The following is a 144,179-nucleotide window of genomic DNA, read 5'->3' as shown; positions in this document are numbered from 1 at the left end:
ATACATGAGCCGATTTAGGTTTGTTCTGCGAACCAAACTGTAATTGAAAGCCCTCACAACTCTTACTTTGGGCATTTTTTAATATGTCTGTCCTCTGGGTTTCCTGTGTTGCCATCAATGTGCATTATCAGCTGCACAAAGCTAAGAGTTATTTTCCATCACTGTAGCACTGCTGTTTAGGGAGGGAATCCCCAAGTCCAACCTATGGGAGCTTTTGCCGACAAAAGAGAAGTGCCCCTCATCCTGTATTTCTTTCATGCACACCTCCCAACCAAGGATCCTCCTCCAGCTTTTCCAAAGTGGAAAAATTATGCTCCTGCATCATAATTCTGTACAAGGTCAGCTTGTGTACAAACTATTTTCCTTGAGAATAAGCAGACTTGGGAAGCCCCGTTGCCGTGCTGGAGTCAATATGAGGTAGATGGTATCGCTTTATCATTTAGGGGCTGGAATTGAAGTTGGAATAACCTGTAAAAATACTGACAATGTTCATGAGTTTGTAACCATGGTTACACAAACAAGTACATTTGCTTACCTTCTGCATGCATGCAAACATATTTTGGCCTGTCTCCTTTTTAACTTGGCACCATTAAAAAGATATATCTATATACAAACCCCATTTCCATATGAGTTGGGAAATTGCAAATCATTTTCAACCCATATTCAGTTGAATATGCTACAAAGACAATATATTTGATTTTCAAACTGATAAACATTAGTTTTTTTTGCAAATAATCATTAACTTTAGAATTTGATGCCAGCAACACGTGACAAAGAAGTTGGGAAAGGTGGCAATAAATACTGATAAAGTTGAGGAATGCTCATCAAACACTTATATGGAACATCCCACAGGTGTGCAGGCTAATTGGGAACAGGTGGGTGCTATGATTGGGTATAAAAACAGCTTCAGTGAAATGCTAAGTAATTCACAAACAAGGATTGGGTGAGGGTCACCAATTTGTAAGCAAATTGTCAAACAGTTTTAGAACAACATTTCTCAATGAGCTATTGCAAGGAATTTAAGGATTTTACCATCCACGGTGCGTAAAGTCATCAAAAAGTTCAGAAAATCTGGATGATATTACGGACTTTTGATTACTCAGGCGATATTGCATCAAAACCCGACAGTGTGTAAAGGATATCACCACATGGGCTCAGGAACACTTCATAAAACCACTGTCACTAACTACAGTTGGTCGCTACATCTGTAAGTGCAAGTTAAAACTCTACTATGCTAAGCCAAACCCATTTATCAACAATATCCTAAACGCCGCCGGCTTGGCTGGGCCCAAGCTCACCTAAGATGGACTGATGCAAAGTGGAAAGGTGTTCTGGGGTCTGACGAGTCCACATTTCAAATTATATTTGGAAACAGAGGATGTGGTCTCCTCCAGAACAAAAAGGAAAATAATTATTCAGATTGTTATAGGCGCAAAGTTCAAAAGCCAGCATCTGTGATGGTATGGGGGTGTATTAGTGCCCAAGGCATGGGTAATTTACACATCTGTGAAGGCACCATTAATGCTGAAAGGTCCATACAGGTTTTGGAGCAACATATGTTGTAATCCAAGCACCGTTATCATGGATGCCCCTGCTTATTTTAAAAGCAAGCCACGTGTTACAACAGCGTTGCTTTGTAGTAAAAGAGTGCGGGTACTTTCCTGGCCCGCCTGCAGTCCAGACCTGTCCCCCATCGAAAATGTGTGGTGCATTATGAAGCGTAAAATACGATAGCGGAGACCCCGGACTGTTGAACGACTGAAGCTCTACATAAAACAAAAATGGGAAAGAATTCCACTTTCAAAGCTTCAACAATTAGTTTCCTCAGTTCCCAAACGTTTATTGAGTGTTGTTAAAAGAAAAGGTGATGTAACACAGTGGTGAACATGCCCTTTTCAAACTACTTTGGCACGTGTTGCCAAAGTAGTTGGAATTATTATTTGCAAAACAAAATAAAGTTTTTGAGTTTGAAAATCAAATATCTTGTCTTTGTAGTGCATTCAATTGAATATGGGTTGAAAAGGATTTACAAATCACTGTATTCCGTTTATATTTACATCTAACACAATTTCCCAACTCATATGGAAATGGGGATTGTATAACAATGCTGTACCATATTTTCTGAACATAACATGAAGCAAAATACATAACAAAATAACATTGGGCTTTTTGACTAATCCAGGTATTATTTATCTTTGTGATCAACCTTTTGGAATTTGGAGTTCATGTTTCAGTTCTTCCTATTACATTTGAACAAAGTGTTTGTGTTGATCATATCATCCAAGCAGCGTCAAGGGCTTGTACTATAGGATGAACCAGGATTTGCCTATTGGCTTGTATGCATCAGCTCATGGAAATCTTCAAAAATCTACTTACATCCCATAGGTGGACTCTTTATTTCTGTCTTATACACAAATGCCCCTTTACAATTGTTCAAAGTATTTTTTTGCCGATAAAGATGGCAGTTGTAGAAATAAAAAAGAAAACAACCTTTTGGAGCGATTTCTTTTGTTAAATTTTTATTCGGAAATTTGGTTTTCAGGCCTTTGCACGTTCCGCGCTATAAGGGTGCAGCGCCAGTGGCTTAGTCCGCTTGTGGCACCTGTCTTCTCTTCAGCGCCAGGCCGGGGAGACTGCCCTACTAGTTTTGATCCTCACACTAATTGTTTTCAAAGCAAGCGGGATTTATATCGCACTAATGCAGGCGCCAGTGGCACTGCTGCTTGTCCCCCTCAAGGGAACAGCTTTTCCTTCTCACTCGGTGGCCAGAGATTGTCACGGTGGACAGGAGTGGCGTCGGGGCACCAGAGAAGCCTTCAGCAAGGCTTGTTGGATTTGGACGCCTTCCTAAATTAGATTTTTACTCATACCATCAATCCATCATAACAATCTTAAAAAAAATTCTGACAAGTTTGATTGATAGTTCATGCCAATTCTGTTGCACTCCTGTCTTACAGGTAGTACTGGTAAGCATTAAGAAACAAAGAAACAACAAACACCTAATGAACTCAGCAACTAGCGACTTATCCAACAATTAACAAACTGGCCAAAAAAAAATCCAACCAAGGAACAAAATTACCTAATTACCAACTACAGTAACTAATCAACAGACTACTAACTAAATAAAAGCTGTGGGAATGTATTTTGTTTTTCTTGCATGTGTGGGTATACTTGTTTTTTTATCCAATGATCTACGCCATACATAGTTTGTGTCACGCCTGTAAGTTTATGTTTTGGTCAGGTTATGTTTAGTTTTTTGGACATTTAAGTTCTGTCTTGGCACTTCCTGGTTTGTTTTCGTCTCCATGCCAACTCATTACTTTTCACCTGTCATGTCACGTCCCTGTCCTCAGCCTCACACCTGTTTTCACTAATTATCATAGCTACTTAAGTCACTCTTTTTCTTGTCTTCATTCTGGGATCTTCACACTCGCACACACGCTACCCATGCTGCACCTCCTTCATGCCCTCATCCATAGTTCCATGCCGTGTAAGTTTTTGTATTTATGCCATTGTGCTAGTTTTGTTTATAGTTTATTATTATTCATGCCAAGCAAGCGAGTGCTTTGGTTTCATGTTTGTAGTTTGCAGCATTTATGCTAGTCTTTTGTTTGTTCATAGCCAAGTGTCTGTACCTCCTTGTGAGCGCCCTTAGTTTGCTTATTTTTTTATTACAGTGTTTAAATAAACAACGATGTACTCACAGTCGTGTCTCGCCCGTGCAAATCATTCTCTGCATCGAAGAAACAACTTTAATCCAAGCCTAGTTGTTACAGTTTGCTTAATAGGCAATTGGTTATTTTCAACTGAAACCAGTAAACAAACACAATGCTCAACAAACAGTGTTCTACCTACCAACCGACTAGCAAACAGACCATTATTCTTATCTTTGCTACTTCATTGCATTGTTTATTGGGAAAGTAAAAACAATTTGCTTTTATGTGATCCAATCAAAGACCTATTGACAGACTTTCAAACTGACCAACAAACTTACCAATTGCCTGCCAAACAAAAACAAACTTACAAACTGACCAAAAACGGATAAATGTCTTAAACAACCAACCGACTAGCAAACTGATCATTGTTCTTATTACCCCCAATGCATTACTTGATTACATTGGTCAAGGCAAAGTAGAAACTCCTTGTTCTTATGTGATCCGATCAAAGTCCTACTGACCAACGAACTAACCAGTGACATCCCAACCAAACAGCAAACTCACCAACAAACTAATGAACGTCCTAACAACCAACCGACTAGCAAACTGACCATTGTTCTTATTACCCCCAATCCATTACTTCATTACATTGTTCAAAGCAAAGTGGAAACTCTTTGTTCTTATGTGATCCAATCAAAGTCCTACTGACCAACGAACTAACCAGTGACCTCCCAACCAAACAACAAACTCACCAACAAACTAATGAACGTCCTAACAACCAACCGACTAACAATCTATCAACCGACAAATGACAATGAGCAAATCCATCAGATGACCCATAAACTTATCGAATGGCCTACCATCTAGCAAAGTACCTCGCCAAAAAACAGACAAATCAACTGACCAACAAACCAATCAAAGACCTACCAACAAACCAATGAACCAACTGATTCACAGACACAAACTATTGAACCATTTTTTCTTACAGATAGTATACTCATATGGCCTGCCTCTGCAAACTCTTAAAGTATCAGTTGCCCATGTTTATAATATATCTTTAAAAACTGCTATACCAAATGAAAATGTGTTTTTCCTCAGACCTTGAACCATTAAGACCTAAGCTAACCCTAGGGAACAGGGCAAAAGTTGAGGATATTTGAGCATTCCCACGTGACAGTAAATGTTAAAAAAAATGAAGTGAATGTATTTTATGGCCAATAGCTGTCTCAACAAAAAGAGTTTGTATAGACCAGGGGTGCCCATTACGTCGATCGCGATCGACTGGTCAATCTCGGAGGGTGTGTCAGTCGATCTCAAGCCAGGCATTAAAAAATAGACATAAAAATGAGCAATCATCAATCATACCAAGACTTCACTTTCATCAGTTGTTTGACATTCTCGGCACCCGAGGATCTTGTGAGATGACGCTGGCTGCTGCGAGCTCATATTTAAGAAAAAAATCACTGACAGGGCGGACGCAGAGAAACACATTTTATTTCTAGAGACTCCGTACCTACTGTCAAAACTCTGAAGACCGACAGCACAGTTCCTGTCTTCACCATAAAAGACCTGTTTCATCCTGCCTGTGCTAACAAAATAAGAGTCTCAGAAAGCTAGCGTGCACAAGCTAGCAAGCTACAGAGTTTGATGCCAATGTATTTCTCCCCCGCCCTCAGCGACCGCTTTCTCACTTGCTTGCCCACCCGCACAGTCACTGACGTCACTCACCTGCTGCCAGACATCAAAGGGCTACACACAAATGCTACTCTCATAACAAAGTGTTTAAAAAGGAGTATGCAAGTTGGACAAATGAGATGCCAAATCCAACCACTTTCATGTGGTATTGGACAGAAAGGAGGACTTTTTTTTTTCCTCCATTTGAAAATGCGGACGTTATCAGCACCACTGTCTAATTCCAATCAATGCAAGTCATCAGAATCCAATACACCAACTTATATTCTTGTCTTCATGAAAGAAAGGAATCTATGTGTGTTAAACATGCTTGTATTATCATTAAATACCATTAACTTGTTAACAAAAATGTCTCTTTCATAAATAAATAAATATAAATTATAAATAGGAATGAGGTATAGATCTCCTCGACTTGGTCAATTGAAAAGTAGCTCGCCTGCAGAAAAAGTGTGAGCGCCCCTGGTATAGACCATTCAAGACACAATTTTGTGGTATTCTTTTAAAATAATGCGCAACATATCCGTTAATTATTAACCTCAATAGCCAGAGCCTTCCCTAGATGATGCCACAGCCAGGATATCAAAACCTGCTCTCAAACATCATGGTTTAATGGAGCGAAGAAATGCACACAGAAACTTGAAGTTTGTTGTTTTTCATACAGTAGCCCCTTCTCTCTCATGTCTTTGATTTGTGCTTAAGTCAATCCGGATCATAAATTTTATAGGTTTCCCTCTGAGGCATTCTTTTAAGGCTTCTGTTCTAAACATTCCAATGTGTACGTTCGACACTTTCACGCCTACGTGACCTTCAAAATAAGTCGCATCCCAGGCAACACACACTCATCACCAATGTAGGTGAGGTGAGGAGAAGGCATGTGTTTTTGGCTTGTTCCCAGCAGTAGTCCAAAGATATTATGTCTTCGCTTGCCGATGTTGAAGTATGAGGTTGACTTTCTTGTGGTTTGTCATTGAACTCTTGACCTGGGCAGCGCAAATATATCCACACCTTTATATTGCAGATATAATATATATTCTTATGTTAGAAACGTATTTTTGTGAACAGATTTCCAAGGTCTAAGGTCCAACAGTACATTTACTTGGAAGTTAATTGTCCAAAACATGTTTGTGCACCCAATAAATGCCAGGGCTGTGACTTGGATTAATTTTGCTTCTTCGACACAGAGGGAATATGGGACGAGCCAGGCGTGAATTCAAGTACATGATGAATTTATTAATACCCTAAATACAAAAATAAGCAAACAAAGTGCGCACACAAGGAGGTACTAATACTAGACAACAAAATACAAACATGAAACAAAAACACTTGCTCAATGGCATGAATAACAGCAAACTATAAACAAAAACAGCACGAAGGCATGGCTATAAACAACTAAAACAAAACACTTACTGTGACCAAAAACAAGGGGCATGAAAAGCAAGGAGCATGGTAGATGATCGAGGGCATGAAGGATGTGCAGCAAGCAGGTAGCAGTATGCAACAAGCAATAGCAATAGCAAAGTTCCCAGGCCGATGAACAGAAAACAAATGATTTAAGTAGTGACTATGATGATGAAAAACAGGTGTGAGGCTGTAGGCAGGGCGTGGCTTGGAGACCAGGTGGAAACTAATGAATAACTATGGAAAAAAACAAAACCGGGAAGTGCAAAAACGGGAAACGAGTCCAAAAACAAAACATAACATGATCAAACATAAAACTGATTTAAAAGACATGACAATAAAGGTCCTAACTTTATTTGGATAAAATGTTGACCTCACCACACAAAAATTAAATGTTGAAAATATGGTACTTTTTTTTATAGTCAACAGTTTCATTTTAGACTCACATTCTTGAGACCTTATCGTAAATAACTGTCGTTTACCCTGTGGGACCCGTCGTAGGTCTATAAAACCATTTTGCCCCCAAGTTAGTATTATAATACGGTAACGCAAATATTAGAAACTTCTCAAAGTTGTAGTACAACAGGACAATTAACATATTGTCCTGTTAAATTATTATCTTTATGAGGGTACCAATGAAAAATTAAAACAATTTTTTCAGACAGAGTTTTAGGTTTTCTTTGCTAAGTGATAGTCAGTTACTGTAGTTTGTTCATTAGTTGGCCTTGGTGAGGCCCTATGCTGTAAAACGCTCATTTTCAGTTATCTTTGTATCGGATCTCATTAGATTGCACAGGTTGGGCCTAATTGATGTTGTGGCTGGGACTACCATCGCTGCTCACTGCTTGCAGGTAAAAAGCCATGCAGCCTTAATTTAGTTTGCATCCCAGAGGAATCCTAAAGAAAACAAACCGTCATGTTTGACCTTTGCAAAGGACTCTTGTTGTAACAGGCTCCCATTACACCGCATATCGACTTCCACTGGAGTAGAAACAAAAACGGAGTGGTAGTAACTATTCGGACTAACTAAACACAGGCTTGGTTCTAGACGGAAATGCTTGTAAAAAATTAGCATGGTACTGCCAGGGGAGAAGCCCATTACAACTGATTTTATAAATATTTAGGCTTAGCCCTATTAAGCTGATTTGGGTACTTTACTCTGCTGCTGTGCCATGAACACTTGAGTCGCAATCTGCTTAATTTGTACGGTGCCACCCCGCGCGACTTTCACATTCTCTCGCCTTGAAATATAAGTGCCTTTTTCTACTGTTGCGTCAACGCCTGCCCGTTTCGACGAATTTCACACAGCGTTCGGAAGGAGGCTTGAGAACCGGCACCTTCCGTCATCACTTTGGAAAGAAGCTAAGAAGTGCAATAATTGATTTGGGAAGCCTGAGACCAGAGAACTCTTTGCACTTGTGAGTAATGGACGAGTGGGTGCTTGACGCCAAGTTATTGTGGCCAGACAGCGGAGATGTTGTGGCCAAGGACGAGGCTGTGATCTAAGGGTGAAGTGGAGTCATCCGTGTGGTTCCCTGAGAGAACAATTACTGGAAGATTAAAAAGGAGAAAGCACCATGAGCGTTGTAAACGGTTGAAACAGAGACGTTTGTTTTTCCACTAAACGCTTGGCTGCGTGTTAAGACGCAGAACATTTTTGTGGGGCTCCATCAAAACGAGGATGCAGACAAATGGCTGTGGTTTGTCTTTGATGAAGTGCCTAAGGTGCTGGCTCAAGTTTTTGATTCTATCATTTGAATTAACCCAAATGGGTGTGCTTCATACCAGGGCTCATATAATTTGTAGGCTAAGATGAGATTTGATCTATTTCAATAAAGACTTAAGAGTTGACAAGCATGCATGTGGATCAGTGAGGTTAACAGTTTTTACCGCAAGTGATCGGCTGATATGTTTCCCAAAGTATAATGTTTAGCCAGCAGACATTTTTTAGACCAGATCAAAAGCAAAATAATGGAACAGTTAAATTTCACATCGTATTGCGTTGTGACTGTCATGCAGTTTTGTGAGAACTTTTTGCTTTGATCGTCTGTCTTCTGCCACCTGGCTGTCTATTTGCTGGCAAGGTAGCAGCTAAAGTTCCAATATAGCTATAGTAAAACGGTTATTAGTGTTTGCTGTGAGTTATCACATTCAAATCGTTGTATTTATCTGCGCTATAGCTAGCCAATAGTATTGCCCATAAAATCTAATGGTCCAATACAACAGTTGCATCCAAAATTCTGCATGTTACGTTTTTGGTATCTTGTGTGAAGTGCAAGTACATCCCCATTTTTTGGGGGGGGGACATAAATAGTGCAGCAGGGAAGTGCACAAGAAGCATAAGTAAAGCTATGCAGCACATCGAGTACAAGGCAAAAAAAGGCAGATGAGCCAGTCCTGTCCTCTAAAAAGCATCTTGATTGTTTTTATTGATACTGTCAGATAGGTACAACAGTGTTTGTTAATGTTCTTGCGTTTCAGTCTTGTTTTGGTGTTTTTCTGATAATTTGACCTTGTGAAAGCTAACCAAAATATCAATGAGTACAAACAGACATTAGAAGAGCCACTGACAAACTGGTCACACAAGTATTATGTTTTATGTTTTCCCTCATCGCCGTCTAATGTTTCACATCAGGGTCGAGGACCATCGAGAAAACTGCGGCCCGCAGGAGAAAGGACCCATTGATTCCCCAAAGGAATCATTTTAGTGGAGAGCTGGGGAGAGCTATTAGCTGCTTCTCTAACCCTGTGATCCATGACTGTCATCCCATCCACCCTCAAAAACATCTTAATCTAATGATATTGCCTCTATAGGCCAACTATAAGTTGATTAAAACAACATTGTCTTGCAGGAAACAGCCGTACTTTCCTGTCAGGTCTGAATTCCTGTCCTCTCAGGAGAAAGTGGTCCATCATTACCTCCTCTGGACTCCCTCTTTTCCCATTTCAGCACCCCACTGAGCTAAGATATCAGCTAACACATGATCCTCTCAGGCCCAGACACTGATAGCGAGCGAGGGCTTCCAGCCAGGGCTGAGCAGTAAAACAGACATCACAATTAGAAGGCCTCACGCGTCGATCCGCTTTGTTTGGTCCATAAACACATCAATCCATCTCGTGTCAAATGTTGGATTCATTCAATACATTTTGATCATCTAGGCCCGGATAAGATCATGTCAGACTTAAACCATTATCCTGATATCGTGGAATATCAGGTGATATCCTGCCCACCAAGAGTGGACTTTCTTCAGGAATATTTCATTGTATTTCTTGGCTAGCAGTGCACTCTATCAACAAAGGAAGTCAAGCCCTCCAGCTTTTTATGATTAAGTACAACAAAGTCAGGAGTTCCTGCCAAGTCATCCTATATCATTTCAACAAGCCAAAAACATAATCTTTGGAATTACATCTTTCAAAAAAAAGTCCATAGTGATATTCCTGATCAGGTACAGTGTCTTTTCGCTCCAGCTCTGGGCTGTTTTACATAATAGGCCAAGCCTAAAAAGCTTAATGTGTCATGGCGTAAGCAAGATGCCAGCACGAGCTCAAGATGCACCTGCACTCCATTTAAAGGGGAACATTATCACAATTTCAGAAGGGTTATAACCAATAAAAATCAGTTCCCAGTGGCTTATTTTATTTTTCGAAGTTTTTTTCAAAATATTACCCATCATGGAATAACCCGAAAAAAGGCTTTAAAGTGCCTGATTTTCGTTATCTGTGAAGCCACCGCCGTTTTCCTGTGACGTCATCCAGTGATGCCAATACAAACAAAATGGCGGATAGCCCAGCAAGATATAGCGACATTATCTTGGATTCAGACTCGGATTTCAGCGGTTTAAGCGATTCAACAGATTACGCATGTATTGAAACGGATGGTTGGAGTATGGAGGCAGATAGCGAAAACGAAATTGAAGAAGAAACTGAAGCTATTGAGCGAATAGTTATTGACGCTATTCGGCGATCGCCTTCTAACCAACGATTGAGTGTCATGTCTGCCTTAGCATAGCCGGTAAAATGTGCAGACCAAACGATCAGGAATTTCGCATCTTGTGACACTGGAGCAACTTAAATCCGTCGATTGGTAAGTGTTTGTTTGGCATTAAATGTGGGTGGATTGAAAGGCTGGATGCAAATAAAGCTACAAATGTACGTACAGCTAGCCTAAATAGCATGTTAGCATCGATTAGCATGCCGTGCTAATCGATGCACACTCCACGTAAGTCAACTTGAATCCATTCCTGATCGTGTTGTTACACCCTCCGACAACACACCGACGAGGCATGATGTCTCCAAGGTACAGAAAACAGTTGAAAAAACGGAAAATAACAGAGCTGATTTGACTCGTTGTTTGTAATGTGTTTGAGAAAATGACGGATTGACTACCTATATGACGTCACGTGACGTCATCGCTCCAACTGCGAATGATAGAAAGGCCTTTAATTCGCCAAAATTCACCCATTTAGAGTTCGGAAATCGGTTAAAAAAATATATGGTCTTTTTTCTGCAACATCAAGGTATATATTGACGTTTACATAGGTCTGGTGATAATCTTCCCCTTTAAGAGACACTTGTCACAAAGTGTAGCATTTGGGGCTGGAAGGTGGCAGAGCCATTTGTGCAGCAAAGGCAATCGTGTCTTTAAATGTGACCCAAGGAGCCACGCAGTGACATCATTACTACCGAAAGTCAGTGCAGAAACCTTGTTTGAATCTTTTGAAGATGCGAGCATCAAAGGGTGAACTCTGGGTGTATGTTTTGGCTGTATTCAAAATACATTTCACAAGACCTAAGTGCAATGGTGCGTCAACTTAAAGGGGAACTGCACTTTTTTAAAAATGTTGCCTATTGTTCAAAATCATAATGAAAGACATGACAATGGATGTTATTGTTCTTTGCAGTTTAGATATTAAATGAATACGATCAGAAGTCTGCTTAACGGAGCCTATGGGAGGAGCACAATGGAGCCTTCAAAGCTCTTAAAAAACATCCAAACACCTCAATTGAGGATTGGTATACACAATGTAAGTATATATGTAATGTAGTAGCAACTACATAAATAATAACATTTAATATTTATGTATTTTGATCATTCTAAGCATTTCAAAAACGCATCATGACGTTTACTTTTTTTTTATCATCACCGATCATCTATTACTCACTGCAGACTTCATGATTTTCATGCTTTTCGTGTAACCCTCACCAGTTTCGGGTCCTAAATGGCTGTGAAAGTGTACAAACTTGTTGGAATAGCTACTCAGGCTTCTTCTGTCCAGGTTCGATACATGATTTATGATCTAGATTAAAATTACAGGGAGAAAAGAAGCGAGGAAACAGCAGACCACACAATGTTGCAAACTTAGGGACATACGGGAGTGGTCACGGCACCGCTATAAATTGTTTGTCTGCATTAGCGCTTTTAACATCAATATCACTAATACTTTGTTAATATTCAAGTCACAAAATGTAAATGGATTAAAGTTGGCGGTTTTTCAGTGGTGATTTATTGGATTTTTTGGTGCAATAGTGGAGTTCCCATTAGCTCCTCTGTAAGCTGACTTTTATTTACGTTTGCCTAATATTTAGAATGCATTAGAGAAAATGCATCCATCGTCATGCTTTCCATAATGATTGTAAACGATAAAAAAAAAAAAAAAAAAAGTTCTGTTCCCCTTTGAGAGTCTTCTGAGCAAAAAAGCTGACCATTTTCATGCTTTTAATTGCAAGCAAAATTTGAGATACCAGTATACTTGCCAACCTTGAGACCTCCGATTTCGGGAGGTGGGGGGTGAAAGGTGGGGGTGGGGGCGTGGGGCGTGGTCAGGGGTGGGGTGGAAGCGTGGTTGGGGGTGTGGTTTGGGCGGGGGGCGTGGTTAAGAGGGGAGGAGTATAATTCACCAACTCAAGTATTTCATATATATTCCATATATATATATATATATATATATATATATATATATATTTATATTTATATATATATATATATATATATATATATATATATATATATATATATCCATATATATATATCTCTATATATACATATAAATATCTATAAATATGTATGAAATACTTGACGTTCAGTGAATTCTAGCTATATATATATTTATTTTATTATATATATAAATAAAATAAATAGTTGAATTTCAGACGGCACCTATCAAATACACAGTAATAAAAACACAGTTGTTCTACTTACTGCACTGTGCTTGCTGGTTACTAAAAAAACAACAACACTTACCTTTCACTATCTGAGGGACCTTTGTTCTGTCATTTGCGTACTGGCGATAGTCACTTGCCCTCAGGTGCACAACACCACGTAAATCGTTGGCCAATCAAAAAGCAACCCCATAATGCTATAGCCAACATTCACCAGGAGATGGCAACAGACAACATAGAATCACTATATTACAGACGGGGTCGCCATAGCTGTAACTTCCTCGTTCTTCTGCTTCGTACCCTTGTGTGTGCAGTTTTTTATTAAAATCCGTAGATGTTGTAACGTGATTGGGCAGGCAAGCTCTTTATATAACAGGAAAGCGCCCTATCATGTCCGCATATAGCTGGAAGGGGCGTGGCCTCCAGCTCCGGCTGAATTTCGGTAGATTTTCGGGAGAAAATTTCTTCCGAGAGGTTTTTGGGAGAGGCCCAAAATCCGGGAGGGTTGGCAAGTATGGATACCAGCATCGTAGCAAATGGCATAGCAAATGCCACAATGAACCCCAAAAGATCGCCTGAAACATCTGCTCTAATTCAGCATTAGTGTATAGACGGAAATGGACATAACTTTCTTTTTCCAACCTTTGGAAAGAAGAAAGTGAGTGTGAAAGACAGTGCTGAGAAAAAGATTAGAAATACAAGGGATTCGAGTTAAGAACTCCATCTCCAAACCAATTAAGCTCATAAGTTGTGGTACTACTGTATACCTCATCATACTATGTTCAGAACGCATTTAAGGATTAAATATGCTCTGTGGGGCTTTTTTTACAACCTTTATTCCAAAAAAATACTTCACCAAGGTGTTTTAGAGGGAAAGAAAAATATACACAGGTAGGCTATACTCACATTTTATGCTCATCGTCATCTGCAATCAAAGCTAAGTCACTTTAACCACTTTTTACACTTGTGTGACAATTTCTTGTCAGGAGATGGCTTCCCCTTTAGAAAATGTCTTAATTTTATTCATTAAAAGTAAGGCAAAATGTTTTTGTTTTTTTTACACTGGTATGTTACTTAAAACACGGCTTATCCTTGTTATTATATAAACATACTATGATGGCAACAGTCTAACTCTTGTAAGTAGTTCTTTTATTTACATCGCAGTTCTCCATCCATCCATTTTCTACCGCTCATTCTCTTTTGGGGTCGCGGGGGGAGCTGGTGCCTATCTCAGCTACAATCGGGCGGAAGGTGGTGTACTCCCTGGACAAGTCGCCACCTCATCACAGGGCCAACACAGATAGACAGACAACACTCACACTCACATTCACACACTAGGGCCAATTTAGTGTTGCTAATCAACCTATCCCCAGGTCTATTTTCATTACTTCCTATAAGAAGAAATTTAACAAATTAGAGGTATGTATCAATGAGTAACTAAAATAGAGCAACGGTGCTGTTAATAAAAAACAAAAAAACACTTTCTGCAGAAATGGTGTGCTCCTTGCTTTTTCAACCAACAAACCTGTATCAACAAACTGCTCAAGAAAGGAAAGCAAGCATGTCAGCGGACAGCTGTGCACGCTTTTTCACCAGGCAATCTGTGTGTGTGTGTGTATGTGTGTGTGTGTGTGTGTGTGTGTGTGTGTGTGTGTGTGTGCGTGCGTGCGTACGTGCGTGCGTGTGCGCGCGCGGACGGGTCATTTTTGAGGAAAACACACCTGTTTTATAATGAATTGTGTTCTTTGGCTGCACAGACAAGTGGAGTAATTCTAACTTACATCCAGGCATATCAGGTGTGTATATGTTCTGTTCATTTGCAGCCACTTAAAAACATGAGGGTCTCTTCCCTTTATGAGAAATTGTGGGATTCAAATGTTTAATGTAACATTCTTCTGCATCGAGGCACACTGTATCAACACTTACCAAGTACAAGGGAGTACTAGCAATGCATATCAATCAATCAATCAAAGTTTATTTATACAGCCCTTAATCACAAGTGTCTCAAAGGGCTACACAAACCACAACATCCTCGGCTCAGGTCCCATAGTGGTACAGTAGATGCAGTGTGGCCCGCCAAGTATCCTCTAATTGCCAGGGATACCATATCAAAAGGGGCTTCACGGTGGCAGAGGGGTTAGTGCGTCTGCCTCACAACACAAAGGTTCTGAGTAGTCTGGGGTTCAATCCCGGGCTCGGGATCTTTCTGTGTGGAGTTTGCATGTCTTACCCGTGAATGCGTGGGTTCCCTCCGGGTACTCCGGCTTCCTCCCATTTCCAAAGACGTGCACCTGGGGATAGGTTGATTGGCAACACTAAATTGGCCCTAGTGTGTGAATGTTGTCTGTCTATCTCTGTTGGCCATGTGATGAGGTGGGGGCTTGTCCAGGGAGTACCGCTGCTTTCCGCTCGATTGTAGCTGAGATAAGCACCAGCGCCCCCTGCACCCCAAAGGGAATAAGCCGTAGAAAATGGATGGATGAACTATATCAAAAGGACATCAGAGTATAAAACAAAATTACATGACAAATCATACAGGCTTATTATAACAAGGGCTGTCAACCGATGAAATAATGTAATCAGGATTAATCGCATTCGGTAAATTTGACAGCAATAATTATAGCGTAGCATAATACAACAACAATACAATTTAATATAATCATATATTAACATACCATGACAATATACTACAAATTGTATAACAAGATTTATTGTTAAGTCAAAATTACAACCTTTTTAACCACATTTTGTAAGAAAAAAAACATTTTAGATTTTTTTTTCTCCACATTATTTTCTTTAGATTATAATGGAGCTCAGATAGGCTCCAACAACCCCTGCAACGGTTCCCAAAAGGGACAAGTGGTAGAAAATGGATGGATTGATGGGTACCTTGCTTACTTGCCAACCCTCCCGGATTTTCGGGGAGACTCCCGAAATTCAGCGCCCCTCCCGAAAACCTCCTGGAAGAAATTTTCTCCCGAGAATCTCCCGAAATACATCTGGCGCTGGAGGCCAAGCCCCCTCCAGCTCAAACATGCACAGTTCGAAGCTTGAAAGGGAGGATTGCAGGCAGATCTGACGAAATTTAAAGTCCTTTTTAAAAATGACTGCTAATCCTCCTCCTTTTCGACTGGACGACCACGGAGAATTAAAGTAGGAACACTCCGGAGGCAGAGGTTCATTAAGAGGGGCGGACTCACCGGCTCTCAGCCATGTTTCCGTCACGCAGAGGAAGTCAAGTCTGCGGGAAGTGAAGAAATCATTCAGCATAAACGTTTTGTTTGTCAAAGATCTTGCGTTTACAAGACCGAACCTGGCGGGGGCCAGCACGTCCAGGGGCGCAGCTAATCCAGGTGGGGCCCGACACACAGGGGGCGGGGGAGAGGAGAAACGAGGCGGGAAAGGAAGGCAGGAATCCGGCCAGGTGAAAAAGCTGACTGGGACGTCGAAAAACCAACGTCGAAGTTGATCATATCAGTGGGAAAGGGGCAAAGATCCAACAGTGTTTGCCCGTCAAACTCAAGCAGTAAGCTGACAAAAAAGAAAATAGACGCAAATAACACAAAAACGAACAGAGCTGACAGCGAGAGACAGCAGGGCAAAGCACATACTGGCGCGGTCTTCTGGAAACTCGGAAGTGACGTTACTCAAATAGTGAAAGGTAAATGTTGTTGTTTTTTAGTAACCAGCAAGCACAGTACAGTTAGTAGAACAACTGTGTTTTTATTACTGTGTATTTGATAGGTGCCGTCTGAAATTCAACTATTTATTTTATTTATATATATAATAAAATAAATATATATAGCTAGAATTAACTGAAAGTTAAGTATTTCATACATATATGTATGTATATATATATATATATGTATGTGTATATATATATATATATATATATATATGAAATACTCGAGTTGGTGAATTGGCTTTAAATATGCTCTCCTCTTAACCACGCCCCTAAAATACACCTCCGCCCCCCACCTCCCGAAATCGGAGGTTTCAAGGTTGGCAAGTATGGTACCTTGGTTTTCGTAATCTTTATTTTCCTTTGGTCTGTCTAGTCCAGTCGAGTCTGTCTGCCTGTTAACATTTTGGAGTTGCATTATTTTTGATAAAAAACACTGCTTTGGTTTTTGTGCGATTTGGTCTTTCTCAAGCGTTTTGGAACAAAAACTGAAGTACAGGTTTATTTCTAAATGTTTTATCAAGCTCTTTCTTTGGCTTTTTTTTTACTGTGCAATAAAGAGGGAGGTTTTAATAAGGCATTGAGCAAACAATTGTGAAGTGAAGTGAACTATATTTATATATCACTTTTTCTCTAGTGACTCAAAGCGCTTTACATGTGAAACCCAATATCTAAGTTACAATTAAACCAGTGTGGGTGGCACTGGGAGCAGGTGGGTAAAGTGTCTTGCCCAAGGACACAACGGCAGTGACTAGGATGGCGGAAGCGGGGATAAAACCTGTAACCCTCAAGTTGCTGGCACGGCCGCTCTACCAACCGAGCTATACCACCCCAGTGGTTCTCCAACTTTATTTCAACAAGCCCCACATCAGAAAACCAAGTATCCTCATAATGACCTACATTAAAATACAGTAGCGTAATAGGCTTAAATATTCATTAAAAGCAAGGCGGAGGTTTTATTTAACAAGTACATTTAATATTACACACAGTTTGATCGGTAACACTGTGTTGAATATGTAATTAAGTGAATGTTTGACGTACCACTAGATCTACAAGGTCTATTCATGTTATGTTGTTTTAGGTACATTTGTAGTCCTCGCACAACTGTACACAACAACCACAGTTGTCAGCCAAGTTGCTCGTGTGTAATATTTTCCCATGCAAAAAACGCTACAAAGTCTGAGGTGCAGGCTAATTGGGTGGGGTGCGGGGGCGGTGATCTGATCCTGCAAGGTGCACTCATTTACACCGGCTGGTTGCAGCCAAGGAATGGAGCGCATACTGACAGCTGCTGCAGCGTGTTGACTATAGCCAATGCAAGGAAACACACAGAGCGAAGACGACGGTTGCTTAACCTGTCGACAGCTCGTCCATAATTCAATAAGTGGAGGTGGAGGACCACTCCTGCTACGAACAGTTGTCCTGCATAAGGATGAGTGTACTTTTCCCCTCCCTCCGTGTGGTATTCTTGCTAGTCTCTCTCAACAAGCCGGCTAAGATAATTGAAAACATGGGCTTAAAAAAACACTAGTATCACTGACACAAGGAATGTTCCTTTGTCCCGCATGGTTACGCTTTCACTGTCCTGTTTTAACATGTTCCAAGAATTTCTCCATTTTGTCTGCAGGTCAGCCAATTTTACAATGCAAACCCTTGTTTCATTATCTTGAAACAAGGGGTGAGCTCATCACTGGTGTTAATAGTCTTTGTATACGGAAAAAAGGCACTTTTTGAAATTGGGTATTTTGATGCCAATTTACTTTTCTTGTCGGTGTAAAGGGGACTGCTTTCCATACACCGTGAAACCCCTAAAGACATGAAGCACTGAGGATGTTCAATTCAACAAAAATTATCAGGAAATATTCTTGTTAAGTCACATAACAGTTTAAATTGCAGCCACATCATGCAAGAGCTCAACTGTGTGTGTTTTGTTTTTTGTTTGGCTTTTCGTGACCTACCGTATTTTAGGGACTATAAGATGCACTTAAAATCTTTTTTTTTTTCTCAGAACTCAACAGTACACCTTATAACCTGGTGCGACTAATGTACAGTATAATTCTGGTTTTGCTTACCGACCTAGAAACTATTTTATTTGGTACATGGTGAAATGATAAGTGTGACCAGTACATGGCAGTCAAACATCAGAGATATGTGTATACTGCAATAAGACTCAAGTAAACAACACCAACATTTTATACGCTCCATTGAAAATATAAAACATTACACACAGCGCTCAAAAATCTATCAAAATATTTTAGTACGACTTTGGTCAGCTATAAAGCAGCACCACTTGATTGGTTGTACAGTGCTTCAACATACGAGTATTATTATAGTGTGTGTATAAGGTAAGACATTAGCTGGAGTTTTGTTTCGCAATATTATGCAAAAGCAAGTTTTCTTACCTTCTGTTACCTGCTGATCTGTATTTGGGATCTGCATCTGTCCTGAAAAATTGCGCGCATCCGCCTTTGTAGTCCGTGTGGACACCGTAGTTGTTAAGCTTAATATTTTTCTCTATCTTCTTTTGATCGGCATTTCTAGGGTGCAGTGTAATGAGTTTACATTATCCACCCAAGGAACATTAGTTCTTAGAGAGTTTTGGTCGGATGTTTTTTCACAGGACACATTTCCGGTGTTGTAATTGCGCTAGTGAGCAACAGATGAGGAGATGCTGCTCCGTTATTGATTTAAGTAAAGTCGGAATGTCATTAAAACAGTTAGCTCCATCTTTTGACGCTTCTTCCACTCCCGTCCTTGCACGCTACACCGCTACAACAAAGATGACGGGAAGAAAACGCTGCCAAAGGTGAGCCACATAAATAAGACCACCCACAAAACGATGGATCCTGAAGCGACTGTCAGAAAGCGGCTTGAAGATGATCTGTAAAACATAATCTATGCAACATTTTGACCAAAGAACCACCATTACATGTTGTGTAGACCACAATGAAGTGTTTTCAATTTAGAAAAAAATAATAATTATATGACTCCTTTAATGCGCCCTATTATCTGGTGCGCCTTATATATGAAAATATCGAAAATAAACCAATCATCGGCAGTGCATTTTATAATCCGGTGCACCTCATGGTCCGGAAAATACGGTACTCCTAAAAAAGGAGCAGTCTACATTTAAATACCCCGGGGTCGGTGGACTCGTATTACCTCCACATTAACCATAGGGGCCCATCTCCTAAAAGTTTGCGTGTATTAAAACAGGGGCAAACTAAATGGCAAATACAAAGCTAAGCTCGTGCGTAGAGGATTGCGTCTATTAAATGAGAGCGAAACCCATTTACTGTAGCTTTTCCGTATTCATGTATATGCAGAATGTATGCTGAATATCAGAAAATGTTAGGAGGAGATGCAAATATAATTATTATGCGTGATTAATCCAGACCAAAACTGCTCTGCGGCCGCTTATTTGCGTCTATATTTAGCAGGTCAAGATAGTACGTGGGCTTCACGTTGGCAGAGGTGTTAGTGCGTCTGCCTCACAATACAAAAGGTCCTCCAGTCCTGGGTTCAATCCCAGGCTCGGGATATTTCTGTGTGGAGTTTGCATGTCCTCCCCATGAAGGCGTGGGTTCCCTCCGGGTACTCCGGCTTCCTCCCACTTCCAAAGACATGCGCCTGGGGATAGGTTGATTGGCAACACTAAATTGGCCCTAGTGTGTGAATGTAAGTGTGAATGTTGTCTGTCTATCTGTGTTGGCCCTGCGATGAGGTGGCGACTTGTCCAGGGTATACCCCGCCTTCCGCCCGATTGTAGCTGAGATAGGCGCCAGCGCCCCCCGCGACTCCAAAAGGGAATGAGCGGTAGAAAATGGATGGATGGATCGATAGTACGTGCAAACTGACACAGTTTTGCACAAATGTGTGTGAGGAAGGAGGCGGTCGCACTGCAGAGACAAACAATAGAGAGAGAGAACATTCCATCATTTTGCATGTCTACATATTTGGTCTGTTGGGAATAAAATATTAGGCATATCGTCTGTTTAGTAGTATAATTTTATAAATTCATAGCTGCTGGATGACTTAAAGGAGCTGTTTAAAACAAATTCACTTGGTTCTTTTTGGTGTCTGCCAGCATTTTTTCAAAAGTGTTAATTTTGTATATTATTTATATATATCCTATACAAAAAATGTCTTGCAGTATGCATTTTCTTTCTGCCAGAGCGCACCTTTGGCGTGCAAAAATAGGTTCTGTTGTCACATTTGTATTCCAACCAGAAATGTTTCTAAATGATGGCAGGTCTATCCTGGTTCTATACTGTTTAAAATGCAAAATAACATTTGGTCCCCAGAACGGATTGTGTTGCTATTCTTTAAATGTGATGTCCTCAAATATTTGAAAAAGCTTGTCCACCTAAGTTATAAAGACCAGCCTACCATAGCCTGTTATTTCAATTCCTTCTTCAAAGTCCCCTTTTGTCAAATAAAAGAAGGCATTCCAACGTTCCCACCATCCTCCCTTCAATATATGTGCCCGACTCTCAATTGTGACTTAAGTCTCTGTTGGATCCTGGCCAGTGTGTTAACTCCAACTAAATCAATGGATTAGCTATTTAGTCCAGCCCCACTACACAAACACACTCACACTCACTCCAACGCAACACAGCCGCAGCTACCAAACCCTAATCTCAGTGATATGACTTCAGCCAACAAATTCTCACAAAATGGTGACGGGGGTCCTCGCCGACAATGTGGTCATTCCATGTCCCGCTGAGAGGCTCCCATACATGTGGAGAATGCGCTGACGAATCTTCAAGTGGCCCGACCGCTAAACGAAACCCCGGATTTAATTTAGTCTGCACATGCTTGTCACAAAGGCTGTGAGGGTGGGAATCGAGCTAAAGCAAACTTTCCTGCATTTAAGGAGAGGATTAAACTATCTACCTCGCCCATGTTCCCACAGCAAACTCAACCCGGGCGTTTGTAACAGTCGAGGTGGCGAGTGAAAGAGCAAGTTGAACTTTTCCACTTGTCCGAAGACTCTTAGGGCTTATTTGTGCCTTAATTTATGGGCAGTAGTTCCAGTGCCTTCCAGTTAGCAGGCCGCGCGCTTGTGACATATGAGGTCAGCGTTACTGTTGAACCTTTGCCACGGCGTCTGGTACAGTCAAAGCAGGCAAATGTGCAGCTGTGCAAGGGCTGCACAAACACCACGCTGACACACTCTTTGTCATTCAACATGTCAGTCACATTGAGCGCTGCCAAGCCAGCCAGAGCTTATTTTTGTACGATGAAGATGCAAAAAAAAAGTAGATACACTTCCTGTATTTGTGTTTGTATTCCCGGAAAACATTCCCTGGTGGTCCAAATGCACCATCGTGAAAGCAGTGTAGAACCACTTCATGGCGAGTGCAGAACCTTTATAAACTGTACAGGCAATGTCATCCAAGTGTATAAAACAATTTCAAGGACCCCGAGTGCCCCAGATGACCCATATTCAACCGACAATTTCTGTTTGAATATTTTTTTGCTCCTGAAAAAATTAATTCGGCAGTCATTTCCCATTTTGATTAATCGGTAGATCAATCAATGAATCAATGTTTATTTATATAGCCCCAAATCACAAATGTCTCAAAGGACTGCACAAATCATTACGACTACAACATCCTCGGAAGAACCCACAAAAGGGCAAGGAAAACTCACACCCAGTTAGATAACTAACTAACGCCATCTTTCCATTGCCAGACTCGATATGCATACACAGTACGGGTATGGGAAAAAATCGATTCGAATACGAATCGAATCGAAGAGGTTGTGCGAGAATCGATTGTCATTTTCAAAAAAATTGATTATTTTTTATTTTATTTTTTTTATCAATCTAACAAACCACTACACAGCAATACCATAACAATGCAATCCTATTCCAAAACCAAACCTGACCCAGCAACACTCAGAACTGCAATAAACAGAGCAATTGAGAGGAGACACAAACACGACACAGAACAAACCAAAAGTAGTGAAACAAAAATGAATATTATCGACAACAGTATCAATATTAGTTATAATTTCAGCACAGCAGTGATTAAAAATCCCTCATTGACATTATCATTAGACATTTATAAAAAAAAAAAAAAGAACAATAGTGTCACAGTGGCTTACACTTGCATCACATCTCATAAGCTTCACAACACTGTGTCCAATGTTTTCACAAAGATAAAACAAGTAACATTTTTGGTTAGTTTAATAGTTAAAACAAATGTACATTATTGCAATCAGTTGATAAAACATTGTCCTTTATAATTATAAGAACTTTTTTACAAAAATCTACTACTCTGCTAGCATGTCAGCAGACTGGGGTAGATCCTGCTGAAATCCTATGTATTGAATGAATACAGAATCGTTTTGAATCGGAGAAATATCGTTCTTGAATCGAGAATCGCGTTGAATCGAAAAAATCGATATATTATCGAATCGTGACCCCAAGAATCGATATTGAATCAAATTGTGGGAAACCCAAAGATTCGCAGCCCTAATACACAGTATAGATCAGGTGTGTACACACTTTTTCTGCAGGCGAGCTACTTTTCAACTGGCCAAGTCGAGGGGATCTACCTCATTCATATATCCATCCATCCATTTTCTACCGCTTATTCCCTTTTATATAATTTATAATTGTTTATTTATAAAAGAGACGTTTTTGTTAACAAGTTAAAGGTGTTTAATGAAAACATTCCTCCTTTCTGTCCAATACCACATGAAAGTGGTTGGTTTTTGGCATCTTATTTGTCCAGCTTCCATACTCCTTTTTATACACTTTAAAAGAAATACATTGGCGGCAAACTCCATTCCTTATTAACTTGTGCACGCCAGCTTTCTGAGACTTTTATTTTGTTAGCACAGGCAGAATGAAGCAGCGGTTTTATTGTGACGATAGGAACTGTACAGTTGGTCTTTAGAGTTTTGACGGCAGGTACGGCGCGATAGTCTGTTGAAATAAAAAGTGTTTATCGCCTTCCTGTCGGTCATTTTTTCTTAATAATGTCATCTCAGAAGACCCTTGGGTGCCGTGAATGTCAATGAAGTGACAAAAGTGACGTTTAGTGAAGATTGATGATCGCTAATTTTTTGGTCTATTTTTTCAATTCCTGGCTGGCGATCGACTGACACGTTATCGACGGGTCAAAGGCCCTCTTGCTATGTAACGGAGAGCTCTGCTGTTTTTAAGGACCTTCTGAAAAAATATTAGTCAAATATTGTTAATATGCCGTTTTTAAGGACTAATAAAAAATATTTGTCAAAAATCCTTAATATGTTAGGATCCCTCTGCTGTTTTTAAGGACCAACTAAAAAATATTATTAAAAAATATTTAATATGACAGGAGCCCATAGGTATTTTAAGGACCTACTGAATAATGTAAGTCAAGTCTTCTATACGACAGGAGTAATTTCTATTTTTTTTTTTTATATTTGTCAAAAATCCAAAATATGACAGGAGACCTCTGCTGTTTTTGAGGACCAACTAACAAATATTAATAATACATTCTTAATATGACAGGAGCCCTCTGCTGTTTTTAAGGACCAACTAAAAACCATCAGTCATAGATCCTTGATATGACAGGAGCCCTCTGCTGTTTGAAGGACCAACTAAAAAAATATTAGTCAAGGGTCTTCAATATGACAGGAGCACCCTGCTTTTTTTAAGGAGCAACTAAAAAATATTACTTAAAAATCCTTAATAGGACAAGAGCCCACAGGTATTTTAAAGACCTACTGAAAAAAGTTAGTCAAGTCTTCTATACGACGGTAGCGTTTGATATTTTTTAGGACCTACTGAAAAGACATTAGTCGAAAATACTTAGTATGACAGGAGCCCTCTGCTGATTTTAAGGACCAACTGCAAAAACGCTAGTCAAAGATCTTCTAAATCAGTGATTCCCAAACCCTTCACAGTTCAGTCGGTTATTTGACCTGAAGTCCTGCACAATAAAACATATTACTCTGAATTATTCCCATTCTTGCCAACACTCCCGGATTTTCCGAGAGACTCCCGAAATTCAGCGCCTCTCCCCAAAATCTTCCGAAATTCAGACGTAGCTGGAGGCCACGCCCCCTCCAGTTCCATGCGGACCCGAGTGACGTGTCGACAGCCTGTTTTCCCGTCCGCTTTCCCACAATATAAACAGCGTGCCTGCCCAATGACGTTATAACTGTAGAATGATTGAGGGTGAGTTCTTGGTTTCTTATGTGGGTTTATTGTTAGGCAATCTCATTAACATCCTCCCAACGCGGCAACAACACACAACAACAGCAGTCATGTTTTTGTCTACCGTAAAGCAGTTCGTCTGCCGTAAACAGCAAAGTAGTGACACTCTTAAACAGAACAATACTGCTAGATGCATGCATATGTGACAATAACATCTACGGCTTTTAGAGCAGTGGTTCTCAACCTTTTTTCAGAGATGTACTCCCTGTGAACATTTTTTTTTAACTCAGAGCAAAGCATTTTTGTTTGAAAAAAAAAGATAAAGAAGTTGAATATAGCACTATGTCATCAGTTTCTGATTTATTAAATTGTATAACAGTGCAAAATATTGCTCATTTATAGTGGTCTTTCTTGAACTATTTGGAAAAAAATATATAAAAATGACTAAAAACTTGTTGAAAAATAAACAAGTGATTTAATTATAAATAAAGATTTCTACACGTACTGCGATGAAGTGGCGACTTGTCCAGGGTGTATACCGCCTTCCGCCCGATTGTAGCTGAGATAGGCACCAGCGCCCCCCGCGACCCCAAAGGGAATAAGTTGTAGGAAATGGATGGATGGATAGCTGTAAATATACTCCTCCCCTCTTAACCACGCCCCAACTATGCCCCACCCCCGACCACACCCCCCACCTCCTGAAATCGGAGGTCTCAAGGTTGGCAAGTATGATTATTCCTCACCTATTTTACATATTTAATTAACTGACATATCAAGTAAGTTGCCTTATACTACTCCGTGTATTCAGTCAAGGAACAAATTACAGGCTCGTAGCTCAGAAAATGCACACATTTGTCACTGCACCACGTAAGAAGACAATCTCTCGCTAAGCACACAAAATAAAAAAAGAAATTGGGCAGCAGTGACACAGGAAGTATATCCCGCTTCCTCCGTCCCAGTCACTGCTGTTGTGTCCTTGGGCAAGACACTTTAACCACCTTGCCAACAATACAACTCACATGAATGTCACAAATGATTGGCGGTACCATGAATTGATTAACGTGGACCCCAATTTAAGCAAGTTGAAAAACTTATTCGGGTGTTACCATTTAGTGGTCAATTGTACGGAATATGTACTGAACTGTGCAATCTACTAATACAAGTATCAATCAATCAATCAATCAATCAATGGTCAGAGAGGCTGTCTGGCAAATTGGCAGCCACAATGTAGCTTACCGGCAACAGCATGTCAATGTGCAAATAAAAGAATAAATAGCTTTCACAGTAAAATGTCTAGAAAGGTGATATATAAATCAAGTCTAGAAAGCCTACTGTTTTGCATGTTTGTGTTTTGTATGCGTCACTGATAGGTTTATTTGGCGGGCACTGTGTTGTCCTATTATTTTTAGCAGTCCTTGAGCTCACCGTAGTCGTGGGGACTGTAACGCAGCAATTTGGTTTAAGTGTACAGTATATACAGTAACGTTTTACCGATACCACCACAGAAAGGCGTGTTTTATGCCGCTCTTTCTCCGTCCAATTTGTCCATCAAATGCAATAAGACCGTCACTCATTTTACACCGCTTGACCAAAGACTGTAAATCAGGGGTCTCAAACTCAATTTACCTGGGGGCCACTGGATGCAGAAACTGGGTGAGGCTTGGCCGCAAGAAAAGATTTCTTAAAAAAAATCTAGTATGCACTTTTTAATGAATTCACCTTCTATGAATGGCTCTACCGCCCTAGCAACATATTTGCCAACCCCTTCACCATTTTTCCGGGAGACTCCTGAATTTCAGTGCACCTCCCGACAATCTGCAATTGCAACCATTCTCCCGAATTTGTCCCAATTTTCACCCGGCCGACTTTATTAAGGGATACCGTGACTGCACTGCCTTTAACGTCCTATACAAAAGTAGTTCTCAATCTTTTTTCACTGTGAACTGTGAATTTTTTTTTATTCAAGTACCCCTTAATCAGAGCAAAGCATTTTTGGTTGAAAAAAAGAGATAAAGAAGTAAAATACAGCACTATGTCATCAGTTTCTGATTTATTAAATTGTTTAACAGTGCAAAATATTGCTCATTTGTAGGGGTCTTTCTTGGACTATTTTGAAAAAAAGATATGAAAATAACTAAAAAACTTGTTGAAAAATAAACAAATGATTTAATTACAAATTAAAATTTCTACACATAGAAGTAATCATCAACTTAAAGTGCCCTCTTTGGGGATTGTAATAGAGATCCATCTGGATTCATCAACTTAATTCTAAACATTTCTTCGCAAAAAAGAAATCTTTAACATCAATATTTATGGAACATGTCCATAAAAAGTCTAGCTGTCAACACTGAATGTTGTATTGTTGTATTATTTTTTCACAGTTTATGAACTTACATTCATATTTCATTGAAGTATTATTCAATAAACATATTTATAAAGGATTTATGAATTGCTGCTACTTTTTAGAAAGTTTTTAATAAATCTCACTTGTCCCTTTGCACACCTTCAAGTACTTCCAGGGGTTCGTGCACCCCCTGAAAGAGGACTACTGCTCCACTACATGTCATCGCGCATGCTTTTATATCACACAACCAATGTACCGGCTACATAACATGTTGTATGAGACTTGTGCAGAACAACTTACATGGCTGCAAGACGTACAGGTCACACTGGGGGTGGCCGTATAAACAACTTTAACACTGTTACAAATATGCGCCAAACTTTGTACCCACACCAAACAAGAAGGACAAACCATTTTTGGGAGAATTTCCGTACCTTAACACAACTTAAACACAACAGAACAAATACCCAGAACACCTTGCAGCACTAAGTCTCCCGGGCTACAATATACAACACCTCAACAGACGCAAGTAGGGTGGGTGGGGGGTTGGGGGTTGGTGGTAGCGGGGGGGGGGGGGGGGGGGGGGGGGGTGCATTGTAGCCCGGAAGAGTCAGGGCTGCATGGGATTCTGGGGAATTGTCCTGTTGTGTTTATGTTGTGTTACGATGCGGATGTTCTCCCGAAATGTGTTTGTCATTCTTGTTTGGTGTGCGTTCACAGTCTGGCACATATTTGTAACAGTGTTAAAGTTTTTTTTACGGCCACCTTACTGTGACGTGTGTAGCTGTTGATCCAATATATTTTGCAATACCACACGTGCGTCTTTCATGGCCAGATGCAATATACAACTGGTCTTTTTGCACGCTGTCAGTTCAGGATGTAGGGGGCGCTAAAGGCAGTGCCATAATGGCACTCCCTGAATATTGTTGATCTGGTAAATATCCACAGGGGCTTTGATAGAATTGGTGCCCTAAAATTCAGGGGTCTCCCAGGAAAATTGGGGACGTTGGTCAGTATGACGCTGTCAATCGCCCTTCATATTAAACTCGCGGGCCGCACCAACATTAAATTGTCATATCGAAGTGCGGGCCGCATAATAAAATCTCGCGGTCCGCAATTGTTTGAGACCCCGGCTGTAAAAAAAAACCACCAAACAGAAGACAACCTGCAGTATCCTTTAACTTGAGCAGGGCTACTCTAAGCCAGTAGTTTGCAGGCGCTATTTCACCCCTCTGAGAACCTCTTCATTTTATTTACCGGTATTCCATCCATCCATTATCCATTTTCTACTGCTTGTCCCTCTTGGAGTCGTGGGGGGGCCGGAATCTATCTCATTTGCACTTGGGCGCAATGCGGGCTACGCTCTTGAGAGAAGTCGCCACCTCATCGCAGCGCCAACACAGATAAACAACATTCACACACAATTGAGTGTTGCCAATCAGCCTCACCCCAGGTGTGTGTCTTTGGAGGTGGGAGGAAGACGGAGTACCCAGAGGGAACCCATGTAGTCCCAGGGAGAACATGCAATTATTATCATTAAATCTTCAAGATTAAATACACCCAATGCACACAACATCAAACTTACTTGCAGTGATTGGCAAGCTACCTTGAAAATGTAGTAAGCTAAGCTACAGGTTACTCTCAATTAAATATAACTGTGCTACAGGAGAAGCTATCCCCTGAGAATTGTAGCAAGCTACACAGCAAAAGTCATTTACTACATAAAAGCTACATTTAATGGCATTTCCATCTATGGGCCTAGTTGTATAGTATCAATGTTAATGTAACTGAGAGTGTACAAATTGACCAAACAAGGGTCCATTACTATTAACTATCTGTCATTTATCTTGGGAAACCTGACAACTACCTCTAAACCTCCCCACACCCCACTGTATGTATTTATTTAGTTTGCCTTTTCTTTGGCCCACAGTTTATTTACCTACAGTATAAAAAAAAAACAGGCTCTACCTATATTTTAAAAAACTCCAACAACAATGACTTCTGTGTTGTTTGGGAAAAGTTGGTAATGATTATGTGCAGTAAAACTTTTCATAACCTCAACTCACCTTAATTTGTGTTCCTAAATTTGTTTTGGACGTCTTAGATGAAGAGAGCAGTTATGATAGAGCAGTTATGATTTTGGTTTAAAGAGTAAACAATTAAAAACTAAGGGGTTTACGCATTGTTTTCTCTAAATATGGCTAAGGACAAGCATTATTGGGGGTTTTCTGCACTTCGTCTTCATCACCGAAGGAAAAATCTAATACGCGGGAGAAAATTCCTCTGCCATTTTCAAGTATATTTAATATATTTTTTTGAGTCGTCAGCTTGAAGCATCCCTCTGTCTCAGAATCCCTCGTCGTCATGTGACATGAGTGTATCACTGTTATTATTTTGCTTACTAGTTTTGATGATCCGCCTTATTGCCCACTCCTTAATGTTCAGTCCTAACCTTAGCCAAATTTTACTCATCATACGAACACCAACCAATCGTCATGGATTTTCTTCGTATGTATGGATGTTCTCATTCATCCAGGTCATTGTATTTACTCCATGTTTTTGGACCTGGATTTCTCTCTTTGTAGCTTTGATGTAAGCTACCTAGATACATGATTCTAAAAGTGGCTAAGCTACAGGAAAAGCTAAAAAAGTAAGCGACCGCAAAGCTACTGGAAAATGTAGTTAAACTACATAGTTTAGCTACATATTGTTACTGCCATCCCTGCTTACTTGTTTAATTTAACAATAAACAACCAAGTTGTGTCTGTCTCCTTTCTTTATGTCTGAGCAAAATCAGTAAGCACCGTACCTCATGTGGTATACAGGAGGCGTTCAAGTGCACTGCGTAACTGTGAGTGTTCAGATATTAATGTAGTCACACTGCTTTTAATTTCTATTTACGTACCCTCTATGACATTTCGGCTACTCCCCTTTGGGAACCTTGGCTCCATATGACTCTATACTTTTACAGACACTATACTAAATTGGTACTTATGAGATAGTGTCGATGCTTGAACTGTGATATAGAAAACATACAATTGTTTAAAAAAAAATATTTTTCATTTTATTGTGATGGCGGTAAGTGTGCCGTTGGCCTTTGGACTTTTGACGGCTGCAGTGTTTTGACGATAGATGAGGCTGTGTTTGGATAAAAATTACTTGTTGAGGTCCTTTCTTCACATGAAGCCTGCACAACTTCAGCGGTCATCTTACAAGGCCGCTGAAGTTCAGTATTTGGAGGTTTGTGAATGCAGCTCGCTCACCTTAACCGTGATTGCAGAGGTGCATAACGAAGAAGTTGTGTGTTATGACAAGTGCTGGCTGCGGCATAGTGTGTGTGTGTTGGTGGATCTGGTGACTACTGTTGGCATGTTAAAAAAATGTAATAAAAAAAAAAGACAGAACGTCAAACTCAGCGAGACTCTCTCTGGATTGCTGCACTAATGTGTCAATGCAATAATTTATCACCAACATCAGGGACCAATAGCTACTTATTTGTTCAGTCTGGTTACTACTAACTTGGCCATTCAGGAATCCAGTTTCGGTCATTTACCTATTCCTAGGGATGGGAACCTTTGTCATGATCCGTTGCCCAGATCATGTCTTTGTTTAATTAAAGACTCTCTTTAGTTAACCTCATCCCCCCCAGTTTGTGTATTCTTGGTTGCCATGGGTGCTGATTATTTTCCCTTTCCTCTGATTAGTGTTCAGGACGCTCACCTGCTCCCGGGCACTAGTCAGTCTGGCTGTCTTGTTTGCGCTACACAACTTATGTGGGTATTCTCTTTGATTCCTGATTCTATGCTAAGTTTTCCCATTAGCTATTTCCTTAGCTTCCCATGCAATCAACACACTTTTCAGTATTTTTGTATTTTGCCTGATTTATGAAGAATAAATCATTCTCCTACATGCATGCTGCCTCCGGCGTTCCGTCTGCATCCTGGGAAAACGATCCGCGCATTAACATGCGGCCCCAACGTGACAACCTTTTACATTTGAAACAAAACAATAACAATTACCGATACCTGGGAATCGATACCGGTACTCAACGGTACCATTTGTTGGTACATTTGGGTGTGTTAATAAATATTATTTGTTTTTAAATATAACATAATTTTTTTATTAGAACATTTAAAAATGAACTGATTATGATAACTTCTGTCCAGTGTTTTTTTTAAATACATTTTTGATTTAATTTTTTTGTTTGCATTGAAAATTGCAACATTGCCTCGAGCCAGTGTGGCTGAGTCTGCTCTCAGTGCTGGTGGAGTGATGGCCAAGTGTTAGCAATATGAACATTTTGTACCACGGTTATTGTAAGCAAAATTTTCAACGTTATTATAAGCAAAATATTGTTGAATGTGCTCAATAAGTTCATGTAAACACACTGAAGTCTTTAGATTTGTATTAATTAAATTAAATGAATAAACATACTGTTAGAAAACTCACTATTTTGTATTTATTTTTTTTGTTTAGTTTTTACTCTATGCTTCACTAATAGTGTTTTAATCTTAGTATTTTATCTGTTTAAATGACTAAACTTTTATTGTTTTAAGTATTGATTTGTACTTTAACACTTTAAGATTTATTTCAATGAAAAGTGCATTGCAAATACAATCTATAATTTTTTTCTGGTGGGCCGTCTAGTGTTTAGCTGTCCTACTTTTTTCAGCGGTTTAAATGCACCGTAAAACCACCTCGTGTTCGGATTGATCATTCCGTGCTGTGACAGCGCAGCTTGTAGGTTCGTTGTGCACACTTGAATATGCAAGTTGTATAAGCTGTGATGTGTTTGTATAAGTTTCGATTGAGGTAAGTCATCTGCTAAAGGGGAACATTATCACAATTTCAGAGGGGTTAAAAAACAATAAAAATCAGTTCCCAGTGGCTTATTTTATTTTTCAAAGTTTTTTTCAAAATTTTACCCATCCCGGAATATCCCAAAAAAAAGCTTTAAAGGGCCTGATTTTCGCTATCTGTGAAGCCCCCGTCCATTTTCCGGTGACGTCATCCAGTGATGCCAATACGGATAGCACAGCAAGATATAGCGGCATTCAGACTCGGATTTCAGCGGTTTAAGCGATTCAACAGATTACGCATGTATTGAAACGGATGGTTGGAGTATGGAGGCAGATAGCGAAAACTAAATTGAAGAAGAAACTGAAGCTATTGAGCGAATAGCTATTGACGCTATTCGGCCATGTCTGCCTTAGCATCGCCGGTAAAATGTGCAGACCAACGATCGGAAGTTTCGCATTTTGTGACACTCGATCAACTTAAATCCGTTGATTGGTAAGTGTTTGTTTGGCATTAAATGTGGGTGGAGGGAAACGCTGGATGAAAATATAGTTTCAAATGTACATACAGCTAGCCTAAATAGCATGTTAGCATCGATTAGCTGGCAGTCATGCCGTGACCAAATATGTCTGATTAGCACACAAGTCAATAACATCAACAAAACTCACCATTGTGATTTTGTTGACTTTATCGTTGGAAATGCATCTGCAGGTTATCCTGGTAAAATGTGCAGACAATCCGGCACATTCTATGGTGGTCTGGCGGCAGATTTCTTTGACTTTATCTTTGGAAATGCATCTGCTTTGAGTGTCGGAGGATATCCACACGATCTTGCCATCTCTGTAGCAGCATAGCTTTCGTCAGTAAAGTGTGCGGAACAAACGACTGACCATTTCGTCGGCTTTCCCCACACCCTCGTATTTTCAACAAATTTCGTCCAATTTCTTGCCACTTTCGCATCTTTGGGCCAGTGGTGCAACTTGAATCCCTCCCTGTTATTTATTATATCTTACAAACATATATTGTATCTTTTATCTTTTAGCTTTTAGCTTTTATCTTTTTTATGTTTTCCTTGAAGACAGTGAATCCCTGTATATATCCAATGGATAATTTTGGCAGTTTTAAAAGACCAGGAAGCAGCTTTCTTTCTTATTCGAGAGAGGAGCTGCTCAGTCTGAAAATGATGGGGCGAACTGGTGTTCGACACTCCATTCCAGCGGAGCTAAGGAAGAATCCTCGGGGCTGCAAAGCGGGAGCTAAGCTAAAGGCTAAGCATGAGGAAAATCAACGGCGCTACAAACCATCCATTCCTTCCGTCATCATGGGGAATGTGAATTCGCTGCCGAACAAGATCGATGAGCTTCATGGACTAAAAAACCAGCGTGCGTATCGAGAGAGCAGCCTGCTCATCTTCACGGAAACATGGCTAAACCACCTGGTACCGGATGCTAACGTGGACCTGCAGGGATTCACCGCAGTGAGAGCTGACAGAGACACGAACGCATGTGGGAAAAGAAAAGGTGGGGGACTCATCATATATGTTACCAACCGCTGGTGTAACCCAGGACACATCTCTGTGAAGAAAGTCTTGTGTTGCCCGGACCTGGAGCTACTAGCCGTTAGCCTCCGGCCATACTATCTGCCGAGGGAGTTCAGTCACGTGATCTCCCTCTGTGTTTACATTCCCCCGAGGGCAGATGCTGCCAATGCATGTGAGATGACCCACGCCATCACATCAAGGCTACAGACAAAACATCCTCAGGATTTTTTCATCATTTCTGGGGACTTCAATCATGCTACTTTGGACTCAACGTTAGCTGCTTTTTACCAGGCTGTGGATTGTCCCACGAGAAACAACAGGACAATTGACCTACTGTATTCTAATGTCAGGGATACATACAAGGTCACACCCCTCCCCCCACTAGGGAAGTCTGACCACAATCTTGTTCATTTGCGGCCAAAATACACCCCCATGGTCCAAAGACAGCCTGTTAACACTTGCTATGTGAGGAAGTGGTCCCCTGAATTGGAAGATGCCCTCAGAGACTGCTACGACACCACAGAATGGGACGTGCTGCTTCCACAGGGTGAGGACATTGATAGGCTGACTCACTGTCTCACAGATTACCTCAACTTCTGCGTGGACGTGATCTGCCCTGCTAAGACTGTTCGGTGCTACCCTAATAACAAACCCTGGGTAACACAAGAAGTTAAAGCTGTTCTCAACAAAAAGAAAGCTGCCTTCAGGAGTGGAGACAGGGAGGCAATGAGAGCAGCACAGCGGGAGGTGAAACGACAAGCGAGGGAGACTAAGGACAGCTACAGGAAGAAGCTGGAGCAGAAGCTGCAGCAGAACAACATGAGGGAGGTCTGGGAAGGTGTGAAAACCATCACAGGCCACAAGACAAAGACCAAAGCTGTTGTGGGGACAATAGAGAGGGCCAATGAGATGAATAACTTATTCAACCGGTTTAACCGGCCCGTGTCCTCTCCATCCCCCACTCCCCATCACAGCCACCCCCTCTTCTGCTCCCCTCAACGAACCTCCCCCCCAGCCATGGCAGCACCCCCCTCCACCCCCTCTACGCAGACATTAGTCATCTCTGCGGACCAGGTCAGAGGTCAACTGAGGAAGCTACAGTCAAGGAAAGCAGCAGGCCCAGACAAGCTGTGCCCCCGACTCCTGAAGACCTGTGCTGCAGAACTGGGTGAACCACTTCAAAGGATCTTCAACCTCAGCCTGCAGCTGGGAAGAGTGCCCACCCTCTGGAAAACGTCATGCATCGTTCCAGTTCCCAAAAAGAACTGCCCCAGTGAGCTGAACGACTACAGCCCAGTGGCGCTCACCTCTCATCTAATGAAGGCATTGGAGCGGCTCTTTCTCAGCCTCCTCAGACCACAGGTGCAACATGCCCAGGGCAGCCTGCAGTTTGCGTACCAGGCAGGCGTTGGTGTGGAGGATGCTATCCTTTACCTGCTGCATCGAGCCCACTCACACCTGGATAAGGGAAATGGCACTGTGAGGATCCTGTTCCTGGACTTCTCGAGTGCCTTTAATACCATCCAGCCCCGCCTCCTTCAGGACAAGCTCTACAAAATGCGAGTGGACCCCTGCCTGATTGCCTGGATTTCGAACTACCTCACCGACAGGCCACAGTACGTCAGACTGAAGGACATCACGTCTGACACTGTGATCAGCAGCACCGGAGCACCACAGGGAACGGTGCTGGCCCCTCTTCTCTTCACCCTGTACACCGCTGACTTCTGCTACAACTCAGAGCTGTGTCACATCCAGAAGTACGCGGATGACACAGCCATCGTCGGGTGCATCAGGGACGGCAGAGAGGAGGAGTTTCGGAATTTGGTGAGGGACTTTGTTGTCTGGTGCCACACGAACCTCTTGCAGCTCAATCCATTCATTGACTTTGGGAGGTCGAGTCCACGGTCACAACCTATTGTGATCGAGGGAGTTGAGGTACAGACCGTGGACTCATTCAAGTACCTCGGGGTTTGGGTGGACAATAAGCTGGACTGGACTGTTAACACGGACCATCAGTACAAGAAAGGACAGAGCAGGCTGTACTTCCTCAGGAGACTGCACTCCTTCAACATCTGCAAAAAACTCCTGTGGATGTTCTACCAGTCTGTGGTTGCCAGTGTTCTGTTCTACATGGTAGTGTGCTGGGGGGGCAGTACATCTAAGAAGGACAGCTCCAGACTTCAGAAACTGATCAGGCGGGCCAGTTCTACAATCAGAATTAAACTGGACACACTGGTGACGGTGGCAGATAAGAGGACTGTTGACAAACTAGTGAGCATCCTGGATGATGCCAGTCACCCTCTGCATAGCGTTATCAGTTGCCAGAGGAGCCTGTTCAGTGCTAGACTGCTTCATCCCAAGTGCAGGACTAATAGACTCAAGAACTCCTTTGTCTCACACACCATTAGACTGTACAACTCCTCTCTGGGGCGGGGGCGGGGGGGTACCAGGATGACAGGGGATGCAAAACAATAACAGTGCAATACATATTCATAACATGGTCACTACTGCCTACTTTGTCTTGTTATATTCTTATTTTACTGTTATATTTTTATTCCTATTGTTGCTTTTTAGTTTTTATTCTTATTGTAATATTTCTCTATTTTGTTTCCATTTAAACCCCCATTATTTACTTTTTACTTTTATTTAAATTGATCTCAACTCTGTACACTGCTGCTGGAATTTTAATTTTCCTGAAGGAACTCTCCTGAAGGAATCAATAAAGTACTATCTATCTATCTATCTATCTATCTATGTTAATGTTGTTACCCCCTCCAACAACACACCGAAGAGGCATGATGTCTCCAAGGTTCCAGAAAATAGTCGAAAAAACGGAAAATAACAGAGCTGAGACCCGGTGTTTGTAATGTGTTTGAGAAAATTAAAATGGCGGCTTTATTACCTAGGTGACGTAACGTTCTGACGTCATCGCCACAGAACAATAAATAGAAAGGCGTTTAATTCGCCAAAATTTACCCATTTAGAGTTCGGAAATCGGTTAAAAAAATATATGGTCTTTTTTTCTGCAACATCAAGGTATATATTGACGCTTACATAGGTCTGGTGATAATGCTTCCCTTTAATGGGGAAAGATGATAATGTATTTTTTTTTTCATGTTAGCATTCAAGCTAGCAAACTAGCGCTAGTCAGTCCGTGAGTTTATCAATGTGCATTTTTCATTCATGGTTTTCCAATTTTTTAAATTTAAAATCGTAATACCAACTGCCGGGAGTTTTACTGCGGTTATCATTAATACTGTTTGTCGCTACATCCCTTGTTAGAGCCAGCTAAGCCTGGAGCTGAACCTTAGATTAGATTAGATTAGATTAGATTAGATTAGATTAGATTAGATTAGATTAGATTAGATTAGATTAGAGAGTACTTTATTCATTTTGTCAGGAGAGTTCCTTCAGGAAAATTAAAATTTTCAGCACAATCCCATTCAAGATCAGTCAAACATTACAGGGAGACAGAACAGGATGGCTGACGGGTCTGCCGGCTTCCAGCGCCCCTTAAAAAAAAGTGAGATACAGGTAAACAAAAAAATCGGTTTAAGCCTGAGCCCTGGAGAGGGGGTCCAGACTGAGGCCAAGGGAAAAAAACAACTCATAGCCATAGTACACATCCCTCTTACATGTGTGTCAGAGGGAAACATCAAACATCAAAGAACAAAAAGGACATGAAAGACATTAAAGTAACTGAGCTGATGCAACCAGACACTTCTACATACAGCTATGAATAAAAACTAAAAGAAACATATACACTGTGGTGTATATGAACCTGACGTCACACGCAACCTCGGTACAGTAACATGGCACCGTTGTATTTTTCATGAATTGGTAGATCAGTGGGATTTGATCGGTGACAAAAAAAGTACTGGGTTCGGTGCCCATCCCTACCTATTCCTACATATGACAGGAGCGGTCTGCTTTTTCTTAAGATTTACCCGCAAAAACGTGAATCAAAGATCATCTATACTACTGATATGCTCAATTTTAGGAATCTGCTGTAAAAGTGTTAGTCCCTCTGACATTTTTCTTAATTCGAGGTCCGGTTTGATACCATTCAAGGGCCAGATTTGTACAGTGGGCCACCAGTTGAGCAGCTGTGGCCTAGCGATTGACAGAAGGTGGCTTACATTCGAATAGACAATACATACATTTCAGGATGGAGACATGCTTTATGTTGTGGTTGTAACCACTGCATCACCAGCCATTCCCTCGTCCTCCCATCCTACCACACTCTACATTCTCCCTGAGTCAGAGGCGCCGGGTCTAGCCTCGGTGCCATGTATCCTAATCACATAAGCACACAGACTAATCCCCGGGACAGCTGGGGAATCTTTTACGGCACAGTTGAGGCATGGAGTTGGACGTCGGCTTTGTCGGCCATCTCTGTAAACTCCCCTCGCTTTCATCAGCCAGCCCCCTCTAACAGTGCAACTTATTTCCCTGCCACCCGGCAGACAGAGACACATGTGCGCTTGCGTGTGGGTCATCGCAGCTGCTGATAGAAACTTCCAGGCCATCGTCCATCCGGTGCCAGTACAACTGTCCCCCATGTGCTGTTTTAGCATCAACATTGTGGGAGGACTTTATCCCGGTAATTAAAGAGTCGTTCATCACTGATGCATGAAGCGGGTGCTGAGAGAAGTGTCACTTTGACAATTGTTGATGGCAGGTCACCGTGACATAGCTGTGGTATTAAATAGCTATTAAAGTCAACCCCAAAGTGCACGCTCTCCAAGTTAATTGATATACCAAGAGGTATACAGGTCCATCAAATGCATCCGACGGATGATTTATCTTCTTTGAGACGTATACTGCGGCGTCCTATCTCCGGTTTAAGCATCCGTCTCCATGGAGGTTTTCATGAATAATGGAGTCGTAGGAGGAAGTTCCTTATGACTCAAATGTTTCTAACCCCGCACCTCTGCTGGCAGATACTTCTGCTGCGAGATGCTTGCCAAAATCACAGGCGTCCACGCTGATCTCTCCTCATCCCACAAATTTAGAAAGCCCACTATGGGATCTCTGGGGCTCCCACCCGCCCTCTCCCAATGCAAGAAACACATGCTCTGTTATTATTTATAGAATCCTTTTTGTTTGTTTGTTGTGTTTAGACTCCCCTCACACCCTTTATGAGCCAGTACTGAGTGAGCTCTTCGTCAGTTGGAATGGAGCGTTTTGAAAAACGAGCTTTGTCGTACGAGGCAGACATTTTTATGACTCTGAGCGAGTGTTGAAAACCTCCCCGTGCTAGTTATCGTTATCCATCCATGACTTGCCATAACGGCACTGTCCCTTGTCGTTGAGTGCCGTCCAAAATGGATGCGGTTTTCTTCCAGTGTTTTTTACGACACGTAGTATCTCAGGGCACTTAAGATTTAGCACACCCATCTGGTGTTTCATAATCAAACTCTTTTACAGCACTATAAACATTATCAGATGATATTAGATTCATGCTACCCAATATTTACAGTGGAACTGCAAAAGTGGACACAGCCTGTTCCTTGAAAGTGGCTGAATTCCAAATTCCTTGTTTAATATATTTTTTTATTCATTTGATAGGGCAATCATTATACAGGTACTAAAAAATAGAAACTTTTTTTGCTTGCCCCCACCCCAACATTTTTTTTATTTAATTAAAATAAAATAATACAAAATAAATTCATTTTTAAAAATGATTAAAATAATTAAAAAAAAAACTTCAACAAAAGCTGTGTTGCAAAATGTGCACAAAAATATCAAAATTCAGTTTTTGTAATAAATGTGCATTTTCCAAACTGAGACTATCGTTTTAGTTGTTGGAAACAATTTAATTGCAACCCACTTCAGCAGGATGGCTGTGTCATGAAAAGCTTCACATAATACGTTGATATTAGGGGTGTTAGAAAAAATTTATTCGAATACCTTGTGCGATTCAGAATCGATCATCATTTTTTAAAAATCGATTTTTAATCAATCCAACAAAACAATACACAGCAATACCATGACAATGCAATCCAATTCCAAAACCACACCTGACCCAGCAACACTCAGAACTGCAATAAAGACACAAACAAGACACAGAACAAGCCAAAAGTAGTGAAACAAAAATGAATATTATCAACAACAGTATCAATATTAATTATAATTTTATAATTATAATAGTATCATGTTAGACCCGCTCGACATCCATTGCTTTCGGTCCTCTAGAGGGGGGGGGGTTGCCCACATCTGAGGTCCTCTCCAAGGTTTCTCATAGTCAGCATTGTCACTGGCGTCCCACTGGATGTGAATTCTCCCTGCCCACTGGGTGTGAGTTTTCCTTGCCCTTTTGTGGGTTCTTCCGAGGATGTTGTAGTCGTAATGATTTGTGCAGTCCTTTGAGACATTTGTGATTTGGGGCTATATAAATAAACATTGATTGATTGATAATTTCAACATAGCAGTGATTAAAAATCCCTCATTGACATTATCGTTAGACATTTATAAAAATAAAAAAAAAGAACAATAGCGTCACAGTGGCTTACACTTGCATCACATCTCATAAGCTTGACAACACACTGTGTCCAATGTTTTCACAAAGATAAAATACGTCATATTTTTGGCTCGTTTAATAGTTAAAACAAATTTACATTATTGCAATCAGTTGATAAAACATTGTCCTTTACAATTATAAAACGTTTTTTTTTTTAAATCTACTACTCTGTTAGCATGTCAGCAGACTGGGGTAGATCCTGCTGAAATCCTATGTATTGAATGAATACAGAATCGTTTTGAATCGGAAAAATATCGATTTTGAATCGAGAATCGAATCGAAAAAAATCGATATATTATCGAATCGTGACCCCAAGAATCGATATTGAATCGAATCGTGGGACACCCAAAGATTCACAGCCCTAGGTGATATACTCTAAACAAGGAAAATGGAGATATCTATGTTTGCGTCTGAACTTTGCATATCAACTTTTTATGTTTTACACGGCACATTTATCATACCCCACGTCCACGGTCCTAAGCCCTCTGCAGTAGTACGTAAACATTTAGCAACCCACCGACATGCTCACTTTCCAGTCATGTATTTATGTATTTATTTTATCTTTATTTATGCATATAACGCAATTAACAACATATTCTAATTAGCAATGCTGACCTGGTATAGAGGCGGCATTTATATGACCAAAATTTTGAAGTGTAATAATAATAATAATCATTTATATTACTATTATTATTAATGATAATGGATTACATTTATAAAGCGCTTTTCTAGACATTCAACGCACTTTACAGACATGACTGTCTCTTATCGTCTCTGAGTTAAAAACAAAATAGATCTCTCTTAACAGTTCATAAATGCTCTTAATGTGTGGAGGGAAATTAGTGTTGGGAGCATAAATAAATATTTCTAAACACTTTTAACCGTCATGACGGAGGAGACAGGGGACATCAATGAAGCCCTTGACAGTGTTTATTTCTGTAATTATAATTAATTATTTCCACTATTGGCTGTGATCAATTAAAACAGGACAGTAATTTAGCAATGAGATCTTAGTATGTGCATTTATTACCATCGAGTGTATTCTTTTTTACTCTGTGGCACAAAACGAGTAAAACATCAATACAGTATTTTTTTATTTTTGTTGTTTCCCTTTTATTTTTTAGAATTAGGTTACAAAAAAGAAATAATACATTGATAACAAATTCATAAAATTGCAAGTTGATTCACTGGTATTGGAAAAAAAGCCTCAAATAATCACAACTTTTGCCTCAACTTTCTGAAAAAGCAGTCACAACAAAAGCTTAATACTACTTATTTGTGTTACTAAAATGATTGTACAAATAAAATCAAAATTATGTGTATGAAGCTTGGAATTGTGCTGCCAGACACTTTCCTATGTTGAAGTGCGCTCCATTTCCTGTTCTATGGTTTTTATTTTCCATGAATGCAACAGAATGTTGACGTTTTTAATCAGAATTTTTGTTAGGCCCCTAACAACAATCAAAAGCACTGCATTAAACACGGAACACTTTTGGGCATGGCACAGGAAGGAGGTGAGGAAGTGACATACCCATCAGGTCCCTTGCACACTTTCCTGAGGGGAACTTTCACTTCTTTCCCATGCATGCACAGTATGTTGAAAGAAAGGAAAAACTATATACAGTATATATCAGACCTAAAACTTACAGCATGAGCTAAGGTGTTTTCATAGCGGTCAGCACATATGTTTCACCCTCCCTACGAGTTTAGCGAATGCTTGGATTTCCTCTCTGAAGCCCAAGTTATAAATTATTTGATGAAAACGTTGACATGTTATTGATTATCTTTCAAAGTAAAAATCCGAACAAAAATATATTCACATGAGCTGCAGTTGTAATGTCTATTGAACTTCAAACTTGCCAAAATAAAGAAACTTTTTCTACAGTTTCTGTCCATACATCCTTTTTCTCTATGCCGCTTGTCCTCATTAGAGTTGCAGGTAAGCTGGAGCCTATCCCAGCTGACTTTGGTACACCCTGGACTGGTCACCAGCCACCCGCAGGGAAACATTACAGAATCAGATTTACTATTTAACGTGCATATTTTTGGGGTGTGAGAGGAAGATGCCTACAGAGGGCGCAGAATCAAATCCTCGATCCCCCAACAGTGAAAGCAACATGTTACCCACTCGGCCATCATGCGGGTCAGAGAAAGCTTGTAAGACATTTTAGGTTTGTCCAGAAATTTGTCCTGAAAGCAGAATATCCCAAACAATTTCTGAATATTGTACTGTATAGACCAAATAACCACACTGTATTGCAAAGGAACACATCAATGGGTTTCTACTTTTATGGTTGGGGTTAAAAAGATCAATTCTTGAAGTTTGCTTACATTAACATTTTAGTATTTACATTATTAGCATGTGGTCTGAAATGTTACTACACCTTATAATTCCTGTATTTACGTTTGCCGTATTTTTCGGACTATAAGTAGCATTTTTTTTCATAGTTTGGCCGGGGGTGCGACATATTCTCCGGAGCGATTTATGTGTGAAATTATTAACACATTACCGTAAAATATCAAATATTATTTATCTCATTCGCGGAAAAGACGAAGAAAATGTCAGTAATCGTCACACACGTCAACCAATAAGAATTCGGCGGGGCTGGGTCATGGCAGAAGTGCATTGTGGGTCATGGAATGCTAACTGCTATATGCTATATGCTACTGCCGTAGCTATTAAAATGGATCATTACATCGTTGGTGGTATCTTATAAAAACTGAGAAAGGCTGAACAAAAATGGCACCGAAAAGGAAATCATGTACTGCAGATTACAAGATGGACGTAGTGAAATATGCAGCAGAAAACAAAAAGAGGAAGCAGCGCATACCTTTGGAGTTGGCAGAGTTGTTTAGAAGCGACATTGAGGAAGAAGATTTCATCGGATTAATCGATTAGGAGTTACAGATTGTTTGGTAAACGTATAGCATGTTCTATATGTTATAGTTATTTGAGTTAATCTTATCATAATATGTTACGTTAACATACGAGGCACGTTCTCAGTTGGTTATTTATGCGTCATATAACGTACACTTAATCAGCCTGTTGTTCACTATTCTTTCTTTATTTTAAATTGCCTTTCAAATTTCTATTCTTGGTGTTGGATTTTATCAAATAAATTTGCCCCAAAAATGCGACTTATACTCCAGTGCGACTTATATATGTTTTTTCTTTCTTTATTATGCAATTTCGGCCGGTGCAACGTATACACCGGAGCGACTTAAAATCCAAAAAATATGGTACATGTCTTTCATATAGGCAAAACATGATGTACATAGAGCCTCGTTTTCCATATGAGTTGGTAAATTGTGTTAAAGGTAAATAAAAACAGAATACAATGATTTGCAAATCCTTTTCAACCCATATTCAATTGAATGCACTTCAAAGACAAGATATTTGATGTTCAAACTCATAAACTTTTTTTTTTTTTGCAAATAATAATTAACTTAGAATTTCATGGCTGCAACACGTGCCAAAGTAGTTGCGAAAAGATAAGTTCCCCACTGTGTTACATCACCTTTTCTTTTAACAACACTCAATAAACGTTTGGGAACTGAGGAAACTAATTGTTGTAGCTTTGAAAGTGGAATTATTTCCCATTCTTGTTTTACGTAGAGCTTCAGTCGTTCAACAGTCCGGGGTCTCCGCTGTCGTATTTTACGCTTCATAATGCGCCACACATTTTCGATGGGTGACAGGTCTGGACTGCAGGCGGGCCAGGAAAGTACCCGCACTCTTTTACTACGAAGCCACGCTGTTGTAACACGTGGCTTGGCATTGTCTTGCTGAAATAAGCAGGCGCATCCATGATAACGTTGCTTGGATGACAACATTTGTTGTTCCAAAACCTGTATGGACCTTTCAGCATTAATGGTGCCTTCACAGATGTGTAAGTTACCCATGCCTTGGGCACGAAACACTCCCAAACAATCACAGATGCTGACTTTTGAACTTTGCGACTATATCAATCTGAATGGTTATTTTCCTCTTTGTTCTGGAGGACACCGCGTCCTCTGTTTCCAAATATAATTTGAAATGTGGACTCGTCAGACCACAGAGCACCTTTCCACTTTGCATCAGTCCATCCTAGGTGAGCTCGGGCCCAGCCACGCCGGCAGCGTTTCAGGGTGTTGTTGATAAATCGGTTTGGCTTTGCATAGTAGAGTTATAACTTGCACTTACAGATGTAGCGACCAACTGTAGTTACTGACAGTGGTTTTATGAAGTGTTCCTGAGCCCATGTGGTGATATCCTTTACACACTGTCGGTTTTTGATGCAGTACCGCCTGAGGGATCAAAAGTCCGTAATATCATCACTTACGTGCAGTGTTTTGTCTATATTCTCTGAACTTTTTGATGATTTTACGGACCGTAGATGGTAAAATCCCTAAATTCCTTGCAATAGCTCGTTGAGAAATGTTGTTCTAAAACTCTTCGACAATTTGCTTGCAAATTGGTGACCCTCGCCCCATCCTTGTTTGTGAATTACTTAGCATTTCATGGAAGTTGCTTTTATACCCAATCATGACACCCAACTGTTCCCAATTAGCCTGCACACCTGTGGGATGTTCCATATAAGTGTTTGATGAGCATTTTTCAACTTTATCAGTATTTATTGGCACCTTTCCCAACTTCTTTGTCACGTGTTGCTGGCATCAAATTCTAAAGTTAATGATTATTTGCAAAACAAATATCAAATATGTTGTCTTTGTAGCATATTTGACTGAATATGGGTTGAAAATGATTTGCAAATCATTGTATTCTGTTTATATTTACATCTAACACAATTTCCCAACTCATATGGAAACAGGGTTTGTATATTTGGTGTATAACAATCTTTATGAACGCTCTCAGTCGGGCTTCAGGGAAAATCACTCTAGTGGGACAGCTCTCGTATGGGTGACTAATAATTTGGTGCTACCTATGGATGATGATGCTTCATCCATGTTGCTGCTACTGGATCTTAGCGCTGCTTCCAATACTGTCGATCATAACATTCTATTAGAACGCATCAAATCATGTGTTGTGTCAATCCAAACCTTTTGTTGGTTTAACTCCTATCTTACTGACAAGATTCACTGTGTCTCCCATAACAACGTGACCTAGGAGTATGTCAAGGTAATGTGCGGAGTTCCACAGGACTCATTTCTAATTGGCCCTGCACTCTTCAGCATCTATATGTTGCCGCTAGGTGACATTATTCGCAAATACGGTGTTAGCTTTCACTGTTATGCTGATGATACGCAACTCTACATGCCCCTAAAGCTGACCAACACACCAGTTTGTAGTCAACTAGAGGCGTGTCTAAATGAAATCAAATAATAGATGTCCAGCAACTTTTTGCATCTTAACGCTAAGAAAAGGGAATTGTTGATGATTAGTCCTGCTAGACACCTATTTAATAATAACACCTTAACATTGACAACCAAACAATTACACGAAGCGTCTTGATAAAGAATCTCTGCAATATCTTTGACCCAACTCTCTCATTTGAGTCACATATTAAGAGTGTTCCTAAAACAGGCTTCTTTCATCTCTGTAATAGTGCTAAAATGTGTCCCATTTTGTCCACCAAGGACGCTGAGATTATTATGCATGCATTTGTTACGTCTCGTCTCGATTACTGTAACATATTACCGTATTTTTGGGACAATAAAGCGCACTTAAAATCCTTTCATTTTCCCAAAACATTTACAGTGCGTCTTGTAACCCGGTGCGCCTAATGTATGGAATAATTCTTGCCGACCTCAAAGCAATTTTGTTTGGTACAGGGTGTTATGATAAGTGTGACCAGTAGATGGTAGACCAGAGGTGGGTAGTAACGCGCTACATTTACTCAGTTACATCTACTTGAGTAACTTTTGGGATTTATTGTACTTCTAAGAGTAGTTTTAATGCAACACACTTTTACTTTTTCTTTTGTTATATTTAAAGAGAAGAAACGCTACTTTTACTCCGCTACATTTATCTACATTCAGCTCGCTACTGATTTTTATCGATCTGTTAATGCACGCTGCGTTTTTTTTTTGTCGGACAGACATTCAAAGTAGGATCCGTCACATGCCTGCGTTTCACCAATCAAATGCAGTCACTGGTGACGTTTGACTCCGTTTCACCAATCAAATGCAGTCACTCGTGACATTTGACTCCGTTTCACCAATCAAATGCAGTCACTGGTGAGGTTTGACTCCGTTTCACCAATCAAACTGAGCCAGGCGGTCACATGATTCACTGCACACTTTTTTTTTTTAAATATAAATTTCAATATTTACAAACAGTTGAAAATAATAATCAAAGAAAGTACAAAACAGTATAAAAAAACCTACAAAACAACGCCAGGGGGTTGTGAATTCAAAGTAACTAAAATAGAATGCAAAAAAATATATATATATATATATATATATATATATATATATATATATATATATATATATATATATATATATATATATATATATATATATATATATATATATATAAAATGAAAAAAGTGCAAAGCCGTAGGCTCACTCAATCTCAGTAAATAACTTAGATTTGGAACACAGCATCATCGTTTTCACAGCTTTTTGGTTGTTAGAGGTAAAGTGTTTTAATGTAGAGTTCTAAATCTTTTTTAAAGGCACAAAAACTTGAGAAACTTAAATTTATGAATATAAAACTTAGCCAATAGTATAATGAGGTTGCAAAGGTAAAATTCATTTTCAAATTTTTTTTCAATACAGTGTAAAACCAAATATATATTATTTAATATATATTATTGTTTTAGTTGATTAAGAGATATTCCTGGCTCTGAATTTGTTCATTGCTATTTTTATGTTTTTGTGCATTACTTGTTGCCATCATCATTAATCGAACAGGTTACTCAGTACTTGAGTAGTTTTTTCACAACATACTTTTTACTTTTACTCAAGTAAATATTTGGGTGACTACTCCTTACTTTTACTTGAGTAATACATGTCTAAAGTAACAGTACTCTTACTTGAGTACATTATCTGGCTAATCTACCCACCTCTGTGGTAGACACATATAAGAGATACGTGTAGACTGCAATATAATGCCAGTAAACAACACCAAAACTTTAGATGTTCCATTGAAAATAAAGAACATTACACACGGCACTCAAAAATCCGTCAAAATGTTTTAATATGACTTTGAAGCCGCACAGCTTGATAGATTGTTGGCGCATTGCGGCTACTGTAGTCAGACATACAGGTATTACTATGGTGTGTGTATAAGGACCGCAAAATGGCACAGAATAGCATAAATATTATCTGGCGTTTTGTTTCACAATAGTATCCAAAACCAACTTTTCTTACCTTCTGGTACTTGCTGATGTGTATTTGAGATCTGCATAAGTCCTGAAAATGTGCGCATGTCCGCCACTGTAGTCCGTGAGGAAGCCGTAGTCGATAAGCTTCTTCTTTTTCAATATCTTCTTGTAATGGGGCATTCATCCTTCGCTGTTGCCATTTTTAATATAAAGTAACATAAAGTTCTAAGTTATATCTCGCTATGGAAGCGCTAAAAACTACCAGTGTAGTGGGTTTACATTATTCACCCATTAGAGAGTTCCGGTCGGACGGTTTTTATCGGGACACATTTTCTGCGTTGTTGTACTAGTGCTGTGGTTCTCAAATGGGGGTAGGCATTCCCCTGGGGGTACTTGAAGGTATGCCAAGGGGTACGTGAGATTTTTTTTAAATATTCTAAAAATAGCAACAATTCAATAACCCTTTATAAATATATTTATTGAATAATACTTTAACAAAATATGAATGTAAGTTCATAAAGTGTGAAAAGAAATGCAATATTCAGTGTTGACAGCTAGATTTTTTTGTGGACATGTTCCATAAATATTGATGTTAAAGATTTATTTTTTTGTGAAGAAATGATTAGAATTAAGTTCATGAATCCAGATGGATCTCTTTTACAATCCCCAAAGAGGGCACTTTAAGTTGATGATTACTTCTATGTGTAGAAATCTTAATTTATAATTGAATCACTTGTTTATTTTTCAACAAGTTTTTAGTTATTTTTTTAATCTTTTTTTCCAAATAGTTCAAGAAAGACCACTACAAATGAGCAATATTTTGCACTGAATTTAATAAATCAGAAACTGATGACATAGTGCTGTATTTTGCTTCTTTATCTATTTTTTTCAACCAAAAATGCTTTGCTCTCACTAGGGGGTACTTGAATTAAAAAAATGTTCACAGGGGGTACATCACTGAAAAAAGTTTGAGAACCACTGGACTAGTGAACCATGGATAAGGAAATGCTGCTCCGTTGTTGATTTAAGTAAAGTCTGAATGTCATTAAAACAGTTAGCTCCATCTTTTGACACTTCTTCCACTTCCGTCCTTGCATGCTACACCGCTAGAACAAAGACAGCTGCCAAAGGTGAGCCACGTAAATAAAAACGGCGCATCCTGAAGCGGCTGTCAGAAAGTGGCTTGAAGATGATCTGTAAAACATAATCCATGCAACATTTTGACCAAGGAACCACCATCATATGTTTTGTACACCATATGGAAATGTTTTAAATTTGGGAAAGAATCATAGTATGACCCCTTTAATGCACCTTATAATTAGACCCGCTCACCGACAGTGCGCCTTATGATCCGGTGCGCCCTATGGCCCGGAAAGTTTGAGTTGTGCCAGGCTCATGTGTAACTTTATGTTTTCATGATGTCAAATTTGTTATTTTGCACTAAAAACATAGATAATCCAATAATTTACTTCCCATGCATCAAATTAAATTCAAGTTTGATTAAAAAAGTATGAAAATCATTTGACATAAATTTAAAAATGTGTGGAAAAAATTGTGTAATACCAGCCTCAGAATAATGTCACGCTTAAGGCCTCATCTATCCATCCTCTCGGGGTCGCCCAGCTGCATTTGTCTGAACATAGCCTTTTTATTTATGTGGCTAGCAACATGCTAACAATACCTCTTTGCAAAATTAATGACACAACAGTATATTGTTTTAGTATCACTTGCGGTAACGTATATTACAATCCTTTCAAGTGAAGCAACTTCTTTTTGCAAAAAAGACATTTCCCTCATCTTTGGCCTTTCGCCAGCTAATGCTAATGCTACTAAATGTCCATTTTCTTGCTCATTTGCTTTGGTACAGCTTCAAGTAATTTGTCAAAGGGCTAAACTATGCTGTCCGTAGCTGCGTGTTTGGTATTCAAAGATATACGGCCATGATTGAGCGCAGAAGTAAGGAGACCGCAGCAGAGCAACACAGCGCACATACGTCTTGTGCACTCAGGTGACTCTAGAATAATAATATCCAGCCACTTTTCATAAAGCTATCTCGAGCAGCGCTGATGTCGGGTCGTTAGAAATAAGTAAGAGTTGACGATTCCTGCATTTTTTTTTTCTTAAATGTGTGCGTGTGTGTGTGCGTGTGCACCCACTTCCTTCATGGTAACAGCTGTCAAAACGTTGTCGGATTACAGCGCACCACAAAGTCACAGCTCGTATTAGAGCCTTGTACACGGCAGGAAGCGAGGAGGAGTCCGGAGTCTCCCTGAGGAAGAGTAGCCAACGCTCCCGAGCTGCTAATTTATCTACACATGTCAGGGATTTGCTATTCCGGTTTTAGAACCGATATCCAATAATTATGTTTTGCTTTCAAAGCTCAGTGTAAAATTCCTCTTCACAGTCTTGGATGTGCACTGGGGCTTTGGAGCGAGTGTGATGAGGTTTGTTGGGAGAGAAAACTCTCCCGAAATCTCCCCCCGTCGGCCCGGGGGGAACTTTGAGATTAATAATAGCAGTGCGAGGAGGGTAATTCCCCCAACACGTAATGTATGTCTGAACAGTGTTAACCCAAATCTGAGTCATGAGTTGCATTTCATTGTGACTTTGTTTGACACTCAGGTCAAAACCGGAGTGTAAAGTACAGTCCATTACAGTGGAGTACAGTGCAGCATGCAGCGTGCTATGATTGAGGTCCACATAATGAGTTTACACTAACTCCGGGAAAGGACGTCATGGCAACGTGATCCTGCAGGAGACTCCCAACAATCGTGAAAAGGACATATCCCTTTAGAGCAGGTCAGGTCAAACATGCGCCCCGTGGGCCAGATCAGACCCGCGGACAGGTTCAATTCGGCCTGCGAGATGAGTTTGCTCAGTGTAAAATTGAGCTGCATTTTTAAATGAAAGAAACTGCTGTTCTAAGTGTCTGATGGATGTCATGATAGCAATTCTGTTAGGCAAGCAAATTATTTATATCAGGGCGAACAAGTATAACAAGCAAGAGGTACAGGGTAAAGCGGGGCTGTGACTCCTCCCCTTAAACCCAACGTAAAACGAACAGGAGTAAAATAAACAATTGGTAACCCGCACTCTTTTTTTACGAAGCCACACTGTTGTAACACGTGCTGAATGTGGCTTGGCATTGTCTTGCTGAAATAAGCAGGGGCGTCCATGAAAAAGATGGTGCTTAGATGGCAGCATATATTGTTCCAAAACCTGTATGTACCTTTCAGCATTAATGGTGACTTCACAGCATTAATGGTGCCTTCACAGATGTGTAAGTTACCCATGCCTTGGGCACTGATACACCCCCATACCATCAGATGCTGGCTTTTGAATTTTGCGTCGTTAACAGTCTGAATGGTTCGCTTCCCCTTTAGCCCGGATGACACGATGTCGAATATTTCCAAAAACAATTTGAAATGTGGACTCGTCAGACCACAGAACACTTTTCCACTTTGCATCAGTCCATCTTAGATGATTTTGGGCCCAGAGAAGCCGGCGGAGTTTCTGGATGTTGTTGATAAATGGCTTTTGCTTTGCATAGTAGAGCTTTAACTTAAGATGTAGCGACGAACTGTATTTAGTGACAGTGGTTTTCTGAAGTGTTCCTGAGCCCATGTGGTGATATCCTTTAGAGATTAATGTCGGTTTTTGATACAGTGCCGTCTGAGGGATCGAAGGTCACGGTCATTCAATGTTGGTTTCCGGCCATGCCGCTTACGTGGAGTGATTTCTCCAGATTCCGTGAACCTTTTGAGGATATTATGGACGGAGATTTTGAAATCCCTCAATTTCCTGCAATTGCACTTTGAGAAACGTTGTTCTTAAACTGTTTGACTATTTGCTCACGCAGTTGTGGACAAAGGGGTGTACCTCGCCCCACCCTTATTTGTGAAAGACTGAGCATTTTTTGGAAAGCTGTTTTTTTACCCAATCATGGCACTCACCTGTTTCCAATTAGCCTGCACACCTGTGGGATGTTCCAAATAAGTGTTTGATGGGCATTCCTCAACTTGATCAGTATTTATTGCCACCTTTCCCAACTTCCTTGTCACGTGTTGCTGGCATCAAATTCTAAAGTTCAGGATTATTTGCACAAAAAAAAATATTTATCAGTTTGAACATCAAATATGTTGTCTTTGTAGCAAATTCAGCTGAATATGGCTTGAAAATAATTAGCAAATCCTTGTATTCCGTTTATATTTACATCTAACACAATTTCCCAACTCATATGGAAACAGGGTTTGTATTTCAGTATCTGTAAAGTATTATCCCACATCTCATCGTTTGTATGAAAGCTAGCCAGACAGCGTATGTACTGTAGTTGTACTAAAACACATGGCGTCCTGCGTGTAACATGATTGATATTAAAGTGACTTACTCGATGGACAGTTGTTCGTATAGATCAGCAATCCATTTATGTTGAAGTAGCTTGTCTCCAAGTTCCACATATATAGAGTCGTTGCTTTCACCTCACTCTCCCGGCTTCCTTCTGCTCCAACGTCTCATCCTCTTCTCCATGCTCGCTTCTTTAAGCAGCAGTATATATGGCTTCAAAAAAGATAAAGTTGTGAATAATCATTTGTCCAAGAATATCTGCTTGACTTATGATTTCAAAGCAAGTTATCCATCAAATTGTACACTGTTAAAATAACAATAGATTTTAAGGTAAAAACTAAACATTGGCAGCGCAGGCAGCAGAATTTTACCGTGAAAAACCGTGTCATTGTTTTTACAGTAATGCCCTGTAAAAACAATAATGATCAATTTTACGGTAAAAAATAGCAGCTCATTCAACAAATGTTTTACTGGAAAAAACAGTGATACTGTTTGTCCATTTACTATCATATGCTGTAAAAAACCCCATTATTTATATTTGTAAAATTCTGCCAGTTTTTGACCTCAAAATCTTCAGATTATTTTTTTTACAATATACGTAAAATAATATACTGTATAATGATCACATACATAGACAATTGTGTACAAATATCATGAGGCGAATCATTAGAATGTATATTCATATATTATTCACTGTTGCGAGCGACCCTCAGTCTCTCAGTGGAAACAGTGAAAACTCAGCCATCATTGTTGAGGTCTTTTGTTGCCAATGGATTAAAAAACTGTAACATCCTTATGGTTCTACAAACCCTGTTTCCATATGAGTTGGGAAATTGTGTTAGATGTAAAAATAAACAGAATACAATAATTTGCAAATCATTTTCAACCCATATTCAGTTGAATATGCTACAAGGACAACATAGTTGATGTTCAAACTGATGAACATTTGTTTTTTGCAAATAGTCATTAACTTTAGAATTTGATGCCAGCAACATATGACAAAGAAGTTGGGAAAGGTGGCAACAAATACTGATAAAGTTGAGGAATGCTCATCAAAAACTTATTTGAAACATCCCACAGGTGTACAGGCCAATTGGGAACAGCTGGTTGCCATGATTGGGTAAAAAACAGCTTCCCAAAGAAAGGATGGGGCGAGGTACACCCCTTTGTCCACAACTGCGTGAGCAAATAGTCAAACAGTTTAAGAACAACGTTTCTTAAAGTGCAATTGCAAGAAATTCAGGGATTTCCAACATCTACTTTCCATAATATCATCAAAAGGTTCAAAGAATCTGGAGAAATCAATGGCCGGAAACCAACATTGAACGACCATGACCTTCGATCCCTCAGACGGCACTGTATCAAAAACCGACATCAATCTCTAAAGGATATCACCACATGGGCTCAGGAACACTTCAGAAAACCACTGTCACCAAATACAGTTTGACGCTACAATATGTAAGTACAAGTTAAAGCTCTACTATGCAAAGCGAAAGCCATTTACCAACAACATCCAGAAACGTTGCCGGCTTCTCTGGGCCCGAGATCATCTAAGATGGACTGATGCAAAAGTGTTCTGTGGTCTGACGAATCCAAATTTCAAATTGTTTTTGGAAAGCGAACCATTCAGACTGTTATCGACGCAAAGTTCAAAAGCCAGCATCTGTGATGGTATGGGGGTGCATTAATGTCCAAGGCATGGGTAACTTACACATCTGTGAAGGCACCATTAATGCTGAAAGGTACATACAGGTTTTGGAACAATTTTTGCTGCCATCGAAGTGCCGTCTTTTTCATGGACACCCCTGCTTATTTCAGCAAGACAATGTCAAGCCACATTCAGCACGTTTTACAACGGCGTGGCTTCTTAAAAAAAGAGTACGGTTACTTTCCTGGCCTGCCTGCAGTCCAGACCTGTCTCCAATCGAAAATGTGTGGCGCATTATGAAGCGTAAAATACGACAGCGGAGACCCCGGACTGTTGAACGACTGAAGCTCTACATAAAACAAGAATGGGAAAGAATTCCACTTTCAAAGCTTCAACAATTAGTTTCCTCAGTTCCCAAACGTTTATTGAGTGTTGATAAACGAAAAGGTGGTGTAACACAGTGGTGAACATGCCCTTTCCCAACTACTTTGGCACGTGTTGCAGCCATGAAATTCTAAGTTTATTATTATTTGCAAAAAAGAAAAAAAAGTTTATGAGTTTGAACATCAAATATCTTGTCTTTGTAGTGCATTCAACTGAATATGGGTTGAAAATGATTTGCAAATCATTGTATTCCATTTATATTTACATCTAACACAATTTCCCAACTCATATGGAAACGGGGTTTGTATATCTCGATTTTTGATAAGTAATCCCTTCCAAAACGTCTGACAAAAAAGGAAGCAACACGACTCAAAAATATTAACATACATTTTTTTTATAGAGAATCATTTGAGTAGTACACACAGAGAACAAAATAAACATAATTGGCTAATTAAATGGATAAATTAACATTAAACATCATTTTACCTTTGTTGAAGAATTTTATTGCAGAAGATTGCAAGGAGGGGAGGAGAGAGCTACAACAACGTTGTACTCCCGACGGTTTCAAATAAAAATTATCGAAAAACCGTGATTGTTAACTGCACTTTGATAAACTCCCGGACTGAATGGCACTAGTTTAAATGCTAACATGAATACAAGAGCCATAAGCCCCAATCTAAACTGATATAAACACATTCCTGTCAGAGTAATTAAGCGATTCAATTGCTCTGAGACGGAGTGATCGATTTTATATATACTATAGGATTTATATATAATATAGGAATTGGAGACAGGAGTGATTTTAGGGTGCTTTCAAGGGCCGCTGAACAGAGTAGGACACCACGGTATCCGCCAGAACACAAAATTGTGAGCTTTCTAATAATGTGTCCATTGATTTTAGGATTTTTCATTTATATTTAAACTTGGTCAAAATATTTCATTGGGTGGTAAAGTACCCTTTTGAGCACATTTAACAATATCGACAACTCTGATAATTTTTGTATTTTAATATAGTTACATCCTTATTCCGTACTTGGATAAAGACAGTAAGAATAACTATTTAATTCCTAGAAATAATATGAAGCAACGTGTTTGGCGCTCACAACTTTCTTTGGCCCATGGTGAGTTATATTGCAGTATTGTTCTATGAAAAATAATCAGAGACTGAGTCACTCTTGGCTTTCTATGTTTGGGCTGTCGATTCAGCGGAATAATATGTGGGCTAGTTTGTTTCGTGCAATTTTTGGTCGTATGATAATTTTTTTGTAGAGTGAATTGATTGAAATTGAATCATATGAAAATTGTGGCGTAGAAAAACTGAGGTACTACTGTAATTTCACATTTGTACCATTTTTAAACAAATGGTCAACGACTTTTGGCCTTTTAGTCCGCCCGTGCCCCTTGCAGAGACGTTTACACTATGTTTTTCAACCAAGCTTGCTCAAATTTTGCTTGTCAGTACCCTGAAGGTGTGTTTATCACTCGACAGTTAGTCGTTTGCAGTGCTAACATGCTGAATAACAAAATAGTAGTAAAACTCACGACTCAGTGTGAAATAATTTAAAAATTATTTTATTATTTCAGATTTTCTGTTCGCCTTTGTTACACAAAGATGTTAAATAACTTAAATACATTCTTACCAGTCATTTGTGATCTGTTTACGTCTACAAGCTATACACATGAGGTAGAGGAAAAAAATAATTTAGGCTTCCCATAAGACATGACAAAACATTGTTGCTGTATGGTATCATTGATGCTGTACATGTTTGTTTGTTTTCCATGCACAGCAAAAACCCTAACAAAAAAAAAAAAGTGTAAATGTGTAAAAGTGACATCATATCGCTTTCTCACAAAAATCGTAGATTATACAAACAGATCGGATCCAACAGTCGGTGACTGATTTAGTCGGAAGACGGTGCACATGGATACAAATTTGTTAGGATTTGTTAGTGCTTGCAAAAAAAAAAAAATGAAATTAATACATGGAACTGCTCCTTGAAGCCTCCACCCCAAAATATAAAAAAATACAGGATATAAAATCAATTTAAACTTTTGACGTTATTTACACTAAACACATGCTTATAATATATTTCAAAAAAATAATTTATCTTTAATTTTTTTCTACAAAATATATTTTTTTTGTACATGATGCACTGCTCACTCAACAGTGCAGAGTTTTTAGGTGTTGTGGTTTGACAACATCATCATCCGCTGCTGCGTCATTCTCCTCTTTCGGCCTATATACAATCTATAAACAAACTCTGTGGGCCTTTTGGTATTCCTGTCAATGCATTCAATAGTGGAGAACGTCTTGTTTTGGTTTTTGTGTGTGTTGAGAGAGCACACATACCAAAAGGCTGTGGCAAGAAGGCATTTGAGCTGCATGTCCCAGCATAGCTATTATGGTTTCCATGTAGCGTGCAAAGTTCTATGTATATGTTTTGACCGGGGCTTTATTTGGCGTGACTCATGCTTATCAAAATGCTTCCAATTCAGGACATAAAAATGTCAATTGCTGTTTAATCAAACAAAGGAATGCTGCATTATCTATGCTTACAATCTAAAACTGTTGTTTGTAGCAATTAGATGTGCCTTTACTTTTGCCTTTTTACCACAGGAAAAGAAACCTATTTACAAAACAATAAAAACATTTTAGAAAAAAAGTCTTCACTGCATACATAAATACAGATTTTGTCTTTCTTTAAATAATTTGGGGCTTCAGTGTGGGAATGGACGCTAACATACAAAACTGGGTGCCTCACTCAGTAGTCAAAAAACAAGACATATAAAAAGATCCTGTATCAGATATTTGTATAGAAAAGCCCTCTGAGAGCGAGCGTCATCTACAGTGGACGTTTTGTATAATAAGGCTATTTCTTTTACAAAATTTGCCAAAAGAAATAGACCAAAAACAAATGTCCACTGCAAAGGACACTTAAGAGGATTTAAGGCTGCATTCACACTTGTGGTTCAGTAATTATTAAAAAAAGATACTTGTTTCATACTTTGGTGCAGTCCCCTTAGCTTTCCCTGCGGTATTTTGGTCATGGGGCCGAAGGCTGTGCAGTAAAAATGTAAAGTAAGGACTTGATTGGGCAGCTTTAGTTACTTGATGGAACTCAAATATTCCGAATCAAAAAGCCATCTGCTGGGGTGAATATAGAGCTACACGTATCGATCATTTTAGTAACGAGTAATCTATTGATTAGTTACTTCGAGTAATGGGATAAAACACACTTTGTAGCATATTTTAGGAAAAATGGTTTGAAATGAAGATTTTTCTGCTTGCTGTGACCTTCATTCTTCTTACTTTTTGTTTTTTGAAACATTCATATTACCAACACTGATGGCACTTTTAACATGTGTTCATTAATGAACATTTTAAAAAAGATACACACCACCGCCCTTGTGTGCGCTCTATTGCAGTGGCCCTGATGAAGCGAAGTATATAAAGTTCTGGGTACTCAGTGCGTTCTGCATTTAATCAATCTGTCCTTGTAAAACTTTTTGAAGTTTTAATTGAAGCAACAGAATATACATTTGAGCTTTTTTCTAATCAAATTAATTGATTAATCGTTGCAGCTGTAGTTGAATAAGTAGAATAATCTTATATTGTATAAAAATATTCTTTATCATTTTAGATTTCCCAAAAAGTTTCTAAATATACACTTAAAGAGGAGTGAGCAGACAGCACTTTCAACACATTTCCTCTGTCATTCCAACATACTCCTATAAAAAAGTGACCCATTACCTCCCTGCTTGGCACTCAGCATCAAGGGATGGAATTGGCGGTTAAAGGCCTACTAAAATGAGATTTTCTTATTTAAACGGGGATAGCAGGTCCATTCTATGTGTCATACTTGATCATTTCGCGATATTGCCATATTTTTGCTGAAAGAATTTAGTAGAGAACATCCACGATAAAGTTCGCAACTTTTGGTGCTGATAAAAGAGCCTTGCCTTTACCGGAAGTCGCAGACGATGACGTCACAAGGGTGAGGGCTCCTCACGTCCTCACATTGTTTATAATGGGAGCCTCCAGCAGCAAGAGCTATCCGGACCGAGAAAACTAAAATTTCCCCATTAATTTGAGCGAGGATGAAAGATTTGTGGATGATGATATTGATAGCGAAAGACTAGGAAAAAAAAAAAAAAGCGACGGCTCCGGGCGGCGGCAGTGTGAGCGTTTCAGATGTAATTAGACACATTTACTAGGATAATTCTGGACGATCCCTTATCTGCTTATTGTTTTAATACTGTTTTAGTGAGATTGTAAATACATACCTCGAGGTCGGATGGCTGCGGTGAACACACAGTGTCTCAGAGAGAAGCTGAGGAGCCAAGCTCACAGCTGCGTTTTAAACAGCTACTGCAGGAGGACGAATAATCTAATGATGTCTCCGGTAAGATATAGATCACTATTTTCCTATCCAAAAACATGCTGGTTGACGTAGAGAAACATGTTCGCTTGACCGCTCTGTGTTAAAAACAAAGAAACACCGGCAGTGTCTCGGTGCTAAAGACAGCTGCAATACACCGCTTTCCACCAACAGCATTGTTCTTTATAGTCTCCATTATTAAATGAACAAATTGCAAAAGATTCAGCAACACAGATGTCCAGAATACTGTCTAATTGCGCGATGAAAAGAGATTACTTTTAGCCGCAAATGGTGGTGTGCTAATATTTCCTGACAGTCCGTGACATCACGCGCACGCGTCATCATTCCGCGACGTTTTCAACAGGAAACTCCACGGGAAATTTAAAATTGCAATTTAGTAAACTAAACCGGCTGTATTGGCATGTGTTGCAATGTTAATATTTCATCATTGATATATAATCTATCAGACTGCGTGGTCGGTGGTAGTGGGTTTCAGTAGGCCTTTAAATCACCAAAAATAATTCCCGGGGCGCTGCCACCGCTGCTGCTCACTGCTCCCTTCACCTCCTAGTGGGGTGAGGGTGATGGGTCAAATGCAGAGGATGATCTCACCACACCTAGTATGTGTGTGACTATCCTGGGTACTTTTTTTGTGTGTCTTCGGTCTGTGTGGCGTTTACATTTGAGCTCAAATGAACCGACCAACACCAGAATTCACTTGCAAACAGGCCAAGACCCGTTTTTTGAAGCCCTCGGCTCACCGAGATTTGCTGAGCAAAATGCACTGGAGTTGGTTTAAACTGAACCAAACATGACAAGTGTGAAGGCGCCCTTAGCTACCAGAAGCTAAGTGCTGACCATACACGTGCCTTTATCATCATGATCTTGTTACTATGGAAACAGCTTCCTCCACCCTATAAGGTGTGTGGTGGATGAATGTAAATGACATGAGGAGTATGGCTCAATGAATCGGAGGTCGCTGGAAAGCGAAAGACATCAAATTGTACAGCGGCTACATTCTTCCGTGTTCTCCACCGTTTTCTCGGTAGGGTGCGTCCACGTTTTATCACACATGGCCACTGTCGTCTTCATAACATAGTGGTTTTGAGTTATTCCCTGAACATTGGTTCGATGTAGGCCGAGAGACACCTAAACTGATCAGCAACAGCATTATGTACACCTGCACAATCCAAGAGATCCAATCCAAACTAGCTTCTAGTCTTCTGTAGAATACTTTGGACTGTAGACTTTGTCCATTTTTCCCAAAAAGCACCCAACAAAGGGCCGCTTGTCTCAACACATTTGTTCTAGTTTACCCTAAACTCATCCAAGCATGTGCTGGTGCACCTTGTTCGTGACCTGAGAACATAAAATATGCCTAACTCAAATTGTTCCCACTTTAAGGAACCGAAAGTATTATTTTAAGATATGTATAAGCTATTTAATATGGTTGAAGTTTAGATTAGAGAGGTGTGTAGGGCGCCCGGTTGGAGGCCACGGGGGAAGACATAGGACTCAGTGGAGAGACTATGTCGCCCAGCTGGCATGGGAACCCCACGAGAACCCCCAGGAAGAGCTGGACGTAGTAGCTGGGGAGAGGGAAGTCTGGACTTCTTTGCTTAGACTGCTGACCTCGCAATCCGACTTTGGCTAAGCCAGGGGTGTAAACGGTAGAGACCGGGGGCCGGATCGGCCCGCGAACAGGTTTGATCCGGCCTGCGGGATGAGTTTGCTAGGTATAAAAATGAACCTGAAATTTTGGAATGAAAGAAACTGCTGTTCTAAATGTGTCCACTGGATGTCGAAATAGCAATTCTTTGTATGTTCGTATATGATGCTACATATGTACAAAATAAGCCACATGATGTTGGTACATCAGTCGAGGAAAATGATCAAACTACATGAATAACTGGAATTGGATTTTGATATTATTTTTTTAACTTGATAGATTGAAAATTAACACCAATTAGTTGACTGCTGAACATTATCACATAATTTATTCAGAAAGAATAAATAACGACAAATTAAGACATACTACTATTAACCGCAACATCCATCCATTCATCCATTTTTCTACCGCTTATTCCCTTTGGGGTAGCGGGGGGCGCTGGTGCCTATCTCAGCTACAATCGGGTGGAAGGCGGGGTACGCCCTGGACAAGTCTCCACCTCATCGCAGGGCCAACACAGATAGACAGACAACAGTCACACTCACATTCACACACTAGGGCCAATTTAGTGTTGCCAACCAACCTATCCCCAGGTGCATGACTTTGGAAGGGGGAGGAAGCCGGACTACCCGGAGGGAACCCACGCATTCACGGGAGGACATGCAAACTCCACACAGAAAGATCCCGACCCCGGGATTGAACCCCAGACTACTCAGGACCTTCGTACTGTGAGGCAGACGCACTAACCCCTCTGCCATTGTGAAGGCCTAAGTGTAAAAAAAAAAAAAAAAAACATTTGTTTTCAGTACGTGCTTGTTCTATTTTCAAACAAAGAAAACAATCCGAAGTTGTCTTTATTTTTAAGTTATGGTGCCGTTATTTTACCAGTCTGGCCCTCTTGGGAGTAGATTTTTTCTCCATGTGGCTCCCGATCTAAAATGAGTGACACCCCTGTGCTTAGCGGAGGAAGATGGATGGATGGACTGCAATGGCATACAACTGCAGCACCGCATGAAAGCTGATTCTAATATTTTATAACAATCCCCACTTTTGAACGACACTCTTGTATTGGATCTCATTAGTTTGTACAGGTGTCCCTACTGTAGCGTCCAGCAATTATGCAACCTAACATCTGCAAATGTATTGAATACTCAAAAAAGAAAAACATTTGTTTTCCCTCCAAGCGGAAGGGAGAAGTCCTAAAAAAAAAAAAAGTATCCTCGTCTGCATAAGTCGGGAACAGTCACACAAACGGCAAAAGCGTCGGTGCAGTTAGTGGTTTCTCTTAACGTAAAGTTAGATAAGTGGCTTGTATAATGTCTTTACAATATATTTATATAACGCTATATGAAGTTTTGTACATGCATATGCAGACACACAAAGTGTGCGCGTGTAAAGGATGTGCGTGTAAATTCTTACACCCTGTCTGAATATTCCGTAGAAGTCGTCGATGGAGCCCACCTTTTCGCACGCGTCGTTCTTCTTCTTTGAGTCCCTTGGCTATGTTCGCGTGCGAAAAGGTTGCGTTCTTTTATAAGGAACGTTTGTCGTCTGGAAGGCTTGAGCTGTTTACCCAGTTGTCTGAGGAGAAGTTTGCAAAGCCACAACAATAAAAAAAAAAAACCCCGAACAAAACAGAAAAATCCCTCAAAGTGCTTATGGCGTCAGAGAACAGTGTCACAACTTCCTCTCCTTGTGTCGGTGTTAGCCCTTGCAGGTGTAAACCTCCTCCCTCTGCGTGCACTGCTTGCACTCCACGTAGCAGCACCAGCGCACCTGGCACTGGCAGGGCCGCGTCACCTCCCGGCTCTGGGTGTTGTGGCCCCGCCCGCAGCAGATGGCGTCGCAGTTTTTGTCCTTGTAGCACTTGCGAGCCGCCGTGCCCGACGAGTACTTGCTGGGCCGGCAGAAACTGGGTGAGTCCTCGATGTGGAGCAGGTCCATGGTGCGGGGAATCTGGTCGCTGAGACCGGACAGGTGGGGGTGGGGATGCTGAGGGGTTTGCTGCTGCTGCTGCTGCTGGTGTTGAGCTCGTCCTGAGGCGGAGATGTCTCCCTCCCCCGTGGCCTCGTTGGTGGAGCTCCCCACCTTGACTGAGGTCTCATAGCGCTGCTTCAACTGCTTGCCGATCTCGTGAAAGGGCATCAGCTGCCTCCAGCAGGTCTGGACGGTGCAGGAGCCGGAGACCCCGTGGCATTTACAGGTGGTCTCCACGCCAGCCTTGATTACCTAGATGGACGAATAAGGATAAGGAACAACAGTCGATGAGGGAATACGAGCAAAACTCAAATCTTGGCACAAGTCTTTCTTTGTAATGTCCACACTATCTCTTCAGACTTAATGTGTCAAAGTCAAGGCTACTCACTTGGTAGTCCCAAGTGACAATTTGCAAAAACAGGAAGTGGCACCCATAGAAAGTCACAGAAAACTCACCGGTACTCACAAAAGGAGGTGTCATGTCTTTTTGACCATGTCTTGTTTGGCTATGTTCTGTTGAGCTCTGGACTTTTTAAGTTCCTGTTTTTTCCACTCACTTGTCTGGTTTCCTTGGTTACTCATTGTGTCCACCTGTCTCTGATTAGTGCTCGCCCGCTCACCTGCTTCCCGAGCACTAATCAGAGGCAGTGTTTAAGCTTGTCTTTGCCAGTCAGTCGCCCTGGCGTCATTGTGTTCGTTTCATGCTCTGTTCTTGCCACAGTAAGTCTTGCTTATAATGGATTAGATTTATATCGCGCTTTTTCTATTGTTGGATACTCAAAGCGCTCACAGAGAAGTGGGAACCCATCATTCATTCACACCTGGTGGTGGTAAGCTACATCTGTAGCCACAGCTGCCCTGGGGTAGACTGACGGAAACGTGGATGCCAGTTTGGGCCTACGACCCCTCCGACCACCACCTATCTCATTCATTCATCATTCATTCACCAGTGTGAGCGGCACTGGGAGCAAGGGTGAAGTGTCCTGCCCAAGGACACAACCGCAGCGATTTGGATGTCAATAGGTGGGAAGCGAACCTGCAACCCTCAGGTGTCTGGCACGGCCACTCTACCCACTACGCCATGCCGCCCCAACTTACTTGACATTGTTTTATGCAATGTCAAGTAAGTTCTTTAGTTATTCAAACCACAGTTTATTGCGTTGTTCAGTTCATGTTGTGTTATATTTTTGCCTCCGCCTTGTGCGTGCCTTTTGTTTGTACCTTGTTTTAGTCAAGATTAAATCATGTTTTGCCTACACGGCATGTCCCAAGTAGTCAGTCTGCCTTCCTGGGAGAACGACTCGGCAGAAAGCTGCGACCTCGCAAAATGGAGACCCGATGGTGTATCTTATGCTGAGACATAGATGGCTATGCTGATAGCTGGAAGCAACATCCCGTTCTCATTTGCGGATGTCTGCAACAATTCCGCGAAGGATGTTCCCGGATTCGGAGATCGCTCGCCAATACGCAAATAGCAGAACAAAGGTTACTCAAATAGTGAAAGGTAAGTGTTGTTGTTGTTTTTTAGTAACCAGCAAGCACAGTACAGTTAGTAGAACTACTGTGTTTTTATTACTGTGTATTTGATAGGTGCCGTCGGAAATTGAACTATTTATTTTATTTATGTATATAATAAAATAAATATATATAGCTAGAATTCACTGAAAGTTAAGTATTTCATACATATATTTATATATGTATATATATATATATATATATATATATATATATATATATATATATATATGAAATACTCGAGTTGGTGAATTGTACGCCACCCCTCTAAACCACGCCCCCCGCCCCAACCACGCCCCCCAACCCCGCCTCCGCCCCACATCCGACCACGCCTCCCACCCCCCACCTCCCGAAATCGGATGTCTCAAGGTTGGCAAGTATGATGTGGTGACATAAATTGTCCGCCCTGAGATCTTTAGGTGGTGAGTTCAAACCCCGCCCGAGTCATACCAAAGACTATAAAAATGGGACCCATTACCTCCCTGCTTGGCACTCAGCATCAAGGGTTGGAATTGGGAGTTAAATAACCAAAAATAATTAGGGCCACCGCTGCTGCTCACTGCTCCCCTCACCTCCCAGGGGGTGAACAAGAGGATGGGTCAAATGCAGAGGGTAATTTCACCACAATCATTGATACTTTAAAATTACGGTATTTTGAGAGGCGAAGTCGGACTACGTAGGATATCACAGGAAGCCTGGGTGAGAAACGTACGGCCCGCCACTGCAATACGTATTATCTAAAAGTTACTTTTTCTTTTTCAAAGGAATACTACGTGTTAAATGTGTGCTGTTTTTGATTAAATTGATTTCCATTCTTTTTAATGGAAGACGGTGATTTGAGATACAAGTGTTTTGAGTTAAGAGCTTTGTCACAGAACCGATTAAGCATGTAAATAGAGATATTACTCTATACGGATGGATGAGCAGGGATTTTATTTAGTGAGCTCTTAGTTGTACTAGGGGGTTGACTGTTGTCATTTCAGAAGATGAAAGTTACTGCTGGTCATCAGAAGAAAGGTGAGCGGTTTGTCTCAGGGTTCATGTTGAAGTACACACATGGAATTTTAATCAAAGTCAATAACTATTATTATGAAATGTGAGGGGGGTGGGGTGCTGTTGTTGACATGACTTATCCTCTGGATGATAAAGGAGCTTTTCAGGGAGATGTTTCTGACACTCATACCTGCGCTTTTGACTTGAAGTGTGCTTTTACAATCCCGATATGAGCTGGCCTCCAGTGTCAGTCATTCCATAACTTGGAAGTGACTTGGAAGAAAAAGCCGCCTCATCTATAAGAAGTGAAACGGTCAGCTGAAAAAATCGACCGCAAAGTCAAAAGCAATGAGCGTCTCAAGAATCAATGACAATAACACATTGTTTTAGAGTAGGTTTCGGATAGCATCTCGCTTTCTTTTCTCCCGACTGTGAAAGAGATCAGGAAGTGAACATTCATCACGGCAACGGGTCAAGACACTGCAATAGGTCAGCTTTTTTTTTTTTGTCGAGTAAATGTCAGAGGGAGAGAGCCAGCACATTCCACCTTGGTCCTCATTTGAATTGATCCCAAAAGGCTGTACACGCCAAACATATACTGTATATTTAAAAAAACAATGTTGTAAATCTTTTGTCAGAGATAGAATCTCCCCAGAGAATAAACTTCTGGGCGACGTTTTGAGTATATTGTTCATCCGAAACCCCAAATGGGGTGAAAACATAATACACATAAAACACATGTGCCAAACCGTCTGTTTTGGCTCGACAGCTTGAGCAGTTTTTGTCTTTTACTGTGAAAACTATACATTTTTTGTCAACTTTCTGACATACGTGTACTGTAGCTCAGAGATTATCAAACTGTGGTACTGTTCACTAGTGGCACACAGTACAGTATTTTGTGCCGTTCGGTCTACTAGTACAGTGGTTCTCAAATGGGGGTACACGTACCCCTGAGCTTATTTGAAGGTATGTCAAGGGGTACGTGAGATTTTTCAAAAATATTCTAAAAAATAGCAACAATTCAAAAAACCTTTATAAATATATATTGAAAAATACTTCAACAAAATATGATTGTAAGTTCATAAACTGTGAAAAGAAATGCAACAATGCAATATTGAGTGTTGACAGGTAGATTTTTTGTGGACATGTGCCCTAAATATCAATGTTAAAGATTTCTTATTTTGTGACGAAATGTTTAGAATTAAGTTCATGAATCCAGATGGATCTCTATTACAATCCCCAAAGAGGGCACTTTAAGTTGATGATTACATCTATGTGCAGCAATCTTTATTTAAAATGTAATCACTTGTTTATTTTTCAACAAGTTTTTAGTTATTTTCATATCTTTTTTTCCACATAGTTCAAGAAAGACCACTACAAATAAACAAATACTTTGCACTGTTATACAGTTTAATAAATCAGAAGCTGATGACATAGTGCTGTATTTTACTTCTTTATCTCTTTTTTTTCAACCAAAAATGCTTTGCTCTGATTAGGGGGTACTTGAATTAAAAAAATGTTCACAGGGGGTACATCACTGAAAAAAGGTTGAGAACCACTGGACTAGTAATCCGTAGAGTTTGTACTTGTATGGTTTCTTCATTCTTCAAGCAACGTTTATAAGTTTTTCAATATAACTTAAACTATTTATACTTTCGGTACTTAACTGTCACGTTTGATCGTAGTGTTTTCATGCATATTTGTATATGCTATTGTAATGTAATCAAGCATGTTAGCAAATATGCTAACATGTTTACAAGCTTCCATGTTGGTATTATTTTTGTATTGTAGCAGTTTCACAAGTTCCTGAGTAAATTCATTATGACGTCACCGTGGCGTTATTGAGTCTGTTTAGCTGATTGGAGAGCTACCTTCCGCTGTGACTTAGGCAATGACTTCTGTTTTGTTTGATCAGCCACTTTACTGCCATGTGGCAGGCACCGTTTGGAAAACAATTAAGGTATGTAAAAAAATATTTACAAAATATTTCTGTGCAAATAACTCATTTTACATCTTATATATCTGCGGCTAACAGTCCGCTGCAGTTAATGTATGCAACAGTTTTTGGGGTTTTTCAAATTTGGTGAGTGTGGCTTCTATACCGCCATGGGGGTGAGAATTAGTATCTTAGAAGCTGCTTTGCACTGCAGATAGACGACGCATTCTTTTCAACTTGCACTCAAATTCCAGCCGGTGTTCTGGCAAGACACACACCCTCCTGGAATTCATGCAACTCCTGCACGTGTGTTATAAGGAATACGGAAATATAACTGTGTCTCCCTTTTTTGTGTGAGCACAATATTTAGCAACGTAAACACTGAGACAAAAAAGGCAAATATCGGCTCTAGAGTTAACCTTTATTGCCAATTAACTTACCTGTTGTATTGTTGATCAATAATTCAAATGTCAAAACATAATATAAAATGATTGGTGCTTAGTTTATTCACTCTGTTGGAACCAAAAATGAACTAATTTAGCCTACTTCAGAGCTGAAGGGAGCTTAGCAGGTTTGAAAAAGATTGTTTTCTCTATTTTTCTCCATGTGCTTGAATCGAAGGTGTCAAATTCAAGGCCCACGGGCCAGATCTGGCCCCCGACAAAATTTAATTTGGCCCGTAAACACCTGGAAATAATATGTGTCAATAAAGTACTTAATATTTTCTCACTAAATTAATTGGATTTTTTTCAAAAGAAAAACATATCCATACTGCTTGAAATTGCATACCTTTTAAACTTTAATAGTATCCAATATTGCAACAAATGTTACAGTATATTATCATACTTTCCAAACATGTTTCTGTATAAATACAAATACTTAAGTTTACATCAAATTAATAAAAATAACAATAAATTTAACGGTGTTCTTTACAGCATATTGCTGTAAATTTAAAAAAATATATGTTTTTGGGATAAGATTCTGTTGACTGAGCTGCCAGTTTTTGTCTGTGAAGTTATAACACTGAAACGCCCTCAGGAAGAGGTGCTTTATGACATGGCTAGCTAGTTACCGGCTAACGTCCTTCCGCGGTCTGCATTGATTGATTGATACTTTATTAGTAGATTGCACAGTTCAGTACATATTCCGTACAATTGACCACTAAATGGTAACACCCGAATACGTTTTTCAACTTGTTTAAGTTGGGGTCCAAGTTAGTGTTGCAGCTACTTCTAAATCAGTGGTTCTCAACCTTTTTTCAGTGATGTACCCCCTGTGAACATTTTTTTAATTCAAGTACCCCCTAATCAGAGCAAAGCATTTTTGGTTGAAAAAAAGAGATAAAGAAGTAAAATACAGCACTATGTCATCAGTTTCTGATTTATCAAATTGTAAAACAGTGCAAAATATTGCTCATTTGTAGTGGTCTTTCTTGAACTATATGGAAAAAAAGATATAAAATGTACGATCCTGTAAGTACTTGGCATCGGATTGGTATTATCCAAAACTAATGTAAAGCATCCAAACGACAGAAGAATGAGTAATTATTACTTTTTACATTTGTCTAAGTCTAAATTTTTTTTTTTTTTTAAATAAATACAAAAATAATAAATAAAAAAAATTAAACAATTTCTCTTGTGGATCATTAAAGTTTGTCTACGTCCGACAGAAGTGTGTATAGAACATGTTAAAAAAAAAAGTAAGCAGATATTAACAGTAAATGAACATGTAGATTAATAACACATTTTTACAGCTTCTCCTTTAAAATGTTGACAAAATAATTGAATGAAAAATGACACAATGTTACTGCACAGGTCATCAGACTAAATCAGAAGCCTGTGTTTGTTCTCTTTTACTGAAAGACAAGTTGTCTAGTATGTTCAATATTTTATTTAAGGACAAACTTGCAATGAGAAACATATGTTTAATGTACCGTAAGATTTTTTGTTGAAATAAAGCCAATATTGCCATTTTTTGTGGTGCCCTATGTTTAGAAAAGTAGCGAAAAGCACCGCAAAAGTATCTAAATGATTTTGGATCCGGTATTTTCAGAGGCGATATAGTACCGAGTATGATTCATTAGTATCGCGGTAGTATACTATACCAGTGTTTTTCAACCTTTTTTGAGCCAAGGCACATTTTTTGTGTTGGAAAAATCCGACACAAAGCAAAAATCATAAAACTAAACTCAGTTGACAGTAAAAAGTTGTTGCAATTGTTGGATATGACTTCAAACCATAACCAAGCATGCATCACTATAGCTCTTGTCTCAAAGTAGGTGTAATGTCACCATCTGTCACATCACACCGTGACTTATTTTGAGTTTTTTGCTGTTTTCCTGTGCGTATAGTTTTACTTCTTGTATTGCGCTCCTGTTTTGGTGTTTTTTTCTCTTTTTTTTGGTATTTTCCTGTAGCAGTTTAATGTCTTCCTTTGAGCGGTATTTCCCGCATCTACTTTGTTTTAGCAATCAAGAATATTTCAGTTGTTTTTATCCTTCTTTGTGGGGACATTGTTGATGGTCATGTCATAATGGGGTGTACTGGGGCGGTTTAACTCGGTTGGTAGAGTGGCCGTGCCAGCAACTTGAGGGTTGCAGGTTCAATTCCCGCTTCTGCCAACCTAGTCACTGCCGTTGTGTCCTTGGGCAAGACACTTTACCAACCTGCTCCCAGTGCCACCCACACTGGTTTGAATGTAACTTAGATATCGGGTTTCACTATGTAAAGCGCTTTGAGTCACTAGAGAAAAAGCACTATATAAATATAATTCACTTCACTTCACATTGTGGACGCCGTCTTTGCTCCACAGTAAGTCTTTGCTGTCGTCCAGCATTCTGTTTTCGTTTACTTTTTAGCCAGTTCAGTTTTAGTTATCATGAATTGATTAACACGCATTAATCAAGTTGAACAATTTACTCGGGTATTACCATTTAGTGGTCAATTGTTCAGAATATTTACTGTACTGTGCTATCTACTAAAAAGTTTCAGTCAAGTTTTGTTCTGCATAGTCTTCCCTAAACTTCAATGCCTTTTCTTAGGGGCACTCACCTTTCGTTTATTTTTGATTTAAGCATTGGATACCGTTTTACCTGCATGCTGTCTCCCGCTGTTTTCGACAGCCGGTAGCAATTAGCTACCGGCTGGCACCTACTGATATGGAAGAGTATTACACGGTTACTAAGCACTGACACTCAAAAACAACACATAACTTGTATAAATATTGGTTTTCAAAAAATATTTTTAACCCAAATAGGTGAAATTAGATCATCTCCCACGGCACACCAGACTGTATCTCACGACACTACGCGGCACAGTGGTTGAAAAACAGTGTACTATACTATACTAAAACCGGTATACCATACAACCCTACTTACAGTATTACTAAAGCATCAGAAATAGGGTGAACAAATGTATCTGCAACATAGATTGTATTTAATTTATGTATTTCATTTCATCATGTTCTTTAATGAATAGCAAGGTGAGACAGATTGTCGTAAAATTGTTGTTTGACTGTTTCATTACGCTGATTTAAAGCATTCCTCAACAAAAGATAGAATCTGCTGCCACTTAAATTAAGTCATAGCAGAATAATGATTGTGTATCTTATTAGCTAATAAATCACTGTTGCCGAGGAACATATGGAAGGGGTGTGCCTGTGTGATTTAATGACACTCAAAAACACGATGGATTAGAACAAGATGGGAACAAGCGATTACAGTCTTCTGATGCGTTTAAACTCCGTAACCTAAATTAATGAGAAAGGTTTGCGCTGGTGAGACCAGCATGGAAGCTCACCTTCAGGCCGACGTTGGTGTTGTGCATGTCCACGCGAGCGCGGAGGTCCTTGTTAGAGCGTTTGCCCAGGAAGTCTTTGACAAACTTGTTGGCGTATTTGAGGTTATCCCCGCAGCCGCCCCACTGCCACGCTTTGCGGTTCTCCAGGTCGGGGGCCTCGTCGCACGTGCAGCGCTCCATGCGCCCCGCGCTGCAAGCTTTGGCCATGGCGTGGGTCAGACCCGCCGAGGAGATGGCGTACAAGAAAGACGTCTCTTTGAATCCTGGGGGTGAAAACAGTTTTGTAGGTTAAGGATATAGAATGGACTGAATGAACGTTTCTAGCTTTTAGGCGCAGTTATTTTCCAAACCTATGGTGGATTCCTAAAAAAAATGTTTTCTGTAAAATGCTGTCAGCTTGTGTGTATTGGTAATCAAGAAATAAGTAATTCTTGGCCAATATCTTTTTGTTTCGGGTTTGTTGTGTTCGTTAACAGAGTAGTTTATGTTCGGTATATGTCGATATTACAGTTATATTGTGTGAATGCTGAAAAGCAAAACAACTCATATATTTATTTTTATTACTATTGTTCAGTGTGATTAGTCATATAACTTGGTTTGTGACAGCTGTTAACTGTTAGCATGATAGCAAGCTAACTTAAAGGCCTACTGAAACCCACTACTACCCACCACGCAGTCTGATAGTTTATATATCAATGATGAAATATTAACATTGCAACACATGCCAATACGGCCTTTTTAGTTGACTAAATTGCAATTTTAAATTTCCCGGGAGTTTTTTCTTGAAAACGTCGCGTAATGATGACGTGTACACGTGACGTCACGGGCTGTTAGGAAATATGAGCGCTGCGCGCACACACAGCTAAAAGTCGTCTGCTTTAACCACATAATTACACAGTATTTTGGAGATCTGTGTTGCTGAATCCTTTGCAATTCATTCAATTAATATTGGAGACGTCAAAGTAGAAAGATGAAGTTGGGAAGCTTTAGCCTTTAGCCACACAAACACACGGTGATTCCTTGTTTAAAATTCACGGAGGTGAAACTTTACTATGGATCACAGCGAACATGGATCCTGACCGAAAGTTAACCAGCAGGTTTCGGTGAGAAAATTGTGGTAAAAAGTCACTTCTTACCGGAGATCAGCTGAGCTTGTGCCGCCCATAAAGCTCCCGTCGACTTCCCTGAGACACTGCGCGTCAACACACCCGTGGACACACATCTCCGACTATCAGGTACTGTTAAACTCACTAAAACACTAGCAACACAATAGAAAGATAAGGGATTTCCCAGAAAGATTCTAGTAAATGTGTCTAAAAACATCTGAATCGGTCCCAATGCAATCGCGTTTTTTTTTTTTTCCAGTCCGTCGCTATCAATATCCTCAAACACAAATCTTTCATCCTCGCTCAAATTAATGGGGAAATTGTCGTTTTCTCGGTCCGAATCGCTGTTTTTGTTGGAGGCTCCCATTAAAATCAATGTGAATATGTGAGGAGCCATCAACATGTGACGTCATCGTCTGCGACTTCCGGTAGAGGCAGGGCTTTTCTCCAGTTGCGAACTTTATCGTGGATGTTCTCTACTAAATCCTTTCAGCAAAAATATGGCAATATCGCGAAATGATCAAGTATGACACATAGAATGGACCTGCTATCCCCGTTTAAATAAGAAAATCTCCTTTCATTAGGCCTTTAAGCATGCTAACTTTTTCCATCAAATTTTACACTTTATTTCTCGATTTCCGCAGCCATGCACCCTACAGCTGTGTTACTCGAAATGTGAGACATGCTAACTGTTAGCCTGCCGTCATTAGCACACATGCAAACGTTAGCATTTTTATGTAAGCGTGCTCACGTTTTAGGCTAGCTCTTTAGCTCTTTTTGTAAAGTTACACCTTATGCTCACAGATTCTGACACTTGATACCATCTTCAAAGTACAGCGGCTTCCGGCAACCCCCGGCCAGAAGTCCAGGACACAGATAACCGGCCCATTGAAATTTCGGTGGGAATTTTCTTGTTTTTGTTACTATTCTTCAGTGAGATTTTTTTCTGTCCGCATTATTCTTCCACAGTTTACATCTGATCGAAACCCCAACATTTTTTAGCCGATATCAACCGTTCCACCACAAATATATTCCACTTGGTCAGGATAGGCTATTTATTTTTTATACCAGAAAACATAATCCCAGATTTCCCGCTTTTCCAGAACACTTTTTCTCCACTAAAAAGTGTTACTACTTCAACATTTTTCAAACAAGTAAAAAAAAATTCCAACACAGATCCATTTGGCTGATTTAGGGCAATTTGGCAATTTTCCATATTGCCTAAAATTCCCAGTTTTCCCAATTTCAATTTTTGCAACGTCAAAAAGCTCCTTGCCAATGTTAGTTAATGCTAGCATGTTAATATCAGATTGCTAACTTTTATAACACATTTTGCAGGTCTTCACCGCAGAGTCACATAATTTGGTGTTTGACACATGCTAACTGTTAACATGCTAGCATACTAACATTTGCACGCTAACTCTTTTGTTCATTTTACAAGCCTACACCTCAGAATCATATAACTTGGTACTTGACACATGTTAACTTTTGGCACGCTAATGTTACCATGCAAACTCTTTTAGGTAATTTTCCAGCTGTACACTTTAGAGTCATATAACTCTGTGCTTGAGACATTCTAATGATAGCATGTAAAAGTTAGAACATTAGCAAGCTAACTTTTTTAGCTAATTTTAGAGACGTACACGTCAGAGTCTTATCACTTGGTGCTTTATATATGCTAACTGTTAAGCATGTAAAAGTCAGCTAATGCTAGCATGCTAACTTTTTTATATATGTTCGCAACCATACACCTCCGAGTTAAATAACTCGTTACTTGACGCAGGCTACTTTCTTTTTAGCTAATTTTGCAGGTGTACACCTTAGAGCAGTGCTTCTTAACCTCGTTGGAGGTACTGAACCCCACCAGTATCATCTGGCATTCGCCATACCCTTCTTTAGTGAAAAATACAATTTAAATGTTTTTTTCAAATTTAAGACAGAGTTACCGTATTTTTCGGACTATAAGTCGAGGTTTTTTTCATAGTTTGGCCGTGGGTGTGACTTACACTCCGAAGCGACTTATAGTCCGAAAAATACGGTATATGTTTCTGGTAACACTTTAGTATGGGGAACATATTCTAAGTAACAAATACTTAATTTAGAGTTTTTTGGACACCAGGGGAACATATTCTAAGTAGGGCTGCAACGAACAACTAATTTGATAATCGATTAATCTGTCGATTATTACTTCGATTAATCGATTAATAATCGGATAAAAGAGGCAAACTACATTTCGATCCTTTCCGGTATTTTATTGAAAAACAGCATACTGGCACCAAACTTATTTTGATTATTGTTTCTCAGCTGTTTGTAAATGTTGCAGTTTATAAATAAAGGTTTATTAAAAAAAAAAAATATATATATATATATATATGTATATATATGTATTTTTTTATTTTTTTATTTATTTTTTTATTTTTTTATTTAAATAGATTAGAAAAGTAGCCTCTGCGTATGCGCATCACATCGATCCAACGAATCGATGACTAAATTAATCGCCAACTATTTTTATAATCGATTTTAATCGATTTAATCGATTAGTTGTTGCAGTCCTAATTCTAAGTAACAAAGACTTCATTTAGAGTTATTTAAATAGGGTTAGGGTTAAAAGGTTAGGTCCAGGGTTAGAGAGTTAGGGTTATAATAAGGCAGTGCCGAATAAGGCATTAATACGTACTTAATAATGACTAGTTAAGAGCCAATGTGTTAATAATTTGCACGTTAATAAGCAACTAATTAATGGTGAATATGTTCCCCATACTAAAGTGTTACCATGTTTTTTTACTGGTGCTCAAAATGAACCGTGCATGAACATGTCCTTGTTCAAAGAACAAAACCAACACAGTGCATAAACTCACAACAAAATTACTTCTGCTGTTGCCGTATCCGTAATACGCCGATAGGGAGAAGTTTTTATTTACACGACGAGTCGGGTGTGTCTTCACCTCCGCCGAACCCCTGAGCCCGACTCACCGAAACCCTAGGGGTCGATCGAACACAGGTTAAGAACCACTGCCTTAGAGTCATATAACTCGGTACTTGACCCATGCTAAATGCCATTGTTAGCGTGTTAGCTAGTTTTGCTAAAGCTGCATATTTTGTACTTTACCACTACCTGGCCAGCGCGCTGCCTGTTAGCATTTCAATTCAGCTTCAGATTTTCAGCATTCACAAGCAATTTCTTCCCAAATTGCATATTTTAGTTTTTAATAAAGTTTGAACATTTCTGTTTTTTTTTTGGTCTTGAGCTGGAAGAATCTTGGAAACGTGCCCTCTTCTGTTAATTTTGACCCCAAATAATCCTACACCTGCAGGTTTAATTGCTCAGAGTAGCATTAATTTAATAGTTAATAATGTCATGTTTTGGTCTTTTGATTAGGATCATACAAAATAAATCCCTTTTCATTTTGCATGTACAGCAATACATTTCCAGAAACATGGTGGACATCCAGCTGTGAAAACATAATATTTTGCCAAGAAAACGTTACAATTTGACATTATGACAAAGCTGTGAGGGTGTAATCCCGAAATGTCGTATTTTTTTACTAATTACATTACCTTTTGTGCAGAGTCCTGCAAAATTCTCACGAGGACAGTTTCTACTCACTAAAACATGGCCTTGAAGGAACCCTTCCCGTACCTCTCTTGAGTATGTTGGCTCGGTGGCGCCCCTCCAAGGTGCAGTTCCACCTCTCGAAGCGGAATTGGTATTGGCATTCCAGGGCGCTCATTGTGATGGCCTCTCGCAGGGTCTCGGCCACGCCCGGGTCACGTCTGCACATCCTGCGCTGCTTCTTTTCCAGTTTGAGCCGGTCGCACAGCTTGTAGTGGGCCCGGCCCACGTTGTCATCCGGTAGAGAGTTCAGTGGCAGGATAGACAGCGGCTCATTACCTGTCAGCCTAAAGAAACAACAAAGCACGGATATGATTTAGAGCAGGCCTAGTCTCTGTTAGTGGCACTTTTATATGCAAGAAATGATTGGTGGGCAACAGACCAGGAAAACTGAAATACAGTCTTACTGCGTATTTTACTTCCAACAACACAAATCCTTCAAGATTCAATATAAAAGTTCACTACCGAACTAAAATTTTAACCATCTCACATATGCAGCTTCTTAAATCAACCAAAATGCTTGGATTAGTTTCCCGCTCTTGTTGCTAGGCAGAATTCCTGGGAGACAATCATTTGCCCATAATTCAACAATATTATGCAATATGTTTTTTTAATTGTTACTCTAGCATTTATATATTTATCTTAATGTTTTTGATGTTTGTATTTTGCTTACACTCTCAACTTATTAATTTTATATTTACAGTATTATAAAAACGATAACTTTTATCCTTTTTTATCCTAATTATTCATTTTTGTCATACCTTTCCTTCACACAGCATAAACTATATAATATGTAGTTTCTTAAACTCCCAATTGCTTAATGATGTTTTATTTCCCCCAACACGTTCTTTTCTATCCAAAAAGGGAGTGAACAAAGCTGAATTGTCAAAACGTAAACAGCCAAAATATTGAATGATTATTAATAGACGCAGGAGGAGAGGTTACAATTAAAAAAAATATGCTTCTATCTCCTATTTTGCAGACATGTTGAATTGTGCAAATGTACCACGTGATGTCATTTAAGTCTGAAACAAACAAACATTACGATACAATTAAAATGTGGAAAGACTATGTTACTATAACAATCCACAAGGTTAATATAGTTGGCTTCTCTTTCTTCCCCTCCATTTATCTGCTTTCTTTTGTATTTCAAGTTATCATTTCATATATGTATTATTGCATTTGAACAATTGTATTGTTGATAATAGAGGTAATTATTGTTATCATTCATTATCAATAGTGCTATTTCTATTGGTATTTGTAGTGTAATAATGTTCATTGTCATTTCTGTTTTATTATTTATTTCACTAACTGCTTCTTTCCGATCACTTTCACCATCATATTTAGACATATCCTATTTGCTGATGTAATTCTGTCGTTGTTATTGTTGTGTTTGCTGTTGTTGTTGTCTCTCTGTCTTATCCCCCTCGTCTTCATGTTTTCTCTTTCTATCCCCTCCTGCTGCGGCCCGGCTGCGCCAAATAATATTACAAATCCATTTAATAGAGTCAGATACAAATAAGATAAGTATCCCACATTTATCTTTTGTAAAGTAAATCAGTAGAGCTGATATGGGCATTTACATCAACAATATGAATTCCCTGAGTAGCTGGACAGGACCAAAAACAAAATAAAATGTGGAAAAACTAGGGGTTGATGTTCATTCATACACATTCATTACGTTATGTATTAAGTATAAAAGACAGAAAAATGGTGGGGTACTGCCCTTCCAGTCTCAATGCTGCTGGTTCCTGCACTACCAGTCAAATGTCCATATGGAGTCTACTGACGGATATAAGTTGCAACTGTACGAGGCTAAGTGTTAGAAATGGCAACAGCGGAGGATGCAAGTGCATGTACGAGACAGTCTGCCCCACAACAAGAGGATAGAGGAAAATGGAGCTTATTGACTACAATGGCAGACTCGCGCAAAGTCATATTTGCCATAGATGGAGATATCCGCTGACAACTCCAATGGAAAAACAAATTGGGAAAATTCCAAATGTGGGAAGGCAAGATTGTTTTATAAATATACCCGCAATGCCTCAATGGTTTGATTTCAAATTTTCGGGACTTATGCAGATTCGAAATATACAAAAACAGGTATTAATAGGTTTGATTGATTGATTGAAACTTTTATTTGTAGATTGTACAGTACAGTACATAATCCGTACAATTGACCACTAAATGGTAACACCCAAAGTTTTTCAACTAGTTTAAGTCGAGGTCCACCTTAATCAATTCATGGTACAAATATATACTATCAGCATAATACAGTCATCACAGGTAAAATATGTTTTGGAGAACAGGTCCCCTTTAAAGAGCAACTGCACTTTTTTTTAATATTGCCTGTCATTAACAATCATTATGTAAGACAAGCACACATATATTGTTTTTCTTTTATGAAGCTAACTGTAGAGCCAATGGGAGTCGCTATATTTCACTTATAAAGCGCTGTAAAAAAAACACACAAACACCTCCATTAATGTTTTATCTACTGTAAATACTGTAAGTATGTATGTATATATATATATATATATATATATATATATATATATATATATATGTGGTAACGTTCACATTTAAAATAACATGTTATATATACATATTTTGCCCATTTTAAGCACAAAGCGACATATTATTACACAGACGCATGACAAAGTTTGCTATTTCCTCAATAAGAAACGCCACTAATCATGGCAGACATCTTGAGAGCCAACAACGACTACTTTTGGACATAGGATGATCAAAAACCTTATATTTCTTAGCCTGAACATAAGGAGGATGATCTACATGTTTTAGAAACTGTGTGCTATACAGATCCAGCTTTAGTGAAACACTATGTCTCATGCAGCAGCATTGCGAAGCGCTGAACACGAATTAAAAAGTATGAAAATGTTAAAACAATCACATACTGTACAATGTCTGCTCTCACTGGTATGCCAACTAATGGGCTGTCCATATCTTCCTGTTTAGATGAAGAGTTAATCATAAAAGGTGTCCGCAAACAAGCGTTTTTTTTGGTGTCTTCCTTGCAATCTCCAGGTCTAAGTTAAATGTCAAAGTTGACCATCTTAGATTTTTCGAATCAGAAAGACAGCAGCTCATAATGATCATGGCAGCTTTGTGAATGAAACAGAATGAAAACAGTGTGTTGGCGTCAGTATTCCGTCAGTAGGGAGCGCCCATCATACTCACTGATCAGAGCCGTGTATAAAGAGAGTATGACGGACTAAACAACAGGCGCCATGATTGCTACCAATGATGCATGCAATTGCTGTCACATTGACGTTAGTTTTTCTGATAAAATAAACAAAAAAAAATGTGGATATATAGTTCTAAACATACTCCAGCTAATAAACATACCAAAAAAAACATGCTTTTATTCCTTGAAAGTATAATTTTGCTCTGCTGCTACATTCCTGCAGTGTTTCGTGACCAGCAGGCACTCAGAAACACACCCGCAAAAAATGTACTTATTACCCTCATTTTGCCAAAATCTTCACTAGCTTTGGGCCAACAATCATGAAGAAAATGTGACTTTTGTGTGAGGTATGTCAACTGTGGTGTCTGCCTCCAATCTATTTGTAATCACTCATTATGTTTTATTCTAACTCTTTCGTTTCTGTAACATGCTAAGTGAATAACTGTATGTTTGTAGTTATTTCCCCATATTTCTGCACGATAACTCAGATATGGTAACTCTGGTGATCAGTGGAGAACATTTTTGATCCAGAACATATTTTTCTTTATTCATTATTGGCATATTTCTTGCCACTTTATGTTATATATTTTTTGTAATTACCTGTTCATTTTGTCATCTAATGTTACATCCAAAATTGGTGTTGTATACTCTTCTAATGTCTGTCTATTTGTGTGTGACTTTCTCTTTTATTGTTACCGAATTACATTATTCTAATTTTACACACTAAAAAATGTTGGGTTAAAAAATAACCTAATTTTAACCCAACTGCTGGTTCAGAAAAGGACAAATCCCTTATTTGAGTTAATTTAACTAAATTTTTTCAACCCAACTTTTTGCGTTGATTTATTTAACCAAAAAGTTAAATTATGATAACTTAATGTTGGGTTATTCCCAACCAAACTATTGGGTTGAATTATTCAACCCAAAAGTTGAGTTTCTGCTAACTCAATGTTGGTTGATTGAAAATAATGTTAATGAGAATACTACATAATAAAATTCCCTTTAAGAAAAAAGTGACTTTTTAATGAAAAAAAAGCCTTTTACCGACGAAAAACAACCCAAAAATTTGGAAAACCTAGAAATGTTGTTGAAATGATACCCTTGTAACCCAAAAAATTGATTGCTCTTTATAAAAAAAACTCCAAAATGTAACCCAACTTCTAAATTGGGTTATCAATATAACCCAGCATTTTTTAGTGTGTACTGATATTCAAAGAGTCTGTTTTTGTCAAACCATCTCTTTAACTTATTGATTTTTTCTGTTATTAATGGTATGATCTTCTGTGTTTTCTCTTGAACAAAACGCAGACATTGTGTCGCGTGTTTACCTTGCACAAGACGCTGCAATCAGTGGCTCTTAAGTGTTGATGGCGAACCTTCACTTCCCATACTTGTCTTCTTTCCGGATTTTTTGGGAAGCGATGTAAAAGCTTTCCACAACTCTCGCGGGTGGAGCAGCCCTATGCTGCACAAAGGGGCATTTCTATGTATCGAAAAACTAACAAGGAGGCCCCTCAAATACATAGGATAAACTTAAAGCTGGTAGCAGTCATGGTTCCTCTATAGTAGACCTGGGCAATTTAATGCCCGCCGGACATTCCCAAATATTTGTTTTAAATCTTTAAGATGAAAACTGTAACTGCCGTTATGATGTGCAGTGATTTTTTTAAATGACCGTAAGTCTACTAGTTACTACGGTCATCTAAGTCACAGAAGCTTAGACGAGGCACCACAAGCAGTGTGGGTGGAGAGCGTTTCCACAGAGTGTTTCCAGGGCGGCCAGCCTGAAATGCGGGTGTCAGGGACAGACGCGGAAGGAGATTTTACAACAAAGTTCTAAGGCTTAGCGATTAATCAGATTTTAGGTGTTTTTTGGGTTTTTTTACCCTTTGCGTTCATATTTTGCTGTTTGTTGCATTTTTGTTGTGTTTCGCTTGATTGTAAAATATGTCGATCGAGAGGGGATGTGTCGTTCATATGTTGTCAATATTCAGTGTTTTATCATTCATAGTTAATATTGTAAATCCCACATTCTTTATTTTCATGTACAAACCCAGTTTCCATATGAGTTGGGAAATTGTGTTAGATGTAAATATAAACGGAATACAATGATTTGCAAATCATTTTCAATCCATATTCAGTTGAATATGCTACAAAGACAACATATTTGATTTTCAAACTGATAAACATTTTTTTTTTTGCAAATAATTATTAACTTTAGCAACACGTGACAAAGAAGTTGGGAAATGTGGCAATAAATACTAATAAAGTTGGGGAATGCTCATCAAACACTTATTTGGAACATCCCACAGGTGTGCAGGCTAAATGGGAATAGTTGGGTGCCATGATTGGGTATAAGAGCAGCTTCCATGAAATGCTAAGCAATTCACAAACAAGGATGGGGCGAGGGTCACCACTTTGTAAGCAAATTGTCGAACAGTTTTGAACAACATTTCTCAACGAGCTATTGCAAGGAATTTAGGGATTTTACCATCTACGGTCCGTAAAATCATCAAAAAGTTCAGATAATCTGGAGAAATCACAGCATGTAAGCGATGATAATACGGACTTTAGATCCCTCAGGCGGTACTGCATCAAAAACCGACATCAGTGTGTAAAGGATATCACCACATGGGCTCAGGACCACTTCATAAAACCACTGTCAGTAACTACAGTTGATTGCTACATCTGGAAGTGCAAGTTAAAACTCTACTATGCAAAGCCAAACCCATTTATCAACAATATCCTGAAACGCCGCCGGCTTGGCTGGGCCCGAACTCACCTAAGATGGACTGATGCAAAGTGGAAAAGTGTTATGTGGTCTGACGAGTCCACAATTCAAATTATATTTGGAAACAGAGGATGTGGTCTCCTCCAGAAGAAAGACGAAAATAACCATTCAGATTGTTATAGGCGCAAAGTTCAAAAGCCAGCATCTGTGATGGTATGGGGGTGCATTAGTGCCCAAGGCATGGGTAACTTACACATCTGTGAAGGCACCATTAATAATGAAAGGTCCATACAGGTTTTGGAGCAACATATGTTGTCATCCAAGCAACGTTATCATGAACGCCCCTGCTTATTCCAGCAAGACTAGTGTTCCAACAGCGTGGCTTCGTAAAAAAAGAGTGTGGGTACTTTCCTGGCCCACCTGCAGTCCAGACCTGTCTCCCATCGAAAATGTGTGGCGCATTTTGAAGCGTAAAATACGACAGCGGAGACCCCGGACTGTTGAACGACTGAAGCTCTACATAAAACAAGAATGGGAAAGAATTCCACTTTCAAAGCTTCAACAATTAGTTTCCTCAGTTCCCAAACGTTTATTGACTGTTGTTAAAAGAAAAGGTGATGTAACACAGTGGTGAACATGCCCTTTCCCAACTACTTTGGCACGTGTTGCAGCCATGAAATTCTAAGTTAATTATTATTTTCAAAAAAAAAATAAAATTTATGAGTTTGAACATCAAATATCTTGTCTTTGTAGTGCATTCAACTGAATATGGGTTGAAAAGGATTTGCAATTCATTGTATTCAGTTTATATTTACATCTAACACAATTTCCCAACTCATATGGAAATGGGGTTTGTACACTTTGGGTCTCATTCAGTTAAAAAACGTATTTAGCAGTCAATCAAACATTGTGAAGTTTTGTATTAGTGTTCCTAAAAATAGATATACCGGCCCCCAGACAAATTATTTTCTCAAAATTTGGCCCCCGAGTCAAAATACCGTATTTTTTGGAGTATAAGTCGCTCCAGAGTATAAGTGGCACCTGCCGAAAATGCATAAGAAAGAAGGGAAAAAACATATATAAGTCGCACTAGAGAATAAGTCGCATTTTTTGGGGAAATGTATTTGATAAAACCCAACATAAAGAATAGAGATTTGAAAGGCAATTTAAAATAAATAAAGAATAGTAAACAACAGGCTGAATAAGTGTACGTTATATGACGCATAAATAACCAACTGAGAAGGTGCCTGGTATGTTAACGTAACATATTATGGTAAGAGTCATTCAAATAACTATAACATATAGAACATGCTATACGTTTACCAAACAATCTGTCACTCCTAATCGATAAATCCGATGAAATCTTATACGTCTAGTCTCTTACGTGAATGAGTTAAATAATATTACATGATATTTTACGGTAATGTGTTAATAATTTCACACATAAGTCGCTCCTGAGTATAAGTCGCACCTCCGCCCAAACTATGAAAAAAACTGCAACTTATAGTCCGAAAAATACGGTAATTGCCCAGGCTTGCCCTGTAGTCACATGAGTGCCTTTTGACCAACCATTGAGGAGATCGCCTGAAACCGTGTTGGTCACACTCTTTTTATACGCGACTCTGACACTGACCTGTTGAGCAAATCGATCTACAGCTGTGTTGTGTAGACCATACCGCAGGATTTACACTCTCATTATAGATGTGCCCAGAGTATTTACGGTACTTGAGTTTTTAACGCCGCTCAGCTCGCAGCTGCATGGTGAACATGTGGTTGGACTCACACTCGTCTCTCCTCAGTTTATTTAAGGGAAGCGTATACAAAAACAAACAAGCCAGGCCCCTGCCACAGAACTGGCAGGGCCCCCCCCCCCCGAAGAGCAGCGTTCTGAGGCTGTGCGATGCCGGGAGCGCGGAGCTACTTGCGTAAACACACACAGGGGACATGACAGTCAGCCTGTGACCACTTTGGTCACGATGACTGACAGGCTTGGCACTCGAGCTGCTTATTATGTGTAATCTCCGGCATCCTTTTGCACCCTTAGAGTGAAACCAAAAAATAAACTGATTCGGAGGAGTCACAAAAGGCACACGTTTTTATGGAAACACAAGTTTTATGATCCGCATTGTTCAGTGGAACAAGCTGTTCCATTGGCTGTTCCCATCTGTTTGTATTTACAGATGTTCCCCATTTAAAATAACGGATACAGAAATAACCTGTTCATGTGTCACATTGTCACACAGCCTTTGCAAACTAGATGAAGCAATTTCTGCAGAAATTGCATGTGAACGCTCCAATGCTAAAGATGAACTGAAATGATGGTGGAATGTTGAACACATGTTTAAAATAGGTTGAACGAATGTTGAAATGCTTTGGATGTTGAAGAGCAGGATCTGTACTGAAATCCAGAATGAATCGTGAAATGTTAAATGCATGTTAGAATAATTTAAATTAACCAAATATATATAAAATTTAGGTAGGGTTGTACGGTATACCAGTATTGGTATAGTACCGCAATACAAATGGATCATATCAGTATGATTATACCGCCTCTAAAAAGTACCAGTTCACCAACCTCCACCCGCCCGTCGTGTCATTGCTGGTTTTACTATCATAGGAGCAGGTTCAGCAGTACTTACAAGTAGACACGGTCTGTAGACAGAAAAGGGAAAATGGACGCATTTTGGCTTAAAAACTAATGATAAAGGTGAAGTTAAAACGCCCTCAGGAAGAGGTGCTTTAAGACATGGCGAGCTAGCTAGCGGCTAACGTCCAGCCGCAGTCTGCAGTGCACCGGCGTTATTAAGTAAACAAACGCCATTGGTGGATCTACACCTGACATCCACTGTAATGATACCAAGTACAGGAGTGTATCTAGTCGATACTACTATGATTACATGGATATTGTTTAGCATAACAAAAACTTTTTTCGTTTTAAAAAAATGTATATGATGTTTATAAACTCAGGAAATATGTCCCTGGACACATTAGAATACCAATGTATGTGTTGCGATCCGTGACTCGCATCTTCACATGTTGTTTATTTTTCCATCTTTATTTCATTCTCTTTCTGAACCACTTACTTCCTGTTTAGTCCGTCACCATGGTATTCATCAGTCCACCTGCTACTCCCGGTCCACACACACCTGTTTGTCTAATCACCCTCCTATTTAAGCCAGCCTCTTTGTTCATTTCTTTCTGGGTTCATAGTTTGCTCTCACGCAACTGTACGTCTGGTTTTGATTGTTTGCTTTCACGCAATTAGTATGTATATTCCCGCTAGCTTTTATGCTAGCCATTTGTTTATTCCAGCTCACATGCTGAGGAATTGTTTTTCTGTTTTTTGTGTGCTTTCGTGCCAGCTTAGTTGTTTACTTTTACTTCCTAGTTCTCATACTAGTGTTTTTGGTTTGCCTTTTCTTAAGCTCCAGTATTTCTGTTCAGAGCTCCTTTTTGTTATTTAGAATAAATGTATTATATCTTACCTCTTGCTGTATTCATGTCTACGCATCCACGAAGGGACATTCTCAGCAGCACTGTGCCGACCAGTCTTCACAGTATGATCCTTTAACTACTTGGTATCAGATTGTTACCTAAATTTGTGGTATTATCCAAAACTAATGTAAAGCATCCAAACAACAGAAGAATAAGTGATTATTAAATTTTAACAGAAGTGTAGATAGAACATGTTGAAACAGAAAGTAAGCAGATATTAACAGTAAATGAGCAAGTAGATTAATAATTCATTTTCTAACACTTGTCCTTAATAATTTTGACAAAATAATAAAATGGAAAATGACACTATATGTTACTGCATATGTCAGTTAGGAGCCTTTGTTTGCTTACTACTGCTAAAATACAAGTTGCCTTGTATGTTCACTATTTTATTTAAGAAACATGTTTATTGTAACGTAAGATTTTGGGTCAAATACAGCCAATAATGGCATTTTTTTGTGGTCCCCTTTATTGAGAAATGTATCAAACTACTGAAAAGTATCAAATTACATTTTGGTTTCGGGACAACACAACTCTTAGGTGTATATCTGTAAAATTAGATAAAAAAGTTTGCTTAGCATTCAAGCAAAACAGCATATTAGCAAGATAGCATATCACCAAATATTTGACTCTTCGGTGTATATGTGTGAAATTAGCCAAAAATGTTAGTACGCTAACATTAGCATGCTGACACGAGAAAGGGGCCTTATTATGCAAAACCAACTTCTCTAACCTATTGGTACCCGTGTATGTGTATTTGGGATCTGAATAAGTCCAGAAAATTTTAAATGAAACCGTGGAAAGATTGCAGTGATATTTATAAAATAATCTTGCCTTCCTTCCTACTCCCGCCAAACTGTCCGTTTGGAATTTGCCCCTTTTGTGACGTCGTCAGCGGATTATCCATACACGGTAAAAATCTACCCAAACATCCTTGCGCCAGTCAGCCATTATTAATTTATATAGGTACAACCACAGTATTTTCACAATGAAATATTAATTTCTTAAATATTTTTTCCCAAAAGTTTTTTTTCTATGCTATTATGCTTTTTTAGGCTTTTTATGGTTATGTTACCTCTAAACTAAACAACATTGATGCTCTTTCACCCTTTTTTCTCTATTTTTTGCCAAATAAGAATCGATAGAAGAACTGTTAAGAAACCGAATCGTTAAGCAGAATCGAAAGTGGAATTGGAACCCGAAAAATCTTATCAATTCCCATCCATAATTATAATCCGTTTGTGACGCGTTGGTCGCATGGTGATGTGGGTTTCGTTCTCCCAAGGATGCAGACGGGCTTCGGACACAGCGTGCAGGTAGGAAATGATTTATTTAAGAATAAAACAGACTTAGACAAAAACCAAAAGAGCTAGCATGGGAGCTAAAAAACACAAAAGGGCCTTACCATGGAAGCTAGCATAAACAGAACCGGGAACAAAAGTCGTCACTTGTTGCGTGTAGTAAATTAGGAAGCAAGGCAGACTGACGGGAGAAGGCAGGCTAAATAATGACAGTAATCACAACACAGATGCGCATCAGAAGCAAGCGGCAGGTGAAAACAATGAGCAACCATGGAAACAAACTGAGAGGAGCACAAACCGAAAAACAAATGAGTCCAAAACAAACAGAAAACACAAAAAGAATCAAAAATCTAAATCAGAATATGATCCGGGCAGCGGATCATAACACCGTTACCACATTCACGATGTAGACTGTAGCATAGCTTACTGTATAAGTATTGACATGGCATAAAATAGAAAAGCATTTTATGGTCAATATGGACTTGTCTATGTCTAGGATTTAGCATTGGAAAAATACAACTCAAAACTCATTTGCCCCTTTCAAAACGAACAGTTTTTAGAGACAGTCCAAAAGTCGCTTAAAAATAGGTATTTAAAGCAAAAATACATGCAAACCTTTGACTAAAGAACCATTATTACATGTTCTATTTTTAAAACACCACAAATTAGGTGTTTTGAAAATAGAAAAAAAATCAAAACTATGACCCTTTTAATAGTGAAAATGCGAGTGAGATAGCTTCAAGTCACAAACTATATGACTCTTAAGTGTACATCTGCAAAATTTGTTAAAAGAGTTAGCATGTTCACTTTAGGACGCTAGCATGCTAATTGGTAACATGCTACCAAAATAGCGTCAACTAACAAAATATATATGGCTCTTTGCTGTATGACAGTAAAATTAGCTTAAGAAAAAAGTTAGCATGTTAACTACCTAACTACCTAAAGATTTTCTATGCAAATTTAGACGCAAGTAAATGTTATTCTGATAAAAATGCTGTTCTTGCCACTAATCTCTTTGATGGTCATAGTTGTTTATAATCTTGAGTGTTTATTTAAACCAGTGGTCCCCAAACTACGGCCCGACGCTGGTGGGTTGTATCTGGCCCGCAAGTAGTCCCGAATAAAAAAAAAAAAAACATTTAGTTTAGTTTTTTTTTTGGGATTATACTTTTTTCAAGCCATTTGAGTGGTCCCTAAACTACGGTCCGCGGGCCAGATACGGCCCACCTCCAAAATCCGAGCCGCAGTTAATCGCGAGTAAAAAAAAAAAAAGAAAACAATTTTGACTTTTTTTTGTTATTATAATTTTTTATAATATATCCTTCCTAGCCAATCCATCAATCCGTTTTCTACCGCTTGCTACTCTCGGGTTGTCCTAGCTGCTCAGGCAAATCATATTGTCGAAAAATGCATTTTCTCATTGATAACGTGACGTCATCTCGATCACGACAAAGTGTCAGGTAACATATATATATATATATATATATATATATATATATATATATATATATATATATGTATATATATATATATATATATATATATATATATATATATATATATATATATATATATATATATATATATATATATATATATATATATATATATGTAGGTGTGGGAAAAAATCACAAGACTACTTCATCTGAAGTAGTCTTGTGATTTTTTCCCACACCTACATATTGCGCTCTACCACGGTATCGAGCACTATTCTCTGGATAATCCAATCAAGATATATATATATATATATATATATATATATATATATATATATATATATATATATATATATATATATATATATATATATATATATGTGTGTGTGTGTGTATGTATGTACTGTACGTATGTATACACACACACGTATGTACAGCCAGGCCCCTGGCCAATTTTTTTTAACCCAATGCGGCCCCGGAAAATTTGGGCACCCCTTATCTAAACCATGTCCTTCACTGCCATCTCTATCTCCTCAAAGGATCATCTTTGTAATCAATCACCAGCAAATATTAAGCAAAAATTCTGCTAGCTGGACACTTTGATTGATCAAAATGTTAACCGTCCACTTCCAACGTCGTTACCGCCTTTCAGACAAGACTATCAGCACTCGGGCAAGAGTCACCAGGTTTTCTTTAACAAGAGATTTGTTTTATTAAGTCAAATAACCGACTGAAGTGTTTCCCCCGGAGTCCTCGCTTTCATGCCGACGGCCTTAATGGCTTCCATATGCAGCAGTGATATTGTCTTAAGGGTACGTGTGCCGCATGCCTGGGAATGCGAGCAGTCCAAATCAAACGTGGTGGCGGAGGCATCGGGATCCGCTTTCAGATTGGGTCAAACGGTTTCCTTTTTACAATGCCTGTTTGCCTTTTCTTTAACTCGTCTGACAGCTATAGATTTTTGAAATGGAAACCTGGCAAGCTGTGTGTTGACGTTTGCCGCTCGACCGGCATACTTAGGAAAAGCATGTATCAAAATAAGCAGGGGCACTTTGACCTGAGACCAAGCGTTCCATATAACACATCTTTGGCGTATTTCAACAACAAACATTGTATTGTGTTCGATTATTTCTGCAGGGTAACATAACAATGCATCTTGTTGTCTGTGTACTACCTTTTTACTGTATGTAAATGATACCCCATTTGTACAAAACCAATGTGCCTTATCTTCATTGCCTACAAAACATATTAAAACAATTGGAAAATTATAATATATTTTTTAACAAACTGTAGCATGTGGAAGACCCATACGCAACTGTTAAGAATTCTCCATTTTTATATGGAGACTTTTATTTTGAAGAATTTCTTGACGTTGTCACGTCTCCTTCCTTTTCTGCAGGTGTCACTTCCGCTTCCTTTTTGACTTGTGTTAATATGTGGTAACTTCTTCTCTCTGCTACGTTAAATCGGTGCTCTAGTCCAGGGGTCCCCCAGAACCGGATACGGCCCGCAAGTGTCCAAATTCTGGCCCGCGGGACGTCCCAAGTTTTAAAAAAGTTTTTTATTATAATTTTTTTCAAATATGTCTTTTCTAATCCATTTGGGACCGCTTGTTACTCTCGGTGTCTCCTAGCCAGGCAGGCAAATCATATTGTCTAAAAATGCGTTTTCCCAACGATAACGTGACATCATCGCAGTGTCGGGCGAGCGCGCGGCAAATGCGCGCTCTTTCAGTCAATTAGTGAACTCCACTAATTGACTACATATATATATATATATATATATATATATATATATATATATATATATATATATATATATATATATATATACATTTATATGCATATATATATATACACATACACATTATATATATACACATTATATATACATATATATATATATACACACACACATCCATCCATTTCCTGCCGCTTGTCCATCTTGGAGTCGCGGGGGTGCTGGAGCCTATCTCAGCTGCATTCGGGCGGAAGGTGGGGTACACCCTAGACAAGTCACCACCTCATCACAGGGCCTACATATATATATATATATTAGGGCTGGGCAACGATTAAAAATTTTAATCGAAGTTAATCGCACTATTTCTCCGATTAATCGCGATTAACTGCATTGTATACGCAAAGCCCAATAATGAATTCAAAAGTAGTGTGTAGTGCACCTTTATTGGAATATTCTCCCACATGAACAAAAGCGCCAAAACATTTGTTGTGCAAACACAATTTAAATCAGTCCTTGTTAAGCAGTAGCAGTTAAATAGCATATTTTATGAAAATCAACTCAAAAAATGTAAATACAAACATTTGAGCTTATTGCCACTGCGAGGGTATTTAAGTTATCCTGCTTGTTATGGAAAATAAATATAATCTACATACAAATCTCTGAGCCACAATCATGACATCTGAACAGGCAATTTCTGAGGTAACAGCAGAAACATTTTTTTTATCAGGGATCTTATGTGTGAAAAACCTATATTATAGGTAGTGGGCTGTTTTAGGGAATTTTTGATCAAATAATCTGTAGTAGCAATATTAATAATGTTGTGTTTATTCTGCGTAGTGCACTTAAAATAATTATGACCTTATCTAGGAATTGATATGATGGGAATTTTCCGATTGTTTGCTTGGTGCTTTGATAAATTGAACGCATCATATACATGGTACTATATTGTGATGTTATGAGCCAGGGAAAAAAAGAACTACCCTACCCAGCATGCAACAGGAGTGACGAGCATGCGCGGTAGCCCGGTAAAGGTTGTGTGTCGCCATGACGGCATCTTGTATGTTGTGATATGCACGCTCTGAAAGTAAACGTTAAGAACTCAGCCAACACTCCTCGTCTGCATTATTCATAAATAGACAGACAACACATATACTCCGCTGCTTCACAGGCCGCTGGATGTAGCCGGCAAAGTATTCCCATGCTAGCTAGCCGGTCTAGCAAGCACGCGTCATTCAGTCCAAAACGGCCCGATCTATCCACATTCAGAATTGTCTGGCGGTCGTAAGTGATCCCGGAGTGACCACGCTGTAAGCCAGCCATGAAATTTGCAGAATTGTCCGGTATTTTTGCCAAATGTTCCATCTTTACCAAGAGCTCCTCGACGCCGAAGCCCGTCCGGGCAACGCCATCTTGTTAAGAAAAGGCGTTAACAAAATAAAAGCATGTAAACAACATACGCAAATGTGCGATAAAATAATTGTCGGCGTTAATAGATTGATGAATTAACTCGTAATTAACGCATTAATTTGCCCACCCCTAATATATATATGTATATATATATATATATATATATACATATATATATATATATATATATATATATATATATATATATATATATATATATATATATATATATATATATATATATATATATATATATATATATATATATATATATATATATATATATAGCAGCCCGGCCCCTGGCCAAATTTTTTTTAACCCAATGCAGCCCCGAGTCAAAAAGTTTGGGGACCCCTGCTCCGGTATTTGACAATATGAGTATATTGATGATTGTATTAGTCTCATTTAGATTATTACTATACATTACTGTGTTTGTGTTATGTTTTATATTGTTTTAGGAACATTACTGGTTTTGTGTTGTTAAGAAGCTACCATCTAACAGCTCACTGTTAAGGATTGCATTGCTGAAACTGAAATATAATGACAGCCTGGTTGTGCTTATTCCCTTTGGGGTCGCGGGGGGCTCTGGTGCCTATCTCAGCTACAATCGGGCGGAAAGCGGTGTACACCCTGGACAAGTCGCGAACTCTTCACAGTGTTATGCCACTAATGTACAAAAAATAAACCATGTGATGTTAGTGCATCAGCTGAGGAAAATGAGCAAACTACTTAAATAATATACCGTAATTGGATTTTGATTTATTCTTTTCATCTTGATAGATTGAAAATTAAAACCAATGAGTTGACTGATGAACATTATCATATAATTTATTTTTTTTAAATGAATAACAACAAGTAAACATAGAATACTATTAATCGCAACATGTAAGTGTAAAAAACAAGGAAAACAATGTGAAGTTGTCTTTATTTTTATGTTACCGTTTTTGTCCATGTGGCCCCCGATCTACATGAGTTTGACACACCTGCACTACTGTGAGATGCCACTTCACTAACAAAATTATTGGATTGAAGGACTCCTGTCATAAATTCATCCGCTGCATGTGGGTTTTCAGTAATACAACTTAAAAAGACCCTACCTCCCAGTAGTAAAAGTCCTGAATCCAGACGGTGATCCAGATCATCACAAAAATGTAATCACTTGTCCCTTATGTCATTTCTGACATTATTCATAGAATAAATGGAGTGAAGCCTTTTGTCAGTCATTCCCTTTCTTCTTCTCTGGGGATGTTAGCAAACACACACTAAAGTTGAAGCTTGTAAATAAGATAAATTATCCAAATCAGGCCCACAATCTTTTCAGTTACTTATCCAATTGTGGACATTTCCTGAACATTTAATGAAATCCACCTATAAATATTTGAGTTATGTTGCTAACAAACGAACACACTTGCAGAAAGACAAACAAACAGACAAAAGTTAAGTATGCAAATAGTGCCACATTCGAATGAGCTGCAATCCTGAACCTCTTACTTCTCCGATTAAGTAAGCCACACCCCTCAAACACACACAACAGAACGAAAACGTTACGTTACAACTAGGGATGTCCCGATCCAGGTTTTTGCACTTCCGATCCAAAACCGATATTGTTTTTGCACTTCCGATCCGATGCCGATACTGGCCTATCCGAGCATGTATTAAAGTTTAAAGTTATTTAGCCTACTTAGTTGTCAGATTCATGTTGACAAGGGTTTTAGTATTCTTGATAGCAACTAGCCAGCTGAATTAGGTGAGTTTGAATAAGACACAATGGTTGGTATTCAAGGATAAACACAAAATAGAAAAAATTATACATGACAAACAGAAATGGCATCATTAAACACTTAAGGAGTGACAAGTATAAAGTGCAATAATGCTGTAAACATTATTTTTAAAAAAACAACACACAAACAACCTGAGTGGGATAAAATGTCTATAACTCAGCATAATACTTGAACAAGTGTAAACTTAAAAAAAATTTGATTTCCCCAGTCAGGGGGGGGGGCAAACAATTGAAGTCCAGGCATAATGGGGAGATTCTTTCTCACAAAGACGAGTACTTGAAGATGCTCAGGTGTCAGCTTGCTCCTGTGTTCATCAATGATGAGTGCTAAAAAGCCTGTCACTCTCAAGAGTCATTAAAATGTCTTACAACATTACCACCACGCTTGACTTTATTGTGGCATGTTTTGCACTCCACCTCTTCATCTTTTTCGTTTTGTAGGGTAAAATAATCCCACACAGCTGACATTTTTACCGTAACTTTTAACTCACACGGCCGTCTTAACGGTTAGAACACAGACCTGTGGATGTGTTAAAGGTGTGCTGGAAAATGCGGAACGGAGCATAGGGAGCAGCAGAAGAGTGGAATGTATTATTTAAGTCGGTGCGTTGGAAAACAGGGACCAGATTTTTTTTTAAACTGGATCTGGATCGGCATTTTTCCATGCCTTGCCGATACGCATTTTTTGGCAGATATCGGCGGCCGATCCGATCCAAATATCGGATTGGGACAACCCTAGTTACAGCAGCAGTGTTTCGAAAAGCCTGTTATGTCACTTAATGGTTCAACAGAAATATAGCAAAAATCATAGCATCCGTTTTGAAATAATTTTTAATAAAAGATCTGTTTTGTATATGTGAACGTGAGACAGCTGTTTTTGGCAGCAGTGAACTAACTTACAAACTTCTAATAACGTGAAATATAGACATTTATTAGGTAAACATGTTGTCTTAAACCAGTATCAGTCACCATTGGTTGCGTTCTTATGTTTTTAGGTTTTAAGAAATTTAATTTTGAGCATTCAGCAGTTAAGTTAAAAAAAAATTGTGAGTCAAAAATATATTTGCAGAAGGTCCCTTAAAAACAGCAGAGCGCTTCTGTAACTGACAAAAATAAGCAGTGTTGCTTAACCAAAGGGGCCCTTTGGTGGTCTGCAAGCAGGGGCGGCATGGTGTAGTGGTTATAGCGGCCGTGCCAGAAACCTAAGGGTTGCAGGTTCGCTCCCCACCTATTGACATCCAAATCGCTGTCGTTGTGTCCTTCGGCAGGACACTTCATCCTTGCCCCCAGTGCCGCTCACGCTGGTGAATGAATTATGAATGAATGGTACTGTGGGTGGTGGTCGGAGGGGCCTTAGGCGCAAACTGGCAGCCACGCTTCCGTCAGTCTACCCCAGGGCAGCTGTGGCTACAGATGTAGCTTACCACCACCAGGTGTGAATGAATGATGGGTTCCCACTTCTCTGTGAGCGCTTTGAGTATCTAATAGTAGAAAAGCGCGATATAAATCTAATCCATTATTATTATTATTATTATTATTAAAGGGCCTCCAAAACATATCAATTTCAGTTGTAATACACTTTTTTTTACCACATATAACAGTCATGACAATCTCAAACAAACAGAAAAAGTCTGCAGCTAAAGTCATAGAGGAGTTTTAAAGTGCAAAAAATACGACTATAGTAGTAAAACAGTGTTTTTATATGAACTTTTTGTTGAAAGTTTAGTGAATAAGCATAGTATTAATAATTGAGTTTATTTATTTTAGCACTAATTAAGTATATAAAAATATTTCTCATAATTTTTTTTAAGTTCCTTCTAATGCATAATACTTGGTCTGTATTTATTTTTTTGAATCAGCCTGACCTAAGCCTAAGGTGTATGTATTAAAAAAAAAAATTGTAATTAACTCATGGTTTCATATCATTCGACAAAGTTGTTAAGCTGTTAAACTGTATAAAGGTTAGATATAATCATTGAATATGATTAAATTATAAAGTAAGATTCCTATTTCAGTGTTAATATTTTCCCCTCTGTAAAAAGGTTAAGAGCCCCTCAATCAATGTGTATCAATGTTTATTTATATAGCCCTAAATCACAAGTGTCTCAAAGGTCTGCACAAGCCACAAGGACATCCGCGGTTCAGCGCCTACATAAGGGCAAGGAAAAACTCACAAACCAGTGGGTCACAACCCTGCTCGAGAGGACTCTCCTAGCAGGCACAAGACATTGATACAACATTGATTATACATGCAGGTCCTTTAAAGTGACTTTGAAACAACGTTGAAAAATAGTTGTATATCCAACTTTGGATTCATGTTTTTGTTTGGGAAATGACCAAATTTTCTGTGGTCAAATCAACGTCACAACCTGACATTGAATAAACGTTATCAAAAAGTTTGTTGTTTCAACATTGTATTTGTGTTGTACAATATTGGTTGGGAAATCACAAAAATTCAACGGTCAAATCAACGTGAGAACCCAACCGAGCTATACCGGGGTGATATAGCTCGGTTGGTAGAGTGACCGTGCCAGCAACTTGAGGGTTCCAGGTTCGATCCCCGCTTCTGCCATCCTAGTTACTGCCGTTGGGTCCTTGGGCAAGACACTTTACCCACCTGCTCCCTGTGCCACCCACACTGGTCTAAATGTAACTTAGATATTGGGTTTCACAATGTAAAGTGCTTTAAGTCACTAGAGAAAAGTGTTATATAAATATAATTAACTTCACACTTCACAACACTAATTAAATGTCGTCAAAAAGCTTGTTGTTTCAATGTTACGTTTGAGTTCCTCAATGTCAGGACTTAATTGAACAAGTTCTCAACCTTGTTTTAATGCCTTGTGCCTGCTGGGTGGGTTCTATGGAATATACAACATATAACCTAATAATGAAGGGAGAAGTTTGGCCCACAAGTCCTTAGCTTTCTGGAATTTGGCGCCCAAAACGATTTAGGCCAGGGGTGTAAAATCGTGGCATAATAACTTGAAAATTATTATGACAACTTTAGATTGTTTTCTTTGTTTCACTTCAGCCCAAAATAGAACAAGCACATTCTGAAAATGTACACACATCACAAATAATTGACAAAACACTCCAAATTTGTTGAAAATTCCGAAGAAAAAACTGGTGCAGTTTCAAAAACACCATAAAGACCATGAATTTAGACTTAATGTCAGTGTGTCTCTACAAAGCGATTCAACTTTAAGTCAAAGTCCCTCTGGGATTGAACGAAAAACTAAATAAAGCATTAATAAAAATGACTATCAACTACCTCTTTTGTCATTGCCACATATTAATCCTATGCTAACCCAACAAACTATACAAACTGATGTAGGAATTCAAGAGGGTTGAGTTACTCGCTTCTTTCTAGGGATCACTGTGTATCCATAGAAAAATAAAAGCTGTGCAATGTGTGAACAGTTTCAACAAACCAAAGATAAAAAAAATTAAAAGACTGACAGTAAATCTCATATTGTTCACTTTCTTTAAATTTAAAAATGTGTTAAATTTGTTTTGCAATGGGTCGAGGGGAAGGATTATTATGTACCTCTTGCACAATAAAGCCCCCAGTATAAACTATTTGCTTGCCTAACAGAATTTCTATTGCGACATCCAGTGGACACATATAGAACAGCGTTTTTTTTTTGTTTTTGTTTTTGTTTTTTAAATGCAGCTCAATTTTACACGTAGCAAATTAATCTCGCGGGCCGGATTGAACCTGTTTGCGGGCCTGTACCGGCCCGCGGGCCGCATGTTTGACATCCCTTATTTAGGCGATCTACACTAATGTACCCTATTGGTCTAAGTTCTCCTCTGTTCTAGGCACAGAAAAAGACATGTAAAAGAGAACAGTCCAGTGTACAACAACAGCAGAACGTCACCCTTGTGACCAGCTCGTACTGCTAAATATAAATGTAGGCCCAAAAGGTGTAATTGGATGCTCTAAACGTGAGTTTACTTCTAAAAAGAAGCGTGTCATTTAAAATAACATCTTCTCCAGGCGTACGTCCATAAAACCAAATCATCACACAGGACCCCCATTATGAGGACAAAGAGCAACGGGCCACCACACGTCAATGCTTGACAGCTAAAATGAAATGTACAATATACAACCTCCATCAAGACATGTTAATGTGATTAGAGGAGAGCTGAGTGCTGTCTGTTTGCTCGCTCTTCACGACATCTCACAGTGTTTTCACATCCTGGACCGTTTTTCCCCGTAAGGTGTTTTTGTTTGAGGTGTTGGCCCAGCAACGCAAGTTCCACAGACACGGAATATAACACCGACGTATAAAAGTTGTGATTGTGCTACATGAAGCTTTGTTTTTCCATTCACACACACACACACACACACACACACACACACACACACACGCACACAGGCTCTCACGCCCCACCTTTGTCCCATTACTCGCAACAGCGGTGCAGTTTGTTTGGGTCTTTCTCGCCGCATGTCAGCACCTCCCATTGCCCATGACGTTTACTTAATATACATTTTCCATTTCCACTCCCTCAAAGACGATCCTTAAAGAGAGAGAATCATTGACCTCAACAATCAACACTCCCTCTTTGAAAATAATGCTCAACTGTTTGTCTTGAAATAAGCTTAATGATCACATTCCCTAATATCACAAACACCTAATCTTCCCTTACGATTTTCTATTACAATCTATAACTATAACTACCCTATTTTTCGGATTATAAATCGCTGTTTTGGGCTTCACGGAGGCAGAGGCGTTAGTGCGTCTGCCTCACAATACGAAGTCCCTGCAGTCCTGGGTTCAAATCCAGGCTCGGGATCTTTCTCTGTGGAATTTGCATGTTCTCCCCGTGAATGCCTGGGTTCCCTCCGGGTACTCCGGCTTCCTCCCACTTCCAAAGACATGCACCTGGGGATAGGTTGATTGGCAACACTAAATTGGCCCTAGTGTCTGAATGTGAGTGTGAATGTTGTCTGTCTATCTGTGTTGGCCCTGCGATGAGGTAGCGACTTTTCCAGGGTGTACCCTGCCTTCCGCCCGATTGTAGCTGAGATAGGCGCCAGCGCCCCCCGCGACCCCGAAAGGGAATAAGCGGTAGAAAATGGATGGAAGTCGCTGTTTTTTTCATAGTGCGACATATACTCCGGAGCGATTTATGTGTAAAATTATTAACACATTACCGTAAAATATTAAATAATATTATTTATCTCATTCGCGGAAGAGACGAAGAAAATGTCAGCAATCGGCACACACACATCAACCAATAAGAATTCAGTGGGGGGGTCATGGTAGAAGTGCATTGTGGGTCATTGGATGCTAACTGCTATATGCTACTGCCGTAGCTATTAAAATTGATCATTTCACCGTTGGCAGTAACTTATAAAAACTGAGAAGGGCTGAACAAAAATGGCACCAAAAATAAATCATGTACTGCATGCAGATTACAAGATGGATGTAGTGAAATATGCAGCAGAAAACGACAAGAGGAAGCAGCGCATACCTTTGGAGTTGGCAGAGTTGTTTAGAAGCGACATCGAGGAAGAAAATTTCATCGGATTTATCGATTAGGAGTGACAGATTGTTTGGTAAACGTATAGCATGTTCTATATGTTATAGTTATTTGAATGACTCTTACCATAATATGTTACGTTAACATACCAGGAACCTTCTCAGTTGGTTATTTATGCGTCATATAACGTACACTTATTCAGCCTGTTGTTCACTATTCTTTATTTATTTTAAATTGCCTTTCAAATGTCTATTCTTGGTGTTGGATTTTATCAAATATATTTCCCCCAAAAATGCGACTTATACTCCAGTGCGACGTATATATGTTTTTTTTTCTTCTTCATTGTGCATTTTCGGCTGGTGCGACGTATACTCCGGAGCGATTTATAATCCGAAAAATACGGTATATTAGATTAAACAAGTGAAAGGTGACTATGCCGGAGTTATTTCAAATGTAGAGGACTCTCAAACAATTCGAAAGGTTGCATTTTTTTATTTGTTTTATCTGTGAAAATATTCCATTTATAATTGATAATTCCTACTTTGCCATAAAATAGTTTGCTACGGTCACGTCCGGAACCAATTAACAGCGATAAACGGGAGAAGACTGTAGTTCATGCCACATACGGACCCATCACAGGAATATATATTTTTATATTAATAATTAACTGTGAATATGCTGTGAAACATTACGATATCGTATTTTCTAAATTGTAATGTAACAAACAGAACATGCAATCTACACTATATTGCCAAAGGTATTTGGCCACCCATCCAAATGATCAGAATCAGGTGTACTAATCACTTGGCCCGGCCACAGGTGCATACAATCAAGCACTTAGGCAGGGAGACAGTTTCTACAAACATTTGTGGAAGAATGGGCCGCTTCTCAGGAGTTCAGTGACTTCCAGCATGAAACTGTCATAGGATGCCACCTGTGCAACAAATCCAGTCGTGAAATTTCCTCGCTCCTAAATATTCCAAAGTCAACTGTCGGCTTTATTGTAAGAAAATGGAAGAGTTTTGGAACAACAGCAACTCAGCCCCGAAGTGGTAAACTGACATAGAGGGGTCAGCAGATGCTGAAGCGCATAGTGCAAATGAGTTGCCGACTTTCTGCACAGTCAGTTGCTAGAGAGATCCAAACTTCACATGACCTTCTAATTAGTCCATGTACAGTACGCAAAAATCTTCATGGAATGTGTTTCCATGGCTGAGCAGCTGCATCCAAGCCATACATCACCAAGTCCAATGCAAAGCGTCGGATGCAATTGTGTAAAGCACATCACCACTGGACTCTCGAGCAGAGGCAAAATCACGCCGTTCCATCTGGCAATGTGATGGACGAGCCTGGGTTTGGAGGTTGCCAGGAGAGCGGTACACTTCGGACTGCAGTGTGAAATTTGATGGAGGAGGAATTATGTTGTGGGGTTGTTTTTCCAGGAATTGGGCTTGGCCCCTTAGTTCCAGTGAAAGTAACTTTGAATGCTCCAGGATACCAAAACATTTTGGACAATTCGAGGCACCCGACCTTGTGGGAACAGTTTGGAGCGGGTCTCTTTCTTTCCCAACATGACTGTGCACCAATGCACAAAGCAAAGGCCATGAAAACATAGATGACAAAGTCTGGTGTGGATGAACGTGACTGGCCTACACAGAGTACTGACCTAAACCCGATAGAACACCTTTGAGATGAATTAGAACAAAGACTGAGACCCAGGCCTTCTTGACCAACATCAGTGTGTGACCTCACAAATGCGCTTTTGGAAGAATGTTCAAAAATTCCTATAAACACACTTGGCAACCTTGTGGTCAGCCTTCCCAGAAGAGTTGAAGCAGTAATAACTGCAAAAGGTGGACCCACATCATATTGAAACCTATGGGTTAGGAATGGGATGGCACTTCAAGTTCATATGTGAGTCAAGGCAGGTGACCACTACTTTTGGCAATAGAGTGTATTTGATTGACTTTGTGGGTTCCCTCCGGGTATTCCGGCTTCCTCCTACCTTCAAAGACATGCACCTGGGGATAGGTTGATTGGCAACACTAAATTGGCCCCAGTGTGTGAATGTGAGTGTGAATGTTGTCTGTCTATCTGTGTTGGCCCTGCGATGAGGTGGCGACTTGTCCAGGGTGTACCCCACCTTCCGCCCGAATGCAGCAGAGATAGGCTCCAGCGACCCTCCGCGAACTCAAAAGGGACAAGCGGTCGAAAATGGATGGAATTATAAAGTCATGTACTTGTTTAGTCACATTTCATATTTGATATCTAGGTAATATTTTTGTCAACCTGTTCTACAAAACTTAATGAGAATCATATTTATTGGCCAAGTACGTAAAACAGAGGGAATTTGACCTGAACCTTTTATTTTAATAATTCATTACTAATACACAGAACACAAAAACTAAGACACAAAATATGTACAGTACTGTATATGATTTTAACGAGAAGATAAAAGATATAACCAATTGAAGTTGTACAACTTTATAAAACATTTAGTGGACAAAATAATAAATAAAACTAAACATTTAGTAATACATAACTTATATAAGTGGTTATCAATCTTTTTTCACCAAGTACCATGGTGACATTAGCATGTCTCAAGTACCAAAATATATGACTCTAAGTTGTATACCTGTAAAATTAGCTACAAAACCCACCATACTAATGTTAGCATGCTAACAGTTAGCATGTGTGGAAAAAATAAACACGTAATAACGCAAGGGGCAGTATAGCTCGGTTGGTAGAGCAGCCGTGCCAGCAACTTGAGGGTTCTAGGTTCGATCATTGCTTCTGCCATCCTAGTCACTGCCGTTGTGTCCTTGGGCAAGACACTTAACCCACCTGCTCTCAGCGCCACCCACACTGGCTTAAATATAACTTAGATATTGGGTTTCACTATGTAAAAGTGCTTTGAGTCACTAGAAAAAAGCGCTGTATAAATATAATTCACTTCACTTTACTTCATAATATATCATAAACAATACAGTATCTAATACAAAAACAAATAACAGAAAATGATGTAAATAAGAACAAATAATTAAAATAGTAATTCAATAGGTCAAGCCAATGAACATAAAATAAATGTTATCGATAGACTACATTTTTCTTGGTTAAACTAAAAAAATATATGTGTTTTAATAACTCTTTGTAAGATTTTTAAAGGGGAATAGTATCACAATTTCAGAAGGGTTAAAACCAATAAAAATCAGTTCCCAGTGGCTTATTTTATTTTTCGAAGTTTTTTTCAAAATTTTACCCATCATGGAATATCCCGAAAAAAGGCTTTAAAGTGCCTGATTTTCCCTATCTGTAAATCCACCGTCCATTTTCCTGTGACATCATCTAGTGATGCCAACATGGCGGATAGCACAGCAAAATATAGCGACATTAGCTCGGATTCAGACTCGAATTTCAGCGGCTTAAGCGATTCAACAGATTACGCATGTATTGAAACGGATGGTTGGAGTATGGAGGCAGATAGCGAAAACAAAATTGAAAAAGAAACTGAAGCTATTGAGCGAGAGCTATTGAAGCTATTCGGCGATCGCCTTCTAACCAACGATTGAGTGTCGCAGGTTATCCATACATCTCTGTGCCATGTATGTCTTAACATCGCCGGTAAAATGTGCAGACCAAACGAGGGACTTTCGCATCTTTTGACACTGGAGCAACTTAAATCCGTCGATTGGTAAGTTTTTGTTTGGCATTGAATGTGGGTGGAGGGAAAGGCTGGATGCAAATACAGCTACAAATTTACATACAGCTAGCCTAAATAGCATGTTAGCATCGATTAGCATGCCGTGCTAATCGATGCACACTCCACGTAAGTCAACTTGAATCCGTCCCTGATCGTGTTGTTAGACCCGACAACACACCGACGAGGCATGATGTCTCCAAGGTACGGAAAACATTTGGAAAAACGGAAAATAACAGAGATGATTTGACTGGTTGTTTGTAATGTGTTTGAGAAAATGGCGGATTGACTACCTATGTGACGTCACAACATTGTGACGTCATTGTTCCGAGAGCGAATAATAGAAAGCCGTTTAATTCGCCAAAATTCACCCATTTAGAGTTCGGAAATCGGTTAAAAAAATATATGGACTTTTTTCTGCAACATCAAGGTATATATTGACGCTTACATAGGTCTGGTGATAATGTTCCCCTTTAATTATTTGGAACATGCTGTACATTTTCGCGGCGATAACTGAATTGTCTGATGACTGTGTTCGTTGGTTTGGGGGCGCGTAATTAAAGGGGAACATTATCACCAGACCTATGTAAGCGTCAATATATACCTTGATGTTGCAGAAAAAAGACCATATATTATTTTAACCGATTTCCCAACTCTAAATAGGTGAATTTTGTCTAATTAAACGCCTTTCTATTATTCGCTCTTGTAGCGATGACGTCACAACGTGACGTCACATAGGTAGTCAATCCGCCATTTTCTCAAACACATTACAAACAACGAGTCAAATCAGCTCTGTTATTTTCCGTTTTTTCAACTGTTTTCCGTACCTTGGAGACATCATGCCTCGTCGGTGTGTTGTCAGAGGGTGTAACAACACGATCAGGGATGGATTCAAGTTGTCTTACGTGGAGTGTGCATCGATTAGCTAATCGATGCTAACATGCTATTTAGGCTAGCTGTATGTACATTTGTAGCTATATTTGCATCCAGCCTTTCCCTCCACCCACATATAATGCCAAACAAAAACTTACCAATCGACGGATTTAAGTTGCTCCAGTGTCAAAAGATGCGAAAGTCCCTCGTTTGGTCTGCAAATTTTACCGGCAATGTTAAGACATTCATGGCACAGAGATGTATGGATAACCTGCGACACTCAATCGTTGGTTGGAAGGCGATTGCCGAATAACTTCAATAGCTATTTGCTAAATAGCTTCAGTTTCTTCATCAATTTCGTTTTCGCTATCTGCCTCCATACTCCAACCATCCGTTTCAATACATGCGTAATCTGTTGAATCGCTTAAGCCGCTGAAATTCGAGTCTGAATCCGAGCTAATGTCGCTATATCTTGCTGTGCTATCCACCATGTTGGCCTCACTAGATGATGTCACAGGAAAATGGACGGTGGATTTACAGATAGCGAAAATCAGGCACTTTAAAGCCTTTTTTCGGGATATTCCATGATGGGTAAAATTTTGAAAAAAACTTCAAAAAATAAAATAAGCCACTGGGAACTGATTTTTATTGGTTTTAACCCTTCTGAAATTGTGATAATGTTCTCCTTTAATGAAAATAACATAACATGGCAGTAAACACACACGTCCATCCATCTATCCATCCATCCATTTTCTACCGCTCGTCCCTTTTGGGGTGACAGGGGGGTGCTGGAGCTTACCCCACCTGCACTTCACTCTCACATTCACACACTCGGGGCCAATTTAGCAAACACACACGTGCACACTGAAAAAAAACAAAAAAAAAACAATCCCCAGTCTACCCCATCAGATTTCATCACAAGTACCCCCCGCCGCCCCGCCTCATTCCCTCTGGTCAATTACTCTAAACGAATGCCAATCAGTCCGCCCAGCTGTCGGCTCCACACGAAGCCTCCTTCCAGACAAAAACCAATAAGGTGGTCTTTGCAAAAACGACGACAGACGTCCTGGAACGCAAACTACTTGCGCTTCTATTCATTAACTCAACCAACCGCTGCGCTGCTCCTTCATGTGCAGCGACCAAAAACTCCTTTTGGGTGGCTGCAAGAATGATGGCTGAACTTTAGACCACCCTGCCCACACGGGCCATGCCAGCGTGGCAGGAATGTGGACTCTGCGGCTCAATTTGATTGATTTCCTCCAAAGTGAGTGAGCAAGAAGGGGAACAAATGAAGCAATGAGGTGTGGAGTGACACAGAACAGTAGCACGGTGACTTGTTGAGTCATGGTGAGGATGTCACTGAGGCGGGAGGTGGAAGTCCACTATCTTCTGTGACTTAACAGGATGCGACCCGGCGTTATGTCATCTGCTCATTTAAAAAACCCACTCATGCTACATAGAGAAATTCCCACGCTCCCCCACCCCCTCCCCGACAAAGTTCTGCTGGAAAACCCATTTTTCATTATTTTAAAGTCTAATTGTTTAATCCAGAGCAGAGAGTGGTTGGGGAATGGGAGTGTGTGGCATAGTAAGAGGTTTAAGTGCTGTGCCTTGGAAGGTCAGCGGCTCTGTTGTGGTCACTGTGTGACTGGCACAGATTGGCCGACCGATGGCTTCGCGCGTGACTAGCGCCGCCGCGCCCCCCCGTGGATGTGTTCTAGCGCACGCCATGGCACAGGGGCGGGCCTGTGTGTACTGCATACCACGGCACTGACGCTAACAGGGCCCCACGCGAGACCCGAACTAGGCCGGTTTTGCTGAAAAAATTCTTATTTGACTTACAAATGTGATACAATTCCATGAGTCACACCCCTAAAGCCTATGTGTTGAAGTCAAAATAATGAATGCTCTATGACCCCCGGGATGATATTTGATTAGTATTAGAACCGGCCTGCAAGCTGCCTGCTGCTGTTTTGCACGCACCAATAAATAAATAAATAAATGGGTTGTACTTGTATAGCGCTTTTCTACCTTCAAGTTACTCAAAGCGCTTTGACACTACTTCCACATTTACCCATTCACACACACATTCACACACTGATGGAGGGAGCTGCCATGCAAGGCGCCAACCAGCACCTATCAGGAGCAAGGGTGAAGTGTCTTGCTCAGGACACAACGGACGTGACGAGGTTGGTACTAGGTGGGAATTGAACCAGGGACGCTCGGGTTGCGCACGGCCACTCTCCCACTGCGCCACGCCGTCCCTACTCCATCAGTGTTTGCGCTAGGAATTATCAAAATGGCGTCCCAGGTACCCCATCAGGTCATAAAAATGGGGTCCCACATAACATTTTTGGGGTCCTACTGTTTTGTAACCGTTTTGAAAACAAATGATAAATGTATGCATTATCCTGTTATATCTCACACAGCATGGTGAAACAGGGGTTAGTGCATGTGCCTCACAATGCGAAGGTCCTGAGTAGTCCTGAGTTCAATCCCGGGCTCAGGATCTTTCTGTGTGGAGTTTGCATGTTCTCCCCCGTGACTGCGTGGGTTCCCTCCGCCTATTCCGGCTTCCTCCCACCTCCAAAAGCATGCACCTGGGGATAGGTTGATTGGCAACACTAAATTGGCCCTAGTGTGTGAATGTGAGTGTGAATGTTGTCTTTCTGTCTATGTTGGCCCTGCGATGAGGTGGCGACTTGTCCATGGTGTACGCCGCCTTCCGCCCGAATGAAGCTGAGATAGGCTCCAGCAACCCCCGTGGCCCCAAAATAAATGACAAATGATAAATGGGTTGTACTTGTATAGAACTTTTCTACCTTCAAGGTACTCAAAGCGCTTTGACACTACTTCCACATTTACCTATTCACACACACATTCACACACTGACGGAGGGAGCTGCCATGCAAGGCGCTAACCAGCACCCATCAGGAGCAAGGGTGAACGTGACAAGGTTGGTAATAGGTGGGGATTGACCCAGGGACCCTCGGGTTGCGCACGGCCACTCTACCACTGCACCACGCTGTCCCCAAAAGGGAAGAAAAGGGAAAAGCTGTAGAAAATGGATGGATGGATCTCACATTCTATATTGTGTTTTGGAAAAAAGTTGTCATAAACATAACTTAATTCAATAAAAAAAATAATACCAAACAAAACACATTTTTATGCATATGTAAATGTATTCCGTTATAAACATTCCTTCACTATCTTCTTTCCTTCATGGATCTAAACTTTACCGCTGCCCGTATTTTTTTCTAAATTTTTATTGTAATATTTTCAGAATGTGTTTGTTCTGTTTTTTGGGCATAGTAAGACAAACAAAACAATCTGACTCTGTCTTTATTTTTTTTGTTTTAATGCCATGATTTGAATAGTCACAGATTTTCCTCCCTGCGGCCCCTGAGCTAAAATGAGTTTGACACCTCTGCTATATAGGATATAGCCTCCATCCATCCATCCATCCATCCATTTTCTACCGCTTATTCCCTTTTTTGGGGGGTCGCAGGGGGCGCTGGCGCCTATCTCAGCTACAATCGGGCGGAAGGCGGGGTACACCCTGGACAAGTCGCTACCTCATCGCAGGGCCAACACAGATAGACAGACAACATTCACACTCACATTCACACACTAGGGACAATTTAGTGTTGCCAATCAACCTATCCCCAGGTGCATGTCTTTGGAAGCGGGAGGAAGCCGGAGTACCCGGAGGGAACCCACACATTCACGGGGAGAACATGCAAACTCCACACAGAAAGATCCCGAGCCTGGGATTGAACCCAGGACTAAAGGACCTCTGTATTGTGAGGCAGACGCACTAACCCCTCTTCCACCGTGAAGCCCAGGATGTAGCCTGATAACTAAAATACATAAAAAAAATGTTTATCAAACAAGATGGGGTTTTTTTTATTGTTAGACAAAATATTATCTTTTTAATATTCAAGTTATGAGCGAATGCATGATGAAACAGTTTCCCCTAAACCAGAGTCAAAAGGAGTATGATTTTTTTTTAGTTGGTGTTAGTTTATTTCAAACATGCATACAATCACAATGTAATACGTCACATAGTTCCAGTTTTTTTCATTACAGCATGTTCCAAAAGGAGTAAGAAGAAGCAGAGCTTATTTAATACTACCCATTTTTGTATCATAGCCGGTTTAAAATTACTTTGACATCCCTGCTCTATAGGACCCAAAACAGAGCTTCTTCAATGTACTGCTTTTGAACTTTTCCAATTTTGTCAATGTTTGAAGCGCCGGTCAGAGCTGTGTCAGTCGGTCTTAGAGATCCGGTCTTAGAGATCACTTTGTGTGATCAGAAACTCTTTAAATGTGTCCAAACTCTCCGTCTCGATTTATAGCTTCATGTTGCGAGACAACCGCTTTGAGCCAGCTTTTTAGCTAGTGATCTGGGAGTAATCTATCAATTAGTTGGTTCAATTAATTGAGAAATCCCACAAAACACACTTTGTAACCTCAATGTGTGTTTCAGGCAAAATAGTTGAAATAAACAACACTTTTGCTGCTTGCCATGAATTCATATTTTTTTCTAATAAATACACATCGTCAACATAAAAATTGCATGTCTTAAAATGTGAAGTGAAGTGAATTATGTTTATATAGCGCTTTTTCCTCAAGTGGCTCAAAACGCTTTACACAGTGAAACCCAATATCTAAGTTACAATTAAACCAGTGTAGGTGGCACTGGGAGCAGGTGGGTAAAGTGTCTTGCCCAAGGACACAACGGCATTGACTAGGATGGTGGAAGCAGGGATCGAACCTGCAACCCTCAAGTTGCTGACACGGCCGCTCTACCAACCGAGCTATACCGTCCCCATGTGTGCATTAATTTATAAGAAACACTCTATGCAGTGCTATTACATCTTGGTTGCACTCATTAAATGATTAATCCAAGCAACACAATATACCATATTTCGTTGAATTGCCGCCGGGGCGCTAATTAATTTAAAACCTCTTCTCACTCCTGCGCTTACCAAAGGCATGTGGTAAAAGTAAGCATGCGCTAATTATTTTAAAACCTCTTCTCACTCCGGCACCTACCAAAGGTATGCAGTAAAAATTTGAGTGTGATGTAAGCTTAGACCTTAAATCCTACTGAATAGCTCTTATTCTTCTTCCTTTTATGCGATTTCAAATTACCGGTATTGAAATCAGCCTCCTCCATTTTGAAAATGATGACAGGGGAAGTGTCACTCGTGACGTCACGAGTTTGACCAGGTGGTAATACTAAGCATGCGCTAATTATTTTGGGAAGCGAGTTTGACCCGGCAGTAATTCAAGGCAGGTGCATACTATATGCCCTGCGGAAATTCAAGGAAATACGGTAAATCAAAGCTCTTTTCCAAATAAAATTAATCATTTAACAGTTTCAGCTTTGTAGGTAATGTTGCAATTTAGTAAAGTGCTCAAAAGTATGGCTCCACGTTTTAAAATGTGCTAGCTTGATGCTAATTTACATTCCATGTGTGTTAAAAATACCTGGCCTATTAAGCTGATTCCAATGTTGTTTTTGATTCTGCTATACCATATACTTTACATGCTACTAATTAGCATTAGCGATTTTACATGGCGACTTGACACCTCCAAATTTGGGAGTCAAAACAGCAACTACTGTATATGCACGTTACAATCTAAGAGCTGGTGTGTAATAAGCAACGTTGCTCGTTTTACCTTAAAAAAATTATTAGTTATAGGTATAAATTATTTCTCCCAAAAAGTAATTGAGTTAATAACTCACTTACCTCATTGTAAGAGTACTGTACTCAGATCAGTAACATACATTATTTTTCATTATGTTATTTTATACGCTATTACGTTTGATGACGCGACCCCGAAAGGGAATAAGCGGTAGAAAATGGATGGATGGATGGATGGATATCTCTAATATCAAATATGTTTATACTAACTGATTGAAAAATAAAAACACTGTGTATAGTATTTTAGAACATTCGGCATTTACCTGAATTCAATAGATTGCAGTGTGCCATTTGATATGCATAGAAATAAAAGTGTATTTAAAAAAAAAATTGTAAAGTAACAATATTTTAGGTAAAGTTTGGTAAAAACACACGAAAGACCAATTAGTCTTTAAGTAGTGCAATAAAAAATACAAGTAAAATAAATAAAATAAAATATCCTTGGTCCACATTTCATCAACCATCGCAACATTTATCTTAACTTGATGGCCTAATTCTTAAATTGAATTTAACAATAAGTAAAACTTCACATGTATCAATACTTACAAAACTGAAAAGTAGTAGTCTAATGCAGTGGTTCTCAACCTTTTTTCAGTGATGTACCCGCTGTGGACATTTTTTTAATTCAAGTACGCCCTAATCAGAGTAAAGCATTTTTGGTTGAAAAAAAGAGATAAAGAAGTAAAATACAGCACTATGTCATCAGTTTCTGATTTATTTAATTGTAAAACAGTGCAAAATATTGCTCATTTGTAGTGGTCTTTCTTGAGCTATTTGGAAAAAAAAGATATAGAAATAACTAAAAACTTGCTGAAAAATAAACAAGTGATTCAATTATAAATAAAGATTTCTACACATAGAAGTAATCATCAACTTAAAGTGCCCTCTTTGGGGATTGTAATAGAGATCCATCTGGATTCATCAACTTCATTCTAAACATTTCTTCACAAAAAAAAAAAATATTTAACATCAATATTTATGGAACATGTCCACAAAAAATCTAGCTGTCAACACTGAATATGGCGTCGTTGTAAACATTTTTTCCACAGTTTATAAACTTACATTCATATTTTGTTGAAGTATAATTCAATGAATATATTTATAAAGGATTTTTTAACTATTGCTATTTTTATAATATATTTTTTTTTAAATCTCACGTACCCCTTGGCATACCTTCAAGTACCCCCAGGGGTACGCGTACCCCCATTTGAGAACCACTGGTCTAATGAATAATAGAAAAACAAACTAGTTCATCATGTAAAGGCTTGTGATTGGATGTATTACGAATTTGTCCCACACATCCATCCATCCATCCATTTTCTACCGCTTATTCCCTTTCGGAGTCGCGGGGGGCGCTGGCGCCTATCTCAGCTACAATCGGGCGGAAGGCAGGGTACACCCTGGACAAGTCGCCACCTCATCGCAGGGCCAACACAGATAGACAGACAACATTCACACTCACATTCACACACTAGGGCCAATTTAGTGTTGCCAATCAACCTATCCCCAGGTGCATGTCTTTGGAAGTGGGAGGAAGCCGGAGTACCCGAAGGGAACCCACGCATTCACGGGGAGAACTTGCAAACTCCACACAGAAAGATCCCCAGCCCTGGATTGAACTCAGGACTACTCAGGACCTTTGTATTGTGAGGCACATGTACTAAATCCTGTTCCACCGGGCTGCTGTGATACTAGTAGGGTTGGGTATCGAGTATCGATTGGAACCGGGACTAACTTTCCGATTCTCCCGGAATCGTTCAAAAGTTTAAATTTCGATTCCTAGTTTCGATACCCAGTCCGCCGACCCGGAAGAAGAAACCGCTGAACATCAACAAAGAAGCGCCCACCGCCAGAAGTGTTAGCATAGCTGAGCCTATGTAGCCGAGCGAGTCAGTCAAGCATGGATAGCGGGCGTCGACGGTCGAAAGTGTGGCTTTATTTTACTAAAAAAAATTTAATATTGGCGAAATGTAACACGTGCGACAGGACTGTTTCGTGCTTAGGAGGGTGCACGTAGAACATGATGAAGCACCTCCGAGTTCATGGAGTACAAATAAATGTGTGTCCCGTCTTCGACAGGAAACACTATCTGTCCAGAACGCTCACGCATCCTGCTTGAGAAGGCGGATATGGTCATTTTCCTAAACAAGAACTGTCTCTGATTTTATACTGTACCTGCTGCTAATCTGGACTGGGTTTTGCAAGTTGTGTCTTATTTTTTATTTGCTTTTCTGCACCAGGTTAGCCCATCAGTGGGAGCACGGTAAAATGTTTAAGTACCTGCAGCATCATACACTTGTGTGTGTAAATGTGTTTTCATGAGGTTTCCTGCAGCATCATACACTTATGTGTAAATGTGTTTTCATGAGGTTTTCAAAAATAAAGCTCTCTTGATGAAAGTGTACCCCTGTGAAAGTGTATTCATAATTTATAATATTTATATTCAACTTCATAGATTTTATATTTATATTCTAGTTGAAAACAGCCCTGTGAGGAATTTATAGTAGAGTTCATAAAAAGTTAATAGAATTAAAATTGATAGAGAATGTCAGACTATTTCATTCAGAAAGACTGTAGGTTAGCTAGCTCATTTAAAATATCCTAAACTTTTTTTTGATCCTGCCTTTTTTTTTTAAAGAAAGAATCGGAATCAAGAATCGTCAAGAATCGGAATCAAAACAAAGAATCGGAATAGGAATCGTTCGAATTCAAACGATACCCAACCCTAGATACTAGTCTATCGTGTCCTTTTTTCAGTGGATTTTTTCGCTACTGTTGCTAGTTTTGTCATCCCCACCCTTGCTCTCTGTATGCAGATAATGCGTGCCGAAACCAACACTCTGCGCTTCTTTCAACCAAACTACAGTAACGCATCATTTCACTTTCTCAGTAACGGCAATGGCTTTGCAACGATGGCAACAGCAATTAATTATATTACTCATTACTGAAAACAATTGTGCCGTAAGTAAAGCCGTTATACTCCAACGGCGTTGTTACCGACACTAGTAATGAGTACAATACTTACAGTAAAAACCCTTTGTAGAACTCAACAAAAGACTAGATTGGCACATTCAACTTAATTGCAAAGACTATTTCCTGACTACAGCAAAACACCTACAACAAACTGAAATAAAAGCATACTTGCAAATCAAACTTAAAATGTGTATGAACACAAAATGAACAGCGTGTTTGTCATTATTAGCTTAGTGTTCTTTTTTTTTTTTTTTTGTCATTTGTTATTAGGTGAACCCACACAAAAGTAACAACAAATGCCACCCTTGAGCACTAAAACTGATTCCTAGGAACTAAGATGTTGAAGATGTTATTGTTTCTATTAGTTCAGTTTGATCTTTTTATGTGCAATATTTGGTTAATGCAGTGGTGTGTCGTTAGTGCCAGCAAGGCCTTCCTTCTCTGCTGGCCTAACATAACCAGAAATCATGATCGTAATTACAGATAAAAGTAATTTTTAATTTACTTTCCCTAAATATCTAAAATTATTCATAATATCTTCATGTCATACTACGTTGAATTGATTGATTGATTGATTGATTGATTGATTGAAACTTTTATTAGTAGATTGCACAGTACAGTACATATTCCGTACAATTGGCCACTAAATGGTAACACCCGAATAAGTTTTTCAACTTTTTTAAGTCGGGGTCCACGTTCCTTCCAGTGCTGTTGTTTTTAGGTTAGTGTTTGTATCCAATCAGAATTCAGCTATCTTATGTTGCCATGCTATACGAAATCTGCCCGGGGCCTTCAGAATCAACAATGTGGGCGTCTGTGCACTGTAAGTGATCGGACACATACAGGTGATAGACAATTGCCGTAGCCAATCAGATCACAAGTTGTTGTCAGTAAGGCCTTTAAGCTGGCCCTGACATTTTAGGCGTCCTGTGATTGGATACTCACTTGGGAGTCCCAAGTGAGTATCCAATCACAAGTTGTGAAGACAGGAAGTGCCACCGGAGCCATACTATCCATAGAAAGCCACAGAAAACTCACCAGTACTCACAAAGAAGGACAGCAAAATGTTGATTAGGTGGAAGATGTAGATTTGGGAAGCCATTTTCAAGAAGGATACTTAAGAGAAAGTAGAGATTGTGGGACGAGTTTGGCCGCCACGGGAAGCTATCTCAGCGGAGAAATGGTTTACCCGCCACTTTCACACGAATCAACCGACTACAACCAACTACCTACCACGAGCTGTACCACTGGCTTTTATAGCGTTAAATGGGTGTTACAAATTTTTTGTCCAAAAACTTTATTTCTTCTTTTGTTCATGTTTCATTTGTTTCATACAATTATTTTAATTTTGACAGCACCACATAAGATATGTTGTAATTGCTGAAGCAGGTTTATTGAATGTTAAATGCGCCAAAAAACAGACCGTTTTGTAGACTGTTGAGGGGATTCAATGCATAGTAGTGTGCAAGTGGGTTTCTGTATAGTATCTCCAGCCGTTTCCATGTGGCGACATAAATTACGGTATTTTGAGAGGTGAAGTCGGACTAAGTAGGACATCACTGAAGGCCTACGTGAGAAATGCAATGTAAGGAGAACAAGGTCAATGTGTAGTACCTTTTATGCACAACATTGTGTTCCCGGTCTAAAACGTGAAAACTTTAGAATGAGTTATAAATTTACCATGATATAAATAGTGTGAAATTACATGATTATGACTAGTTTTAATAGAAAAGTGTAAAATTTAACAGTAGCCTCCTATGTTATTACGGGTGGGCTAATGGTACACACTTCTTCATCTCATGGAGAGGTCCTGGGTTCGATTCTCAGCCAGGGTTTTGATAGAGATGGCATCCGGTGTAAAAAATTAAGTCTAAACCATTCCTGCAATTGACCCCTTAGCGGTAGGAAATGAATATATATATTTATGTTTTCTGTCTGTCTGTGTTGGCCCTGTGATGAGGTGGCGACTTGTCCAGGGTGTAGCCCACCTTCCGCCCGAATGCAGCTGAAATAGGCTCCAGGCCCCCGCGACCCCAAAAGGGATAAGCGGTAGAAAATAGATGGATGTTTTTTTTTAACTTGGGACTTCCCGCGGGCCGGATTTTGGACACCCCTGCCTTACAGGAAATAAAATATTTTGACGTCACGCGTACACGTCATCATTCCGCGACGTTTTCAACAAGAAACTTCAGGGAAATTTAAAATTGCAATTTAGTAAACTAAAACGGCCGTATTGGCATGTGTTGCAATGTTAATATTTCATCATTGATATATAAACTATCAGACTGTGTGGTCGGTAGTAGTGGGTTTCAGTAGGCCTTTAAAATGGTAGAAAAGCGCTATACAGGTGTAACCCATTTACCATGACTTTTTCTTGTAATTCAACAGGAAAGCATCTCCAACATGATTCTGTTGTGCTTTGCAAGTTGAAGTTGAGGGTTTCTTAATTGTTTTCAAGCAAGGTTGGCTGCATTTAGGTTGGCTGTTTTCACACTTTGCTTCCCACTCTCCTTGTGTTACTGCAAAAGGTCATCCGGTGCACCCAATGCTACTTCGCCTAGTGGCATCCTTAGGTATGGCAGGCTGCCCTGTCCAAATCATGTATCATAAAAAGCAAACACGCTCTCAGGTCAAGTGCTGAGAGAATCCTATCCCTTCGAGGCGGGGCTCAGAGTCCCAGGATATCCTATGAAGTTGTGCAAATGTCTCCGTATCATCTTTACTCCCCGCCAGGGACAATCAGGGACGCCCACCGTCTGCCCGGCAACACTCCTAATGAGTTGTAATCATCCAGGAGCTCCCCGCGAAACCGCCGCCACAAGGGCACCGGGAAATGTTTATATGTAGGCTCCTAAATGGCAACACAAAAAAAACATCCTCTTACCCATTTGTGAGCGTGGTATTTTTAGCAAAATGCCTCACTGATGTGACAACGGGCAACCAAAGGCAAAAACAAGTGATGGTTTTAATTAGTAGTAAAAAAGCGTTTGAGCATCCAGAGGGAAACTGTGAAAACCAAGCTGCCTTAAACGCATCAGTCAGAATAAACATGCTAACAAACTCTGGGTAATGTGCCCCTTGTATATCCTTCACTATACAGCTGTTGGCCACACTGAGGAGGCACATGTTATCCAGAAGGAGACCGAGGGCGAAGTGCAACCATTTGGAGACTGTGGAGTATACATGCAGTAGCAAAAAGGTAAGCTATGTTTGTCATTTGTAGCAATGTATCCTCACAGAATTGATTCACTGACACGTAGTAGTACCTTGTAGTACCTGCTTTTTCCAGTGGAAATACATCAATGGGGAGCAGTCGCTGTAAAACAGTTCAGCTAATGACAATACATGCTATACGCTAACCTACAGTAGCTCATCTGCATTTCCCAAACAGTCCACAAAGGGCCTGATTTACTTAAGGTTTGCGTGTACTAAAACACGTGCAAAGTGGATTGAATATTTTAAGTGGGCTGAATAAGGCGTGCATCCATTTGGTGTCTTTGTAGATGCAAAATATGTGCTGATCATCAAAATTCCCACAATGCTGGGAGGACTATATGCAAATATTATTTAGTGCACGCAATGTAATTTATCAACACTCACTCATCACCGTTTTGCTAGCACTACTTTGCGTTTTATTTAGCAAGTGTCAAGTGGGCGTGCAGATCTGTGCTCGAGCTGCACAGACAGACGATGGAGCAGGGGTGGGCATTACGTTAATCGCGAGCTACCGGTTGATCGCGGAGGGTGTGTCAGTCCATCACAAGCCAGGCATTAAAAAAATAGACATAAAAATGAGCAATCTTCAATCTTCACGACTTCACTTTCGTCAGTTGTTTGACATTCTCGGCACCCAAGGATAGTGTCTGAGCTCATTATTAAGAAAAATATCACTGACACGACGGATGGAGAGAAACACTTTTCATTTCAACAGACTCTTGGGCCGTACCTGCAGTCAAAACTCTAAAGGCCGACTGCACAGTTCCTGTCTTCACCATAAAAGACCTGCTTCATCCTGCCTGTGCTAACAAAATAAGAGTCTCGGAAAGCTAGCGTGTACAAGCTAGCAAGCTAAGGAGTTTGATGCCAATGTATTTCTCCCCCGCCCTCGGCGACCGCTCCCTCTCCTCGCTCGCCCACACACTTACTGACGTCACTCACCTGCTGTCAACACATTAAAGCTACACACGCACATACGCTACTCTCATAACAAAGTGTTTGAAAACGATTATGCAAGTTGGACAAATGAGATGCCAAATCCAACCACTTTCATGTGGTATTGGACAGACAGGAGGACTTTTTTTTTCCTCCATTTGAAAATGCGGACGTTATCAGCACCACTGTCTGATTCCAATCAATGCAAGTCATCAGAATCAGATAATACACCAACTTATATTCTTGTCTTCATGAAAGAAAGGAATCTATATGTGTTGAACATGCTTGTATTATCAATAAACACCATTAACTTGGTAACAAAAATGTCCTTTTCATAAATAAATAAATATAAATTAAAAATATGAATGAGGTAGATCTCCTCGACTTGGTCAATTGAAAAGTAGCTCGCCTGCAGAAAAAATGTGAGCACCCCTGCGATGGGGAGATGAGAATCCTCCATCCTACGTGTGTGTGTGTCAACATATTTAGATGGTCTAAGAGAAATATTAGGCATATCGTTTATTTAACAACATGATTTTAAAATTGGATAGCTGCGAGGTTAAAAGCTAATTAAAACAAATTCAATTAATGCGTTTCTGTGTCCTTTAGTATTTTTTTAATGACATTAATTTTTTCTACATAAAATATATATTTTTTAAATATTTCTTATATGGAAAAAACTTCCTTTAATATGCATTTTTGTGTGTTTTGAGCGGACTACTTAAGTGCAGCCTCGCTCACCTTAAGCGATTAAAAAAGAAAAATGTGGTTTTAATGTACAATTTGTAGATGCACTGCAGGACTGCTTCTAAAATACCCATAAAAGGTAGTAAATGTCTCCTCTATGTTTGCAAACATAGCAAAACGCTGCAGGTAAGAGCATGATTACATGAATGTGTAGTAAATAAGTGTTTCTTAGGTAAAAGCCCCGCATGCACATAAAATTCAAATTTAAATAAGGCGGTCTACACCACTTTTCAATTGTACATGTAGTTTTAGTAAATCATACGCACCACGCCCACTAACAGTACGAGGTATTTTATAAATAGCATAGATCAGGGCTATTCAACTATATCAAGTAGAGGGCTGCAGTTTCAAGAGCCCAAGGGCTCGGGGGCCAAACATCGAAATGTGGATGTTTTGTCAGAAAGTGCCTTCGCAGGTAACATTCCTTTAAGACTGCGCTTACTTAATTAAAAGTAAACACATCGGCTTTCACACTATACTGTCAATAAATTCAATATTCTGCCCTCAGTACTCGATTCCAGCGTGTGCAGCTAGACAGATAGTTAACAGCATGAAGAAAAAGAAGCTCCAGAAGTTTTGTTGAGGATTGATGTTCCTTTTTCTTTAAATTATTTTTCTTCCTCAGTTTTTTTTTTCTTTGCACTTCCTCCTTCATTTAGATTCGTATGACTAAACATATCAACATACACATTATGAAAGTAATACGTCAATTGTATATTTTACTTAAATAATGTCCATTGTGTATTGTATATTAATAAGATAGGTTTCATGTTTATACATTCACTCAATAAACTACAGATGGTCACGCATATATAAATTAAAGGCCTACTGAAATGAGATTTTCCTATTTAAACATGGATAGCAGGTCCATTCTATGATCACACCTGATCATTTCGCGATATTGCCATATTTTTGCTGAAAGGATTTAGTAGAGAACATCGACGATAAAGTTCGCAACTTTTTGTCGCTAATAAAAAAGCCTTGACTTTACCGGAAGTAGCAGACGATGTGCGCATGACGTCCCCGGTGTGAGGGCTCCTCACATCCTCACATTGTTTACAATCATAGCCACCAGCAGCAAGAGCGATTCGGACCGAGAAAGCGACAATTTCCCTATTAATTTGAACGAGGATAAAAGATTTGTGGATGAGGATATTGAGAGTGAAGGACTAGAAATAAAAGTAAAAAAAAATAAAAAGGCAAGGACAGTGGGAGCGATTCAGATGTTATTAGACACATTTACTATGATAATAATGGAAAATCCCTTATCTGCTTATTGTGTTACTAGTGTTAGAGTGAGATTATATAGTACCTGAAAGTTGGAGGGGTGTGGCCACGGGTGTGTTGACCACCAGTGTCTCCGGTGGGAGAAGGTAATAGTCCGCAGCAGCTGGAGGAGGACGCAAGCTCCGCTCATAACTACGGTAAGAGCCGACTTATTAGAACAGTTTTCTCACCGAAACCTGCCGGTCGACATGGGGTCGGGAACCATGTTCGCTTGACCGCTCTGTTCCATAGTAAAGCTTCACCCTTCGGGAATTTTAAACAAGGAAACACCGGCTGTGTATGTGTGGCTAAAGGCTAAAAGCTTCCCACCTCAATCTTTCTACTTTGATTGAACAAATTGCAAAAGATTCAGCAACACAGATGTCCAGAATACTGTGTAATCATGCGATTAAAGCAGACTACTTATAGCTTGGATCGGGCTGGAAAAAAATGTCCTCTACAACCTGAGACGTCAAACGCACGCGTCATCATACGGGTCATACTACCGACTACGCAGTCTAATAGTTTATATATCAATGATGAAATTTTAACATTGCAACACATGCCAATACGGCCTTTTTCGTATACTAAATTGCAATTTTAAATTTCCCGCGAAGTTTCCTGTTGAAAACGTCGCAGGAAATTTAAAATTGTAATTTAGTAAACTAAAAAGGCCGTATTGGCATGTGTTGCAATGTTAAGATTTTATCATTGATATATAAACTATCAGACTGCGTGGTCGGTAGTAGTGGGTTTCAGTAGGCCTTTAAACAACATCCATATCGAACATTGGATGCATTTATGTATCTGTGACGCATCACAAATAAACCTCATGTGAAGGGTTACCGCCCTCTACAGGTCGAAGTTAGCACTACAAATATCAAATGAGCTTTGATTGACAGGGTTACTCTCAGACAAAAACAGCACAACCACGAATACAAAAGACAGCAATTCCAATAGAAAAAACAACTAAATATCTTTGTGTACAATATCGACGAAAAGAAGTTTGGTAATAAAGCTTACACGTGTGGATTTCTACCTTATCCATCTGTTAAAAGGTACACACACACACAGGTACAGCACTTGCTCGGGGCAGAACAAGTTGTCATAAGTCCGATTTTCGCAATTTATTTAGATTGTTTTTCAGGGTTAAATGAGTAGTTTTCTTGGAACTCAGCATCAAGGGTTGGAATTGGGGGTCAAATCACTAAAATGATTTCCCAGCGCGGCCACCGCTGATGCTCACTACTCCCCTCACCTCCCAGGGGGTGGAACAAGGGGATGGGTAAAATGCAGAGGGTAATTTCACCACATCTAGTGTGTGTGTGTGTGTGTGTGTGTGTGTGTCTGTGACTATAAGTGGTACTTTGACTTCTACTCACCCCACTGCTGTGTTTCATTGTGACACAAATGCCTCGCTGTTGCTCCCTTTGGGGTGGCGGGAGTGCTGCATCCAATAGCAACCTTAGTTTTAATGGTTTCATCAAGCCTATAAAAATCTTTGGCGGGTGGGATTATACACTCTTGCAGTGTTGACGTACTGACAGGTAGCAATGTAGTACCTTGGACTACCCGTCTTCCCAGTGGAAATGCATTGAAGGCGATCAGTCATGAAAAAAAACTGGTAAATGTAACCAGCTCAAAAAAAAGTAAAGCTAATGACTATACATGCTAAACGCTTACCCAGCACTTATCTTTTTACAAAACCGAACACGCAATGTATCCTTACTGACAGGTAGTAGAAATGGTGCCTAGTATACCTGCTTTGGCCAGTGGAAATGCATCGATGGCAAGTGGAGTCATGGATAAAAGTGAAATTGTAAAAAAGAAAATATAATTAATATATGTGCCAAACGCGAACAAAACTGTACACACAACAACAGTAGCAGTGATGCTAATGCTAACAACACATGTGTCCAGGCTGGCCCACCTATACTGACAGTAACAGAGATGATGATATTCTCCTTGCTGCAAGCTTGTGTATCTCAGCTCTGTCTTGGTAGTATTTAGAGGACAGGTTGTTAACTATTGTTGCTTTAAAGGCCTACTGAAATGAGATTTTCTTATTTAAACGGGGATAGCAGGTCCATTCTATGTGTCATTCTTGATCATTTCGCGATAATGCCATATTTTTGCTGAAAGGATTTAGTAGAGAACATCGACGATAAAGTTCACAACTTTTGGTCGCTAATAAAAAAGCCTTGCCTTTACCAGAAGTCGCAGATGATGACGTCACAAGGGTGAGGGCTCTTCTCGTCCTCACATTGTTTATAATGGGAGCCTCCAGCAGCAAGAGCTATTCGGACCGAGAAAACGACTATTTCACCATTAATTTGAGCGAGGATGAAAGATTTGTGGATGATGATATTGATAGCGAAGGACTAGAAAAAAACTGTTTTATAAAAAAATAAAGGCGATTGAATTGGGACAGATTCAGATGTTTTTAGACACATTTACTAGGATAATTCTGGGAAATCCCTTATCTTTCTATTGTGTTGCTAGTGTTTTAGTGAGATTAAATAGTACCTGATAGTCAGAGGGGTGTGTCCACGGGTGTCTTGACGCCAGTCTCTGAGGGAAGTCGACGGCAGCTGCATGGACGGTGCAAGCTCAGCTGATCTCCGGTAAGAGGCGACTTTTTACCACAATTTTCTCACCGAAACCTGCTGGTTGACATTCGGTCGGAATCCATGTTCGCTTGACCGCTGTGATCCATAGGAAAGCTTCACCTCCGGGAATTTTAAACAAGGAATCACCATGTGTTTGTGTGGCTAAAGGCTGATGATTCCTACCTCCATCTTTCTACTTTGACTTCTCCATTATTAATTGAACCAATTGCAAAAGATTCAGCAACACAGATGTCCAGAATACTGTTTAATTGCACGATGAAAAGAGACGACTTTTAGCCGCAAATGGTGCTGCGCTAATATGTCTTCTACAGTCCGTGACTTCACGCGCGCGCGTCATCATTCCGCAACGTTTTCAACAAGAAACTCCGCGGGAAATTTTAAATTGTAATATAGTAAACTAAACCGGCCGTATTGGCATGTGTTGCAATGTTAATATTTCATCATTGGTATATAAACTATCAGACTGCGTGGTCGCTAGTAGTGGGTTTCAGTAGGCCTTTAACTCACTGTCCCTTACTGTGGTCAGCTTGAACTTGTGCATTATATGAATATGACAACGATGAGAACATCTCTCTGTAGACACAAAACAAAATACTAATATGTTATGAGCATTCCGGGCCTCAACACACGTAATGTCAAAATAAATACTTTGTACGTTTAGTGTCCAGTATCAATCGACGGATCCGTTTTAGCTTTGTAGAGGGCTCTGTTTTTGCTCCTGGCGCACCATGATTGGAGATTCCAGCTGCTTCTCACATGAACTCAATAAAAACAAACCGTTGCCTCCTCGCAATCTGGCGAGCGTTTACAAGACCACAGAATGAGACACAAGACCACAGAATGAGGCACCTTCCTCTCATTTAAGCCAGTAGCAGACGTCTTTTGGGCCCAATCCTTGACGCGAAATGATAACGCGAAGATGCAGCACCTGCCACAACAGACGAGAAGGAAAGAAAAACCGGGCTTGCATTCTTGTGGCGAAGGATGACAATTTAAGCGGGCGCCCGGCTACGCCAGGAATCCCACCCCGCCCTCGGCCGTGCAGACCGTGGGCCGGGGAGACGATTGTGTTTATGTTTCACTTACGCTCCACCGCACTCTGGAAATTGGGTATGCAACGTCGACCCTCTTATTTTGAGTAAATCAATACCCAGGAGGCCCCCGGCAGGGCCCTGGTGTGTATCTTTATCCTGGCAGGTTTTGTTTGTGTTGTTTGTGCTGCCGCTTTCCAGCAGGTCTGAGCCGGAGTGACACCAGTGTGGAGTTTCTTTCAGTCTGAGTCACCTTTTAGTGAACGTCATGTTCCTCGGCTGCCCGGCTCAATCATTCACCCCCCCAGGAAAAAAAAAAAAGAAAAACTCATTCATATTCTCCTCTCACCCGGGGCCGCGACCCGTAAATCTGGAGTGCTGTAACGCCACGTGGTGCAGATACAGCTACTCTGAAAACAAACGCTGAGAGAGAAAGTAAATATACATTAGCATTAGCAGTGGTGAGGCGGGTGCCAACTAGCTTGCCAGCCAAGCTTCAGGAATCTGGGTTCATATTTGTCCTCTTAGACAGTGACGTAGCGTAATAGAGCAATTCCATGCAATGTTTTCCCCTGATGTATGAATGTTCTCAACTCCTGTTTCAATGCGATAGTTGTGTCATAGCGTAGATCAGGGGTGTCAAACTCTAGGCCCGGAGGCAAGATGTGGCCGACACATCATTTTGTTTGGCCCTGGAAATCCTGGAAGTAATAGCAATAAAGCAATAAAGCAATGTAACTTTTTGCACTAAATGAATTATTTATTTCTATATTGAAAGAAAAAAAATACTTGTACTCAATGTCATCGCAAATTATGTTAACTTAAATATTGTGTATATACAATATTTCCTTGAACTGCCGCCGGGTATGTAATATGCACCTGCCTTGATTTACTGCCGGGTCAATCTCACTCCTCAGATTTATAAGCGCATGCTTACTTTTACCGCCGGGTCAAATTCATGACGTCACAAGTGACGCTTCCCCTATCGCCTTTTTCAAAATGGCGGAGGAGTTTTTTTGCTTTTACTATGTGTAAACCAGGAGTCTTGTTCCACAGCTATACAAATCACACTGACGGTTGTGATATAAAACAACTTTAACACTCTTACTAATATGCTCCACACTCTGTGAACCCACACCAAACAAGAATGACAAACACATTTTGGGAGAACATCGGCTCTGTAACACATTATAAACGCAACATAAGAATTACCCAGAATGCCATGCATCTATGACTCTTGGCTATATTATACACCCTGCTAGCACCAAACCCCGCCCCCACCCCCTCTCCATGTGTCGGTTGAGGTGGGCGGGGTTGGGGGCGCGTGTATAATATAGCCAAGAGTCATGGATGCATAGCATTCTGGGTAATTATTATGTTGCATTTATAATGTGTTACAGAGCCGATGTTCTCCAGAAATGTGTTTGGTGTGGGTTCACAGAGTGTGGCACATATTAGTAAGAGTGTTTAAAGTTGTTTATAGCACAACCATCAGTGTAAAATGTATGGCTGTTGACCAAGTATGCATTGCAATCTCATATGAGAAGCAGCAAAATGCATGCATCCGGCCGGCACGCACGCAGATAGCATTGTGTAAAGGTGGAAGTGATGACATGTTGTAGAGCAGTGGTCCCCAACCACCGAGCCGCGGCCGTAGGTAACATTTTTATTGATTTTCTTTTTATTGCACTCAACTTTTTACTGTATGCCATTGGTAAGCGCAGGGGTGAGAAGGTTTTAAGATTATTAGCGCCTACTTACTTTTACCGCATGCCTTCAATAAGCGCAGGAGTGAGAAGAGGTTTTAAATGAATTAGCGCCCCGGTGGCTATTCAAGGAAATACGGTATATATTATCAAACTTTCAAACCATTTTTTGAATCGAAATAAATAATAATAATGATTTCAAAGCAAGTTATCCATCAAATTGTGCAATGTGAAAGTATCAATAGATTTTATGGTAAAATTGTGGAATTTACTGTGGTTTTAACAGCATTATTTTCTACATGAAAAAAACAGTACTTATTTTACTGTAATAAACTGTGGTGCCGTTTTGATATTTACCGTAATACACCGAAAAATCCACAGTTGTTGATTTGCGGTAAAAATAACTAAGAAACAAACTGGCAGCTCAGGTGCCAAAATTTAACTTTAACATTGCAGTTTTTAAAGTTAAAGTAAAGTTAAATTACCAATGATTGTCACACACACACTAGGTGTGGTGAAATTTGTCCTCTGCATTTGACCCATCCCCTTGATCACCCCCTGGAAAGTGAGGGGAGCAGTGGGCAGCAGCAGTGCCGCGCCCGGGAATCATTTATGGTGATTTAACCCCTAATTCCAACCCTTGATGCTGAGTGCCAAGCAGGGAGGCAATGGGTCCCATTTTTTTATAGTCTTTGGTATGACTCGACCGGTGTTTGAACTCACAACCTACCGATCTCAGGGCGGACAATCTAACCACTAGGCCACTGCGTAGGTTTTTTAATTTACAGTAAAAAAACATACCATATTTTTTTACATTTTATTTTTGAAAAAAATCTACTAATAAAATCAATAAAAAATTGTGTAATAATAGTATTTGCTGTTAAAAGCTGCCGTCTGGGGCCAAACATAACTGCGACCTGGCCCTCAGTGAAAACAACTTTGACACCTCTGGCGTAGATGTACCCCAACTCCCCATAGATGAAGTCTTGCTGTCTTTCTTCACACCAGAAACTGACAATATCAAAAGTGCCGCAATTGAATCAAGATGCAAATTAATCGAGAGTTATTTCATCAATTAATCAATGACTCTTCCCAAGAGTCAACCTCTACTATTCACAAACGTCCCCAAGAAGACATGAAATTATCAATAAAGCAACTCACTCGAGGGTCAACCAGGACGCGAACAAATTAAAACTTCAATCAATCAATCAAAGTGTATTTATGTAGCCCTTAATCACAAGTGTCTCAAAGGGCTGCGCAAGCCACAACATATCCCCATGACGCTGACGTATACTTTTAAAGGTAACGACAAAGGACAACGGACATGTTGGTTAGAGCTGCGTCTATCGATTAATTTAGTAATATATCGATCAGTTTGTTTGATTATTCGTGTAATCGGATTTTTTAAAAAAACACTTGTAACTTTAACGTGTATTTTAGGGAAAATAGGTCAAATAAACAATTGATCTACTAGCCATAACTTTGTTTATAATTTAATTACTATAAATTCCCATCATCAACAGCACTTTCAACATGTGCACATGTTTTAAAACTCTATGCTGTCCACTGCCACATAGATCACAGTACCAGCCATGGGGAAACTATTTCTGCGTATTTAAAGTTCCAGGTACTCCATGTGGTCTTGATTTGGTCATTTTTTATTAGGTTTTTTTTCCATTCGATTAATCAAAGCAACAAAATATAAATCAAAACTTTATTTTTCTAATTGAATAATCATTGCCGCTCTGATGATAAATTCCCTCGATTTCTAAATATTTTGAAGTCTTTTTTTTTTAGTGCAAATGTTTTGACAAAGCATAAATGTAGCTTAATATCCAACAGCTGACAAAGCAATCACTGGTTGCGGAAAGTAATGAGGCGTTTGCTGCAAGTTGCGATTAATCAACAGTTAATTCATAAATCAATTGATCACGGTATTATGCAGACTTTTTTCCCCCATAATATCCAAAAAGTATTAAGCTGGCCGATTTCCAAAGTTGGCTGCCAGAAGACATGATACTGTGTGCAATCCAGGGTGCAAACTGACAAACATACATCACATATTGCCGTAAAACGGATGTATATTTTGAAATGTCATGCTTAAGAAAACAACAGGCATGTTAGTGCATCAATCTTAAAGGCATTTTTCTTGATTTCTGAGTATTCTGTACTTCTGTTGTGATGCAAATGTGCCAGACGCGGATGTAACTTCACATTCTATAGCTGACAACAATAACGTTGCCCTTCTTTAGCTCTTAACAAGCACTTAACACGATTAATCTAGTATTAAATTAATCATTTATTTTTCCCGCTTTCTTTTCCTCACAATCAGGAAATGATTGCACAACCCAATTTGAAAGTTGGCACGATAAAGCAAGTCACTAGAAATAAAAATCCAGGAGGCAAACTGACAAAAATACCAACCACTTTTATCATTAATGTATACTTACAAATAAGTGATAAATAATGTTATAGACAAGTGAATGCAACAACATTTGCCAAATTGACAGTCAAAGCAAAGAAAACTATTCTTACAGTTGATTACCCTTTTTGGGCCTCAAACCTCACCTTGGAAAGCCCCGCATTAAATAACTACCTGTAGCTGTTTTGACCCAAACACTTTGCTGGATGCTCTACAAGGGATACATTACTGAGATCTCCATCTTCTAGATCAGTTGTTCTCAAACTGTGGCAGGGCACCATCTAGTGGTACGCCAAAGAATCACTTGATGAAAGTACAGTCTTTTATTTTCCTATATTCAAACACAATGTAACTATTCAAACTGTGTGCAGTGTTACAGTGGCCAAAAATATTAAATATACTTATCAAATAAAACCTATGTCTTTTTTTTAACGAATACTTAGGCATACTAAGCTCCTGTATTCTACTGTTGGTCATTATGGTGGCTGGGCTTCATCTAGTGGTACGCCAAAGAATCACTTGATGAAAGTACAGTGTTTTATTTTCCTATATCCAAACACAGTGCAACTATTCAACTGTGTGTAGTACTACAGTGGCCAAAATATAAATATACTTGTCAAATAAAACCTATGTCTTGTTTTTAACAAATACTTAGGCCTACTAAGCTCCTTTATCTTACTGTTGGTCATTATGGTGGTACTTGGAGAGCCAGGTGTTTTATGAGGTGCACTATATATCTTCATTTGTACGTACTATCTCAGTTTAGCTTCCAATAAGTATTAAATTACCTAAACACCGGTCTTAAGTTAATAAATATATAGTTAATAACTTATAGTCGAGGTTTCTGTGGTTTATCCGTTATAGAGTGCTCAATACTGGGGTAGAGCGGAATATACTTTAGGTCAGGAAAAAACACAAAGGCTATTTCATCCCTACAAGCCTGTTTCGTAGGTTTCCCTGCTCTGCAGGGGATTTTATAATTGTAAAACAAAATCCCTGCTCTTCAGGGGATTTTATAATACAATCCCTTAAAGAGCAGGGAAACCTGCGAATCATGCTTGTAGGGATGAAATAGCCTCTGTGTTTGTTTTCTTGACCTAACATATAGTTAATAACTTATATTATGGTGTATATGTCCTGTTATTGCATATGTAAATGTCCATGATATTTCATTTTTGTGAGAAAATTAAATCTCTGGTGTTCCTGAGTAGCACAAGATGAAGCTTACGTACAACCAGTGTTAAAATTGCATTTGTATTTTTTGACACGTGTGAGGGTTTAGGCGTTACTTTAAGAAGGGATTTAGGTGATTTCTGGTGAGAAATATAGCACACTTTCTTTAATAATTGTACCTTTTCCACAATCCAAGTCTGAGTGATGTAGTAACAGTACACAGTCATGTACTTTTTCCAGTGTTAGATTTAAGGTCACGGGGGGTGACACCTCTTTCTCTTTTCCACTTGCTCGGGCGCGCACCTTTGCCCCTCCGTCCGATCAAACATTGACAATTTCCAGATAAATGCACGTGTTCCCGGTGTTATTTTTGCATTTGTGCGCGCGAGAGTTGGAGGTGGAATCAAAAGAAAATAATAGTTTCTGCTGCCTGAGGTGTGTGATGTTTATGCCGAATTGGGTGGGGGAGTTCTCTCTCTTTCTCTGTTTTTAATGCAAGCCCAGCAGCAGCAGCAGCAGACGTTTGGGCCACCAGTCCAGTCCAGTCAGTCAGATGGCTTTATTGTTACCAGCTGTTGCTTGTGGGCCATGTATATACACTCACCTTTTTGCACTCAGGATATGATCATATGCTATTTTTCCTGGGAGTAAAAATAACTTTTTCTGCCATGCACTCAAACAAAACTAAAAGCAACAGTATTGCTAAAAACCTGCAAAAACAAGTTAAACCACAACACTTAATCCACGCACCTAAAACCAATTAAGTCAATTAAGAGCAGCATGCATCCAACGGGGGGTGGGGGGGTGGACTTACCCGAAGTAGGCTGCGCTGGGTGGCGGCAAGTGGATGACATAGACTAGGAGTGTGAACGATAACCATCCCAGGAGTAGGTGTCCATCCAGCATTTTGCTGCGGCTCCAGGGCAGATCATTTCGTTGCTCCTGAGTAGCTGCACAGAGTCCCTACTTGGACGCTCCACGCTTCTTATACTAAGAGGAGACGAGGTGCGGGGCGCGCTCCTCCCAGCTGCGGAGAGAGAGAGAGAGAGAGAGAGAGAGAGAGAGAGAGAAGAGAGAGAGAGAGAGAGAGAGAGAGAGAGAGAGAGAGAGAGAGTATATCTGAGCAACATCCACAGATCACTATGTCACTTTTTAGTTATTCCACAGATTACATCGTGACGTACTAATACAGAACTGCATCAAAACAGAGTTTTTTAAATAAGCACTAACACAAATTGAACGGCATGTTTTTTTATTTTATTTTTTCCCAACATATTACAACATGGTAGTCGTATATTTTCGGACAAGTTTAAAAAACAACAAAAAGAAATAATAATGCAAATATATGAGGGGCCGTTAGGGACATTATTCAGAATGACCTCTTACATACACTACTGAAATGCTCTTACATACACCACTGGTGTATGTAAGAGCATTTCAGTAGTGTATGTAAGAGGTCATTCTGAATAATGTCCCTAATGGCCCCTCATACAAATACATTTCCATCCATCCATTTAAATCTCCATCCATCCATTTCCTACCGCTTGTCCCTTTCAGGGTCACGGGGGGGTGCTGGAGCCTATCCCAGCTACATTCTGGCAGAAGGCGGTGTACACCCTGGACAAGTCGCCACTTCATCACACATATAAACAACATTCACACTCACATTCACACACTAGGGCCAATTTAGTGTTGCCAATCAACCTATCCCCAGGTGCATGTCTTTGGAGGTGGGAGGAAGCCGGAGTACCCGGAGGGAACCCACGCAGTCACGGGGAGAGCATGCAAACTCCACACAAAAAGATCCCGAGCCCAGGATCGAACCCAAGACCTTCGTATTGTAAGGCACACATACTAACCCCTGTGCCATATTATATTCAATGTATTATAATTATATTTAATAGCGGTAGAAAATGGATGGGTGGATGATTATTTGTTATATAGTATAAACAGTTTATTTAATAATTGTTCGACTATGTGCATATATTCTTTATGCGTAATTATATCAAAATCTGTAGACAGATTTTGTGTGAAGGGAGTCAAAATATAACATTCCAACGAGTGTGCATATTTAAAGGGGAAGTGCACTTTTAAAAAAAATGTTGGCTATTATTCACAAATCCTAGAACACACGTCTGTCTCATTTTGATGCATTCCTTTTTGCAAAAAATTACAAGTAAGAGGTGGCTAAAAATGTAGTAAATGGGATTAATCTATTCTGACTATACGTAAAGCCTTCTAAAAACATCTTTGAAAAAACACAGAGAAAACTCAATTTTTAAGCCGTGACCTGCATATCAACAAGTATTAGCGACATTGTTATTGTTAGAGGTTACACAAAGGAACTACTTTTAGAAACACGGCGCCGTGGTCACAGAGGTAACATACAGTAACTACTGAAACTGTTGATATACTGAGCTGCTGTTGCTGCATCGCCTCTAAATTGGTCAAAGTTAATTCTGGATCATAAATCATGCTTCTCACTTGTAATGGTCAACTTTGAAATTCAATTTAGACCCGAAGACATTGCTAGGAAGACATAACAAGATGCTACATTGCTCCCAGCATTTTTCACCTGAGAAATGACACTTGTGATAATTCATCATCTAAACATGGTGCAGTAAGTGATTGTTTTATCATCTTAGTATAGTGTGTATATTTTTTTTCAGCACTTAGCAGTACTGATACATAATGCTTAATGTTTTACTAGAGCTGGATCTGCTTCCCACTCAGCTTCTAAAACTTGTAGCTCATCCTCTTTATATTATGGATCAAAAAAATAAGGTTCTGGATCATCATTTGTCCTATTAGTTATTGGCTTTCATGAAGTTTGTCATAATAAACAGTAGTTGTTGTTTTTATAGGACACAAGGAACTTTTTGGTGCACTCTGTGAAATCAACGCGCCACCAAAAAGATATATATGTATATATATATATATATATATACTGTTTATACAGTGGGGCAAAAAAGTATTTAGTCAGCCACCGTATGTGCAAGTTCTCCTACTTAAAATGATGACAGAGGTCTGTAATCTTCATCATAGGTACACTTCAACTGTGATAGACAGAATGTGAAAAAAAATCCAGGAATTCACATTGTAGGAATTTTAAAGAATTTATTTGTAAATTATGGTATTATAAGTATTTGGTCAACCATTCAAAGCTCTCACTGATGGAAGGAAGTTTTGGCTCAAAATCTCGCGATACATGGCCCCATTCTTTCTTTCCTTAACATGGATCAATCGTCATGTCCCCTTAGCAGAAAAACAGCCCCAAAGCATGATGTTTCCACACCCATGCTTCACAGTAGCTATGGTGTTCTTAGGATGCAACTCAGTAATCTTCTTCCTCCAAACACGACAAGTTGAGTTTATACCAAAAAGTTCTATTTCGGTTTCATCTGACCACATGACATTTTCCCATGTGTTCTCTGGCAAACTTCAGACGGGCCTGGACATGCACTGGCTTAAGCAGGGGGACACGTCTGGCACTGCAGGATTTGATTCCCTGTCGGCGTAGTGTCTTACTGATGGTAACCTTTCCAAGATGGCGGCGCCCGGACGGGCTGCGACATGGCGGAGCTCCTGCTAAAGATGGAACATTTGGCAGAAATACCGGACAATTCTACAAACTTTATGGCTGGCTCACATCGTGGTCACTCCGTGATCACGTACGACCGCCAGACACTTCTGGGTGTGGACATATCGGGCCGTTTTGGACTGATAGACGCGTGCTTGTTCGACGTGCTGACTAGCACGGGAATAATTTGGCGGCTACATCCAGCGGCCTGTGAAGCAGGGGAGTCTAGTAGAAGCGGGGGCCATCTACGGAGCAGACGCCAGCGGTGTGATCGGAAACGTGGATGTCGAGCGGGGCTAAAAACAAAGCAGAAGGCTAATCCCCACAGAACACCACTTCCCTCCATCCTGCAGCCGCATTTAAATGGAAGATGCGAGACTACTGGTCTGGGTAAGGAGTCAGTTAAATTAGAACAAGTTAAGGAGTCAGTTAAATTGGAGCAAGTTTTTTCTGCCTTGAGTGTTTCAGAGTTGGACATGTGTTTCACCGAGGTGGCTAACTATGATGCGTGCAGTTTATCAAAGCAACAATCAAACAACCGGAAAATTCCCGTCGTATCAATTCCTAGATATGGTCGTAATTATACTAAATGCACTGGGCATAATAAACACAAAACTATTAATATTGCTACTACGGATAATTTGATCAAAAATTCCCTAAAACAGCCCACTACCTATAATATAGGTTTTTTAAACATAAGATCATTGTCTCCCAAAACGTTGTTAGTTAATGATATCATCAGAGACAACAATCTTAACGTCATCGGTCTCAGCTAAACCTGGCTTAAACCAAACAACTTTTTTGCGCTAAATGAGGCATGTCCTCCTAACTTTACACATGCGCATATTACCCGTCCGCTTAAAAGGGGTGGGGGATCGCACTAATATACAACGAAAACTTTAACCTTAGTCCTAACATAAATGATAAATATAAATCGTTTGAGGTGCTTACTATGAGGTCTGTCACACCGCTGCCTCTACACCTGGCTGTTATCTACCGCTCCCCAGGGCCCTGTTCGGACTTTATCAATGAATTCTCAGAGTTCGTTGCTGATCTAGTGACACACGCCGAAATTATAATCATAATGGGGGACTTTAATATCCATATGAATACCCCATCGGACCCACCGTGCGTAGCGCTCCAGACTATAATTGATAGCTGTGGTCTCACACAAATAATAAATGAACCCACGCATCGCAACGGTAATACGATAGACCTAGTGCTTGTCAGGGGTATCACCGTCTCCAAAGTTACGATACTCCCGTATACTAAAGTATTGTCCGATCATTACCTTATAAAATTCGAGGTTCAGACGCATGTCCGTCAAACTAATAATAATAATAACTACTATAGCAGCCGCAACATTAATACGGCCACAACGACAACTCTTGCTGACCTACTGCCCTCGGTAATGGCACCATTCCCAAAATATGTGGGCTCTATTGATAACCTCACTAACAACTTTAACGACACCCTGCGCGAAACCATTGATAACATAGCACCGCTAAAGTTAAAAAAGGCTCCAAAAAAGCGCACCCCATGGTTTACAGAAGAAGCTAGAGCTCAGAAATTATTATGTAGAAAGCTGGAACGCAAATGGCGCACGACTAAACTTGAGGTGCACCATCAAGCATGGAGTGAGGGTTTAATAACTTAGAAACGCATGCTTACCTTAGCTAAAGCTAAATATTACTCAAATCTCATCCACCGTAATAAAAACGATCCTAAATTTTTGTTTAGTACGGTAGCATCGCTAACCCAACAAGGGACCCCCTCCAGTAGCTCCACCCACTCAGCTGATGACTTTATGCAATTCTTTAGTAAGAAAATTGAAGTCATTAGAAAGGAGATTAAAGACAATGCGTCCCAGCTACAACGGGGTTCTATTAACACTGATACGATGGTATATACGGCGGATACTGCCCTCCAAAATAGTTTCTCTCGTTTTGAGGAAATAACATTAGAGGAATTGTTACAACGTGTAAATGGAATAAAACAAACAACATGTTTACTTGACCCTCTTCCTGGGAAACTGATCAAGGAGCTCTTTGTATTATTAGGTCCATCAGTGCTAAATATTATAAACTTATCACTTTCCTCGGGCACTGTTCCCCTAGCATTCAAAAAAGCGGTTATTCATCCTCTTCTTAAAAGACCTAACCTCGATCCTGACCTCATGGTAAACTACCGACCGGTGTCTCACCTTCCCTTTATTTCAAAAATCCTCGAAAAAATTGTTGCGGAGCAGTTAAATGAACACTTAGCGTCTAACAATCTATGTGAAACCTTTCAATCCGGTTTCAGGGCAAATCACTCCACGGAGACAGCCCTCGCAAAAATGACTAATGATCTATTGCTAACGATGGATTCTGATGCGTCATCTATGTTGCTGCTCCTCGATCTTAGCGCTGCTTTCGATACCGTCGATCATAATATTTTATCAGAACTTATCAAAACACGAATTGGTATGTCAGACTTAGCCCTGTCTTGGTTTAACTCTTATCTTACTGATAGGATGCAGTGTGTCTCCCATAACAATGTGACCTCGGACTACGTTAAGGTAACGTGTGGAGTTCCCCAGGGTTCGGTCCTTGGCCCTGCACTCTTCAGCATCTACATGCTGCCGTTAGGTGACATCATACGCAAATACGGTGTTAGCTTTCACTGTTATGCTGATGACACCCAACTCTACATGCCCCTAAAGCTGACCAACACGCCGGATTGTAGTCAGCTGGAGGCGTGTCTTAATGAAATTAAACAATGGATGTCCGCTAACTTTTTGCAACTCAACGCCAAAAAAACGGAAATGCTGATTATCGGTCGTGCTAGACACCGAACTCTATTTAATAATACAACTCTAACATTTGACAACCAAACAATTAAACAAGGCGACACGGTAAAGAATCTGGGTATTATCTTCGACCCAACTCTCTCCTTTGAGGCACACATTAAAAGCGTTACTAAAACGTCCTTCTTTCATCTCCGTAATATCGCTAAAATTCGCTCCATTCTGTCCACTAAAGACGCTGAGATCATTATCCATGCGTTTGTTACGTCTCGCCTCGACTACTGTAACGTATTATTTTCGGGTCTCCCCATGTCTAGCATTAAAAGATTACAGTTGGTACAAAATGCGGCTGCTAGATTTTTGACAAGAACTAGCAAGTTTGATCACATTACGCCTGTACTGGCTCACCTGCACTGGCTTCCTGTGCACTTAAGATGTGACTTTAAGGTTTTACTACTTACGTATAAAATACTACACGGTCTAGCTCCCTCCTATCTTGCCGGTTGTATTGTACCATATGTCCCGGCAAGAAATCTGCGTTCAAAGGACTCCGGCTTATTAGTGATTCCCAAAGCCCAAAAAATGTCTGCGGGCTATAGAGCGTTTTCCGTTCGGGCTCCAGTACTCTGGAATGCCCTCCCGGTAACAGTTCGAGATGCCACCTCAGTAGAAGCATTTAAGTCTCACCTTAAAACTCATTTGTATACTCTAGCCTTTAAATAGACTCCCTTTTTACACCAGTTGATCTGCCGTTTCTTTTCTTTTTCTTCTATGTCCCACTCTCCCTTGTGGAGGGGGTCCGGTCCGATCCAGTGGCCATGTACTGCTTGCCTGTGTATCGGCTGGGGACATCTCTGCGCTGCTGATCCGCCTCCGCTTGGGATGGTTTCCTGCTGGCTCCGCTGTGAACGGGACTCTCGCTGCTGTGTTGGATCCGCTTTGGACTGGACTCTCGCGACTGTGTTGGATCCATTATGGATTGAACTTTCACAGTATCATGTTAGACCCGCTCGACATCCATTGCTTTCCTCCTCTCCAAGGTTCTCATAGTCATCATTGTCACCGACGTCCCACTGGGTGTGAGTTTTCCTTGCCCTTATGTGGGCCTACCGAGGATGTCGTAGTGGTTTGTGCAGCCCTTTGAGACACTAGTGATTTAGGGCTATATAAGTAAACATTGATTGATTGATTGAACCTTTGATACCTTAGTCCCAGCTCTCTGCAGGTCATTCACCAGGTCCCCCTGTGTTGTTCAGGGATTTTTGCTCACCGTTCTCATGATCATTTTGACCCCACGGGATGAGATCTTGCGTGGAGCCCCATATCGAGGGAGATTATCAGTTGTCTTGTATGTCTTCCATTTTCTTAAAATTGCTCCCACAGTTGATTTTTTTCACACTAAGCTGCTTGCCTATTGTAGATTCAGTCTTCCCAGTCTGGTGCAGGTCTACAACTATTTTCCTGGTGTCCTTCGACAGCTCTTTGGTCTTGGCTATAGTGGAGTTTGGAGTCTGACTGTTTGAGGCTGTGGACAGGTGTCTTTTATACAGATAACGAGTTCAAACAGGTTCCATTAATACAGGTAACGAGTGGAGGACAGAAGAGCTTCTTAAAGAAGTTGTTACAGGTCTGTGAGAGTCAGAGCTCTTCCTTGTTTGAAGTGACCAAATACTTATTTTCCACCATAATTTGCAAATAAATTCTTTAAAATTCCTATAATGTGAGTTCCTGGATTTTTATTTTCACATTCCGTCTCTCACAGTTGAAGTGTATTTATGATGAAAATTACAGACCTCTGTCATAATTTTAAGTGGGAGAACTTGCACAATTGGTGGCTGACTAAATACTGTTTGCCCCACTATATATATATATATATATATATATACATATATATATATATATATATATATATACATACATATATATATGTATATATATATACATATATATTTTATGTATATGTATATATACTGTATATATGTGTATATATACATATATATGTATATATATTATACTATATGTATATACAGTATATATTATATATATGTATATATATATAAACTATATACATTTCAAAATAATATTTAAATATATGTATGTGCGTGTGTGTATATATATACTGTATACAGTGTATATATATATACTGTATACAGCATATATATATATATATATATATATATATATATACATATACATGTGTATATACTAGGGGTGTAACGGTGCACAACAATTTTGGTTCGGTACGTACCTCGGTTTAGAGGTCACGGTTCGGTTCATTTTCGGTACAGTAAGAAAACAACAAAATGTAAATGTTTTTGTTATTTACTTATCAAATTTGTAAACAATGGTTTTATTTTTTTAACATTGGGAACACTATAATAGTTATGCCCACGTTAATCCACATCAAACTACCTCAAGTTGTTGCTTGGAATAAATAAAATGACAAAACTTTTCTTCTACAAAACCCGTTTACATATGAGTTGGGAAATTGTGTTAGATGTAAATATAAATGGAATGCAATGATTTGCAAATCATTTTCAACCCATATTCAGTTGAATATGCTACAAAGACAACATATTGTTTCACAACTGTTTCACAAGTTTATTCACAATACCATATAACATTTACAATAGTGGTGAATATCATCATTTAAAGATGTAGGTACGTGAAAGGGTTCCCCAAATAAGCTAGAAGAAGCTTTTGACAGGGGGTCCATATTTGATGTTCAAACTGATAAACATTTTTTTTTGCAAATAATCATTAACTTTAGAATTTGATGTCAGCAACACGTGACAAAGAAGTTGGGAAAGGTGGCAATAAATACTGATAAAGTTGAGGAATGCTCATCAAACACTTATTTTGAACACCCCACAGGTGTGCAGGCTAATTGGGAACAGGTGGGTGCCATGATTGGGTATAAAAGCAGCTTCCATGAAATGCTAAGTAATTCACAAACAAGGATGGGGTGAGGGTCACCACTTTGTAAGCAAATTGTCAAACAGTTTTGAACAACATTCCTCAATGAACAAGGAATTTAGGGATTTTACCATCTACGGTCCGTAAAATCATCAAAAAGTTCAGAGAATCTGGAGAAATCACTGCACGTAAGCGATTATATTACAGACCTTTGATCCCTCAGGCGGTACTGCATCAAAAACCAACATCAGTGTGTAAAGGATATCACCACATGGGCTAAGGAACACTTCATAAAACCACTGTCAGTAACTACAGTTGGTCGCTACATCTGTAAGTGCAAGTTAAAACTCTACTATGCTAAGCCAAACCCATTTATCAACAATATCCTGACACTGGGCCCGAGCTCACCTAAGATGGACTGATGCAAAGTGGAAAAGTGTTCTGTGGTCTGACAAGTCCACATTTCAAATTATATTTGGAAACAGAGGACGTGGTGTCCTCCAGAACAAAGAGGAAAATAACCATCCGGATTGTTATAGGTGCAAAGTTCAAAAGCCAGCATCTGTGATGGTATGGGGGTGTATTAGTGCCCAAGGCATGGGTAACTTACACATCTGTGAAGGCACCATTAATGCTGAAAGTTCCATACAGGTTTTGGAGCAACATATGTTGTCATCCAAGCAACGTTATCATGGACGCCCCTGCTTATTTCAGCAAGCCACGTGTTACAACAGCGTGGCTTCGTAAAAAAAGAGTGCGGGTATTTTCCTGGCACGCCTGCAGTCCAGCCCTGTCTCCCATGGAAAATGTGTGGCGCATTATGAAGTGTAAAATACGACAGCGGAGACCCCGGACTGTTGAACGACTGAAGCTCTACATAAAACAAGAATGGGAAAGAATTCTACTTTCAAGGCTTCAACAATTAGTTTACTCTGTTCCTAAACGTTTATAGAGTGTTGTTAAAAGAAAATGTGATGTAACACAGTGGTGAACATGCCCTTTCCCAACTATTTTGGCACGTGTCGCAGCCATGAAATTTTATGTTAATTATTATTTGCAAAAAAAAAAAAAAAAGTTTATGAGTTTGAACATTAAATATCTTGTCTTTGTAGTGCATTCAATTGAAACAACAGACACACAGGGCTTTGCTGCCCCTAACACACACACACACACACACGCACGCACGCACGCACGCACGCACGCACACACACACACACACACACACACACACACACAGAGCAAAATGAGCTAACGTTACACTAAAAGCTAATTAGCCTTCACCTCAAGCCAGGACTGCGAGCGAGCTGAGCTGCAGTTTAAGTTTCTAGAAGGTCAACAAGCTCATAGTGATATTAGTAGTAGTTGACTGGGAGGTGTTTTTATAATTTGGGGAAAGTACGCTGCCTTTTGCTCACCAGCTAAACACTATTCTGCTCAACACTGAAGAATTTACTACATGCGCTCTGAATATGCACTGCTGATTGGCTGTTACCGCTCTTAATACGCACTGCTGATTGGCTGTTATCTCCTTGTATGTAACCAATCAGATGGCTGTGTGGGTGGGACAATGCTGGCTGCTGACACAGGGGCAGAAGAAGCAAAGCAGTTTGTTAAGACTTTAGCTTAGAAACTCGTTCGGTACACCTCTGTACCGAACCGAAACCCCCGTACCGAAACGGTTCCATACAAATACACGTACTGTTACACCCCTAGTATATACATATATATACTGTATGTATGTATGCATTATATACTATATATATATATATATATATATATATATATATATATATACATATATATATATATATATGTATATATATATATATATATATATATATATATATATATATATATATATATATATATACATATTGTGTTTTCCACTTCATGTTTGTGATGTTTCCCTTCCCATATCTGCTGTACAGATTTTCTTTAGAAAAGAGAAGTATGGGATACTTCTTTTGTTGCTTTATTTGTATTTGAATTTATTAAATGTTTTGAGTCAAATTTTATTAAACAAAGTCAGTTTTATTTTAAGTAATGTAGGAATTCATCAGCGCTGTTTATCTGTTTCATGGAGGAATGTAGTTAATCATAGAACTGGCACAAAATGTTATTAAAAAAGTATTGATTTTGAATCGAAAATTGCTTTAAATCGAGAATCAATTCCACATCAAATTGTTACCCCCCAGAATCGAATCAAATCGAATCGGATGATGCCCAAAGATTCAAAGCCCTGATGTATAAGTGTGGGAATTTGATGAAAATAATAATTACTCTTGTTTGAACTATTTATAAATATGTTTCTGCCATGTTACAAATGCTTTCTTAGTGAAGCCCAATTAATGTAATGTACAATTAAATTATTCGACTAAATTAGTGTGTTAAATCCAAACAAAAGTAAATATATGTGAGAGTCATTGGTCACTCTATTAGGTACACCTCAACTATTTGTTGTATTACAGTATCACAGACAGTAGCTCCACTCAAACCATCGTGAGCCAGACTTTTTCCTGCAAATCGCTACGTTCTAGTTGTATGTCAAACACCTGTAACTCCTTGTCACCATTCCCAAAGACATCACAGGCTGCAGATCGTTGAGGTAGATTTTTTTTGTTGTTGTTGATGTTGGTTAAAGATTGGCGGCGAAAGGTTAAATATCAGTCCACTTCTGCCACTGTGAGCGAGCAAGAGCAAGCCGGGTTCACATTCAGTTCCCGGCGAGGAAAGACGAGCTAAAATGTTGTCAGCAAATACGACTGTAGGCCAATTTCACAAGAGAGCAAAAAGCTGGTAATCACTTTGCAAATCTGTCACACACTGAGAGCCATTGAGACCCACTGGCCAGCTATCAATCATCCTTGGCGAGTAACTTGAACACTTTGGCAGGCCCGCTCATGAAAAATATTTAGCCTCTGCCACTGCTTTTCAATACATACGATTTTGGGGATTAACGGAATGATGCGTGCAACTTCTAAGGTATGAATAATGCAACACATATTTACTTGTTTATTTATTTACTTTCATAATAAACAGACTATGAGGAACCAACTAATAATGTATTAAACCCAAATCCAGTGGAGTTTGTACTTTGTGTAAATCGTAAATACAAACAAAGTAAAATGATTTGTAAATCCTTTTCAACATATATTCAATAGAATAGACTGCAAAGTACTTAATGTTCGAACTGGAAAACTTTGTTATTTTTTGCAAATATTAGGAATTTGATGCCTGCAACATGTTTCAAAAAAGCTGGCAATGGTGGGAAAAAAGACTAAGAAAGTTAAGGAATGCTCACCAAACACTCATTTGGAACATCCCACAGGTGAACAGGCTAATAGGGAACGGGTGGGTGCCATGATTGGGTATAACACAATCATTTCAAAGTGTTTTTGGAACCTGTGGATGTTGTGTCCTCCGGACCAAAGAGGAAAAAACTCATCCAGATTGTCATGGGCGCGAAGTTCAAAAGCTAGCATCTGTTATGTTATGGAGGTGTACTCGTGCCCAAGGCAAGTGTAACTTACACATCTGTGAAGGCAACTTTAATGCTAAAATGTACATACAGGTTTTTGAGCAACATATGTTGCCATCTAAGCATCGTTATCATGGACGCCCCTGCTTATTTCAGCAATGCCAAGCCACTTGTTGCAACAGCTTGGCTTCATAGTAAAAGATTGTGGGTAGTAGACTGGCCTGCCTGCAGTCCAGGCCTTAATGTGTGACACATTATGAAGCCTAAAATACAACAACGGAGACCCTGTACTGTTGAACAACTTAATCTGTACATTTGGCAAAAATGGGAAATAATTCCACCTGAAAAGCTTAAAAAATTGGTCTCCTCAGTTCCCAAACATTCACTGAGTGTTGTTAAAAGGAAAGGCCATGTAACACAGTGGTAAAAATGCCCCTGTGCCAACTTTTTTGCAATGTGTTGCTGCCATTAAATTCTAAGTTAATGATTATTTGCAAAAAAAAAATAAGTTTCTCAGTTCGAACATTAAATATCTTGTCTTTGCAGTCTATTCAATTGAATATAAGTTGAATAAGATTGGCAAATCATTGTATTCTGTTTTTATTTACGATTTACACAACGTGCCAACCTCACTGGTTTTGGTTTTTGTACATTAATTTACCAGCTTTATTCAACCCCTTCATGTCCTCCTGCGTAAACACCTTTCAGTAACCTGCACCTGACATCTTTTGTGTGCAACCACACCTTGAATTGTGGCGCAGAAACACAGGCAGGTTGTATGCAAACTTGGAAGCGCTCCAGACTGCGCTCTCCTGCCACGATTAAATGGTAAATGGGTAAATGGGTTGTACTTGTATAGCGCTTTTCTACCTTTTTTTAAGGAACTCAAAGTGCTTTGACACTATTTCCACATTCACCCATTCACACACTGATTAGGGCTTCAGGAGTCCAATTGTGCGTTTGTAGTATATGACAATGACGGGCCAAACAGTATATGCAAATTAGTGATTCACTTGCCTAATAATATGCATAAGGCAACCTACCAACTCGCCTTGTTCTTTTTATGCGCTATTGGGCAGCAGGTTACCCTTTGTAAGGGTTCTGAACTCCTGTTTCCATGACAGTGTTGCAGTGAACATTTGTCAAACCGAGATCGGCATAGATGTAGCTTGACTTTCCAATGCTGACATGATTTTGCTTTTCCTTTTAAAAAAAAAAAAACTTTTGAGAGAAGAACCCCTTAAAAGGTTTCGTTTTGAACCTTCAAGTTTTGTAAATGACCCCAAGAAGGAGACACTTTGCCCTTCTTACAGAAAATGGTACCGTCTCTAAGGTGAACGCTCCCACCGTTCTGTAGAGGAAAGCTTTGTAAAACCATCAATCAATCAATCAATGTTTATTTATATAGACCCAAATCACAAATGTCTCAAAGGACTGCACAAATCATTACGACTACAACATCCTCGGAAGAACCCACAAAAGGGCAAGGAAAACTCACACCCAGTGGGCAGGGAGAATTCACATCCAGTGGGACGCCAGTGACAATGCTGACTATGAGAAACCTTGGAGAGGACCTCAGATGTGGGCAACCCCCCCCCTCTAGGGGACCGAAAGCAATGGATGTCGAGCGGGTCTAACATGATACAAAAACAACATGCTTTACTACACATCCTAAAATAAAACCTGGCAGTCTGGGCAGCTGTAAGTTTTTTGGTCATTTGGCAAAGCTCTCAATTTACCTGTGGATCTACGTTCCCATCCTCACCTTTGGCATACTTGCCAACCCTCCCAAATTTTCCGGGTGACTCCCGAAATTCAGCGCCTCTCCCGAAAAACCTCCCGAAAATCTCCCAAAATTCAGCCCGAGGTGGAAGCCACGCTCCCTACAGCTCAAACATGCACGGTTCGAAGCTTGAAAGGGAGGATTGCAAGCGGATCTAACGGCATTTAAAGTCCTTTTTAAAAACGACTGCTAATCCTCCTCCTTTTCGACCGGATGACCGCGGAGAATTAAAGTGGGAACACTCCGGGGGCAGAAGTTCATTAAGTGGGGCGGACTCACCGGCTCTCAGCCATGTTTCCGTCACACAGGGGAAGTCCGCGGGAAGTGAAGAAATCCTTCAGGATAAACGTTTTGTTTGTCCAAGATCTTGCGTTCACAAGACCGAACCTGGGGGGGGCCAGCACGTCCAAGGGCACAGCTAGTCCAGGTAGGGCCCGACACACAGCCCGCAGGTGGCGGGGGAGAGGACGACACAGACAAAAATAGACGCAAACAACACAAAAACAAACAGAGCTGACAGCGAGACAAGCCAGGCCAAAGCACACACTGGCGCCGTCTTCTGGAAACTCGGAAGTGACGTTACTCAAACAGTGAAAGGTAAGTGTTGTTGTTGTTTTTGTTTTTTTGTAACCATCAAGCACAGTACAGTTAGTAGAACAACTGTGTTTTTATTACTGTGTATTTGATAGGTGCCGTCTGAAATTTAATTATTTCTTTTTTTTATATATATATATAATAAAATAAATGTATATAGCTAGAATTCAATGAAAGTCAAGTATTTCATACAAACATAATTTCAGACCAAATTAACCAGTGACAGACCAAATTAACCAGTACATAATATTTTACATATATATATAAAATATATATGAAATACTCGAGTTGGTGAATTGGCTGTAAATATAGTCCTCCCCTCTTAACCACGCCCCCACCCAAACCACGCCCAAAACCACGCCCCGAACCACGCCGCCGCCCTACCCCCGACCACACCCCCCACCCCCCGAAATCCGAGGTCTCAAGGTTGGCAAGTATAACATTTGGTCATGAGCTTTGGGTTATGACCAAAAGGACAAGATCGCGGGTACAAGCGGCCGTGACGAGCTTCCTCCGCCGGGTGGTGGGGCTCTCCCTTAGAGATAGGGTGAAAAGCTCTGTCATCCGGGAGGAACTCAAAGTAAAGCCGCTGCTCTTCCACATCGAGAGGAGCCAGATGAGGTGGTTCGGGAATCTGGTCAGGATGCCACCCGAACGCCTCACTAGGGAGGTGTTACGGGCACATCCGACCGGTAGGAAACCACGGGGAAGACCCAGGACACGTTGGGAAGACTATGTCTCCCGGCTGGCCTGAGAACGCCTCAGGATACCCCGGGAGGAGCTGGACCAAGTGGCTGGGGAGAGGGAAGTCAGAGCTTCCCTGCTTAGGCTGCTGCCCCTGTGACCCGACCTCGGATAAGCGGAAGAAGATGGATGGATGGAATAAACTGTGGTGCCTTTTTGGCATTTACAGTAATACACCAAAAAAATCCACAGTTGTTGAATTGCAGTTAAACAAAAACAAACAAACTAGCAGCTCAGGTGCCGACATTTTATTGTAATTTTTTTTTCGATTTACAATAAAAATTAAAAAACAGTAAATTCTATGGTAAAAATTTTTTTTTTTTCACCATAAAAACAGTAGGGCTCTTTTTCCATTCACATTAATATCACAAAATTTTTGAGGTGAAATTATTGCAATTTACTATATATTTTCTTTCATATTAGTTTTAATCTACTAATAAAATGCATAAACAAATTGTGTAATAATAGTGTTCACTGTTAGAAGCGGCCCTCTGGGGCCAAACAGAACTGCGGCGTGGCCCTCAGTGAAAATGACTTTGACACCATTGTTCTAACCTACTCAGTGGCCTAGTGGTTAGAGTGTCCGCCCTGAGATCGGTAGGATGTGAGTTCATACCAAAGACTATAAAAAAAAATGGGACCCATTGCCTCCCTGCTTGGCACTCAGCATCAAGGGTTGGAATTGGGGGTTAAATCACCATAAATGATTCCCGGGCGCGGCTCTCCTGCTGCCCACTGCTCCCCTCGCTTCCCAGGGGGTGATCAAGGGGATGGGTCAAATGCAGAGGAAAAATTTCACCACACCTAGTGTGTGTGTGACAATCAGTGGTACTTTAACTTTGACTAACTCCTGTTATTTGTTGGAATAACATGTGTTGTGAAAAAGTCAATCACATAAAAACAGCATGCACATTTTGTCCAAATTAGAAAACACAACCACAGATGAGTGACAAATTGTACCTCTGTAGCTTTCAAATCTGCACACACTTACGGACTCCCATTTTGTTTCATTTACATCTCCTGTGTGATTGACTTTGACAACTGCATGACTGTATGAGTTCAGAGTTAGCAGGTAGAGGTAAAAAGTGGATCAAGTACACCATAGCGCTTCTTGGAGACAAACTGTTAGAGACAAGGTTGGGCAATAATCGCACATTATCACTTGAGCTACAGACACACAAAACAACGTGTTCCCACAATGTTAGTACTTCAAAGCTAGATTCTGGTCTACACAATTCCAACACACTATTAAGACCTACTAACTTTGTTGAAAATAAACATAATATTATAGGATGTTTAACCGGATCTGCCTTGTCCTTGACTCCCTCTCAAATTGGCTTGGTTTTGGCTCATGTGGTCTTGACTGCAATACTTGTCACCCCCTCATAAATCTATGTTTATGGAACAAGTTGCAGTAGAGGAGGGCAATTCAACGGGCCCAATTCCGGCCCGGGAATGACACTGAACCAGCCTGCGAGTTCAGTTAAAACTGGGAGAGATTAACATTTTGCAGCATATTTTTAAAATTAATACTTTGTAAAAAAAAAAAAAAAAAAAAAAGAGCAGATTTTACAATTTAAAACAAAATTTTGACATCAGAATTTTACCGTAAAATGTACCGTGAGTTTTACACCAAATGACTGTAAATTGAAAAATGGTACCATCATTATGTTAACTGTACAATTGCGGAAACGGAGCTTTAATTTTTTTCCCGAAAAATCTAAGATTATTGTTTTTACACTGCATTACGTAAATGATGAACGGTACATGAATGCACAGTTACTATATGTGTGTGTGTGTGTGTGTGTGTGTGTATATATATATATATATATATATATATATATATATATATATGTATATATATATATACATATATATATACAAACCCCGTTTCCGTATGAGTTGGGAAATTGTATTAGAGGTCAAAAATTATTTGCAAATCATTTTCAACCCATATTCAATTGAATGCACTACAAAGGCAAGATATTTGATGTTCAAACTCATGAACTTTTTCTTTTTTTTTTCAAATAATAATTAACTTAGAATTTCATGGCTGCAACACGTGCCAAAGTAGTTGGGAAAGGGCATGTTCACCACTGTGTTACATCACCTTTTCTTTTAAAAACACTCAATAAACGTTAGGAAACTGAAGAAACTAATTGTTGAAGCTTTGAAAGTGGAATTTTTTCATATTCTTGTTTTATGTAGGGCTTCAGTTGTTTAAGAGTCCGGGGTCTCCGCTGTCTTATTTTACGCTTCATAATGCGCCACACATTTTCAATGGGAGACAGGTCTGGACTGAAGGCGGGCGAGGAAAGTACCCGCACTCTTTTTTTACGAAGCCACGTTGTTGTAACACGTGCTGAATGTGGCTTAACATTGTCTTGCTGAAATAAGCATGGCAGCATATGTTGTTCCAAAACCTGTATCTACCTTTTAGCATTAAATAAATAAATAAATGGGTTGTCCTTGTATAGCGCTTTTCTACCTTCAAGGTACTCAAAGCGCTTTGACACTACTTCCACATTTACCCATTCACACACACATTCACACACTGATGGAGGGAGCTGCCATGCAAGGCGCCAACTAGCACCCATCAGGAGCAAGGGTGAAGTGTCTTGCTCAGGACACAACGGACGTGACGAGGTTGGTACTTGGTGGGATTTGAACCAGGGCCCCTCGGGTTGCGCACGGCCACTCTCCCACTGCGCCACGCCGTCCCATGGTGCCCATGGTGTCTAATGGTG

At 39.7% G+C, this 144,179-nt stretch overlaps 1 protein-coding gene and 1 long non-coding RNA gene across 2 annotated transcripts in view; one reads left to right on the top strand and one right to left on the bottom strand.

The window, feature by feature from the left end:
• LOC133568953 (uncharacterized) overlaps positions 1–9,651 on the top strand; it is an 88,627-nt gene extending 78,976 nt beyond the window's left edge. The window contains exon 4 of the long non-coding RNA XR_009809711.1: positions 9,382–9,651. This is a non-coding gene — a long non-coding RNA (uncharacterized LOC133568953). The remainder of the gene's footprint in view (positions 1–9,381) is intronic.
• Positions 9,652–55,145: 45,494 nt separating this feature from the next.
• wnt9a (wingless-type MMTV integration site family, member 9A) lies at positions 55,146–126,495 on the bottom strand. The gene is made up of 4 exons (XM_061920553.1): positions 126,364–126,495; positions 74,603–74,862; positions 69,857–70,119; positions 55,146–61,867 (listed from the first exon to the last, which is right to left on the bottom strand). Exons 1-4 carry the CDS (start codon positions 126,453–126,455, stop codon positions 61,343–61,345), a joined length of 1,140 nt encoding a protein of 379 aa, XP_061776537.1. The 5' UTR covers positions 126,456–126,495; the 3' UTR covers positions 55,146–61,342.
• Between the last annotated feature and the right edge of the window lie 17,684 nt (positions 126,496–144,179).

The sequence above is a fragment of the Nerophis ophidion genome, linkage group LG14 (genome assembly GCF_033978795.1).
Source record: "Nerophis ophidion isolate RoL-2023_Sa linkage group LG14, RoL_Noph_v1.0, whole genome shotgun sequence".
Lineage (NCBI taxonomy): Eukaryota > Metazoa > Chordata > Actinopteri > Syngnathiformes > Syngnathidae > Nerophis > Nerophis ophidion.
The sequence above is the reverse complement of the archived record's forward strand: the minus strand, read 5'-3'. Positions and strand labels throughout refer to the sequence as shown.

Excerpts from the sequence above, each read along its gene's own strand:
- wnt9a (XM_061920553.1), bottom strand. The coding sequence starts at position 126,455 with ATGCTGGATGGACACCTACTCCTGGGATGGTTATCGTTCACACTCCTA. Across the intron at positions 70,120-74,602 it reads AGCCAACATACTCAAGAGAG|GATTCAAAGAGACGTCTTTC; the intron begins GTACGGGAAGGG and ends TTTCACCCCCAG. Across the intron at positions 61,868-69,856 it reads ACACCAACGTCGGCCTGAAG|GTAATCAAGGCTGGCGTGGA; the intron begins GTGAGCTTCCAT and ends TCGTCCATCTAG.